Source organism: Pteropus medius, unplaced genomic scaffold, assembly GCF_902729225.1.
Source record: "Pteropus medius unplaced genomic scaffold, Ma_sr-lr_union100, whole genome shotgun sequence".
NCBI lineage: Eukaryota > Metazoa > Chordata > Mammalia > Chiroptera > Pteropodidae > Pteropus > Pteropus medius.
In genome coordinates, this window is record NW_024351730.1 from 15,965,622 (window position 1) to 16,109,800 (window position 144,179).

Genomic DNA, 144,179 nt, shown 5'->3' on the forward strand with positions numbered 1-144,179 from the left:
TCTAGTGGCAAACGCAGTTTGCAGAGGAAGTAAGAGACTTCTTAGGACACAGTTGAAAATCAGAGCTATTTGTTAATTTACAAAAGGTATAGATGATTTAAAACTCCATGCTCAGTGTCAAGTACTTTGGAATCACAGAGGAATCTTACTTCTAAGTTACTACACCCTCTTATTTGACAAAGCAGTTAAAGGGGTCCATCATTTACATAAGGGATTATATAAAAATTTATCTTAGATATCTAAAACTGAAATATAAAATTAAATTCCTTGTACATGAGAGAACTATTTTTGCATTTTATGTTAAACTTTTATTGTAGTATTTTAAAAATACAAATATGTACTATACAGAAATGTAAATATATATTATATACAAATATGTATTATATAAAATGATCCCACATGGTTCCCAGTTTTGTACTGGAAGGAAATGTAGTCTACTTAGTAGTACTTAATAGCTTATCACTTGGTAGTTCAGGCATTTAATTCTGCTTATCTCTGCATACTGGATTAGCATGTTTGTTATTCTTAGGACTTCATGCAGCAGTTAGGCAATGTGCTGATCTTCATTAAGAAATATGACATGCAGTCAGAAGTACACGATGAAGCTTTTTCTGTTAATCATGTGTAGTTTTCTTTTATGGATTTGGGATGAATATCAAGAATTTGTATAAGTAACGACAGGGATTCAGTACAGTGACATAGCATTGAATTGAATAAACTGCTCTATGTCAGTGACCTAATGATTAAAAGATTTTTAAATTGAGCTAATAATATATATACCTATGTGCTCTCTTTCACCTTTTTGTAAGTGGGTCCTCTCTCCTTCTGGGATTTCCCCTATACTTTCTCTCCTTCTGAAACATACCCATATGTTTTCCTACTTAGGTCTTATGACTTTTACTCAGAAGTCATTTCACATGAAACTTCTCTTTCAGTAGCCAGAAGACAGGTTAAATGGTTGTATTACTGCGCTTCCTGATATTCTGTGCATATACTCATCACAATACTTATTTGATATCAGATTTATCTGAAACTATTGCATCCTTCTTTTTAACATTGTATCCCTAAAGCCTAGGAAAAGCCCCCAAACAAAGTAGTTTGTTTGGAAATATATTTGGAAAAATATTCATAAATAAATGATAGAGGAATAGTTTCATTCCAAATTAATTCTATAATTTAGAGTTACATTACTGGGGCCTATAAAATTATGTCTTATAATTATAGTCTTATTATTTTATTTCTGATTTATCAGAATTAAACATATAGAAAAGCTGTGCAAAGAAAGAATAGTAAATTTCTTTAGCTATTTAGGCAGTAAGTTTGATATCTATTTTTCTTTTATTTTCTAGGTATAAGAAAGTAAACAATTCAATGTATCTGTGATTTTATAGCATATCCACTGGCATTTCTGCTGGTGTGTTTATGAACTAAACCCTTTTATTCTCTTGAAATTAACTTACAAACTATTGAAAAATTTGATGTCAGTATCAAATAAATTACTCCTACAACTGAAGTTGATTTATCTAGTATCTGGCCTTGGATACTACTGTAAAGGGCAAGCCACTCAGACAGAAATAATTCATATGTGGCTTCTATACAAATTGTCAGCTAAATTTTGATATGTGACAAAAGCTTTGAGCAGAAAAATAGCTCCAACAATTTTTAGTTTTACAAATACATATATTTGTAGATATATTTGTAACTATTACAATAGTGTCACAAGACACTTTTAGTACACTAGATTTAATAATAATGTAGAAAAAGTGTAAACAACTTTTGTGTATGTATTTAAAGAGGCATTTTGTTTTCAGAGTTGGTTAATTCTTTTCCATTCGACTATTGGTATAGGACTTCAAATAATTTTAATGAAACTTGAAATGTATCACTTCATTAAAACCAATGATTATACTTTTCTTGTTCTGCATATTCAGTCTATAAACTTTCATCCTCAGACTAGCAGTTCTATAATTTTACCTTTCTTGTTTCCAAAGACATTGTCTCCCCTAACATCTGCCTCAAGTAAGAACTCTGAGGGGTACAGAATCCAAGAGCGGAAAAAAAAAAAAATACATGAATTACGACCTTTTAACATCACTTGCCCTGATAATTTTTTAAATTTTTACTATATGTTGATGTGATCTTACATTTGATCTAGTTCATTTACATGTAATTCTAGATCTTACAGAAATTACTGATAATCTCAAAGGAAGAAAAATCAGAAATTTTATCTAGAAAATACAATACTATTTAGAGAACAGTTTTCCGTAGTAACTATTCTCCAATTGACTATTTTGTATTAAATATTTTTTATTTGGATTTTATAGGAAATTTATCAGGCAATCAGAAACTTAAACAGTTTTTCTATTGATAAAAATTAGATTTTTAAAAAGCATTTTGCAACCTTATCCAAAAAGATATTTTCACACTGATGTTCATAGCAGTATTATTATTCACAGTGACCAGGACATGGAAGCAACCGAAGTGTCCTATGGTAGATGATTGGATAAGGAAGCTGTGGTACATATATACTCAGTCATAAGAGATGAAATACTGCCATTTGCGACAACATGGATGGACCTCAAGATAAGCGTGCTAAGAGAAATAAACCCAGACAGAAAAGGTTGAAAATCATACGATATAACTTATATGTGGGATATAAACCTAAAAGCAACAAATGAACAGGACAAACAAATAGAGACTCATGGGCATGGACTATAGACTAGTGGTTACCAGAGGGTAGGAAGTGGGGGAAGATGAGAGAGGTAAACAAGATAAAGGGGGTAAAATATAGGGGAATAGCGGGAAGGCGAAGTAGGTGAAGGGGATCAAATATGTGGTAGCTGAAGGAAACTGGACTTTGGGTGGTAAACACACAATAGAATATACAGATGTCAAATTATAATGTACACCTGAAAATTATATAATTGTATTAACCAATGTTACCCCAATAAACTTAATTAAAAGAAAAAGAAAAAGAAAAAATAAATAAAAAGCTCTTTGCAGGTAAACCTCATATTTAGGGTTTACATTCAGTCTATATTTGTTATGTTTTATACCTTCCAATATTTTCTTTTGATATTTTCTCTAAATAATTTGAGTCAATTAAAAGAATATCTGGATTAAATCACATTTTCTTGTGTCTGATGATTGGCATTTTATATTATTGACATCAAGTAAAGTTGTGTTAAGGGTGGAAAATTTTCAAGTGAGCCAACTAGCTAAGTCAGCTACAGGGAAGAAATATCTTTAGATACCAGAAGTTGTCCTACTTGCTTGTGTGTGGTTTAGGAAGTGTATTGTATAAGATATAAAGATGGCCAATGTCTGCTTCTGTAATCCATTTACTTGTTAATTAAGGGTGTTGTTCCGGGCAAAGATATGCTAACAGCCAACTTCCACTTCTGAAATCTGCTTGCTTGTTCAGGGGACCACCGGGATATGGCCTTAAGCTTTATCAGCTGCCTCCTCTGAAAGCTCGGGGCTGATCTCCTCTAGCCCTCGATTGGCTCCGTGGGTCTCAGAATCGTTCATGCCATAACAGATGGAAGTGAAAGTTTTTTATCCAAGCCAGTTTATTACATATAGTTTAAAATGTAAGATTACGATATATATATATCCTAAACATATATTATAAATTAATTAAGCATCACATCTAGAATATGTGCTTAAAATACCATTTAAATATTTTGATAAAATTGTGAGTTTTTTGTCAGTGTGACAGTGTAGCAGGAGTGGATTGTCAAAAACAGCTTCATGAGGTTGTGAATATCTTGGACTGGATTTAAAAATAAAATTAGCTTTAGAAGAGCAGTGACTCATAGATAGAGAAAAGAAAAATGAGGCTGATAAAAAGGTTTAACATTCTTTTAACTTGCATTCATGTGCACTTTACTGGACACTGTGAAGGACAACATTTTATCAAACACAAGTTCAATCCCAGGAAATATAATGGTAAATAGAACATAGAATAGAACTAAGATAACAAAATTCACTAATGGAAAGAAGTACTGACATTCAGCTGGTTCACATATACATGTACCCTGAGACTCAATAAAGAAAATACTCCCACTAGAAAAGCTTTCCTTAAACCCTCAAGGTTAATGTGATGCCCCTCATAAGATCTTCCATAAAATTCAGTGTAGACAGAGCATTAAGTCTTTAAGCTCCATTTAGATTTACTCTATCAGCTGTGTGCACTCCCATTTCCTCCCCCACAGATATCTAGGAGCATCTGAAACATTGAGAGTTCTGCTCTTTGGCCCTATACCACTTTGACTCTCTGGAAGAGGTTGGACTTGTCTAGCTCTTTTTGTCCTTATACTCTTTTCTTTTCTACCCCATACTCCTAACACAACCAGTTGTCTAGGACTGGTGTGGGAGCACAAAAGCCCAGCTCTTGCCTCCAGTTTGGACAGACTTGTGAATTTATACTTTAGAGCTCCTCCTAGGATTAGATTGTGTCTGGGATTTAAGTTAAATCCCATCTTTGCTAAACTTCTTCCTCTTTTCAATCTTGCTTCCTTCATATTCTTTCTGGGTCCTCTGTGAGTTTTCCTGAGTAAATCATGTGCACCTGGATCTTTAGCTTAAGGTGTGCTAATCAGAGAACCTCACCTAAGACAAACATCTTTCATCTTTCATTATACTTATCAAACTTTATTGTATTAGCCATGTACTGGTTAATTTGAAATCATGTCCTCTTCAGCCTTGTGTCTTCTAAGTATGGCACAAAATTGTAAATATAATTGCATTATATTTGTAAAGCTGCCATAATAGAATGTCACAAACTGAGTGGCTTTGAAAACAAAAATTTATTGTCTCATGTTCTTGAGGCCAGAAGTTCAAAATTAAGGTGTAGGCAGGACCATGATCCCACTGAAGTTACTAGAGAAAGAACTATTCCAGGACTCTCTCCTAACTACTGGTAGTGTAATTCTATTCTTTATGTTGTGCTCTCTTGTGTATGTCTATCTCTTCACATGGCGTTCTTTTTATTAGAACACCGGTCATATTGGCTTATGGACCCACTTTACCCCAGTATGACTTCATCTTAATTTAACTAATTACATTCACAATGATCTTATTTTCAAATAAGGTCAAATTCTGAGGTATTGGGTGTTAGAACTTTTTTAGGACACAATGCAACAAATAACACTAATACCATTTAATTAAATATAAAAAAATAAAAATATATGAATTTGAACAACATAATATAAAGTAATTTGAATAAAATTTTAAAACTTAATCACTTCTTTTTATTGTATGTTTATTCTCTGTCAGATACTACTGTTAGCACAGCATATGAATTAGTTTATTTAATCCCCATGACAGAGGAAAAACTGAGGGAATAGAGAGATTAAATGGGCTTTATTTAATCAGTGTTCTTAATCTCTATTGTTTACTATTTACCCATAAAGAAGATAATCTCATCACATTAGAAAGACTGTGGAAAAGCAGCAGCATTTAATAAATGCTAATATGCTTCAGATGATTTAAATACCTAAGTTAGAAAACCCAATTTCCCACCTATGTGTCTCCTTTATTGCTCAAACAGAATACTTCACTTTTGACACTTCTGGTCATCGATCGTGTGAGAGATTTTTCCCACATTAAGCAATTCTCTGAGACACCAGTTGGGTGCTTTTTAATTTAACTTAGTGCTAACATTATCTACGTGGAGATAATGTCAGATTCCACAGGTTAAGGGCTCCATTTCACCAGACTACTCCTATTCCACTTCAGATGCCAATCAATCGCAAGTAGTAAGTACCCAGATTACCTAAACCTGTCCAACTTGGCTACAAATTGGAGGTTCCCATGACCCCCTACTTGGATTTGATTAACTTGCTAGAGCTCCTCACAGAACTCAGGGAAACACTTAGGCTTACCAGTTATTAAAAGATATAATAAAGGATACAGATGAACAACCAGATGAAAAATTACATAGAGCGATGTCTGAGAGGGTCCCCATTGCAGGAGCTTCTGCCCCCAAGGAGTTGGTATATGTCATCCTCCCAGTACATGGGGCATGTTCACCAACCTCAAAGTTCCTTGAACCCCATACTATTGGGATTTTATGGAGGTTTTCTTACATAGGAGTGATCACTTATTAACTCCATTTCCAATTTCTCTATCCTTTCTGAAAAATGGGGTGTGGTGCTAAAAATTTCTAGTTCCTAATAGTGGCTTGGTCTTTCTGGTGACCAGCTTTTGCCCAGAAACCATCCAGAAGCTCTCCCAAAGTCACCTCATTAGCGAAAAAGACACTCTTATCACCCTCAGAGTTACAAGGTTTTCAGAAGCCCCGTGTCAGGAACTGGGGTCAAGGATCAGATATTAGTACAAATGAAGCTCCTAGGGCTCTTATTACTTAAGAAATTATAGAGTTTCAGGAGCTCTGTGCAAGAAACTAGGGACAGAGAGCACTACATATTTCTAATTCTGTTATCTTAAAATACTTCACATCAGTTATATTCCATAGGTGTTACCTGATTTTGGCAATTCCAATGTACAGTTGGAAAAACAGAATTATGTAGCAAACAACTTGCTAAATTTCTATCACTTATCCTTTAGTAGCAAAACTTAAATCTGTCTGTCTGATTACAAACCTATAAGCACTGCATTACACTAGATTTGAGTCCTATGCAGAACCTTTGTAAGGCAAAATGAAGTTCTTTTGAACTCCCAAAGTTGAATACTTATTTTGATACAAACTAATATATCATCCACCAAAACAGTTACAAATTCCACTTAGAAAATCATTTCAAATTAAAAATCATGAATTACGTAAACAGTAGAGATGCTCCTCAACTTATAATGGGATTACATCCTGAGAAAACCATTGTAGGTTTAAAATACCAGAAGTCAAAAATGCATTTATTACACCTAACCTATTGAACATCACAGGTTGGCCTAGCTTATCTTAAACTTGCTCAGAACACTTACAGTAGCCTACAGCTGGGAAAATCATCTAACACAATGAATACACTATACACTATTGGTTGCTTACGCTGGTGACCATATGGCTGACTGGGAGTTGGCCCTTGCTGTATCAGGAGAGAGTATCATACTATATATCACTAGCCTGGGAAAAAAATCAAAATTCAAAATATGAAATGCAGCTTCTACTGAATTCATATTATTTTCACACCACTGAAAAATCAAAAGTCATAAGTTACCCTATCATATGTCAGGTACTATCTGTATTATTAAAATTAAAAATAATATTAATTTATCATGAAATATTATATCATATTGAAAAATAAATCAGTCTTTTTTTGTATGTTCTAATCCCTTTTAAAGTTTATTTTCAAATATAGTCTTGAAAATTTAATCCACATTTATAAGAAAACTTCATAACATATTTGCCACTACCTCAGCAGTCAGAATACTAAAAGTTAGCTTCAATGTAATGCAACCACTAGAATTGCTGTGGCCTGTATAGAATAGACCAAACCAAGTATGCTCTTAAAGGCTGTTTATTAGCCGGCGGCTGTCCTGTACAAAGGAGCAGCCCTGAAATGTCAAGATACAAGGTTTTTAAGCCTCAAATCCCATTCCTCATTCTGTCTTAAACACAAAGGTCCATCTTTCTCCTATTCACTACCTGTCAACCCACTGGTCAGGTGTGCAAGCGGGGAGTACAGAAGCAGAAAGCTTGTTGTTAGAATGTTATGTTCCTATGTGTGATTGCCTATGTTCCCATGGGCAATAGCCAGTGTTCCCATGGGCAATAGCCAGTGTTCCCATGGACAGTAATTTTCAGCTTATATACAATTGATTATTTTTCATGCCACGCAAGCAAGCAGGGTTACACAGGCTAAAATTGGCAGTTAGCGGATGAGCTCATTGTTACAAGTTTCATGATTAACAGAATGTGGTTAGGGGTTCCAGAAAGTAGGCCTAAGGTATAGACTTCCTTTGTCTAGTTTCAGGTTTTAATTATCCTTTAACCCTTTCACATTTCAGCATGCTATCACAGAATGTGCTTTTGGTGGTGACCACAGGTGCCTGGATCTCTTGAGTTCGAACATGTATAATGATTCAACTCTCCCAACACATTTCTCCTTTTGAACCACTTTGAAGCTATTTCCAATATGGTGCATTTGAATCACATGAATTATTTTTATGTTCTATCACTACTTATTAGCCCACAGAGACAAATAAAATGACAATAAATGGAAAATACAAATGGGTATGTTACATAAATAATAATCAAGTTTTGAAGTTTATGAAAAGTATAATCTAAATATTATAAAACATCTATATTGATTCCTTGAAAATAGACAGTAAGGCCAGGTGGCATAGATGTGATTATAGGGGATAATTAGCATCTTATAGCATGGTGCTTTAGCTTCAGGATTAAATTCATATTCCTACCAGTAAATTCAGCATTGAATTCATATGCTTTTCAGAACAAAGCTGGAGGTCCTGATATATATTTTTTTATTATTATGAGATATCATGAGCTAAGAATGATATCTTACATTTTTAAAGGGTTAAGCGATGATTTCTCCAGAGGTCTTGATTTTAAACAAACTATATTACAAATTCATAGTAATCAAATCTGTATGGTACTGGCATAGTAATAGACACATAGACCCAAGCAACAGAATAGAGAGTGTTGGGAGCCAAGCTAACTTGGCGAGCTCTGAGATAAGTGGCACTAAACTATTTTAAGCACTCAGTATTTTCTTAGAAGGAAGCTTGATTGTGGAGCAGAGAGTACTGTGCTTCATTGTTCAGCAAGATGTATGACTTGGCTGACCTTGGGTTTTGACTGCTGTTTACTCATAATGAAGCTATAAATAATGTGTTCGAAATAAACTCGGGGCTGCAGTATTCACTGTACGCCCTCCCGACTCTATCTCTTGCCTCTGTCTTTTCTTTAATCCTCACTCCCCCTCTCAGGTACTGTTCACCTCAGCCAGCTGGCTCCAGCGAGAGAGCTCATAATTATATTCTGGCATACACAATTAACTAATATATAACAAAGAAGCTAAGAACACCAAATGGGAGAAGTATAGTCTCTTCAACAAATGGTGCTGGGAAAACTAGAAAAGTAGAAGAATGAAATTTATAAAAATTAACCACTACTTATGAAAATTAGCTCAAAATAGATCAAGATTTAAACATAAGACCTGATACCTTAAAACTCTTACAGGAAAACATAAAGAAGCTAATCAATATTGGTCGTGGAAATTATTATTTTTTTTAATTTAGGCCAAAACACAAAGAACAAAAGCAAAAATTTTTAAAAAGTGGGACTACATCAAACTCAAAAGCTTCTGCAGAGCAAAAAAATCAGTTAATAATATAAAATAGAAGCCTACAGAATGTGGGAATGGTTTTCCAAACCATATACTGAATAAGGAGTTAATATCAAAAATATATAAAGAACTAATACAACTTAATAAAAACCCAAACAATTTGATTAAAAATGGACAGAAAAACTAAATAGACATTTTTTTCCAAAGAGGACATTAAAATGCCCTCAGGCACATGAAAAGATGCTCAAGATTACTAATCATCAGAGAAAGGCAAATAAAAACCATAGTGAGATATCACCTCACACTTGTTAGAATGATTATCATTCAAAAAAATAAACAAATAACAAGGGCTGGTGAGGCTGTAGTGAAAAGGGAACTCTCATAAATTGTTGGTGGGAATGTAAATTAGTCGAACCACTATGAAAAGCAATTTGGAGATTCCTCAGAAATTAAAAATAGAACTACCATACTATCCAATAATTTCACTTCTGAGAATATAACCAAAGGAAATAAAAACAGGATTTCGAAGAAATATATGTACATCATGTCTATCACAGCATTATTCACAATAGCCAAGATACAGAGACAACATGAATGTCAAGCAACTGATTAACGGATAAAAAAAATGTGGCATATATACACAATGGAATATTACTTAGCTGCGCAATAGGAAGATATCCTGCCTTTTGCAACAACTTGGACAGACTTTGAACACCTTATGCTAAGTGAGATAAGTCAGAGACAGAAAGACAAGTACTGTATGACGTCACATATCAAGAATCTAAAAATGTCAAATTTGTAAAAAACAGAGTAAAATGATGGTTACCAGAGGATGGGAGTGGGGAGATAAAACTGATGGTGTTTAAGGTTATAAATTTGTAACAGGTAATAAATAAGCCATAGAGATCTAATGCATAGTATAAGGAATATTGCCAATTATATTGTAGTATAATTATGTAATGTGATGAATATAGCTTCAATGACAATCTTACAATTTCTAAATGTATCAAAACAACACACTGTACACCTTAAATTTACAAAATGTAACATGTCAAATTTACCAAATTAAAAAATATTAACATTAATAGAATGATAATGTTTATATTGATTGAACAGCCACTATGACAGGCACTGTTCTCAATACTTTATATATTATCTCATATAATTTTCATTTTTTTATTATGATAGGTGATATTTATAAAAATGAAAAATATCAAACAGAGCAAAATGTTTTTTAGTTTCTTTTCTGTGTGTAAATAGAAACACCAAAAAGACAACTTTGATAACCACGATGTTTCTGGTTAAGTTATACTTCTTGTTTTTGAAACGTAATTTTGGAGTATATGCTTGAAAATGCCTGTGATATGAATTCAAATTCTATTCTAATTGTAGAAGTCTATAACTACATTTTTTTTTTTTTTTAGCATAGCCTGTAGCTAGAATGCCTGTCAGGAAATAATTGGTTTTAATACTAATTAGAAAAAGACATGGATTTAATTTTTTATGTAGCAAAGAATCAGCAATTTACATTTTTAAATTTGGAAATATTAATTTTATTTTATTTATTCAGATGCATAGATACATTATTATTTTAAATCTAATGTGGTTCCTTGAATGATGTTGTGTTGATTTGTTCTTGTAGAAAACTATATTAAGAGGCAAAGCAGTAAAGACATTAAGGCTAAATGGGCCTACAATGGTAGGGTTGTACTAGACTCCTGGTTATCTCTCTTTACATATGTGGCCTTAAGCAAATCAACTCCCTTCTCTATGCCTGTATGGTATGCATCTAAACTATGAATAATAGATCTGACTTCCTAAGGTAAATGAGAGGGGTAAATGGGATACTGAATGCACTCTATGAGCAAAGCATATAGCCCTTACCTGGTAGATATAATGACTTTTTAGAAATAACCACCATAGGCTTAGGGAATAGATTTTCATGATAAGTAAATGAATATAGTGTTTGCAACAGCATCAAGAAGAATATTTTTCTGATGATTTAACAATGATTCTATTTGACCCTGCTTTGCTATCCGTAGGTGTGAATTAGTGATGTTTCTTTCAAATAGGTCTGCCTATATAATCATTATTTTAGCCTGAGTTCATTTCTAGTTAATGTAGCCTGAAATGTGAATATGGTGAGTAATGCATTTTAGTTTCATTGCTAAGACTTCTGATAAAATTCCCAAATTTGCTTGGCAAATGGAGTGTGTCTCTATAAGGTCGCACATTTAACATTTTGATATAAAGAAGGCAAAAAGAGTATATAATCATGAAATTTTAGTTTTCCTAAAAATTATAGGTGTCATATGGTGATATTTCTTTTTGTTAATTGCAAATGTAATTATTTAAATATGTTACCTATATTACCCATATAGATATAAATATGGTATAGAACATAAAAGTAAACTTAATCCCTGCATTTGCAAAGTATAATTTGATATGCTTTCCATTTTTTGAGTATATAAATGTATACTATATCATTATTAATATATTTTTACAAAAACAAATTAGTTTTGAACACTTCCTTTTTCTTATAACAATATCTCCTTGGAACTTTCTGCCTTGGTATATGTAGCTATATTTCATTCTTTTAAATAGTATATAAAACCAATACGTGTACTGGAACTTACTTAACTAACATTGTTATAACATAACTATGAGTTATAAATGACAGACTCAGTGGAACAGCTTTACTCAGCTTTTCATTAGTTGTAAAAAGTCCAAAAATACTAAGTTTAAGAACTTCGTTTTTCAAGCTTCAGGATATTTCTCAGGCAAGTGCTTTATTCACATACCACCAAATTTTATTAACACAAGGTAGTTTTGAAACAACCAACAAAAATTTTGTCGGAAAAAAAAAATTACCTAATATATTTTCATCTCATTTTGTTTTCAATGCCCTTTACTGTTGATAAATATGAAATCAGAATTAAATGTTTTATGTATTTTCAGTAATAATAAATTGCTGACACTACTTTTTCCTTCACTGAATATCATTTTTTGGCTCTTTTGTAGACAGAGCCTCAGTGGTAGATGTGAAAGCATCTCTAGTCATCAGCAACATGCACAAAAAATATAAATCTTCAAAGGTTTTTGTGGCTGAACTATGTTTTAAAGTAATAATGCTTTTTAGGTCCAACTTTAAGAAATGCTTTCAGACTAATATTTCTGCTTTGGTAATGCAGCATGAATGACATATAACTTTACATGCTGCAATATTGCATGGTACTTTAGCTGAAACATCTGAAAATAACTGTTCTCAAAAATCAGAGTGAAAATTGAGAATTAAAAAAAAATCAACATTTACTGAATAGATCATACTTATTTCTATTGCCCATAATTTGCAAAGTTTGGGACAGTTTCTACTCTATAAGCATACCTTCAGAGAAATGTCCAAATAAGGTATTCTGCATTTTTAAACAAATTATATATATTTGATGAGTCCTCCTTTTTTTCCTGCTATCTTCAGGAAATAGTATGGAAGTTTAGGGGTATGTATTTTCTGGACAGAATAAATCATTTTATTTTTTTGTTTTGTTTTGTTTTCCTCAAAGATATTCATTTCTGTTTTAAAAAAAATGGGTTAGTATTAATAAATTTAAATATATCTTATGACCCCATTAAGGATGCAGTTAGCTCATATGTAATAATTATGGTCAGAGGTAATAAAATAACATGGATCACATGGTATTAATAGCCACAAGATAGGACAAATACCATGACACTTTGATCTAGGAAAGGGAGTCTTACATTGGGCCACACGCTTTTCATGTACTAATACTGAAACACAAATATAACTATAACATATATTATATAAAATATAAACATATATTTATAATTATTTCAATACATATATGTGTATTTTTTTTCATTCTCTTAAGAAAGTTTGTTGAAAATTTGTAATTAATCAAAATGAGTGAAATTTGCTAGAGCAATCCCTTTGAAAAGAAGTGTTGCTTGCCAGGCCAGAGATGCAGTGAGACTGAGACCATGCGAGCAGGTGGAAAGGAGATAGTCATTCAGACAGTATGTCTAAATCACCCACTTACCTAGATAAATAGTGCTTCTTTTCTCTCTTCTGCTAAATAGTGGTGTTTGGGAAATGCTGAATCAAGTGTGGTATGGGGGAGGGGAGCCAGCCTGTCCTGGTTCCCTGGGGAGTATGACCTTGACAGTCTCTAATTTGGGTTCAAAATGGTCAAATCATGTCCCAGGAGTCTGGGGCCCCAGGACAACTTCCATGTAGCCCTGTCGCAACACATTCTTGCTAGCGCTCTGGCTGACCTACAGACAGTAGATTTGGCCAGGGAAAGAAAACACCTCCTCTGTTTTCCTGTCATGAAGAAAATCCCTGAGAAGGGGCCAGATGTGTCCCATTATAGGAAGCAGGCCAGACTATGAGTAAAACTATATATATAACTTTTAAGTACTTAGATGTATGTATGTGAATTCCATTTTTATTCTTGCTCTGGATCCCACAAATGTTATGGGTGAAATTCTTTATACCTAAAATGGTTATGGTGGAGCTGGTCAGATGACCCAGGTTCACAGACCCGCCAATAGCGATAATCGATTGATCGCATATGGAAGGTGAGAGGAGAGCCATTAAAGATGGTCAGTTGCCAAAATGGAGAATACTAGGAGATTAGCAGTCTTTGAGGAAAATGAGTTTTTTTTTTTTTTTATTAAACATCTTAATTTTGATATAGATTATATATAAAGAAAAAATATTAAGTAGACTAAATCTGGAGTTCAAGGGAGAGTCAGATTATAAATGATATTAAAATTTGTGGGACTACGTATAAACACCTAGTGATTGAATGGAGATAGCAAAATCTTAGAGAATGTCAGCATTTAAAAATTTAAAAGAAACAAAAGAAATTGAAAAGAAGTAGCCAATGAGAAAAGAGAAAAATAAAGTTGTTTTAAGGATGATGATGGGTTAAATAATGTTAAGTACTGCTGAATGGTGAAATAAAATGAGAAATGACCACTGGGTTGGTAATATGTAGGTTACTGATGACAATAACAAAATAATTTCAGTTCAGTTAAGAAGATAAACCTCTGATCATAATTGGTTGAAGAGAAAATGAGTGGTTAGTAAGTAGGAAAAGGGAATTTCATTATCAGAACTTTAATTTATAACATTGAAAGCTAGGACTTGAACATCTCATTCAAATAAAACTAGCAGCAAATAAACATGACTTAATAGAGATATTATTCTCATAATAATCTTAATGGTGATGTTTGTCTCCTCTCATGTTTCCCTCCTGAAACTATGAATTTATATGAAATATTTGCAGTGATGCTACCTTTGAAGATAATAGATGTATAGGCAAGAACCTAGGTTTGTCTCTCAATTCTGAACCACAATTGAAAAAAAATGCACTTCTCCATCTGTAATTTTTTGGAAATCTTTAATACGGTTTTAAATTTAAAAGTATTATATGGAGCAACTCTATTTATTTTTTTTTACTGTTCAAATCTACTTTACAGATTATAGTAATTCCGATAAGACATTAGGGATAATATATGCTGCTCAAATGACCTTTAAGAACAGGTGTGACTTGATGAGGAACTGGCATAGATTGAGTCATCAAATCAAAGATTGATTAGTGATGTGAGCAAATATAAAGGTCAGAAAACTGAGTAGAACAAAGGTGGAAACAGAAATAGTACCTAATACATGTTATTTATAAAGTTACAAACATTTCCTAAAAGTCTCTGAAGCCTAAAGATAATATTTTGAACTTAATACTCTAGGATCATTCAGGAAACTTAAAATTCCACTGCTAGAAATACTTAGAAGTGATTTGAATAAGCAGAAAACAAGGCAAGGAATGGATTAAATAAGGTTAAAAAGATTGATCAAGATATAAAGAATACAGCATTGAAATGTTTTAAAATTTGGTTAATTGTAAAAAAAACATAAAAAGTGAAATGATTAAAACTGTGGGGAAAGTTTAAAATGATTTTTTTTTCCACTACAGAGTGAAATAAATAGGACAAAAGAAAATAAATCATGAAAACCTATGTATACGGACTTTTCATACGCATTTGATATAAAGCCTTTGTACGATCAGAAAATTCAAGAATATGTATATGTAAGGGAATGACTAGAATATTTTCTTCAATTGGGAGGCAGGATAGCATAGTGGTGAAGAGGTGATATTTGTACAACTTTATCAAATTGTGCTGGGGGAACTAAAAGAAATTATATGCAATGAGCTTAAGATAATATCTAACCTATAATTAGCATTATAATGAAGTGCTAATAAAATAGTTATCTTTATTATCCATATCATCATCATTCTTATCATTTGTATGATTATTATCAATAAAAGAATTAGGGAGAGAGCTGATGGATGAGCTTTCAAGAAAGACATGTAGCCAGGATACAAGATTGTGTGGAAATAGCCAGAGAAATCAAACTTTTTTTTTTTAATAACAGGAAAATACTCTATATCAATGAATTTAATAGAGTATATTTCTCCTTTGTTGCATTTTAAAACAACTATTGATTCTCTAAATCATCATCTTAAAACTTCACATGCAAATGAACATTTTTCTATTTACGTTTTAAGAAGTTATAAACTTAATAATACTCCTGAATATGTTCTCTTTTGAAACCTGAAAAATTCGAAAAAATAAAAATAAAATTTTGAAAAATTTCTTTGAGAGACAAAACTAAAAAAAAAAGTGAACATTCTTCTAAAAGTTAAATTCAGATCAAAGATTTGTAGAACAAGCAAATTATTAAAGAGATGTTACCTGAAAAGGCTGTAAATTTGCCCTTGACCACAGTTTAGCTACTTCTAATTATGAACATTATATACATTTACTATTTCAATGAATAAGATTACTTATATTGATTAAAAACAAGACAATAGATCTGAAATGGAGCCGCTATGCTAAGCCCAGTTCACCAAACCAAGATTTAATTAGAATTTTGGCTTTCCCAGAAACAGAATCTGAAATCAGTCAATCAGGAATCATCTGATCAGCACTAGTTAGGTAATGCAATGATAGACTCACACCATCCCCTAAATGAGCATAATCTTGCAATAACCAGTCCTTTTTTTTGCTTAGTAGAACTTTCTTTTCCCTCCTCTTTATTGCCTATGAAAGACTTTACTGAGTATAGTCTTTTATCTGCTAGATTGGAAGCTGCCCTATTTGTGAATTTTGAATAAAGTCAGTAAAATCTTTAGAATTTACTCAGTTGAATTTTATTTTTTTTTCACATTGTACTTTTTAAAAAGAATGAAAGTGGCATTTTTTAAAGCTCCGACAAATTTATATTACTCTTTAATTCTCCCAACTTGTCCATATATTATTTATTGCCACTGTTTTTTTTTTAAATTAAGGAAATAGGGTTAGTATATTTGACATGTTTGATATCATAGAGATATTGTGAGAACAGATTTTGGAACCCAGGTTTGAAAGGCCTCAAAGGCTCTTTCTTTGTACTTAATAATGTCATCTGCTTCTAATTATGCTATGCAAATTTTGGATGTGTATTGAATCTTGGACATTCATGAACTAGAGATAGGCTCTGAACAGAGAAATTCTGGAACAGAGGAAGTTTTCCTTTCTCATTAGTCTTCAACTTCCTGGGTTTTTTTTTTTTTTTTTCCAACTTCCTGCTTTTTATGACAAGTAAAAATCTACAATGTTTACTGAAAATATAGTGCCTGGCATAGTATCATACTTATATGCTTAATTAATATTTCCATTCTGCTTTATTAACAGGAAATTTAATGTGCAAAGCTACTTTAGAGAATATTTTATTAATATATTTCTTTATTTCTGAAGAAATGTATTCTGAATAGTAGGTTGTAAGTCTTTATTCCTTGACAATGTGTTTGAGTTCTGAAAAAAAAGAAAATTTAAGCCTACAGCTGCTTAATAGAGTAGACATTAAAACTTGCATACTGAACTTTAGTATTAAAAATATGATCACACACAAAAAGAGTGAGATATTTACTTGCATGTTTTATAATCTTTATCTGGAGACAATCCTAAGATAGAAGCTCCAAATATTTCAAGAAATCATAGCATCATTTGAATATATTTATATGTAAATTGTAACATACACACATAAAATGAAAATACAACATCAATTCTAAGGTATATTATCTGTTACTGTTTTTGATAGCCTAATCAAGTTTAAAGTCACTATATGTGTTTTTGTATTTAATTATTCCTTCAGTGCATCCTTATAGCCATGAGAATTAGACTACACAATCACAATTTATCACTTTACTAGGATTAGAATAAGCATTTTGACATCATTAGTTCTTAATGAGGACGGCACCCTTTAATAAAATCAGCAATTAGGTGATTGCTAGAAATTATGCTGAACTTTTCCTTGACTCCTATGAACTTAATAATCTTTTGTTTCTTTCTGTGCAGATGTAATGTCAGACAGGTGGTGGTCATGTCTAGAATGATGTGAAAATCAAGTGCTAGCTGATGTGTTTTACTTCCCAGGCAATCTCCTTAATCAATCACACTGACAGCTGACTACATCTCTACAGTAGACATCCATTTTTCCTTATCCAAAAACTCTTGAGCAAGACACATTTGGGACTTTTTCAGGTTTTTAAAAAGCTTAAATGTAGATATGTGAGATATTACACAACAGACTCATTGTAGCCTAGGGCAGTATCTCATGATTAAACAATATTTCTAAACAATATTTACACTACATGAATAAAGATATAAACGGCTTTATGTCACACTAGGTCACATTCACTTCCAAATAAATTACAAAATGTTTTATATTTTCAGGCTTTTAGATTTTGGAATTATAAAAATTTTATTATAAATTTGTAACATTATTGAGTCTATTTGCAGACACATTTAGAAAACTTTTCTAACTACAACACAGACATTTTATTTACTCATGAGAAGACATGTTTGATGACAATATGTATAACATAACATACATATTATAACCCAAAACTCTAGCTATTATATGACTATATAATCAATACCAGATACTTTTTCTAATTTTCTTATTATGAAATCTATTATTTGTGAAATAATTGAGCCTGATTAGAATTATATAGCTACTATTTCTTTCTTCTTTCTCAATGGCATGCTACCAATTATGTAAAGATGAGAATGACAGAAGTCTCCTGAAATCCCTAATTTTAAATATCCTTATACTCCAGGAACCAGTCTCAAGTTTCTGGTGATATAATTTTATTTTTACAACTTCAGTTTAATACAAAAACATTTTATTATATTATAGAATATGTTTATATATTATAGAATATGTTTACAATCTATTTTCCATTAATTTTTTCCCCATTGCATTCGTCAAAGTTCAAACTTTGTTCTTCACATATAATAGTATTTTACCAATATTCTATTCTAGTTCACTTTAGCATATGTTTTCAATAGCTTACAATATATTTTATCTCTTTAAATTAATTTTAAAAAATCATGACCATGTGTCTACTAACAGAGCACTTGCTCCAAAAGCCATTAAACTAATGGAACAAAAATAATGAATGCGTAAATGGTGCAGGACTCTGGGGTGAGAGGAGATTTACAGGGTAAGGAAAGCCCAAATGCCAAGGTCTTGAGATAGGATAGGGTTTGGGGCATTCAAAGAAGATCAGAGTATCCAGTTTGTCTAGAAAAAAAGTAGATAAATGACAGTAAATGGGCCAGCTCATATAGGTCCTATTGGGGCAAAGAAAGTAGTTTGAATTTTACTCTGACCAAGATGAGTAAACACTGGAGAGTACTAAACAGAGGAGCGTTTTACATTTTAAATGTATAAGGCTATCTTCTCTGTTGAGAAAAGACCAAGGTGTGGAGGTGCAAAGTGGGGAGCGGGAAGATCAGTAAGAATAATACTCTAGTAATTTGGGTGACAGAATTTAATGGCTTGGGTCAAGTGTAGGTAGTGAGTGATGGTCAGTTTCAAGATGTAATTTAAAGATAGACCCAACAGAGATTACTGATGAATGGCATGTGAGTAGTGAAAGGAATGCAAGAATTGAGGGTGATTCCAATGAGTTTTTCCCATGAGAAAGTGAAGAGACGGAGTCAATGTTTGCATAATTGAGGAGGAAAGTGGGAGAAGCAGATTGGATAGTAAAATCAATGAGTTTGTTATAAATATATTAAGCTTGAGATACTTATTATACATTTAAGTAGACGTGATAGTGAAATACTTAAGTCTAGATTTCAGAGAAGAGATCTGAATCGAGTTATGGCAGCTGTTAACATGTTGTTGTTATTTAAAGCCATAAAACTGAATGATGAGAGTATAAAAAAATGGAAGAGAAAAGTAAAAAAAAAAGAATAAAAAATGGTCCTAGCACTGGTACTTGGAACATTTCAATTTGTACATATCAGCAAAAGAGACGGAGAAAGAGTAACTCGAAGTAGGAGAAAAAACAACAGGGTAATCATAAGCCAAGTGCAAATGTACCAAAAAGAAAGGGATCAAATTAGGCAAATGCCGCTAACAGACCCAATAAGATAATTGAAATTAACTGTCAGATTAAATGACACTGATAATATTTGTGAGACTCATTTCATGCTTTTTCTTTCTACCAATTAAAAAATAGGGTATTATTTAGGGTATTTAGGGTATTATTAAATGAAGAGAAAGATATTTTAAAATATTTCTAGGCAATTTCTAATGTATAAATATTTATATTCTGTATTTTCAATATTCTCTGGGAGAATTTTCAGGTAAAGAATATCCAAAGGAAATGTAGTTTTGCAGTATAAATGCATGTTGAAATTGTGTATTAAATGTAACATTTATCTTAGAAATTAAAGTTGGTAGTGCATCATTGAATTTAATTGTTTTTTAAATTGAGGTATAATTCACATACAACATCAGTTTCAGGTATACAAAATAACGATTCTCTATATATACTCTCTCTATGTATATATACATATATTGCAAAATTATCACCACAATAAGTCAACATCTGTCACCATACATATAGAATGTTTATTTCTTATGATGAGAAGTTTTAACATTTACTCTCTTAGCAACTTTAAAATATGCAATGAAGTATTATCAACTATCGTCACCATGCTACACATTACATACCCATGATTTATTTATTTTATCACTGGAAGTTTGCACAGTTTGACTCTTCACTCATTTTGTTCACTACCCAACTTATTTTTGTGATTGCATTCTCATTTTCCCTAGCTGTTTAGAACCACCACTCTAGTATCTCATTTTGTTCACTCATCCTCATCCCCACCCTGTAGTTATTCAAGGACAAGGTGCCCTCTCACCAAGACAGTTTTAATGCCTTGGAAAAATGTCCTCTGACCCTTCTGAGGATTATGGTTAAGGTGTGGCTGAGAAGGCTGCACATAATAGAACTATTTTAACAGCCTCATTTTTTTTACACTTATCCCTTTATACACTTGCAAAGTTCTGACATTCCACCCTTTGTACCATAAGGCATGGTGGAGCACAGGCTTCATTTAGCCAAATGAAGCAGGTTATAAACATCATTTTCAGGTGATCAGTGAAAACCATTGATTTCTTAAAATCTTGTTAGTAAATTCTGAAAGATAAAATTTCAGACTGAGATTTTTCTAATTGGTCTCTGCAACGGTTTTTTCTCATTTCCTGTGAATGACCTTAAGGTTTAACTCTTCTTCCCCAGCCCCATTGATAAATCGAAAGTGACAAATCGAAACTTTCTGACTTGTAACAATGATCTCTCCCCTTTCCAATACACAGTTTTGATCAACTATTTCTGAAACCAGTTGAAACTGAAGCCTTTTACTAAGCTTTTATAAAATCAATCTCTCACTCTCTTTCAATTTCTCTCAAATTAGAACAGCTTTTTCAGAGTCTTCTCATGTCTGGCATTTCTTTTTAATAAAAGCTCCCACAGTTTTTAATGATATAATTTAGATCAAGACTGTATCTTCTGCTGCTCGCCATGAGACTCCTTCCATGAGGATATGACATGCCAGAAATCCTTTGACATCTGTCCTCAGACTTCCAGAGACTCTACATCTAAGTCCTGCTTCTGACAGGTGCTGTTTCCTATGTTTTGAAGTGTCCCTAAGACTTTCCTTTTTTAAAATTTCTTTCTTTTTAAATTTCCCATTGATATTAGCTTCTTGATTTGCTTTGTATTGCTTAGGGATCTTATAGATAAGGTGGGCTAGAAGAGAGAGTGCAAGTGCCACATAATGCACACTGCTGACGCCAATAGGAAGAAATGTTTCCTGCTTCTCTGACAGGAAGTGTTACTACGTTATTACTTCAGTGAGAGGATGAAAAGATTCCTCCTTGTCTAATAACAGTTCAGCCAATAGGAGACTACCATAACTCAGCCAGTGAAAAGTCATTCTACTTCAAACTTTGAGTTTCCTCCAAGGGATTGTTCATTTACAACAGTCTCCTCGAGTCCATAAAAGAGTATGCCTGTTTTTGTTTTTTGTTGGGCTTGCATATTGCTCACCAGATGACTGCACATCCCGAATTGTAATTTTTTGTTGTTCCCAAGTAAACCTATTTTGCTGTAAAAAAAAATCTGCCTATTTGTTTAAGTGCCACATCCAGAAAGTGGTAAATCCTGCCACATCCAGCGTGGCTCTGGAGAAAGTATCTGAGTGGGAATGGTGGGAGATTAAGAAAAGAAAGAAGGCAGAAAGATGGGATCAGGAGGTCCACTGTTCACTGATGGTGGAGCAGTGGTGTAGTTTTATTTTTGCAAGCTGCTTTTATACAAGAAAATACAATTGCTGGCTAAGAAAAGATTATCCTCACCCACCCCACACCCTGCTATGATCTTTTGCAGTTCCTTCTGCTGGGGGTGAGGGGACAAGAGTACTCCCTGCCTTGGAGCAACACCTCATTGTTCTGCGATCAGTTCGTACTTCCCCATTCTTAGGAGGGTTCCTTGAGGTGAGGGAATCCTTGATTGACCTCACAGATTGCAAAGACCTTGTCAGTTTACAATCCACTCTCCACATTTAGGGTCAACAGATTCTACCAAGGAAAATTTAGAACTTCAGTATTTACTTTGCAGAGTTTAAGATAAATAAACACGTTGTGTTTATCCCACCTATGTGTATTAGAATATAAGATTTCAAAGGTTTTAAATATTCAGTAATCAGCAGTTTTAGAATGGCATGAAGAGACCATGAAGGACAAAAAAAATTCTAAAATTATTTCTCTTAGAGACTCATGAATTAAAAAAAACAAACAACAACAACAACAAACAAACAAACAAACAAAAAAACTAATGAAAATGTGGGATACCTAACATCTAAAGTTAAACTCTCCTCACTCTATTCCGATCCAAATCCTGATTAGCATCCTACTCCTGTGCTGGCTGAAAAATTACTGCTTGGCTATCACCCATGGGAACATAACGCTCTGACAATAAGCTTTCTGCTTCTGTACCCCCCGCTTGCACAACCGACCTGTGGGTTGACAGTAAAAAGAAAAATGGACTTGTGTGTTCAAATAGGATGAAGAATGGAGTTTGGGGCTTAAAAACCCTGTACCTCTACATTTCAAGGCTGCTTAATTTGAGGTCTGCGTACCCCTGGCAGACCAAGCTGGCTGAATAAAGAGTAAGTTTCCTATAACTCACTGATTTCTGGTGGTCGTTGTGTCTATCGGGGGCTGGTGGCTTCAACACTCCCCTATACCTCAACTTCTTTTTTCTTTTTCTTTGCTTTTTCTCTTAACTAGCTTTCAGTTTCTTTCCTTATAATATGATGGGGTGGGGCTAGCCGGGTATGAGGTCCTTTACAGATCTGAGATACTATGAATTGGAGGAATTTTACATTAAAAAATTAACTTTATGTAAGTTACATGAGGCTCAGATGTAGTAGAGTCTCCAGGACTCAATATTTTTAGTGATTGACAGCTGACAGAAACACAAATTATTGCACTTTCATCATATCCATTTCTCTTTTATGCACTGACCTTTCCTAAACACACTCCTATTTTTTAATATTATCATAGTATCTTATACTATAGTTGGGAATAATGACCAAACTGTGGTTCTTTAATTTGAAATCTTGCTTGAGATCATATTTGCATAATCATTGAGATAAGAAAAGATAAAATTCTTCACTGAAGAATTTAGGATTTTTTGATTTCTATTAATTAGTTTATCTGTTTGTGGATACTGAACGAGTGAAAACTTGGTTGGAAAAAACATGAAGAATTAAATATCAAAATGCTATCAAATATATGAATCAAAATTTGACAATGGATAGATATAAAATAAGTTTAAGAGCAGGACAAGTCGTATTAGTGGTTAAATTTGAGACCTTTTTTTCAAAACTGACTGATCAAAAATTCAGTCTGGGAAACAGAGGGAAAAGAGCATCTATTTCAAAATCCTCTTACATACCACCTTCTGAGAACACACTGCTCAAGATAAGAGTGTACAAATCACAAAAACTGTATCTATATCTTTGTTGATTATCTTAAGAAACTGTTAGAAACAGAAAATTAAAGCCTGACAGCCCTCCTTCTGAATCACAAGAACTTACTGAGCTCTTAGAAGATTCTGATTTAGGAAAAAAAAAAAAAAAATTGCATACCAAATTAATAGTCCTTCAGATCAAGCATTTCACAAAACCAAGAAAAAAGACACCTCTGTGTGTCTAAGCTAGAAAAAATGTACTGTCGAATTGTAAGAAAAAAGAACACTAGAAGAAAAATCATCTAATAGAATGACATCTCTCCAAGAAAGTAGCCCCACTTGTCTGCCCCAAATTTCCCTTAACACAAATGAATGTAATTATTAAAATTATTTCTAGGTAATATCAAGGCTACATTGTCCACCAAAAATATTCCTTTCTTTCATTATTTCTTCCTCAGGAAAACAAAATACTTTCAGTGGTAAGAATCTCAAAAATCCTCAGAGTGGGCCTTACCTCAGCTACTTTTTGTGTCTGTAGTCTCTCATTAATTAAAAGACTTTTTGTTTGTTTGTTTGTTTAGTGATTCCAGTCTGATGAATATGTAAGGGAGTGACCCACTTTATAAATGTACTATTTTAAATTGCGGAGCTGTCTCTTTCTGGAAATGCTAGAAAGAGACAAAAAATCACTGACCTATAATTTGAGAATGGACCACATTGGTAACCCTATTAATTTCCTATTGTTACTGTAGCAAATTTACACAATTTAAATGGCTTAAAATTACACAAATTTATTATCTTACAGTTCTGAAAGTAAGACTTCAAAAGTGAGTCTTAAGAGACCAAAATCAAGGTGAATACATTCATTTTGAAGTCTTCAGGACAAAATCTATTTCCTTACCTTTTCTAGCTTCTAGAAGTTGCCCAAATTTCTTGACTGACTCCTTCCTTCATCTTCAAAGTATATCACTCCAATCTCTGGTTTAATGGCTACATCTTTTTCTGACTTTGATCTTCTTGACTTCGTTTTATAAGGACGCTTATGGTTACACTGTGTTTATCTAGATAATTCGGGATAATCTTCTCATCTGAAGATCCTTAATGTAATTATGCCTCAAAATTCCTTTTTGCCATTAAGGCAACATATAAATTGGAATTTAAGATGTGGATATTGTGGTGGGTCATTACTCAGCCTACCGCAGTTACCCTCCTATAGTCATCTTAAACCTCGAATCTATCCGATTGTCCTTGTCCCAAAGACAGTTTAGACATGGAGAACATAATTAAACATTTTTTGACTAATCTGTCTATGACCTTACCAAAAATATTTTGTGGTAGGAGAAAAAGTCTTTGAAAGACTGAGGTCCATTACAATTGCAGAAAGGATGCATTAGTCTTTTCACTGGCCACCATAATATTTTTGTTTTGCTTATCAAAAAGATGACTGGTTGAGGCTACTATTTTGAATAAGATATGAGAACTGGAAATATTTCATAAGTTTAGATATTGAAAGGACTCGCAAAAATTTGCAGAGCATATTCTTATAAAACTTTTATTTAAAGACAAATATATGGTACAGCCAAAGATCGTCAATATAAGTAATACCGAAGAGTAAGCTCTTCACAGGTCTTATGTGAACATGGACATGGTTTATCTTCAACATCAATTCCTTCCTGTGTGATGAATCTTAACTTTGAAACAGCTCAAGGCAGATGTTCCCAGTCAGGTTTTTGGTTATGTAGTCTAGTCAGGCTGTCAAATTTGTTATGCTTTTTGAAAACCATCATTGAATATATTGATCCTGGGAGTAGCCAACTGTATTTTGCACTTTAAATAGCATGTTATAAATTCCACTGTCTATCTTGGCCAAGAATCAAAAACTATACATCCTGGCACCTAGAGATTAGGATAGAGTTTACCAGTTAAGTTGTAAATGAACTCTATCTTACAAAGTCAAACACCTGACACTTAAACAAGTCTTTCTAATTATAAATCATTATAATCATGGTTTTCGATGCATCTTTTGTAATATTTATAAAACACAAAAACAAAAAGACAACTGTCAAATACTAATTTTTTTCATAATCGAATGAGGTATACATAAATCAAATTATTCTTACCAATTACTTTAGTATTACACTAAGTAATAATTACATTATTAAACTAAAATAATTATAAAATGTGCCATTTAGAATTATAATTGTATATTTTTAGGGTTTCCTAACAAAACATTTCTTGCCTGGATTATGGTATAAATTAAGGGTCAAATTTTTGTAAATCTGAATTCAAAGTCTATTATGGGGCATAACCACATGAACTATTTTATACTACAAGATTGTACTTACCAAGGTTTCGTAATAAGCCTTATATTTAAGCAATTGCTTCCTCCTACTCCCAACACACACACACACACACACACACACACACACACACACACACACACGTAAATTCTTGGTTAAGTCAAATAGGTCCCCAATTCCTATTATGTACATCTGATGTTTGTTTATATGTGGGGCCTTGGCAGCTAGGGAGCACCTATGCAAATTATATTCTTCATTTAGGAATTCCCACAGAACAGAGGAACATTAAATATCTCAAAAATTCATTGCTTTTATTTTTGTTGCCAAGATCCAGTTTGTTGTCCTTGAGCTACCTCTGTTTTCATCTCAAAGAGCATACACAACATCCCCTCTTGGTTCAGTGTTCATGCTCTTTCCCAACTTTATCCCTATCATGCTGTTTATCTTTTGAGGTTGTTTTATCCAGTTTTCAAAGAAGTGTGATCTATCAAGGCTGCTTGCATCCTTTTCTTTTCTCCTGAAATAAATTCCCTTTTAAACGGCCAATAAAGGACAACAAGACTTTTCCCTCAGTATATCTCTCTTTAGTGAAGAAAAATTCAGCTAGCCCAAGGACTCTTAGAGTTGTGTTAACTTTTCCTAGGGCTCTTTTGGGTTATTTTGGTAATATTAGTTTATGTACCGAACATTTTCTTGCCTTAAAATGCTTGTTTCACAATCATATATCGAGTATATGTTTTGGACTCCAAAATTTTCAATTTCCCAAGAAAATATCATATGAATTGCAGTCATTCAAAAAATATTTCCATTTGAATATACCAAAGAGCTTCTCATAGATGTTTTTGGCAGCCTTTGGAGCTATTAGAAGCAAGAATGTGTATCGCCAAGTCATTGCTAAACTAATATCAATTTCGGTTTTCCAAGTAGTTTTTTACCTTAGCAATTTACCTCTATCCATAAAAAAATAAATAGATAAAAATAAAAATAAATTGCATTATATGCAATAAGACACAAGATATCTGATAAGTCAAGGATGGAGCAGACGTTTTGACACAACCGGTTATCTTGAGTCTCAAGATAACTTTTTTGTCCCTCTGTAACAGAATCAGTTGCAAATAAATTCCAACAACAAACTAGCAGTTGCCTTTTAAATAGTGTATACCTTGAAACTGAAACAGTAAATTTGTCCAAAATCCCGATGGTATCTGTTAGGTGGCAATAACAGGCCTTTCTCTGATGTTCAGTCATTTCGGCAGCAAGTTTCAAACAGTTCCAAAATCATTTGAGCATGGGGTCTGTACATGTTGGGTATCATGCATATTTTGAAGCTCTAAGAATGCTCACTTTTAGGAAAAAAATTAATTGAACTTAACTATTTTCCTGGTAACTTTGTAGATAGGTACTAATATTCTCAAATGTGGCATGGGATATATTTAGAAACTAAACAGCCCAAAAAATCTGTATGTTCTTTGATTAAATTTACAGCCGGCAGAAGAAAAAACTTGTTTTTGGTTGTCTGAGCAATGTCTCTATTGCCCCCATTCAAGTTATGCTATTTAATCTTATCATTTGCTCTGAATTCTGTATTTCATTTGAATTAATTAGCTCTTTCTAATTCATTTGAATCAGATATCATGTGTCTCTGATAGTCATATGATTAATAAGTATTTGTAATTATGCTTTGACTTAGTCTTTGGATTGAGATATCAATACTCTATGATTAATGTAATGAATAACAGCACTGTCCAACTAAATCTAATCTATATCTCTTCTCATCAGGTTGTGAAATCATCAGGAGAATCAAAATATTCTGGTGGTTACGTAGTAAGTGTATACTGTAACCTTTCCCAGGTGAATGCAAATAAGCTTTAACTCTTTTAAATAGAGATGAAAAAGAAGGCAAAAATCAAACCAAGCTATGTCTCTCAGTTTGTGGCATATCTTAAATTACCGATACTGTATTGGTATAGCTGACTTTTGAAGGAAGAACTTTATGTTATCCTCTATGATATTCAGTTAAATTTCAAAATTCGTGAGTTTTCTACAGGCCATGCTAGACTATTAAGCAAGGAGTTTTGTGATACTATTATATTTGCATCTAATAGCTCCTTTATTAAATCGCAATATTTACATCTTCCAAGTATTCTACATTATTTAAAATTAAGCACTTAAATACATTGAGAGTATTCTAAAGGTTCTCGTGTAGACTGTCCAATTACAATAGCCTGGACAGCAAATTTGCATATCATCCCATTTTCCTATATTTTGGATAAAGGAGGACTCCCTCATTTAAAAATCATGTATATTTCAATCACATATTCTGGCAATGGTGAGCCAAAACCTATAAATAACTTTGGTTCATAAATTCTTAGTTGAGCTATGTACTGTGACCCCCAAACATTCTATATTTATATCACCATATCCCACTGATTTTATTATCTTCGAACTTTTCATTAGCAGGTTTATAAAAGACAGTACACTGAGTACTGGTGCCCAGTAATTCTAATAAATTTTCTTCACTAGCACCATTGTACCCATCTCAATGCAAATGACCTTGAGTTCCCAATAGGAGATGATGCCAAGAGAACCTGGTCCTCTTGTCATTCCAAATCTTAATTTTCTCCAGGTTTAATTGGCATTCATTCTGAAAGGATTATAGACTCCTATTTTCTATAATCATCAGATTTTTAAAAAACTTATCAAGGTGAAGATAAAGTAAATTTGTCATAGTCACTGACAACTTGAGTAGTTGGTAGAACTGGATGACCTAGTCTCATAGAAATTCATTAAAATTTTAGTAGCTATTCCACCTATTTCTTACATTTTTTATGTCATTTTAAATTGACCTTCTGAAGAATCCTATATAGTTTAATTATCTTGAGAATTTTCATAGTTTTTTCTGTTGTTCCCTTTTTTTTGTATAATCCTCAATATTTCATTTAACTCCATTCAGGGGTTTAAATTTTGTGTTACCTTCCCACACATCATCTTTTCTTCTTAAGAATTAAGTCACATGCGGACACGAACAATTAGAATTCATTTTATCAGAGCACCAATCATTACGTGGTGAGGGGTATAGATGTAGTGGAAATCTTAGTGTTATATAGGAAGTATAGGTTATAATTTTGGATCTTTACCATTCTCCAACTTCTCTGTTACCTTCAATTTCACTAGAACTTATTTTAAAAAAACGCATTGTTGGCTGATTTACTTTTTTGAAAATTTAGTCTGTACTATATTTAGCTATCTATCTAGTTCTGGATCCATGAACCTCAAGTCTCATTAATGATTTTCCTCTTGTCACTGGATGTAGTGTTTATGCAGCCTAAATCTAGTAGTGGCTAGGAAGTCAACCTGGAAACTACAGTGATTCCTCCCCCTCAGCTTTATTTCTCCCAAACCACGCCTTAGACATTATTATTTAATTTGAATTGTCAGAGGTGGTTTCAAATATCCCATTCTCATTGCCGACTGCAAAGATTCCATAAATTTGGATCTTTAAAAGGTCTCAGAAGTTGTACAGAGCATCCTCACATAAGACTTATTTTAAAGTGACAAAAAGAGAATACAGGAAAGCAACGAGATCCAGGAGACATCCAGGGGCAAAATCTCAGGATACTTATTCACACATAGATATTTTTTGTCTCCAAAATGAACCACCAATAATTATACAGTGAATATTCAAAAAAATTCAATGTAAAATCAATTTTCCTACAAGGTTTTTGTGTTCCTCTGTTTACTTATTTAAGCCAGGATGCATAACCATGGTCTTTATACCAGCTAAAGACCATAAGTAAAAAATTAGTCCTGCAGTTGCTGGAGTCCAAGAGTAATGCCTAAGATGGAACACAACTGTAACCCATCAGCATCTGGAGGATGACCAGCCTGAGGAGAGGACTTGGGAAGACACTACAGTACTCATTACAAGCAATCAGTTTTTCTAGAGTAAGTCCTGGGATCAATATATATTTCTCCCTATCATAAAATGAAAAAAAAAAGAAAAAAGGTATTTGTTTAGTGTTTCTTTTGTGTCAAATGATATTATGCTAAGGGCCTTTTACTCATCATCTCTGGTCCCAGCAATGAAACTATCAGTTTGATTTTTACAGGTGAGGACACTAAGGCTTATAAACTCAGACTGGTAACTACTTGTTCCAGTCCACCTAGCTGGTTAAGTGGTAGAGCCAGTTTTGATATCACGGCTGGCTCATTTAATCCCCAGTTCACCACAGAGCACATAGAGCACATCCTCAGAATGCTTAGAAGAGAATTAATGTTCACGAACATCAATTTGATACTGCAAGATTACTAGTCTTCAAAATAAAGAAATTATATTTAGTAAACTGTGCCTTTTAAATAAGAAAAAAAGACCTAAGATCATTTGATAAAATATTAAACAAGTATTAAAATGAAAAAGAACCTCTTGTGGCCCAGAAATGGCTCTAAGCAAATCAAGGTTTATGCTATGCATTAGAAATAAAAGTTGATTCTATTTTACTGTATATATTATAAACAAAACAAAACAAAACAAAACAAATTAGTTCTGAGAAGTTGAGAAGTCATCGGGGAGGTTTGGACTTTAAACAGCAAATCATAAATGACCTCGCTCTTATCATAGCCAAGAGTTACAAGTTGGATATTTAGTCATCCCCAGAGATAAGAGACAGTTTTCCTAGTCTAGAAGCAAATTCATTCACTCTTAAACAGAAAGATTAAAAATTATATATATTAAAACCAAAAAGGACGTGGTTCCATAGTGTAGCAGTTAACATGTCTACTTTACATGCAGAAAGTCCTGGGTTCACACCTCAGTGGAGCCACAGTCCATGGGCTACAGCCATGCCACCCTGAACTAGCCCAATGTCTGATCTCGGAAGCTAAGCAGGGTCGGGTCTGGTTAGTACTTGGATGGGAGACCATCCAGGAAGACCAGGTGCTGTAGATATAAAAAATAATAATAAATAATTTAAAAAGAAAAAAAATTTCTGTTCATTCAAATACAGCATAAAGAAAGTAAATAGACAACCTAAAATAGAAATAATATTGGGCATAAAACTAAAAATGTGAGTTTTCATAATATAATTAGGATGTGTACAAATAAGAAAAAACTAAACATTCATAAAGCAAGTGTTGGAGAGAATGTGGAAAAAAGGGAACTCTCATGCACTGTTGGTGGGATTGCAAATTTGTACAGCCACTATATATATATATACAATAGGGTATTATTCAGCCTTTAAAAATGATATCTTACCATTTGCAATGACATGGAAGGATCTAGAGTGTATTATGCTAAGTAAAATAAGTCAGAGAAAGACAAATACCAAATGATTTCACTTACACATGGAATCTAAAGAACAAAATAAACAAACAAAATAAAAACGGACTTATAGATACAGAGAACAAATATAATTGCCAAATGGGAGGGCATTTGGGAGGCTGGGTGAAAAAGGTGGAAGGATTAAGAAGTACAAATTGATAGTTAAAAAGTAGTGATGAGGATGTGAAGTACACCAAAGGGAATATAGTCAGTAACACTGTAATAACTACGTATACTGCCAGGTGGGTACTAGAATAATAGGGGGATCATTTTGTAAATTACATAAATGTCTAATCATTATGTTGTACACCTAAAACTAATATGAAATAATATTGAATATAAATTCTAACTGAAAAATGAAAATTAAAAAAAGCTAAACAACTCAATTTATGGAATTTTTTTTAAAAAAATAGGTTATTTATTCAAGAGGGAACTTGAATAGCCAATAAGAATATGAAATGTTTATCATCATTAGAAGTAAATAAAATAAAAATCAAAATAACTGATAAGATTTTTTCTGTCTCTATTTAGTAACATTTTTAAAAGTCTGAGAGCATCAATCATTGCCAAGCATTTGAAGCAACCAGAACTTTACCTTCCTGATATAAATGTAAATTTAAAATATCAATATTTTATGGTGCAAAGAATTTATGCCAATATTTTAGAAGATGATTTTGTATTTTCTAGGAAATTTTAAAGTACTTATATCATATGATTCGGCAAATCCACTTCTAGGCATATGAGCTAGAGTAGATTTTTTTCCAAAATTTAACACCGACTTACAATAAGAAATGTATATGATAATGCAATATTAGAAATATATGTATGCTTATAAGCATTTGTGTCCATGCATATATATATATATATATACACAAAAGAATAATAAAACATTTTTCATAATATTTATGTGTATAAACAAAAGTTCAGTGGAACAATATTTGCCCTGACAATTTAACTTGAACAATGAAACTAATGTATTTTATTTAATTTTTTTTTCTGCTTCATTCTAATCCATCCCATTACAATCACAAATGTAGGATAATCCTCTTAATTACCTGTATGGCCTTCTGAAATATGGCAATTCACAGACTGAAAAACATTACTCTACAAACGTGTATTGGGTATAATACTTTTGTACATGTATACTAGGAAACATATACAAGAATTTTTGAATGAGTAGTGTTTGTTATAGTAAAACTGGAAAAAGTTCTTCTAAATAAAGATAAATGAATATATACACTGTGGTATACTAAATCACATATTATACTAGTAATTAAAATAAAATACCTGCAACCAAACTACATAAAATAATATGTATGAATTTCACACACGTAATGTAAAACAAAAAAACAAGTCGCAGAACTATGTAGAAAAAGTAATTCTATTTGTGATTAAAAAAATATAAAGCCAGTCATTAGTATTTATATATGTGTGAGAGAGATCTATACAAAACAAAGGACTGCTATACATTCTGACAATTTGGTTCCTATTTGGTAAGAGCACATAGGTGGTTTCATAATTGTGGTAGTCTGTTTTTAAATACTGATGTGTTGATCTGTATAGTTAGTATATTGAGATTAGTTTTAACTTTACTTTTAACATACGATTTAAATTTATGATCTTTAGTATTCAACATATAATGAAATAATTTATAACAATTATTTTGTGAAAATATAACTTTAAATATATATAAATTTAAAAATAAGTTGAAATGTGCTATAAGAAATAACAAATCTAAAAAGGATGTATCTGCTACATAGAATATCATTTGCCAAAGAAAAAAGTGTTCTCTTCACTTTGAGAATTAAAAACATCCTGACTCCAACACTAGCCTATTTTAGCTTTTTCTACTTTTTTTTCATCAGAAGACACTCTACTACTTTATATATTTATGAAGGAAAGAAAATTGGTTTTAAATATATATTCTAGTACTATGGTAATATAACTGAAGACAAGGCTGAAAGAAAATATTTTTTCTCTGTCATGTATACATGCAACAACAACTATAACAAGCGTCATTATTTGTTGATCATTTGCCATGTGCTTTATGCACATAGAGCTTAACCCCATTATACAGAAAAAGAAATTGAGGCACAGAACAGTTAAGTATCCTACTCAAGTCCACACAGTAAATAAGCTGTGGAACTATGGCTTGAATGACTCCAAATTTTAGTTTATGGAAAGAAGAAATTTAGGACACAATTCTCACTAGTACTTTAACTACGTGTTGCTAATGAAAAGTTATGAATAGTTGTAAACTATTTGGTATTTGTGACTAAGTTATATATTTGCAGTAGTTAAATATTCTGTACCTATTATTAAATGTTCCAATATAATATCCTTTAAACTATCCCTAATGAAAATACTTCTTATTTATAATTAGCACTTATTTTATATATAAGTTATCATAATCTATAAACTTGGAGTCAGATGATGGAAATATAAAGTTAAAATTAAAAATTTTAGTAGAGAAAGGAGAAAAAAATATCCTGTGAAAACACAAGTGAAGAAAGAAAAATCCATGTTGCTTCCTAAATATTTGCATGTGAAAATGAACACAGATTTCTCCCCAAGAATTTCCTGTCATCTCAAACTTAAATTAAAGTGAAATATACTTCGTGCATGTGTAGTGTATTTGTGATTCAATTTAGTTTCAATATTATTTTTTGTCAGTTGTGTTTTATGTTTGCCTGAATGGCTATTGATGGCATCTGTTGAGGGAAAAATGAGAATAGAGACCTGGTGAGTTAAGCTTTTTGACTTTTCTTGTTTTGGATATATGTGCTTGTGATCTGTCATTCCACAGAATAAGTTTCATTTAAGTAGAACAAACCCTGTTGTTTTGAGAGTTTTGCTGTCTTAACATATTATTTTTAAAGCCATTTTATGAGATGATCCCTTTAGAGAAAAAGTAATACCATGTTGAGTGAAAGAATGTAACTCGGGTTTTGGATAATTATAAACAAACCATATTTCTACCACCTAAAATATTTTAAATATAAAATGAGAGACTATGGGCCCCAGGCCTGGCTGGTCCCAGGTCTGCCTGTGATCCAGGTTCTCGGGTAGGAATAGCATCCCGGATTTAGAATGTTACATTAGTGTAATAGGGCACCTGCACCCAGCTCATGTAAGCATGATTCAGTTTATTGTGTCGCACATGTGTGGCAGAATTCCATTATTGTTCTGTGACATATACGTGGAGCCCATGAGGTGCCCTAGTGCAGACGCACGCTTTCCACAATGACAGAAGCGTGCTCCTGGCAATAGAAGTGTGCTTCTCGCAATAAAGTTGGTGCCTGACGTTTCAATCTCATGTCAGCCCCTCGTGCATTCTTCAAACTGGGCATCTCACCATCAAAACCTTCCCTTCTCGATCAGCTCAGCGCTGACAGAGACTTCTCTCTCTCTCTTTTTCACACACACACACCCCACTATAAATATCTAGTAACAATTAAATGAAATTTGGCGCATTATCACCTTGTTAAGCTGTCTTTCTTCTTAAGTGTCAAAGCAACAGAAAAAGAAAAAAATCTAAAAGAAAATTCTAAAAATCTAAAAGAAAATTGTAGCAAAACAATTCTATAAATTAATACTTTCTTTTTAATAAAGGACTAAGAAATTCATAAACTGAATATTCTATTCCTTTTTTTTTGGCCTATATTTGGCAGATTCTGGGAGTCTTTCATTATTCTCAGTGTCTTTAAATCCAGAAATACTCAAGTTTCCGAAATTACTGGAGTCACCAGTGTGCGAGGTACAGCCCATTAGGTAAACTTTCATTTTTCATTTATTCTGTGTGGATTTACTTATGTCAGTTCCATACCTCACTCTGCCTCCTGAGATGCCTAAACACTCATCTCCTGATCCTGTCTGGACTTCCACGGGATGAATTGTCTTGGTTCACAGGTATCTATTTTAGTCAACATTTAGGTTTCGTCTTCGTCTTCTCTTCTGGATGAGTTATTTTCTTCTAATGCTCCCTTCAAAAACTGTGTTGATATTTCTCATCACCTATTGTCTCCTTTATTCTCTTTGTCCTTTAAATTGAAATTAAGATGGAAAAGGAGATAGAAGCGTGTACTAATTATCCATGTTTAATTAGAAATTTATGCATGTTATGCCATGTTACGAGTGCCCACTAGCCCGAAATTAAAAAAAAAAAAAAAAAAAGACAAGAATTGAAAACTTTTAATACTACATGGAAAAATACAACATAAATTTTAACCTCTCTGTGTTGGCCTACGAGTTTTAAGAAGATAAAGATGAAGATTCTAACAGTATTTATTTCTTTAAAACTTTAGTTGATCTAATGAATAGCAATGTGTTTTCCTCATTAGCTGAAATTCTGAAATACTGATGTCATTGGACCTAAAGACTCTGTAATAGACTTGTCAACTGTAAAGGAGGAAATGCCATAGTGCCACCAGTCAGCACTAGCTTCCCACTTTATTTTAACGTGCCCCAACGTTCACCGATATTTCACTGCTTAGTAAAAAATGCTGTACATTGTACTTAAGTTGAATCATGTAGATATATTCAAACTGCATACTTTTACAACCAATAACATCTACATACTTTGTTTTCTAAGTATAAAAACTTTCCTGCCTGCTCTATACTCAAGCAGAAAATTAGTTATTTCAATATCTTGAAAAAAATACACTTATGAATATTTATATTCAATATGGTTATGATTATATTCATTATTCTTGAATATCCCATTACTGACTATGATTATTTAAATTATGAATTCAAACTGATTTATTTAAAATTACACTATCTATAAACTCCTGAAAGTTATGTGAGGAAGAAATATTTTATTTTACTTCTTTCTGAGGATATACTGATACATAAGATTACTTTCCATGTGAGATCTGCCATAAACCCTTAGCCATTAATTACTGTGACATTCTGGTTTTATACATTCTTCATTTTACATGAATTTACAGTAATTGCCATATTCTGGTACTAAATACCACAAAATAAATAAGATTACTTGTTTGTCATTTGATCATTGATTTATCATGCAAATTCTGTAAAACCATAATATCCTAGAAAATTCACTAAAGTAATATATTCTGTATACTTCCACACTCTTCTTTTTCTAAATGAAGTATATTCTAGTGGTGAATGTTTAGTTTTCATTGTACATTTAAAAAGGCAGTGAGATAATATTAAGAGTAAATAACAGTGAGTATAAAATACTGAACTTAAATTCAGAAAGGCTTGATGCTTATTGAGAGGTTGACTCTCTCTAGTAGGGAGATAATAGGAAGATAAAATAATAATGCAGGTAAAATTACTTATAAATTGTGCAATATAGTACTCTGATAAATTATGGTGATTTTTAAAGAATTTTGGAATTCTCTCTGACAGCTCTGAATAAGAAAATCTCACAAATATGTAGAATGTAGATGTTTGAAATGGTCATTTAGATATGTCTCATGGATTGCATACATGTTTCAAGGCATTTAATAGTATAGACAAAGTTTTAAACAAAGTCAGTATATTAAGAATACATATAAAAAGATTGACATGTAATTAAATTTTATCATGTGAGTAATAAGAACACAATAAAAAGCCTAAAGTAGAAAATTTGTGTGTGTGTATTGGGGTGTGTGTGTGTGTGTGTGTGTGTGTGTGTGTGTGTGTTAGAAAGACATTTCTGAGAACAGGGTGAAGTCTTACTAATTTAAGGTTGGGTCACAATACCAGCAACATGAGTATTTCCTGGGAATTTGATAGAATGGAGTCTCTTGGTCCTACCCAAAATTTAGAATTCACATTTTAGGAAGATCGCAGTTGATTTTTATACCCTTCAAAAGTTTGAGAAGCACTGATATAGAGGGTGGGCTAGAGGGAAGAAAAAATTGGAATTGAGAACAAATGGATAAGGAGTTACCTCAAAAACAGAGATTAGAGGGTAAAAACCAGAAATAAAACAGGAATATTTAGATTCCTAAGGTGATCTAATTTCAAGAATACTTAAAATACAATCGTTCTTAATTGAAGTCCATACCCAAGGATCCCAGAATAGAGTATTGTTCAGAAAAATTTTCACTCTTTCTTCTCATACCCATCTTTGTGGAAAGGGGTGCTGATACCATAACAAAAATTACCTTACCAATCTCAATACTCCTGTTGGTTATCATCTTCAAGACTGTCCCTTGACTTTTGTCTTGATCATGCTGTGTTTTGAGCCAATGGAATACTTGCAGAAAAGAAGCAAGCAGAGAATTTTAATATATTTGCTTTCTTGAAGTTCCTTCTTTTCTTTTTTCCATATCCACAAGAAGAACATGTACTGGGTGGCCAACTAGGATGAAAAAAAAACCTGAGTTATACATAGAATAACTCTGAGTAATTCTTTTCAAATACAAGGTGACTACTCTTAGACATTTCTTATTTAAAATACACTTTTAGACAATTTTCTTCAATAACACAACAGCAACAACATAAGTCTGTTGGATTTCTGAATGAATAGCATTAATTGCATTAGCCTAGAAATATTGAAATTTTAAAATTGTTTTTCCATCCAAGAACACTTAATTTTATGTCTTTAAAAGATTTTGTATTTTTGAATGTATGCCATGTAACATTTTATAAAGCTTATTATAAATATTTTATAACTTATTGAAATCACAAACAATATTTTGTTTACCTAGTTGTTCTTAGTACAAAGAAAGAAAAGCACTTGGTAATTAAATTTTTCTGTATTCACCTTGCTGAGTTGGTTATGTTTTCTAGAAAACTATGATTAATACAGAGGACAAGAGATTTTCTTCCTAAATTTTCTATTTCTCTAAATGAAAAGAATTGTGTCTTATCATCTGTCATGATTTTTGTGGCTCAGGAATTTGAAACGAGCTTAGCTAAGCCATTCCAGCTCAGGTTGTTTCAAGTGGCTGGAGCTGAAATAGCAGGTGCCTGTGGCAGATATTGGCTGGCCCTGGCTGATTGTCTCTATCTTTTCTTGTAGTCACAATGCTTTTCCATGTGGTCATTCACTTACTGTGCTTACAGAGCAGTCAGACCATTCATCTGAAAACTCAGGTTCCAGTACAGGTAATTCGGAGAGACAAATAAGAGTTGCTAGGTTTAAAACCTAGCTCCAGAAGGCAGTAGTGTCACTTCTACTATACACTATTGCCAATAGCCACTAAAATTGACACAGAATCAAAGCAGTGGATACATAGACCCTACTTCTTGATGGAAGAAATGCCAAACAAATGGGTAGACATGTTTTAAAATTACTAAAGACCATTAGGCAAACCATGGTAATGCTGATGATTCTACATGATCTTATAATTGTTCTATTAAAGCTTTTATAATTAAGTTTTTGATATAAACCTTAAACTTTAAAATGGTCTAAATTAAGAATCATGAATAAGAAAAGATAATATACATGTATATTTTATCCTGGTATTATTTTAAAGAATGTTGGTGGACATTAACTTATAATTTGCTTTTTAAATTATAGAATATCAAAAATAGATTGCAAGTGGACTTGAAAAGGTATCAATATAGTTTATAGACATTCAGAGTAATCATTGAGACTTTGAGTCTACTGTTGTAGAAAGAATGATCATGTATTCATTTACACACAAAGGTTAGTTAAAACCTGCTAGACAACTACATTGTTTTTGTTGTTGCGGTTTAAAGGTTAGATACAGGTAGAAAGGAGTTTATTAATACCAATAAAAGGCTATACTGTTTCACATTTTCAACTCTTGAATTCTCCATTTAAACTCTGTCCTGTGGAGCAAGAAAAAAAACGAGAAAATCACAGTCTCTAAGCTGTTTTGTGAGCAGAGTTGCATTTGTGATTCTGTCAATGAGAGATGTTTGCGGAGAATTTAGAAGACAAAATAGAAGTTAAAAGTTTTCTTAGATGAAAGCTGAAGACAATTACATGGAAACTTGGCCAAGTTTGATTTGAAGTGGCTCTGGGCAAACATCCACAAATCAGTCTGTGTTACAGCCTGGGAAGAGTGAACTTCTGGATTTCCTGAGCTAACCAGGTATCAGGACCTTTACTCGCAGGCTACCACTCATTGCAAAAGCTTCTGATGCCCTTTTTTAAGTCCATTATTACTGAGATAATTGAAAATAAATTGCAATTTTTCTGGTAGAAGCTTTCTTAACTAACTATGAAAAGAACATATTTTTTTAAAAGGTAGCATTTACTATTTTTGAGGATCTTAGTGATATTTTCCATTATGACTTTTTCTTAGGTTGGCCTGAAAGGCTTAGGGCCTTTCACATAAAATAAAAATGCAATACAAAAAAATAAAAATAAAAATAAAAAATAAACTCATCTGAACCTCTAAACATTTTTGTCTATCATCTTCTATCTATATCTATCTATCTATCTAGCATCTATCTAGCATCTATTATCTATCTATTGACACTTCTCTTATCTATATTCCTTTTACTTCTTCTAAATACCTCTTTTTTATTTAAATAAAGATAGATTATATTAATTCACACTTATGTAAATTTTAATCTAGTTTTATATAATTAAAACATATTCATTTCTAGATATATTGGTCTTGAATTCCTTATTTAGATAGGTTCCACAATAAGGAAAATATAAGTACAAAATTTGTTCTTTGAGGACAAACTATGAATCTTTTATAGATTTAAAACACATTATGGAGTATTAAAGTTTCCTAGAATCTTACATCAAATATTCTATTATAACTTTGTTCCAGCAGATGTCTCTGAACTGTTTTTGATTAAAAAAATTCTTGCTAAACTCTTCATCTTAGAAAAGGCTGACACAGAATATTTGATGAGAGCTGTCAAGTATTCTAAATAATTAGCAGAACAGATTAATTTATTTTCAGTTTTTTGACTACTTACACTGATGTCAACACTATCCAAAGTCATCACATAATCACTGTGCTGTGAAAATAAAGTCAAATGCATCATTAAATGTGTTGATAAGCAACTGTTAGTGTGAAAAGAGGGAAGTTTTCAAGGGAGAAAGAGCAGCTGCTTTCCCAGAAAAGGAGAGAGTAGAGAGAAAGCAAGAATGAGAGTAAGAGAATGGGAGAGCAAGAGAGAGAGAAGGGCAGATCTATTTATTGAACATGTGGTGTTCTTAGGAGGAAACTAAAAACATATCCTAATATGCAAATATCCTAATATGTGTAAGTATCCTAATAAGATTAGCATTTACATAGTGCATGTAAAATGTTAATTTGATATCAAAGTTGATTCCTGAGAACCCAATGAAGTCATTAAAGTATACAGTTTTATAATCATATTCAGAGTCTCACATTCTTATAGACTCTCTTTTTAAAATTAACTGCCCAAGATTCATTAGCTTGCATCCTGCAACTCATTTTCATCATCATTTGAAGTCTCAATTGAGAGATGATATTTTACTCCTGCTACTGTGTCAATCTGGAATCTTTTCAGAAATAAATTAAATCAAAATTACAAAGCCTTGTTGAACAAAATAATGTATGGTATATTAATTAGTTTCAAATTAACATTAGGCTGTCTTTGTCTTTTGCAGATATTAATTATAACTGAGGCTTCTTTGCTCAGGATTTTAAAAATCAAAATTATTGCTGTACTTCAAAAGAAAGAGGAAGGAAGAATGTTAACTAAGTGTTACGGTATGGACTAAAATCTTATTTCTGGGAGAAAAATTATGTCAGTGTCCTTTGCTAATCTGGTGCATTTAATATTAAAATTATTGCCTTTAAATTCAGTGTTTTATCTCACAAAATTAGATTATTTATTGGTGGTCAAAATTTTTTTCAAATACTAACCTTATTTGGATACTTAGTCTGACAGAGGCAATGTTGTATATTCAACAAATTATTTTTTTTCCCCCTGACATACAGAAAAACTACATTGTCTACTCTTCAGGACTGTCAGACAGGTCCATGTGACAGTTCGGGACATTTGAATATATATACTTATTCTATGCCCTAAAGTCTCCATAGAATTCTTCATGCTCTTGTTTAGCCTACCCACTTATTCTACATAGATACCACGGTCACCTCGGAGCCATGTGCTGATGATGGCAGATTGAAGTATAAGAGACACTTGTTCCTTCAGTAACAGCATGGAGCAGAGTCTTCATTTCCTCTTCCTCATCAGCCACAATGCACTGTGAGGTAAGTGAGTAATATATGTTTAAAAAAATACATATAATACATTGTGTAAAAAAACCTTTTAAATGTCTGGTTTCATCTACTGGTAGAGTAGCTCACATCAAATACTTTACTACAAGATTTCTAATTAAAACATATACAGACAGTAATTTGCTATTATTCCAAGTGATAATAGTATAATTGATCGGCTATACTTTAAAAATAAAACATTAATAATAATAGTAACAAATTTATGTATAACATTTACCCTTGCTAGAATTTATCAGACTTTCCTAAACAGAAAAACAAACATTAAAGCATTTTGATTTAATCAATAACAAAAATGAATTTCAGAGAAGAACTACTCCAAGGCCATATTTTGCAATAAGGAATACCTTGTTTTATTGCACTTTGCTTTATTGTGCTTCACAGATATAGTATATTTTTTGCAAATTGAAGCTTTATGGCAACCCTGCACCAAGTGAGTTTATCATCACCAGTTTTGCTCACTTCATGTCTCTGTGTCCCACATTGGTAATTCTCTCAATATTTCAATTTTTTTCATTATTATTATATTTTTTATAGTGATCTGTGATTACTGATCTTTGATATTATTATTATAATTGATTTGGGGTGCCACAAACTATGCCCACATACAATGGTGAACTTAATACATGAATGTTGTGTGTGTTTTGAAAGCTCCACTAACTCGCTGTTTCCCCATCTCTCTCCCTGTCCTCTAGCCTCCTTATTTTCAGAGATACGATAATGTTGAAATTAGGCCAATTATTAACCCAACAATGGCCTATAAGTGTTCAAGTGAAGGGAAGAGTTACACATCTCTCACTTTAAATTAAAATCTAGAAATGATTAAGCTTCATGAGGAAGGAGTGTTGAAAGCGAAATAGGCCCCAAACTAAGTCTTTTGCACCAGTTAGTCAAGTTGTGGATACTAAGGAAAAATTCTTGAAAGAAATTAAACATGCTATTCCACTGAACACACTAATAATAAGAAAGCAAAACAGCCTTATTGCTGATGTGGAGAAAATATTAGTAATCTAGATAGAAGATCAAACCAACCAAAGCTTAATCAAGAGCAAGGGCCTAACTCTCTTCAATTCTATGAAGGCTGAGAAAGATGAGGATGCTGTAGAGGAAAAGTTTGGTTCATAATGTTTAAGGAAAGAAGCCATCTCCGTAACATAAAAGTGAAGGCGAAGCAGCAAGTATTGAAGAGCCAACTAAGATAATTAATAAATGTGCTACACTAAACAACAGATTTTCAATATAGACAAACTGATCTTATATTGGAAGACTATGCCATCTAGGACTGGCATAGCTACAGAGGAGAGTTCAACACCTGGCTTCAAAGCTTCAAAGAACAGTCTGACTGTTTTGTTAAGGGCCAATACAGCTGGAGAGTTTGAATTAAGTCAATGCTCATTTACCATTCCAAAAATGCTAAATCAACTCTGCCTGTGCTTTTAAATGGAAGAGCAAAGCCTGGAAGACAACACATTTGTTTACAACATGGTTTATTGAATATTTTAAGCTCACAGTTGATATCTACTGCTCCAAAAAAAAGTTCACTTTCAAAATATTACTGTTCATTGACAATGTAGCTGGTCACCTAAGTATTCTGATGGAGTTGTACAATGAGATCCATGTTGTTTTCATGCCTGCTAGCACAATATCCATTCTGCAGTCTGTGGATAAAAAATAATTATAACTTTCAAGCCTCATTACTTAAAAAAGGCATTTTGTAAGGTTATAGTTGACATAGATAGTGATTCCTCTGATAGATCTGGGCAAAGTGAATTGGAAACCTGGAAAGAGTTCACCATTCTAGATGCCATTAAAAGCATTTGTGATTCAATAGAAAAAAAAGTCAAAATATCCACAGTAACGAGAGTTGGGAAGAAGTTGATTCCAACCCTTGTGAATAACTTTGAGGGATTCAAGACTTCAGTAGAGGAAGTAACTGCAGATGTGGTAAAAGTAGCCAGAGAACTTGAATTAGAAAGGAAGCCTGTAGATGTGACCGAATTGCTGCAACCTCATGATAAAATTGTTTTTTTTTTGGTGAGGCAACTCTTGGTTGACTTCCCAGATTACAAGGACCTTGTCAGTTTACAATCCCTTATTTCTTATTTTTTACATCTACAGCACCTGGTCTTCCAAGGTGGTCTCCCATCCAAGTACTAACCAGTCCCAACCCTGCTTAGCTTCTGAGATCAGTTGAGATTGGGCTTGTTCAGGGTGGCATGGCTGCAGACTCATGATAAAACTCAAATGATGAGTTTCTTATGGACGAGCAAAGAAAGTAGTTTCATAATATGTGGCATGATATTTAGGAATGCAACTCTTATAGGGCAAAAAAGAAGTTCCCAGGTCTACTTTGCTGTGAATGCTAAGAAAATAGCAAGAAAATCTAAAATGAGATAAGGGATCGTTAAGTATTCAGCCTTACTTAAGCATGTTTAAACCCTGAGTTATAAAAATTATAAAATGACCAAGACATGGATATTTGGTTGGCAAAAGTGATTCACATAGAACAAATAACTGTTTAAGTCACATTGTGTGAACTATTCAATTCTCAGAAAAATAAAAAGTCAAATATCCTCCTGTGACTCATCTAACATAACCAACATTTTCTAGTCTGACTCTAAAACCTCTTTTGTTTTACTAGGTGACACATTGTATGTTGCATAGATGACACAATATTTATTTTGTCCAAATATAGCTATTCTATAATTGTCAACCAAGCAAGAGAATTTTCTGGGTAGGTAAGGCAGGAGTCAAGGATGTTAAGATGTAATATTACCAATAGTTCTAAACTCAAGAGATGACTTTTTGGACACTACACTAAATTTCATTTTTATCCAAATTATCTTTCTCTAGTATTTTCTTTTTGATAAACACTCTTTTTTTTCTTCTTAAAGTTCAATATACCAAGAAAGAAAAAAATACTGGTAATTATATAAACTTCATATATCAAGAAAGTAAAAGATACATTCCTCTCATTTTTTTTAACAAGAACTGCTTCTTTTGAACAAAGTGTTTAGGCAACGATAAGACTGATTTTAAGAATGCAGAAGTAACTTTGTTATTACTACCTCTTTCCCATATCCTTTCTAATATTTTAAATTCCAAAGAAAGATATTTTCAGTACTTTCATAGGATATTTCTCAGTATTCCACAGAGAAAGTTAAATAATGTGGTTAAAATAATGTGAGAAATATTTAGTTATACCAAATAGCAAGGCTCTTTGCCATTGGCATTCTGATAGGCTTTACAATGCTAGTCTCATTGTGAGTCTTTGATGGAAAATGTAGCATCAATGTTTTTCCGTGGCACTTTAACCTGAAATTTGTTCTTTCCACCTAGCACATCACAATTTGGGGGAAACAATAACATGGTTTTATTAAAATTATACATCAAATAATATTTGACTTCAGTATGTATGACATCTCTGTCCTACCTCAGAACATAGAGATCTACTGGGTGTGATGAACAAATACCCAGAGAAATTTAAAAAAACAAAGAAACTGGGTTTGGCACTGGCTGACCAATGTCATCTAAATGTCATCTAAATTACTTTTTAAAGCTCTTTCAAAAAACCCTTAAGTGTGGGATTTTGCACTAACATTATAGGGTCAAGGTAAAGGTTGTGCCCTGCTCAGAACCAGTGGGACTCAAGGTTTAAAGGTGATGCAGGGCAGCTTGTCCGTTGTATTAAGCCAGGAACCAAGGCCAAGGCCCCCAAGACCAGGTCTGAAGCAAAAGTGTCTGTTGTGCAAAACCTGACAAGGGAATCTCTTCCCAACAAATTTTAATAGGATGTGAGCTGGAGTCCTCCACCACTGTACTCACTAGGGCAGACACACAAGCATATGTAAGAGGTGATCTTAAGAGGTGTGACTGCGTGAGCTTGTGCATATGTGGTTATGGATGGTACACGTGAGACACTGTATAGCATTTCCAGTCCAGGCATAGTTGCCCCTCCAACCATTGCCAGTCTCAGTAAGACTGACCAGAAACAGTTGAGCTCAGCATGTTTTTAAATGAAGGAGGAGAGTTGGGATGAGTTGGCCAAGGGGTCCCATGAGTATGTTGTGACCATGTGCTAAAGAACCAAATATGTATTACTTGCCTTTGGATAACACATAACCACACATCTATTTAATTGCTGTATGGCTTTTAATTATTAAAATTAACATTATTTTGAGCATATAATGAAAAAATGTTCCTCAAAAAAGTAAGGTGGATGTTGATCATCAATAGCACAAAAGATAGAGATGTTGGAAATAATTTCACGGTTCACTCAATAAGAATATGAGGACAAAGTTGATCTACATTCATGTATCCACAGATAGGTGAAGGGTCTCAGGAATGTTTCCAGCTCCTTCCTTGATCTGTAAGCAATTTGTCTTCCCATGTTTGCCCATGGAATTACTCGAGTGGCACCATCATTTTCCATGTGGTACATTAACTGTTGCAAGCCAAACTCTGGATTTCCTTTTAAACATTCTTTTAGGTCTACTATTCCCTCACCATAGCTCTCAGTATGGAACGAGCAGGACAAGAGTCCTACTTGAATGTGGTTATCTTCTGAAAAAATGTAAATGTCCCCAAGATTTCAGACAACACAAAAGCTCTTGTAGGCAGTCCTGGCTGCCCAGATTATGCTATTTCCATTTATATGGGTCAAGGAGACTTTGATAGTCTCCTTTTATCCTGTACTAATGAGAGCTGAATAGTGGTAAACAAATTCCACCTCAGAGCTAGTGTTTTCTATCACCTGGCTCTTCCTTTCATTGTTGTTTCTTTTAGAAAAAGGGGCTGAAATGAATGGGTATTGTTACCCATATAAGAAAGACCCTAGTAGCAATGTCATTTTCTAATGAGGGTGTTTAGATCTTGTAATACAAAGAGTTGTTTGATGACTTTCATCCTATGACACACCTGATTGTATGTCATAGGCATCAATTAAAATGGTGACTCACTGAAGTCTACCCAGTGTGTGTGTGGGGGGGGTGAGGAGTGGAGATGCCTTGGTTAGATTTAATATGAGCAGAACCTTTTATATATTAATAAGCTGAATCAGCGAAATTCGCTCAAATTCCAAAAATGTGCTGTGGAATGTTATCTCTATTTAGTCCAGAGTTGGGTCAAGAAAGGTAATACTCTGATGAACAACATTGGCTAATGCATTAGATGCCATCTTGTTATCTTTAAGGACTTTGCTAGAAAGCTCTACTGTTTGGGGGTTTTGTTGTTGTTGTTATAGTTCATTTTCTGTTGGACACAGTCTCAAGATAATCTTCCTCCCTAACTCATTAATAAACTCATTGACTTCTTTAAACATATTTTTCTCCAAGCCTAAAAACTTTTTCTACATATTCTCTTTCATAACTTTCTGTGCTAGTATATCACCCAGGATCTTGAAATTAACAGCAAAGTTCTTGTTTTTTTTCTTTCTGCTTCTTTTCTTCTATGAGCACCTGGAAGATGGCTTCTTTCTGTCTGCATACCCGGGAGATGTTGGTAGCTTTCTCAGACACAAAGAACAGCTAGAACAGATAGAACAGCAAAGAACAGATACAGAATATCTAACATTTCTGAACCTTGCTTTCAGTTGCAGCCGCTGATGGAATTGGCACCTACCCTCCAGACCTTAAGAGTTCTGGAGACTAGAATTCCAAGATTATGGTGTCAGCAGGTTTGGTTTCCACTGAAACCACACTCCTTGGCTTGCAGATAGTAACCATCTTGCTGTGTCTTTATATGGCCTTTCCTCTGTGCATGCCTTTTTAACTGTTTTTTGTTTTGTTTCGTTCTTTGCTTTTTTATTTTATTAATTATAAAAGTAACTTTCCAGCCCAAATTCAGATATCGGTGGAAGAAAAATAACAAAAGAAAAATCTTCAAATCATATAATAAAAACCTGAGAGTACAGGCTAAGTGTGTGTGTTTCAGGGGAGGAAGACAGATAGATGACCGGCCATCAAGGATAAAATAAAAGTGTTGAAATTGTCCTTACTAATAAAAGAATATCATAATTCTCATAGTTTTCATGATTTCTATAAACATTCTATAAATTAAATACTTTAAAAAGGTTTATAAGTTTTCGTAGTGCTTCCAAAATTTTGAGAGTTTGGAACTGTATAAATTCACAAAAAGATAATTAAAAATGAGCAAATTATTTCCTTCTAAATCATCACAAAAATCTTATGTTTGCTAATATACAGTAATTTCTTATTTATAGAGAAGTTGAGTGTGATCTTTATTTTAAAAATTTGTTATTAATAATCTGTATATTATTTTAATTTAGTTTTTGGTATTTTTCAATAGATTGCAAAGTTCTTATGGAAAGCCAGGAAACGTAAATAAAATAGATAAGCTATGGTTTTTTTTATTCTAGTTCTCCATGATCTAGATTTTCTTATATTGTCTTATTTTTATTTATTTCTTTGATTCAAAACATATTAACAAAAAATAATGCTTCAACAGAGTTTTAACTACCAGGTAAAGGAAATCTGGAGTACTTGAAGTTTTCTTATTTCATCATTTAAACAGATGGATCAAATTGATTATTTTTTTGTTAAATTTGTACAGAATTGAGATATTTTCCAAAATTATGCCAAAATAATTATTAACTTGAAACAAGTTATAAATTTTAAAAGAACGTTCTGAGGACTTACCAGAATTAATATATTTTTTTCTTAATAGTAAAACTATTTTTTAGTAAATATGGCAGGAAGAGAGAATAAATCAATATACTACCAACCATATCAAAAACTGTTTAACCAATAGTTTAAAAGAAAAAGAAAAATTGTCAAGTAATAACCATTTTTTAAAAAACGTAACATTATAAAAAACTAAGGAAATATTTATACATTATCAAATTTCTTCATTTGGGATTTCCTCAGGTTGTTGTGAATTTAACAATTTCTATGTTTTTTTCTCTATTAGTTTTGAGATGATGTTCTTTTCTTGAACACTGTGGAGATACTGGTTTTAGTAGATAATATTATGAAATTAATTTCAGAGAGTTCCAGTGTCACTGGTGTGTGGTAGATGGAATTATTTTACAACATTAAAAATATATGAGATAGTCAAGATAAATAATTTAAAATATGCTTATATTAGTCTAATTTTAGCATTTTTTATAACAGGTGCAAATAAATGAAAGAAAATATTATTTGTACATTATATATATTTTGGTCTCAAATTTATAAATAAAATATACAGGAGATTAATTACTATAACAATTAATTTTGTAAAAATTTTCTTATTCCAATAGAGATTGAAAGAGTAAATAGGGCTATTGTAAAAAAAGTATTTTTTACTTAAAAAATAAGTAATGATATAAAATAATAAACAAACTATTGCTTACTGTGATGAATGTTAAATATTATTACCTAGAAAAATTAATTCTGGATATAAATTATATATTCTAAGTTATGATCAAGAATCTGCTAATGACTTGAATAGAATATCAAGTACCATGTCTGGGGAAATAGAAAAATATACTATTTTTAAAAATCCTAAAAAACAAGTCACATGTTTTAAAATGGATTAAGGAGGAACTAGGCAAAGAATAAAACATGCTTTGTGTATAAAATTAAATATTCTAATTTGGTGTGCTTTCCTAAGGAAAGTTATAATATGCTAAATATATCATTAAGACACGTAAAATCACACATATTAATACTGTCCAAATTATAAGACTGTAACTCTCACAAAAAATAGCTGTATATGTCATTTCAAAATTTCAAACATTTTAATAAACATCTCTTCAATATTCCTAATTACAGATGATTGCTAAGAAAACAAAGGCCAATTAAATTAATCAATTAAAAAACAATAAATTTGACTTGAAATTTAAGACATCTAAATTGTCACTGAATAAAATTAGCATAATTATAATCAGCTTTACTTCTCTCTGGCTAGGTATCCTAATCAGAATAAAAAAAAGATTGCTTTGTACCAACTTTCAAGGTTCTTAGAAAGGTTGTAAACATTTGGCATACACGATCACAGAAATTTGATGAAGGAATATAAACCATTAAATTATTTACTTATTCTCTAAATTAACAAAATTAATATATTATATAAATAAAAGGACAAATATAGAAGTTATTTAAATATAGAAGTAATATAAAATAATGTTAAGGACTTGCACTGAATCATAAAAGCATTAGCAGTAATAAGAAACTAAAATATTATTTTAGTTTCTTATTCTTTGTTTCATTGTAAATTCAAAAGCCAGCAAAAAAAACCACAATATAGAGAAGAGGAAGTAAAAAAGTATTACACAAAAAAGTATATAAAAATATTTGATTAATCCATATTATTATAAAATTTGTTAACACATACATATACATTTAGTCCCAACAGAAATAATCTTAGTATAAATTAAGTGCTATCACTTAATAGCTATTAGGTGATACGGGGAAATACTATTGCTAGAATAAAAGGATTATAAAACAAACTGTATATTATGAAATTTAACAGGCTAATTAGATAAAAACATAATGCTTGGAAATAGTAACTTTATTTTATTAGCATTTTATGTGAAAAATATGATTGCAGAGTTATTGATATGTTTGAGAGTATAACAATCTTCTTAGGGCAAAGGAACATGATATGACTCAAAAGACACAAAAAAGTTATATTTTGAGTTAAATTTAGTCAGATAATAAAAGCCTTTGACTGTCATGCAAAGAAGTTTTTACTTCCTTCTGAAGGCAATGAGAAACACAGAACTATTTCGATGACTTAAAATATCCATTTAAAAATCTGAAAAATAACTTCTGCATGTGGGTGTTTAATACATTGCAGCAGTAAAGGAAATGGGTAGATACGTCTTCTAAAAGAATAGGGCATTAACGTAAATCTGACTTGGGTAAAGTTAACAAATTTAGAATAACTGAAAACTAATCGTAAAAGTGCATATATTTCTGCTCAAAGCTCCATTTATTAATTCATCAAATACTTGAGTAGCTACTTTGTTTTTGAAAACATGCAATGTGTTGAAGATACAAGAAGGAGACAGCACTTCCCTTGTCTCAGATTTGCTTACAGAAAAAAGGGAAAAATAATTTCCTAATTGTAATTGTGTTGACACTGGGAAAATTCTGGTTAAGCACTATACCTAAGTAGCTTTCTTGTGTAATTAAATGATGTTAATTAATTTGACTAAAAATACAGAATATTTGATGACTCATAGGGGCCCTTTGCAGTGTACTCTTTTCCTAGAAAAGTTACCATGTTTCCTATGATAAGGAAATATTTCTACATCCTAAGAATAAAATACTAGCTCTCCAATGGTGCAAGAATAGGAAGAAGATACTTCAAATGACAATAGCAATAATAATAACTCAATCATTAATAATGCTATAAAACAATATATCTCAAATCATTTGCTCTTGAGAACTCTTTGCAACTTCAGTGTTGAGTGTCCAAACAAATTTTATTCATATAGTAGCTCTGTTAAAATGTATAGTATTAAAAATTAAATCTGAAAAAAGTTATTAATTCATTTGAAATATTAATAGACTCATTTCATACTTTATTAAAATATTATACTTTCCAGAAGTAACAAAAAGTAGTGACAAGAATGACATTGTTTTATATTTCAGCAAATTTTCTTAGTAATTGGCTTAATAAAGGCTGCTGAATTCATGTCTTCTTGTATTCAGTCTTTGATAATATCACTCAACTTGAAGCCTTTTGAAAAATCTACTATGCAGTCATGAGAGAATGTGAGTAAAAAATAACTATCATGACAATGGTTTTGACCTCTGAAGTCCTTGGAAGTTTCTCTGGAGTTGAACTTTAGATCCATTACTATAAAAAATAACATAATAATACTATAAAAGGGAACATTGACTTTCAGGAGATTAATTAATTGTTTTGTAGCCTTGATAGAGACAGAAAAGATGAATCTATTCAGAACTAGTCAATGCCAGCTGATATCTTGGACTACCTCATGTTACTTGTCACTACATTTTCAAATTCCATACTTAATATTGACTGAAGTGAGGGCATAATTCATTAGTCTCATCCAAGAATCCTCTTTAAGAAATTTCCCTACATCAATGGACATAGTTAAATATAAGTTTGATTACCACACGATAGCCTATTTTCTTCTTATAAAGGTAATTAAGATTATAGGGGCAGAATTTGAGGCTTAGCACAGTGACTAGCTGGCTATAATCTGCCACAAGTTTCTTATTTTTCTGGGTGTATAGTGAGTACAGATTTGTGAAAATCATTCTCTAAAGTACACTTCCCCAAAAAGTTTTACAATAGAATCCAAAAAATACCATTTTTTTTTATTAATTAATGATGATGTTAATTATTTTTGAAACTCTTGTCTCTCATTTTCATGGAATTATTAGTAAAAATTATGCAACCACACTGGTATGTATTATAGTTATCTATCATTCAGCTATTTCTCATGCATGCTAATTAATGATGAATTTTCTTAATAACTTTTGAGTGGCTGTAGTTTCGGCATTATGTGTTTTTACATTTGTGTATGCCTACTAGTTCTACTAATATGTTAACTTTATTAAGTATATCATTCAACTAAGAAAGGATCGATCTATTAACCAAGACTAAAAATAACCAAGATTATAGCAGGATTAGATACAGTACCAATTGTAATAAATTAAAATATTTAAAGGACAAAGTATAATTGCTATTCACATTTTGATAAATGCAATTTTTGCATTCATATCAATCAGAAGAATGCTGATATCTCTGGACTAGCAAAAGCTGAATATTTGAGACAAATTATTCCTAGAAACAATAATATGAGTTAAAACTTCTTAATGATATATGGGGATAATTAAGCCTATTTTAAATAATTTCATTAGTAATATAAAATGACTCCTGTTCATTTCTTTCCTACTACATAATTAAATATTATTGAGTTAGGTCCTGACATTTTATTCAGAATTATGTTTCTGGCATTTAAGTATTCAGCTCTAAATGTTAAGGATGCCAATTATATAAGCATCCATCCTTTTCACTATGGTCTCCCATCAAACATTAATGGTAGAAGTGTTAATTCATTTCAAGCAGTCTCAAATATCTGCCTTGAAGACGGTTGATACTCTACAAGTACTCTGACAACCTCTGATAAGTAATCACTCTTAAAAATATTTCAGTAAATTCAACTCATACCTAGAGGCATTTTAAATTATACATCATTAAAAAGTAATGTTTTCTCAAATGATGAGGTCATGCCAGAAAGCAAAACTACACTCTATTTTTATCTGAGACATACTCACTCCAATAAAAATGTTATAACTTACACTTCAAACCAGGAAAGATAAGTTGTGCTACACTGAGAGACATGTAGCAATCAAGGTAAATTGTTATTTATACCAACAGTAAATCAATACTATGGTCCATTTGTGTGAAGAGTATAATTTGGGACAAAAATATAGTCACAAATTGGATGTTAAACTGTTTCTACCTAACATTCTGTCCTGATAGTTAAGCAATTTTCTTCTCCTTTTAGATAGATATTTTTTAAATATGAAGGTGGTATATACTCTGAAATTAAAGATAATCTTTATAAAACAATTGTTCTGGATTATTGGATGTCCATAAGAAAAAACTGGTAGCATTAACAAAATCAATTTTAGATATACTGATTTAAATGAAAGGCAAAACAGTAAAAATACTGTAAGAAAATATAGGAGACTATTTTTAGACAAATTTTTTTTAAAGGTCATAGAAATAGAAAATAATACATTTGGTTACACTAAAATTAAGAAACTGTGTTTATTAAGACACTATTAATAGAATAAAAAGACCAAATACAGAGTGGGTAAAAGTATTTTCAATATGTACATCCCCCCAAAATTTATACCTAGAATATAAAAACCAAAAGGAAGACAACTCAATAGGATAAAAAGATAGGTACCTCATCAATACCAAAAAACAAAACATTACACACAAAATTAGTCATTAGGAAAATATAAATTATAATCAAAATACAATACTATTACACACTGTGAGAATGGCTAAAGTTTTTTAAAAGACAGAAAATTCAATTGTTGGTCAGAATGTGGAGCAAAGATATTCTTATGCACATTTGGTGAAAGTTTAACTTTTATAACCAATTTGGAAAGCTTTTTGGAAGCATCTATTGAGTTTAACATATGAATATTATTTAACAAGCAATTGCATTCTTTGTTATAATTGAAGAGATCTTATGGATGTTTGTCATTACATATGAATGAAAAACATGAATAACAAGACTCATTGTAGGAAGCAAAAACAGGAAACAATGCAAATTTTATCAACAATAGAATAGATAATAACATGCAGTAAATTCATACAATGAACGTTTATGTAACAATAAGAATGAACAAATTACTGACACATGTAACAACAGGGACAAAACTCAAAATATGTGAAAAAATAGAGATTAGATACATAAAATAAAAGCCATATGCTTTCTTTGATATAAAATTCAAAACACAAGCAAAATCAATATTTGTGTTAAAAGTCACCATAGCGAATACCCTTTTTGAATAAGAGGTGATAACAGGAAAGGGTAGTCTGAGTACTTCTGGATTGCTGTTAAGTTGTAGTTCTTGATTTGGGTGTGTGCAATGATGATTGAATGGACAATCAAAATGCAGAATATGATTTCAATGCAACATTATTCAGCTTTAAAAAGGAAGGAAATTTTGACACAGACTATAGCATGGATGAACCTTAAAGTTATTATGCTAAGTAAAATAAATCAGTCACAAAAGAACAATTATTTTATAATTTTGCTTGTATGAATTTCCTAGAGTAGTGAAATCATAGAGATAGAAATTTAAATGGTGGTTGCGAGGAGCTAGGATGATTCTTAACTTATTTTTTAACTCTAAAAGTTTAAGTTTAAGAACTGAAAGAAGGAAAATATGGGTGCCAAAAAATAATAAAATGGAAGAGTGGTAGGTATGGCTGTAAAGGTAAGCAAAGACCTGACTATTTGAAATCCTGTAAGATTGTTTAAGGATTTTGAAATATCTTCTAAGAGCAATATGGAATCCCTGTAAGATTTTAAGTAAAGAAGTTGAAAGACAAGTTTTGTATTTTATGAGATTACTTCAATACAATGATAAGTAATATCAACACTCTCAATGCAAATATAAGTAAGCATTTATATGGGTAAACTGGTAGAATACTTATTTGGCATAGGCAAAGTAAGATGTAATCTTAATATGGTGTTAGCAGTTAGCAAAGAAAAAAAAGTGAGTGATTCAAGAGAAATTTAAAACGAATTTAATTGTAAATTTATATAATTAAGTTTATATGAAAAAAGTCCTCTAGAATGAATCTTTAGATTTTTAGTCTGAGAAAAGAAGTGTGATAATGACATTGATTTTCACTGGGAATACTAGAACAATGATAGTAGGAGGTTAGATCACAAATTCTCCCTCTTTTAGGCACATTTGTTTAAGGTATTTGTAAGAGATTCAATGGAGAAATAAGTTATTTAGTAGTTATATAAATTTGAAGTTCAGAAGTGTTGTCTGGCTTGGAAATAAATATAGGTGGGGATTTCAGTAGTAGATGGCAATTAAAAAGATAAAAAAGTGGAGGAATTGGAGTAAATTTTTAGTTTTACGTATATATGGTAACACAACTGACAATTTTATATTTCAGTTTTTACAGGTGACTTCACATATTGACAAATTCAATATATTAAAATCCTTATTAGCAAAACAATGATATTTTGTAGTCTCATTAGTGCCTCTACTTTTCTTGAGGCTGTCATATGAAAGATATAAAGTTAGATTTTTAACAATGTTCAATTTTTGGAAAGCATTAAAAGATGTTACATGAGAACGAATAATAAAAGTTTAAGATGTAGTTTCCATATTAAATAATAGTTCCATTGTGCATAATTGGAGATTTATAGAGCAATGACTTTGCACATTGCTAATGCTAAGATTGCATCAACTTTTGAATATGAAGATAAATAACCACGACTGTGAGGACAAGAGCATGCATCAAACATCCCAACAATACATCTCACTGAAACACAATTAATCTTCCACATACCGATGGTGTTTAAAGCTGAATCATTGTTGAAATTATCTTGTCCTGTGGGATAGTTCACTAAATGGTAATGTGTTCATAAAGTCAGTTTCTAGATAATATACTGAAGATTTAGCATTTGTAATTCCACCTATTTTGCTAGATTAGACAAATTTTTATACTAAAGATTATTTGATTTTTATAAAAAATATATAGAATAAACATTCATTTAAAAATGAAGGCAAATATAATGTATTGGGAAATGGGATACTACTTTAAACTAACAATTTAGTGTTTTCTTTCCTGGTGGAGGTATTTTGTAATGGAGAGGCCACCTTGTGGACATGGAGCTCCAAAACCCTCAGTACTAAAATGTCTCCCGTAACATTAAACTGTGTGATGAGAAATCCTTCATATCTATCTACTTATTTTTTGTTATAATTTATCATATTGTAAAATTATTTGATTTGCATAGTGAAAAAGGAAACTCATTTCAGGTATGAAAGCTGCAATTAAATGTCCTTTTTCCATAGGTACCAGTTTCCCAGGGGATTAACTATGAAAAGTTTCTTTTACATTTTATTGAAGCATATGTGCATTCATTCTTCTTTTTAAAGAAAATCATGTTTATAATATATATTACTTTAATACATGAATTATTGATGTGATATACTTTGAATATTTTTATGCACCTCCTAATATGTTTATATGTATATTTTAGTAACTCTATAACAGCCTCACAAATAACAGTAGGTTAATTTGACAGTAATGAAATGAGTGTGGCAAACGTTGGCTTAAATAAAATTGGGAGTTATGCAACAGCCAGATTAAGATGATTTTTGAGGCTTGATAAGACATTTCCATTAAATATATACAATATGAATATGCAATTCTGGAATTCAATATAAGAATATTGAAGAAAATAATTATATTAGATGATTTATAATGAGTACTTTGGAAGTATAGAAATATAATTTGACAAGAACATAGAAAAATGTAGAGGGGACAGAGGGATTGTGGGAGATTGATTTTTTTTGTTCGTTTGTTTAACAATAGGAGAAGGCCTTGTGAGAATATGAGATCTGTGTAAAAGTAAAAGAGTAAAGAAGGCACACAAGTAGAAATTGGGTAGAATAGCACAACAAGAACATACTTAAAAACTACAGTAATGTCAGTAGTATGATATCAGTACAAGGTTATATATATATGTAGTGTAATGGAATAAGAAATAAAAAAGGAAAATAGAATAGTGCATTTAAGATCCCTTTACTTAAGATGAAGTCACTATAGCCATGCAGTAGGGAAAGGGTAGTCTTTTCAATTTTAATTAATCAACTATTTTTGATAAGCTTTGTGTTTACAAAAAAAAAAAAAAATGAGTAGAAAGTACAGAGAATTCCTACAAAATCCTTTCATCATCCCTTTACTGAGCTCCCCTGTTATTAGCATCTTGCATTAAAGTGGTATATTTGTTGTAATCAATGAGCCAATATTCATACATTACTATTACAGTGCATAGTTTACATTAAAGTTCATTCTGTGTGTTATAATTCTATGATTGTTAACATGTATCCACCATTCCAGTATTATACAGACTAACTTCTCTGTACCAAAATTGTCCTGCTCTCCACTTATTCATTCTTCCCTCTGCCTGAACTCCTGGCACCACAGATGTTTTAAGTGGCTTTATAGTTTTGCCTTTTCTATAATGTCTTATAGTTGGAATCATACAGTATGTAGCATTTTCAGATTGGCTTGTTTTGTCTAGCAATATACATTTAAGTTTCTGTCATGTCTTCATGGCTTGACGGTTCATTTCATTGTAGTGGTGAATAATATTCCACTGGATGGATAAACCACAGTTTGTGAATCCATTAACCAACTGAAGAATGTCTTGGTCACTTGCACTTTAGCAATTATGACTAAAGCTGCTATAAACATTCATGTGTGAAATGTTGTGTGGACATAACTTTTCAACTCATTTGGGTAAATACCTAGGAGCACAACTGATGGATCATAGTTAAAGTATGTTTACTTTTGTAAGAAATTGCCAAACTATCTTCCAAAGTGACTAGCATTTTGCATTTCCATCAGCAACAAATGAAAATTCTTTTCCATGTCCTCATAAGCATTTGGTGATGTCAATGTTGAATTTTCGCTATTCCAGTAGGAACGTAGTGGCATCTCCTTGTTTTAATTTGCATTACCCTGGTAACATATGATGTAGAGCAACATTTCAGATGATTTTTGTTATTTTTACATCTTCTTTGGTGAGATGCCTGTTGAGATATTTTACTCATTTTTAAATTAGGTTGTTTGTTTTCTTATTGTTGAGTTTTTAATAGCGCTTTATATATTGATACCAGTCCTTTGTCAGATACACCTTTTAAAAATGTTTTCTCCAAGTTTGTGGCTTATTTTTTTTTTTTTAACCTTTTCACAGCATCTTTCTCAGAGCAGAAGTTTTAACTTTAACAAAGTCCAAATTAACAATTTTTACTCTATGTATAGTGCTTTTCGTATGTAACTAAGAAGTCAGAGCCAAATCCAAGGACATCTAGATTTTCTTTTTTGTTGTCTCCTAGGAGTTTTATAGTTTTTTACTTTATATTTAGGTCAAAATTTCACTTTGAGTTGTTTTTTGGGAAGAGTGTAAAGTCTGTGTCTATTCATTTTTTTTGTATGTATATGTACAGTTTTTCCAGCACTATTTGTTGGGAAAAAAAATCCTTTCTCTTTTGTGTTGCCTTCATCACATATCTGTTGACTCTATTGTGGTCTATTTCAGAGATCTTTATTCTGTTTCACTGATCTATTAGCATATGTTTTCATGAATACCATAGTGTCTTGATTACTGAAGTTTTATAGTAAGTCTTGAAGTCACGTAGTGTAAGTTCTCCAATTTGTTCTATTCCTTCAATATTGTGTATGCTCTTCTGGATCATGATCAAGTTGGGAAGAACTTACATTGTCATAATAGTGAGTCTTTTTATCCATGTAATATCTCTCCCTCTTTTCTAAATTTTATTAGCAGTTTTATACTTTCTTCATATAGATCCTATGCATATTTTACTTGATATCTATCTTAAAATTTCTTATTTGAGGTGCTTATGTAAATGTTATTGTATTTTTAATTCTCAATTCCAACTGTTTGTTGCCGAAATACGAAAAAGCAATTGACTTTTGCATAATAACATTTTATCCTAAAACTCTGCTATAATTGCAGTTTTACAAGTAGGTTTTGTTATTGTTCAGGTATGGTGGGACCAAGATATCAGGAAATCACTGTCATTGAAAAGATATTTCATTACTCAAAGTTCCCAAGCATAGGTAGCATGATATACCATACAACACAAAGCCATATGAGGAAGTACCATAGACTGTCAAAAGGCAGAAGGAGTGAGTGGAAAGCATGGGAAAGAGGTTATACTTTGGTTTCTATGAAAGGCAAGGGAAAGCAGAATAGGCAGATTTAGGACTAGCTAGTTTGAATTTCAAGGGCCTTTGGGGTATAGGGGCTTTCTCTGGTTGTCTGATAACTGGCCCTGAGATGATTAAGGCAAAGAAATGTTGCCTCTTGCAGTTTAAGAGTTAAATAGAGGAGATGATTGGGAGTGTGGACTCAGGATTGGTAAATTTGCATGTGAAAGGTTGTCTCCAGAAGAAGACATTTGCTTTCTCCTAAGAATTGGCTAGCCCCCAGATGGATAATATCTCCCCAGTCAGCAAGGCCCCAGAACATCAAGAATACAATCAATCAATCAGTCAAGCAATCAATCAATAAGAAAATATAGTTAATACAATAATTAACTCCAAAAGTTTTGTTATTGATTCTTCAGAATTTTCTAGACAATTAAGTAAACTGTAAACAAAGACAGTTTTATTTCCTCCTTCTATATTTGTATACTTTTTATTTCCTTTTTTTTTGTCTTAATTCACTAGTTAAAACTATTTGTACACTGTTGAAAGGACTAGTGAGAGGGAAACATCCTTGTATTATTCCTGATCTTAGCAGAAAAGTATCTAATTTCTCACCATAAAGTATGATGTTAGCTGTAGGTTTTTGTAGTTGTTCATCAAGTTAAAGATATCCCTTTCTATTTCTACTTAGCATACTCTTTTTAATAAATGGTGCTGTATTAATTGGATATTCATCATAAAAATAATTTAGAGTCAGAAATTACAATAAACACAAATGACTTCATGAAATGACTTCAACATTTTCAGCCTTTTTTAGTGGTCAGAGATTACATAACATTCTTTATTCACACTTGCAGACATCATTTTTATTTTACACCAATCAGTATGTTGTATTTGTGTGAATCTTGTTACTATTTTATTTGCTTCTGTTAGTAGATGGTCATTTATATAATTATATTTTTGTTGATTTAGAGAAAAAGGTACAAATAGTCAGAAGGAAGTAAATTTTGTATTGAAATGAATATACCACTTCATTAGAAACAAAGTTTCTCTTATTATAATTGAACTTTCTGTTCCTGCCAGCTGAGATAAAGACATAAATGTATTTGAGAAGATATATGCTAGGGTTTCTGAGAAAAATAAAATGAGTGTCAGAATGCATTGTTCATTCAAACCACTACATACAGAAAAGCACTACTGCTTCTACAAATATTATTTTTGAAATCCATATAAAATAAAGCATAATAGTTACCAATGTACATCAGATAAAATATGTGAGCTCACTAATTAAGTAGGTATTACTTGAAAAAACTCTTACCAGATTAGTTGCCTTAATACTTGAAATGTTCTAGTTAGAATAAATAAAGACCTTGTAAGATATCTATATTGAATATTTTCTGACAAGACGTTTTAACGTTTTCTTACTTTATCAAGTCAAGTGATAATAAATTCCTGGCATTTGCCAAACTAAGCTTTCTGAATTCCTATATAGAATGACAACCTGTCTTCTCAAGCATAAGTTAGGTGAGACAATTAAATTCCCATCTATTTCTTATAATAGATATATTTTTCCTGAAAAGTGACAAAATATGGTTCAGTATGTCCTCTGTGTAAAGGATCACTGTATAAAGTTCAGGCTTGGTCTAACCTTTGGGAGTCAATGATGAAATAGATCTTCAGAATTCTCTGCATGATGAGTTAAATAGTCTTGTTCAAAATTTAAAGACACATTTTATAATCTCATTCTCTCTAATATGTAGAAAATAGTGGAGAAAAAAGTTATCTTTTACTGGAGAAAAAAAATTGTGCACTAAATAAGAACAAAATAATAAAAAAAGAGAAAGTTGTCAAATATTTTGGATAGAAAGAGAGGGAGAAAGAACGGGATGGAACTATATTCATTGATAGAGGGGAGGATGAAAATCAGTAGTCAACAAAAAGAACAAGAATCAATCATTGGTTATTTTTCTTTCCGATAGTATGCTAAGAAAGTACAAAGTGTAGTTTCAATATTCAGAGTGAAAATGATTTGAAGATAAAACTCTCACAACTGAATTATAATAAAAACTCATAATGGTTTCCCTTTACTTAAATTACTCTAACTATAAAACCACTTTAATTCAGTCTCGCTTCAAAGTAATTCTTCCAAAAATTCAAGTGTGGTTATGTCTCTCCCAATTTAAAACTGGAAGAAACTCTCAATTCAATGCCTTTTAATTTCTTTTAGAATAAAAAAAAAAATTAGTCCCTAAAAATTATTTACTATGCCATTAATGGCATAACTTCTACTTACTTCTCTTTTCAAGTCTTGTGCCAGAAAGTGTTAAACTTCTTTAATTTTATCATAGAAGCCTTTTCTCTGGTCTTTGATCTTCTAACCTATTAGAACTTAAAACTCAACAATAAGAAAACACAATCTGATTAAAATATGAACCAAAAACATTAATAGACACCTTACCAAAGAAGATACACAAATTACAAATAATCATATGAAAAGATGTTTCATACATATGTCATCAGGGAAATACAAATTGAAAAAACTTTGAGAAATTATCACACACCTATTACAATTGCCAAGAACCAGAATACTGAAAACTTCGAATGCTCGTGAGGATGTGGAGCAAAAGGAACATTCATCCATTGCTGGTAGGAATGTAAAATGGTACAGACACTTTGGAAGATAGTTTAGTTTGGTGTTTTCTTACAAAACTAAACATACTCTTTACCACACGATCTAGCAATCACATTCCTTGACATTTACCCAAATTAGCTGAAAACTTGTGCACATAAAAACTAGCATGTTGATATATGAAGCAGCTTTATTCATAATTGTTAAAACTTTGAAGCAACTAAGATGTTCTTCAGTAAGTGAAAAGATAAACTATGGTACATCTAAATAATAAAATATCACGTAGTGCTAAAAAGAAATATGTAGGGCAGGCTAGCAGGCTGCAAACTAAGACAGGATTTCAATGTTACAGTCTTGAGGCAAAATTCCTTTTACTCTGGGAAATCTGTTTTTCCTCTTCTTTAACTAGATTAGGACCACCTGTATTATGGAGAATAGTCTCCTTTACTTAAAATCAATTTATTCTAAATATGTCACGTTTACAAAATATCTTCTCGGTAACATTTAGACTATAGTTTGAGCAAACAATTGGGCATGGAAACCTAGCCAAGTTGACAAATCAAATCGGGTAATAGGGCAAACACAGACTTTGTGAGTAGAAAGGACCTGTGGGTGAAATGCATAGCATTCATGGTGGTACATTCTTCAGCCTTCAGGTCTCAAGGCTTATCCAGAGATTACATAAACCACTGTAGACAGAAAATAGCACTGAAAGCTTTTTCTATTTCCTAGTGCAATTTACTATCACTCTGCTTTCCAAATGTATTGGAAATATGCTAAAAATAAATCTGACTTTTCTTTATTTGAGAATCATTAAGAATCATTTTGCACAGTAATGAAATTGACAATGTCTATAGCATATAAAATGGTTTTCATGTTTATATTAATCTTACAAATCATTTCTTAAATTCAAAGAAATGTATATATGTATATATAGTTACTCATATAGAGATGTCTATTTGAAATAGACTTGTTTAATAGCATTAATCTATTTGTTCTTAGAATGCTGTTTTGCCCTATCAGTTTAATGAGTTTTATTTAATTTTCAAAGTATTCTTTGCTAATATTTCCATACAATAATGAACTATAGAATTAAGAAGCAAAGAATAAATTACACAAAACAGACATTTTGGTTAGTTAGGCAAGTTTCTGTTGGTCCAGAGATAGAAACAAACAAGCAAACAAATTTAAAAAACTATAGCTATAGGGTTGAAATATTCAATAGTAGTAGTAGTAGTAGTAATAGTCTCATCTGAATGTGGTTCTCATGGTAAATAACGTAACTTTTCACAGTGTTACCCATACAAAGTCTGTGTGCCCAATGAAAGGCCAAAACTCAAACTGTCAAAGTTTGAATAAGGGAAGTTTTATTGAACAAGAAGGCAGCAATTGAGAAGATGGGAGCCCTAATCTTCAAATCCATCTCAAGATAGTATAGAGTTCAGAATTCTTTATTGTCAAGGGAAGAGAAATTGAGAGGGGTTATTTTATAAAAACTCAAGCCCCAAGCAGATTTCTTCTAATAATTAGCATGCCTAAAGCAGGAACAATTAGCTTGATGACCGTGAGTACAAGGCAAACTTGAACAGATAGAGTCAGACAGATCAAGCATTTCACTCTGTTACAACAGGGCAAGGTCTAGTTCTATTTTTTTCTTCTGTGGCTATTAATCCCAATACTTGTAGATTTGCAATAATTGCATAGAGATTTTTGTGAGTTTCTTAGTTTCATTTTATTGACTTTTTGTGGTGGGTTGTGGTGAGCAAAGCCTTGGTACTCGTCCTTGCTGTCCTTTGACTTCAAACAATAACAATTATTCTAATTATACTAGTATGTATAGAAGAAAGATTACATTCCTAATAAGTCACAAAATGTTACAGTAAATATGGTAGTTAACATTGAAAAGAATAAAATGTAGATGGGATTAATATAAATGGTAAGAGGAAGTGTTGGGGTTGCTTAGTTAAAGAGATGTGAGAAAAGTGTGCAAACCTGGTGGGACTATGAAATAAATATATCAAGAAGAGTATGGTACCAAACTGAGCAAAAAGAAAAGCATGAGGTGATTGGGCATCATGTACAGCACTGTATTTTGTTACTATTTGCTGTTTCTTGTTGTGTATTTCACTTTGAGTATAGCTGTTTTTATTTGGTGGAGCAAAAAATAAATTTAAAAATGTTGAGAAAAATTTAATATGAACTAACACAATTTTTTTGTTATGTAAACATCATCACTTACAATTAATTGCATATAAGCTGTTTTACATTCCAGAAACCCACTAAAGTGTTACATTTCATGAGTTAATTTTCCCAAATAGCTTATGCACTTAAGAACTAGTTTTGGTCATCTTACAGAGAAAATATCTGGGGAAAAAAACAACAAAGTTTCATGACACGTCTACGAGAACACGTCTAGTGAAAATGGAGCTAGGATGCCAGTGTAGACCATTGGAGCACATAATCTTCGCTCGTCTATGAAGATGTATTTGTATTTTTGTATGGTTGCTTTTTTATTAAAGTTTTAAATATTAATGGTGATGTTTCAAAATTCATGATTCATAGACCTAGAAACAGCAAAAAAAAAAATCTACTTTATTTCCTCCTTCTATATACAGAAGATAAGAACATTTGAAATGCAACATGTCAATTCCAGCTTTGTTTCTAAGATATTCTTTTCTAAATTACACCATTTCAATCTCAAAATGCTAAAAATTGGTTTGTAATTTAATAATGGTAATATGGCACACCAACATCATTTATTAAATTCCCATTTTCTGAGCTAGGTTTTCAGATCTATAGATATAAGTCCTTGACAGGCATGTATAAATTTTATGAATTTTTCTTCTCTACCTCAAGCCAACTAAGTTATAGCTGGACACATTATTCAAGTGAAGCAATCATATTTTCTCTCTCTGAAATTCAGAATTTTTATCCATGGTTTTTATTCACACTTTGATATGACTAACATTATATTATACAAATTTAGGGGAAGTGGGGCAATCATATTCTATCATATAAATGAAAAAAAAAAGGCAGAAAAATCAATCTGCAATATTTTAAAGAAAAAGGCATATTTACAAAAGATGAGGGGAAAAGAGACAATGCAACTCTATTTTCTCCCACTGACAATTTTATAGTTTCTGGTTTCGGCCAAGATTTAGCTCATATTTAGCTCTTAGTTTATAAGACCCACCATATGTTATTAAGAAAAGTTTATTTTCGATATTCAAAAAGAAGAAATAATTTCATTGTTTTCCTTTAAATGTATATGCTATTTATTTGTTAGAAGTAATTTTTAAATGTAAAATAAATATAATTTTATAACACTTAAGTTAATTAACATTTAATATAAATGCCATAAAAATATTTTGTGTAAAGGTAAATTACATTATGTGAATTAAGTCACTCACTCTTCTTTGACCTATTAATTAAAAAAAAAAAATCCTCATGCTATATTTTCAGTTATTTTTATTGAACTTTTACAGAAATTCCTCATAATAGTTGGCAATAAAAACAGACTCTTCTCCCTTTGAATAATGAACTTTCTAAATATTTTTATTTTAAAAAGGGTTTTAGAACCCATCAATACTGAATATTTCAAATGGATCAAAAATAGGAACATATCTTGAGAGAAATCTGGCTCTATTAGTTTTTGGTTGTAGGAAAAATATTTTCTTTTAGAATTTGCTTTGCTTACATCATCATTGTTAGTATGAATTTACATTAAAAATTCAAATCTTAAATGTTCCTTGAAACTATTTATCCTCTCAAAAATTATATACTGTGTTAGGTTTTACAGTATTTATACTACTATTTTTATTTATCTTAATGCAACCAATATATAGTACAATCAAGATTTGAATGCATTTTTCTTCCCATGTGAATTTCAAATCTGCGATTTTTCTGTGTCATTATACAATAAAACAGCCAGAGATAGGGAAATAAATAAAAAGGCATGTTCTATTCCAGTGCAAAAAATGGAACATGAACTCTTCAAAGCTGATGAGGACATTTTTCAACAGCAGTTGGTAGCAGGTATCTGTCAGAGGCAATATTCAAGCAGTCCTAAAACCTGCTTTAAGACATCATTTACAAAGTAAAATGAATCAATGAATTTAACCAAACTAATATTTTCTCTGTTTTAAACTGTCTTTCTATTGGCAGTGTGAGTCTTCTCAAGTAGCTTATAGAAGCTAATAAGAGCTTCAAGTAATTCAGAGCCAAACTTATATTAGGATACATTGAATTCCTACTTTTGGTTTTAAATAATAAAACTGTTATCATAACCCCCAAAGTCTACTACTCGTATCTTTGCTCTACAGAAGGCTTTTCTGTCACATACAAGTGCAAGTACTCCATCTTCCCATAAAACTTGAAAAATATCCAAACTTGTGATTAGATATAGCATAATTTTCTTTCTTAAAATTTGTGTCCTTATAATTAGCAGTCTTTCATTCTACTTAATGATGAAGTCCTAAATGAAATATCAACATTTCAATGGCTGATCATGACATTCATTCAAAAGCTTCTTTTATGTAAATTATGCACAAACTAATTTGAATGCAAATGTACTGTTAATTTTATAACTAAAAAATAATATAATTTACACAGTTTTGCCAAGAGGACAAGCAGGAATATTTTTAATAATTTTAAAACCCCAGACATTAACATCGTGAGGTAATTTTGAGTGAGATTCTGTAAATTACACTGGAGATTCTGTAAAAGCACTGGCCTATGCTGTTGGAATGCTTTGTAGACAGCAATATACTGTCTAATAATGTACTGTTATTAATATAATTAGAAACAAACAAAAATCAACATAAATTTTATAAGTACTAATAAAGTTCTAGTGTAGGAATGTGGCATCCATATTAATAGCTCTTAATTTTGCCCATAGAAAACAGATTTTAATTGAAATGAGTAAAGAATTTTTAGAAATGTATTTATTAATTTATTTATTGATGGATATTTATTTAACACAATTTTGTTCCAGACCCTCTTTTAGTCCTTTAGGATAATAGAAGAAACAGATAACATTCTGTCGTGGAGCTTTTATTCTAATGGGAGAGATAATAACACAGAGAAAGTAAAATATGTATAGTGTTTGTAGTGATAAGTTCTCTGGAAAAAACTGATGTGGGAAGTTCAATTAGGAATACCAGGGTGGGACGTATTTAATATTAAATATGGATAAAGAAGTTTTTACTGAAAAAAATATAAATTTTGAGTAAAGATTAAATGGAGATTAGGCAACAAATTTTTAGGCAAAGTATTCTAAAGGAAAAAAAAAAAAACCTTAGGGAGTAGAGTATCTTGTATGTCTAAGGAACAGTGACAAGGCCAAGATGGCTGAAGAAGAGTGGTGGTGGCGATGATCTAGTAACAAGAAACAAAGTCAAATAAGAAACAGGATGGTTGGGTAAGATTGCATTGGAACTTATATGAAGTTGATTTTTTTCTAAGTGAAATGTGAAGCTTTGCTAGGTTCAGTACGAATGAGTATCATGCACTTTGACAGGGTCACTAAAATTGTGATGCATCTAGAATGAAGGTAGGCAATGCTGAAGTGAGAATACCAGTTAGGAAGCTGTTAACACAATACAGGTAAGAGATGATGCTGTTGAACCAAATCCATGAAGTGTCAATAAAGTTGGTCAATTATGAATATATTTTAAAGTTAGAGCCCACCAAATTTGCCAACAAATTGAGTAGGAAATGTCTAAGAAAAATAAAAGTCAAAAATACTCCAAGATTTTTGGCTAAACTACAGGTATACATTATTGCTAATAACAACAATAGCTAAAACTCTGGAAGTAACATATTTCACTTGAGTAGAGGAGAGGAGAGATAAAAAGTTCAGTTTTAAACACATTAAGTTTGAATGCTTTCTTATTTAATATTTGGATAATAATCTTAGATGGAAAATGTTTTAAGTCTGAGATAACCTGACATATTTTATTTGACAGCATTAATCACACCACTTTGTTAAGATTAGACAAAAGTGGAAAAGAGCAGTCCAGGTTAGAAATTGGAAATAAGAAATTGACTGTTATCAACATAAATATCATATATAATGGATATATCATCCATGTTCCAACTAAACTGCAAAAGGCAGAAATATATTGGTTACTAATAAAATCTGTAAAAATAACCAATAAATAAAAGCTTAAACTAAAGATTTTTAAGTTGAGGACTTTCTCTAAAATTTCTTCAGGAAACAAATAGTATTCAAAAAGACCAAGTCTAATTATTACTTATATTTCCATAATCCTCACTATCTTTCCTTAGATGTTTCATTAGCACACAGATGATACTTTCAAAGTTTGCTCAGAATATTTGCTAGAAAGTATAAAGATTCCAGGTTATTTCAGTTTAGAAGTTGGGTTTGCCTAAGGCGGATGTGTATTTTATCCATTAAAATCTTTAGTAAATTTTTAAGGAAATTGCTTGAAAATAAATATCAGCTTTTACTAGTGGAAATGCTTTAAATAATTCTGCTTTTGGAAGCTCATTATTGATTTATGATTATTGATTATTCTGGATAACATTACATTTTTCAAATTACCCATGCTTTGATAATACCGAACAATACACTAGATATTAGAATTTCTTAAATCATCTCTAATCTCCATGAGTTTTCACTTTACTGTATTTTTACACAACTGTTATAGCTGGGTTAGTGACTTATGTTGCTCTAATAGTAAGCTGGGTAAAGTTAGCCGAGACTTCTATATAAATAGATTTACCCTTGCCTACATAAAAATATTTGGTTTCAAAGTAGACTCCATAAAAGCCAAATATACAGAACTGAAAGACAGTCTATTTAGCACATTAGAAATCATTATGGCTAGATCGGTCTCACAGGCTGCTTAATTACCATTGATCTACTCCCAGACTTGTAGGTGAACCTAGGTGTCAGGAAACTAAAAGATTCTTCACTGGAGTGTGCAAGAATTTACACTCTTACTTTTCCCATGATGCTTGCTGGAAGTATAGTTTAAATTTGATCACTTAAAAAATGTAATGTGTTTCAAGTAAATAAAGTTTATTAACTTGTATCAATGCTATTGTGGCAAATGGAAGAATTGAGAGGTCTGCATTGGTAAGGATCATGATGCTGATAGGAGGGAAAATATATCAGATAATGCACTCACTGACCTATTGGTCAAGAGCCATCTTCCACACTTCCTGGGCACGCTAAGTTATATAATCCATCTTGTTCTCATTTTATAGCCATTCTTCAGTAGTGCTAGCTGTTATTATTTGCACTGTTTTGCCTTTACTTTGAAGTACTGGAATCTCCTTACATGGACTGTTACCTGACATAAGAATTCTAGGGAAAAAAATTGTCAAAACCTAAAGCCCCACACACTGCCCTATCTTTTCTCATTATTCACAAATATCCATGTATAAAAAAGTCTGAGCCTTTACACAAAAGAAAAAATAATTATTAAACATTGCTCTTAAATTAAAAATACATGTATTCATTAAGCAGTTTCTAAGTACTCAATCATTCCCAGTTCCTCACAGCTTTTCAGTAAAGGAGATTATTGAAGGAAGTGCACATTTGGAATGAGGGGTTTCCAAGAGCATCCAGTCAGATGTTCAAGGGACCCTAGTGTGATTAGTAGGGCAAAATTTTTCCTTAAATTAAATGGTAACTCACATTATTTTCTGTTGAAAATTGATATAACTTACAATAACTGATTTTCTAGTTTATCAATGTGTTATATGAACACTTTTAATGATAATAAATTTAACTATACATGAGAACTTTAATGCTTGATCACGTTTTTATTACATTGGGCATGCATGGTATGTCAGTTTCAGTTTGGTTAGAAAAAATGGGCACTACATGTGTTAGAGAAATAAAGGGAATAAATATAGGATTAGAGCTTACATGTTGTGGACAGAGCCAAATTGGTGGTGGCTGTGGGGGTCTATTCACATAGTTCTTGCAGATACGTACTTGTCATCAAATTTCCAATCTTGCTCCTTCCAAATCCTTGACCGTTTGTTAAACTATTATATGTCATAAATTAATGTAGATTTATACTCCAGATGAAGTCAGTAATCAAGCATGTCGTTTAAAGTTTATCTAACTTAGAGTATTTTCTTGCAATTGTCCACTTTCAAGTAGTATCAGCATGATTATTAGCACTATCTGTAAACTAGATCTGATTTTATATTTTTCCTCAGTAGGGCAATCATAGGCAATGCTCCACAAAGCATTATGGATTGATGTTCCATGAGACACTTCCTTATGCAACTTTGTTATGCCTCCAATGCCTGTGGTCTAGTATACTCTCTTATTTCCAATTTTAACTTGACATGGCATCCTGCAAATGCACTCAAATCTGTGGCTCAATAGCTCAGACATTTAGAATCCAAGATGGACAGTTCGGTTACATGGTAATTCAGAGGTCTGTGCTAACACACTCAGTCTCTTCCAGGCCAATGTAAATGCAGAGCTGTTTTTCCAAAAATAAACAGATTTTTGCATCAGATGGCTTATATTTGTTCCAAAATCCTTAGGTTATGCATTGTATTTTATCTATAGAGGACTTCTTAAAGCACTCCTGTTTGTCACAGGCACTTCATCTACCATCAAATCTGCTGTATCATATGCCAGTATGAAAGCACCTTGTCAGTCTGAATCTGTTGCAAAGCTTTCTCTCCTGCTGGACTTAAAACACATAAACGCATAGGTTACATCATAAATGGGCCTGTAGAAACATACTGAAAAACAGTAAAAGCTGCTGCTAAAACCTACAGGATATTGGAGACGGGAAGTTAAGTGAGTTTGAGGTATTTCTTCCCCTTGTTCCCTCCCTGCAGGACTGCCGTTTGCTGTGTCATGTGTATTTTGTTCAAAAGGCATAACTTCTTTCAAGTGGCCCTTTTACTTACAAAACTCTCTCTCTTGTGCGTGTATATATCCATATATATCCAATAAAATAATCCCTCTCTCATCCTTTGTACTACCTCTTCAAAATTGTGGGAGATAACAATCTTCTGTTATTGTCGTTTCTAGGATTCTTTACTCGTCCCTGTATTTTTTTCTAATATTCTCCTCATCTCGTAAACATTTTTGAAAACAACCAAATTTATTGTGCTCTCTCTCTTTCGTAACAGGACCCTGAAGAATACAATTAAATGTTATCATTGCATTTCAATAGTCTATAATATTACTAATAAAATACTTTTTACTTTTGTTTTAATTTTCATTTACTTGACTGATAGCCTTGTTTTTTACTTTATTGATGCTATAATGTTTCTGAACTATTTTATAACCTTTCAGAACTATAAACATTCTGGATTATTCTCTTGCTTTGTTTTTTTTTTTGTTTGTTTGTTTCAAGGGGGATTTAATTGATTGCTTTAAATATGGATAAGAGTAATTTAGATTATGAATATTACTACATTTTTGTCATTCGAAATGTTTCAAATAATTTTCCCTCCTATGTTTGCTTTTTCATCATAGGTATTTTATTTTTCTCCAGTAGAAATTTTGATTATGACTTTCCCACTGTTTGTTCAAGATTATTATATGTTAATGCCTCTTACTTGAGAATTAGATTTCTATTTAGTTTATACACATCAATTATCATCGCTCATAATTTTGACTACTTTGTCATTTTCTGTTTAATGTCAAGAACATCTTGTATTTAACTTTTAAAATACAGTTTGTATTTTTTCTAATCTCAAGTTTGCTTTCTGTTGATTTTTAATATAGAATTTAATCCAGCTATTAAAAATTTAGACTCTGCTGGCTTTTCTTATTATTGTTTGTTCTCATTTCTTTTCAGGGTTTTCTTTTGTCTTTTCAATCTGTTTAACATTATAATTAATTCTTATTTATAGGGACACCACAGGCTATTATTTTGCAGAGTGAAAGCCGAGAAATTGTATTGCTTTATTTCATTTCTGAAAGTAAGAAAATTACAAGAAGAATTTTCTTCAAAATTTCTAGAACTGGTACCCCCTTTCTGTTTTTAAAAGGTCTTATTGACAAAGAAAAAAAAGTCTCAGGCTTACTTTTTTCTCTTTCTGTTTACTTATCTATGACGGAAGATAAATTTATCCCTCATCATGGATGGCCTTTAATCCCCATCTGACCATGCCCTTTCTCTGAGAGAATTCTCTTATCTGAAACTGGATCCCATATTTCTGTGTACAACCTGTAATAGCAATTTAGCAGGGGTTAATTTATTGTGGTTATAAATTTGGACAGTGTGGGAGTATCTTCTATTCCATTACTTGTTTCTCAGATTTTGAGAAGCACCTGTAATTACTTTTCAAAGACCAGATATATGGCAGCAGAACTACTATCTGGGGTATACACTGTCCAGGGATTTTTTAGTTCCCATTTATTATTGTAATTTGCAATTATACATTTTCTTTTAGTCTCTGACATTGTAGAGATCAGCATTGTATTTCCTAAATAGATGTCCCAAAAGAAGAGCTTCGGTTAGAAATTATGCTGGTGAGTCAGAAATCTATTCTTATAAAATAAGTGTTCTGGATTTAAGTAAATGGAAACTGCATTTCCAAATCTAGAATGGGAGAAATGGGATGCAGTCTTCTTGTCTTAATTCGTTTATGTTTTTTTTCTTCTTTCTGATACTGGATGTGAAATATGTGCCTATCCTCTTTATTGCTCTGCCTATATTAGTAACATTGTATGATTGGCAATTCTTCCCATATTGTAGCATAACTCACTCTTTTCTTCATTGCTGTGAAACTTTTTATTTGTTTTTGTTTGAGCAAAATTTCAAGAATGTTTTAATGGAAAGAAGTCAAACAAGAGTTACAAGTTTGCAAAATGTTTAGTACTGAAATATGCATAAGTTTTTGACAAGCTACCATTTGTGCTTGTGACAGGTGTCCAGAATTTCAACATAAGTCCATCTGTCTATTGCCACAAAAGTTGTGCAGGTTACCAGTAAAAAAGCAGACAAATAAAAGTATATTTATTCCACAATGCTACAAACACTAGGAACCATATACTTTCTAGAATAAATAGCATTGCTATTCTAGGAGCATTTCGATTTTTATAGAGTTAACCTAATGTCATAAAACAAATGCTAATTATTACTTCCTGAAGTGGAAGTTAGGTATTTGTGGGTTCTGGCTGCCTACAGGGCCCAATTTCTCTGCCTAAATATAAGACTGTCACTGAATTTTATCTTCTTGTAGGAAAGCAAATCTTTCAACCATAATAGATAAAATCAGTTTATTTTACCTTTGGATAGTACAGCAAGATGAACTGTGCAGAGAACAGAGAAATTCAGACCAATGCAAGTCTTGACCTTGGCCATTTTTTTTTTTTTATCATTGCATTTACTATTTGAAAAATGAGAATGTCCACTTGTGAATTTGTTTTCTAAAGTCAATTATAGACAATATTGACAAACATTTTATGTATCAAAATATAATTAACTGTATAGCAATGTTGGTGATAGAATAAAATGTTTTGCCGATATTAAGTATACTAGTCTTAAAATTAAAATTAGTGATTATGTTTGACCTATTTTCTCAAAATAGAAACTTATAGATCTGCATTTTAACTGTAAACAGCATTAGCCAAGTTCTCTAGTATTAAATGTAGTTCCTAACATTATCACAAGCTTTTAAAGAAAATTATATGATTTGGAGATTTTCTGAGTATTATATTTTTATACTTATTTTTAAATCATAGAGTGTTTTAAGGAAGTTATGAAAAGTAGAGTCCTTTGGACAAATAATTTGGAAAAATAAAAATAGATGTTAAACAAGAATATTATTTTCTATGAATTTAGATTGTTGTTTATGCCTTTATCAAATACTTGAAAATTATAATAATTTTCTAAATTATAATTCATGTTCTAAGTACTAGTTATCCAAAAAGTGAAAATTTTTAAAGAAAAGAGGTAACAGATATCTTTAGATAGGAAAATGTCTCTCTTGGAAAGAAAATACAGAAACATAAAATGTTTTTTGTTAAGTAAAGACATTGGAAGGTGTTTTAGTGTATATAAACTCTTTACATGGTACATATAAAAAATTACTTAGTTTCTAAAAGAAAATGAAATACTAAAAGGCAGATAACTCATTATGTCGCTGTGATAAATATAAACTATAATTACTGTTAATGGGCTACCTGCTATTAAATAAAGTGGATTGAATCATACATACTCATGATTATTTTAATCTCTAGAAAACTATCTTATGTGTAAATTTTTCTTTCATGCTAGTAAAATTGTTTTATAAGAGTTTGACTTTTATTCTAGTAAAATTATTTTACAATTTGAATAACAAAGACATCCATTGATATTTTTATGCCTAAAATATATATTAATACCTATTTATTTACTACAGGAATAAGCAAACTATAGCTCACAGGTTAAATCTAGCTCTCCACTGATTTTATAAATAAAATTTTTATTGGAACATAGTCTCATCTACTCATTTAAGCATTGTTTATGGCAACTTCCTGTTAGAGTGGCAGAGTTGACTATGTGTTAGAGACTGCATGGCCCATAAAGTCTAAATATTTACTGTTTGGCTATTTAGAGAAAGTTTGACAAAGCTTGATTTAGGATATTGTCTAGAACATAGTAGAAATTCAAATCTATTTACTGTTGCCAAAAATATTTAATGAAGTGAAATATTAGTATCTAAAGTTTGAGAATCAGACTTAATAAAAATCCTTCCTAAAATACTGTAGAATGGAAAAACTTATTTTGGAGACAATATTATATATCAACAGCTGTAGAAATGTGCAAAATTTTTTTCTAATACTTATTGTTTTGAAAATCTATTGTGGAAAAACATTGAAATATGTAAAAGGCAATAAGATTTATTCATAGCAGCATTTTTATATTTATAAAAATATTTTTAAAATAAAATTTGTGTTATATTTTATTTCCTACATAGAATAACATATAACTATTATAATTATACCTATTAATAATATGTAATAATAACTAAATGCATTATTAATCTAAACACCCAATATGTGTAATTTTATGTATTGAATGATTTTTATATATTTAATAATTTTATATAATTTAATTACTACAACTATAAAAAACAAATACAATTGAATGATTATGGTGCTTATAATAAGGCTAGTGACTTTATGATTTTTTTCTATTTTTCAAAAGTTGATATATACTTAAGATTACTCTTAAAATGAATGAGACATATTATGCATTCAGTTTTTATATTTAATATATATTTCAAACTATTGACATTTTAATTATATTACATTCAATATCACAGGATCTTAGTGGTAGAAATATATTTCCCTATTAACCGGTATAATCTTTCAACCTAATTTACAACTTTTTCTGGAAAGTAACTTTTAGTTTTTCATCCTTTCCTTCATCCTTACAGTGACAAGAGCTTATAATTAAATACCAGTATCTTAAACCAGAAAAGAAATCTTTCTTTGATATAAATATCTACTTAAATCTTACATTACTTATTTTTCAGAGGATGACCTTTTACATTATAAGTTGAAAATAGTTTATATACAGCCAAGTTTTTCTTGTTTCCTATCTGTGACATTAATGTATTTCAAGACATGCTCCATGCTTTTCCACAATGTTTCTAAGTGGGTAATAGTAGAGGTTTTGATGAGACTCCACAGCATTCAGTCACGTCTCTGAAAAAGGCAGGTAATAGACAACATAAAATTCATTACTATCGATCACTTCTTCAAACTTACTAAGGTCTGTAAACCTTATTTATTGTTTTGGGGTACTTGGAATATGGTTTAGTCATCAGAAAGACTGGATTCATATCCTTTTGTAGATATTTGTATTTGCTATATGGTTCTGTAATTCAGAATATAATTTCTCTGTCTTCTTTGTTTTTATTCTTTTGACACATGAGTTCATTCTAAAGTACTTGATGAGAAAGAGCGACTTTGAAATTCTTATAAATTATAGAAATAGAACTGTAGTTGCAAGTATCAGATATATCTACTTGTTTTAGATATCCTTAAAATTCTCAAGGGTGATTCTTTAAATCTGAGATTTTGTGAGGGGAAAATGATTGAGAGGCTTAAGCCAATAGTATAAAATAAATTCATTTAAAAATTGTCAACAGTTAATGTAAGCTAATAGACACAAAGCAAGTAATTAATATAATTTAAAAATTATTGTGGATCTGTTATTTATTCCCATTGCTTCATTGCTATGACATTGAAAAAACAAAACTTTGTAGTTTTTGCTTTTTTCTTGTTCATGTCCTTTTTTAGAAAAATCATCAGAATATGTTTTTGTTTCTGCTCATGCAATAATATAGCCAAACATGTGTTTTTTACATCAGACCTGTTAAGGAATTGTGAAATGTTCTTATTCTTTTGTTTGAAATTACTTAGTTAGAGCCTTTAAGAGAGTTTATTTTAACTTAATTAAAAAGTATCTCTGTAATGCTTATAATGCTATTGTCATTGGTGCTACTGTTAATTTAGACATCCAATACAATTACATATACAAAAACATAAAATTATTTTGCATATGCACCAATTCTTCATTTTGCTTTTAATTATGAAATGTTTCGTTGACTTATGGAGATGATGGAAAATTTGTCTCCATCAAAATAGTCCTACACAGTTTAAGTTAAATGGGTTTTTATAACAATTTTAATTTATTAGTTGTGTAAATTTATATCTTAACAAAGTCAAGTAGAATTACTATATTGACTATATATAGATTTGTTATATCTGAATGCATTTTATTTTGCTAACACTGACAATGAAGACATGTTAGATTTCCCGATAACACAAAGCACAGTATATACTATCAATAACCTTTTTCTACTTACATAAATATTGAAATTAAATCTGGATTTAAAGTATGGTTTTGTCAGTTTTCTCAGTTTTAAATTGCGATTGCATTATGGAGATAAAACATCATTCTTTATTTAAAAAAATAAATATCAATGTTCCAAATGAAAAGCAAAATTTGTGACTTTTCTCATCTAACACTCAGTTTTATAAAATCTGAACTCTATATATTTTATTAAACATGGAGAATATATGTCAAATAATTTTGTAAAATATAATAAATATATATTGAATGTTTTTTTTTTTGCACATATGTGTAGAAAAAAAATCCTTGTTTAATAAATCTTAACCTATTTAGCTAAGGTTAAAGTCTTTTCAGAGTTGGGGGAGTATAAGTCAATAAATTTGCGAATTGAATTAGAACACATTTATTCCAATATTAAGGATATGCTAAACAAACAAACAAACTAAACAAGCAAACAAGCAAAATAACAAACACTGTGATGTTACTAACTAGATTAGTTTAGAAGGAGGCTTGAATATATATTCTAACTCATTGATACTGGATATAAATGGATAAACCCCACATCCTTCTACTGCAAAATTAGCATTGTAGTTAAACAAACATATAAACATTACAGAAAACATTACAGAAAAGAATACAATTCTACAGTAGATTTTCTCTTCTATATATGTCATACTTATGCATTTAAAGTACTGAACTTTTTCTTTATGTGAGTATATGAGGTGAAGGCAATAAAAGTTTTTTGTTTTTGTTTTTGTTTTTTAAATCAGACTAGTACCTAGTGACTTTCAACTCCTAAAAATTATTTTTTCTGGCTGAAATTTCCATAAATTTTATTGAAAATAGACACATATTCTTTTCAAAGTCTTTTTAAAATTGTCTTTATTGTGTGTTCTTATACATATCAATTAATAATAACATTAATCTCTTAGATGGAAACGATATATAGATAAATATGCCCAACTATATTCCTTCATTATAAAAAATTATAAACACTATATTTTCATTGTTTTTTTTATTTATATTTTCATAAGATATGAAGATTTATATATTTAAAAGGCCACATATTTAATTGCTGGAATATAATTACAACATAATGACAGATAACATTTGTTGAGTGTTAACTGTATGTTCAGGCTCTTTGTTATATAAATATTATCTAACTTCATTTAATCCTCACAAATATTTAATGTAGAAGCAAATATCTGCATTTGGGTTTCCCAGATGATGAAACTAAGAATAAAAATGAAAAAGTTACTTAATTAGAGTTGCATAGTTTGTAATTCAGGGTGCTGAATTTCAAACTCAACCAGATAAACTCAGTGAATATACTCTTAAATGCCATAAAATTTACTCTTTTGAGTAAGTATTGATGACAATTGAAGACTAGTAAATACATGAAAATAGTGTTTCACTGCTTCAGCACCTTGATGTTTCTTTTTCCTTAAATTCTTGGAATGAAAGTCACTATTTTAAGAATACTGTTTTAATTTAAACTGTTTGTGAGACTGAACCATGTTTTAATTGAAGTCACGCTTAAATTCTTGTAATGAAAACATGTTTTACAACATAGATGGCAAAAAGATTCATCAGATGATTAACTCATATATTTTTGTGCTATAGCAAACCACCCAATGATTGAAAAACAAATCTTTATTATTATTAATTATTTTCTTTAATTTTTATTTGTGCTTCATAGTGTCAAGTGTACAATTCTAAGTTGTTCTTATCTACTTACGAGAGTACAGTATATTCATAGATTAACTTATTTTTCTCCTCACCTAGTAGTGTCATACCTAGTCATGGTGACACATTTATTATCTTCTTTCTTAATAAGTACATTTTTAGTAAAAATTCAAAACCTTTCTGGAATATATCATTGAAAAATAGAGAGCACTTATGTATATTTACCTAGAACCCTCTTGGACAAATTATATATCCTGAATTAATGGCACGTTTCTCTATAAAAATATACAAATTTGAAATAACATTTTTTGAAAGTCACTATTTTAAGAAAACATACTATTTTAATTTAAACTTGTCTATGAGACTGAACCATGTTTTAATTGAAGCCACACTTAAAATGACTTCAATTTTGTTAATGATCACATATAAAAATAACCCTATTATTTATAAATTATAATAACTTGAAGGGCATTATGTAACATTTTGAATAGTTAATTTAAATAACTTAGTCTCAATAAAATTATGATTCAGTAGACAATATGATTAAAATTATGTAACATTAAATATAAAAATGGAAATATTCAGATTTTTTTTTAAAATATCAAAATGGGATTCATTATAACAATATGTAGTATACATGAAAGTTCTTCTTAGGACAAAATTCCCTTGTCTGGGTTGAAAGTAAATGGTGAACCTCTGAAATTCATGGTGTATTTGTTATAGCAGTAATGGAAAGAAACAGATGACGTGTCTTAAAAATAAAAATAAATTAAAGCTCCCAAAGAAATAAGATCAAATGAGCAAATTCTCAGGTGTGGAACTGCAATAAATTCAGGTGCATCATCCAAAAAGATTTTTTTTAAAAAAAGACTCTCTAAAGTAAAAAGTGATATTTTTGTTTGGTTGCCATAACTTTCCTGGTAACTTGTCAGTCTTAATATAAAAATCTCTCTGTATGACATAGAAATGTCACTCCTGTACCTGAAGCAAAATTATATTGAGCAGAAAACAGTTTAAAAAGAATTCAAGGAAAGATCAGAAACTTCGGTTGTATTGAAACTCTAGACTTAGTGAAAAATTTGTCTTTAACAGAGTGTTCTAACTCAAAAAACAAGCAAAAAAATTTAGGATTTCAGAATATTGTGTTTTTCACAATATTTATTATTTTGGCCAACTGAAAGTTTCCATAAAGTATGAATTGGGCAATTGCTACTAGGTATATCTCAGTGCAAGTAAATAAAATTCTACTCCAATAATTCTAAAATATTATGAATTGTATTAAATTCTAGGAACAAGAAAATAATATTTTCTATTATAGCAATGATGGAACTATAAATGAATAAATATTTAGAAGGAAAAGTCCTGCTTATATATGTTTTACACTATGTTTTACGGATAATTGATATGGGGATATTAAGTATTTTGACAAGCCAGGGATACTTTATTACTCTAACATATGGAGAAAAAAATGTCTGACTCATAAATATTCTGAAGTCAGATTTTTATTAATTAATTGTATCTAGTTTCTCAAAATTTCTAAGTGAGTAAAGTTTTCCTGAATTATTATTCTAAACTCTCTTCTGGTCAAAATATTGACTCTAACATTATCTATTAACAAATCTCCAAAACAATATCATTAAAAATAAACACAATTTGTCTTTTAAACTAATATATATAGATATACTTTTAAAAATATTTCAGAAAATTCTTATATTATAAACCTTGACTGAGTAGGAAGCAGACTTAAACATAAAATTATAAATCAGTTGAGTCTAAAATGATAATTTATAGCTACATGAAATCCATTCTCAGCCATGTCACTGGTGAAAATAAAAAACAAAGAAACAAAAAACAAATCCGTGCTAATGGTAATGCAGTAAGAAGGATCCCATTAAATAATGCCAAAAGAAATATGAATTGTATATGTAGTCTTCAAATTCAATCTTTCAGTATATCTGTTAGCAATAAAAATTATGATAGAACATGAAAGCTTGTGACATATCAATACTGTTACTGACAACAATAAGAAAACTGGATAAAATATAAAAATCCTTTTCTTAAAGATTTGAGATCTATGGGAGCAGGGAGAACCAGAAGGGCAAAGAGTTTGAGTAGCAGAGAATTATGGAAAGTAGGTTAAACTTCTGTAGCCATTTTTTTCCTCCGTGGAAATTTGCAATATCTGGGACCATGTTAAAATATATATGTATATTTTTGCTCGGTACAGGACTGTTACTGAAAAACAGTAAAACTGACAGAACTTTAGGCAATTTTGTAGAGTCTGAGTAAAGAAATTGATGACTGAATAGATACTAAACCCACAGCCATTTCTCCTAAGCAACCTACCAAATTCTGATAATATGAGGATTAGAAGCAAAGAGCTAAGGCAAATGCCTCTGAAAATAGACTAAATGTTTTATCAAGCAGCTTGTGGGAGTGAGAAGACAGAAAATTGAGATTGGAACCTGATAGATAAAGAAACTTCAGAAAATCAGGTTTCATTGAAATGTGTAATCTTAGACACAAGATAAAGGTATGTAAATCAAAATATTACCCAAACTATAATCCAAATGATGTATCTCTATTCCTGTCTAGTTTATGATAATTCTCATTATCTCTGCTTAACAAATAAATGAGTGAACCTTCTCTGAGTAAAAATACTGTCATTTAGAGTCTTTATAAATTTATATATACATCTGTCACTCAATAAAAATGATTAGGCATGTAAAAAGAGAGAAAAACAGAATAAAAGAAAGAGGAAATAAAAACATTAAAAATGACTACAGGTTTTATTGAAAAGACACTATGTAAGCTCCTATCATAGTATAGTCAGATATAAAAACATTAAATATACTTTCTTGATGTAGAAAAATAATTTCTGATTAAATATTAAAATATAAAAAACTTAGTTTCTACAGGTAAACTCAGAAAGTAGTCATAACCTGGGGGTAGCTATATAGTCTTTTAGAAAGGTTCAAGTAGTGCTAATCAAAGAGATAAATAATAACCAGGACAAAATTAACATTATGAATGTCTACTTATCAAAAGACATCATTAAATAAATAAAAAATAAATCCAAAGAGTGAATTATATTTATAATGCCAATATTTGAAAAAATATTCAAATACTAAAAAGCTTTTATGGTTTATAAGAAAATAACAGTAAATACATGAGCAAAACACATGAACACATACTTCAAAAAGAGAATATTAAATCATTTATTTTATGCAAGTTAAATGAAACTGAGACATCAATATGCAGTCATAAGAATAGCTAAAAGGAAAACAAATAATCAATGATAAGCATTATTAAGGATTTTCAGAAATTGGAACTTTCCCACAGAACTTTTGAGAGAGTAAATTTGATTGATGAGTTTGGAAAACTGTCTGGCAGTATCTACAGAAATTGACCATATGCACACATGTGGCCCAGGAATTTCCCTTCTTGGTAAATGCTGAAATGAAATGTGTTCATATTTAATTAAAATACATGAAAAAAAAAGTTCATGGTAGCACCGTTGTAAACATCAAAACAGTAAAGCACCCAAATATTCATCTATATAACGATATACTGAAATAATATACATATATAATTGAAAATGAACATGATATATCTACACAAAAAAAAATGGGTGAATATTTCCAACAGAAATCTGACACAAATCTCGCAATCAGTAACCAGACATAGATGTACATTTACTGCATGAGTCCACTTATGTAACATTCATAAAACATGCATAACTAAACTATGATGTTAAATGTCTGTAAATTGGTTAACCTATGGCGTATAATGATTGAAAGAGCTATTGGGAGTCCTCAGAGTTGCTTTTGATGTTCTTTTGCTTGATCTGTGTGATGATTACCTAGGAATGTTTATTTTGTGAAAATGTAATAAGTTATGTATTTATGCTTTGTTTCCTTTTATCAGTGTATGTTATATGTCGATGAAATTTTACTGAAATAATGCATGTAACATTCAAATCATCAATCCAATTTCTAACTGTTTCCATAAAAATCACTTGTACTTTATGTCTAACAGACCACTTTGCATGAAATGTTAAAAGCAATTCTTCAGTCAGAAGAAAAGTAATACAGGTGGAAATATATCTCTGTAAAAGAAAAACAAAAATAGAAAATAGTAAGTACACAGACATCTATATATCTTTACCTTCTAAAAATTTTAATATCTTTAAAAGGTCATTGATTATTTAAACAAAACTCATGATACAGTGTGGGTTCATTGCATATGTGTAAATAAAATGTATGATAACAATAGCACAAAAGGTTGGGAGGGAAGGAATGAAAGCATACTATTGTAAGATTCTTATCTATTTAAAGTAGTATAATATAACAGTGGTAGACTAAGAAAAGTTAAAGATGTATATTTCCAATAGTAATCTAACAGCTACTACAACAAAAAATTATAATGAATAAGCTTATGAATTGGTTAAAAGGTATAAAAATTACACAATTGTTCTATGAAGGAAGAAAAAATACAAAAAAAGAACAGGTGGTAAAAAAAATTGATTTAAACAGAACCATAGCAATAATCATATTAAATATAATTAATTAAACACCCTCAATTAGAAGTCAGACATTGTCAGATTAGATGAAAAATAATACTGAAACTGCGCCAATCAGAACACACTTTAATTATAAAAACACAAGTAGATTAAAAGTAAAATTTTGGTAAAAGATTTACCTTGCTAACACTAATAAAACAAAGCTGAAATGGCAAGATTAATTTCAGACATAGTAGATTTTAGAAAGAAAAATATAATTTTAAGGATAAAGAATCTTATTGAATAATGATAAAAGGATTGATTTATTAAGAGGATACAAAATTCTAAATATTTTTGCTAATAGCAACAAAGCTTCTAAATATGTGAAGCAAAATCTAGTAAAACTACAGGAAAAATCAGTAAATTCATAATTATATTTGAAGATTTCAATATCTCTCTCTCAAAAACACATAAAATAAATAAAACATCAAACAAGATTTAGAAGACTTCAACAACACTATCAAACAACTTGGCCTAATTGACTTTATAGAAGATACTAACCAACGATAGCAGAAAATAAATTATTTCCAAGTAGATGTAGAATATTTATCATATTCCGAACCATAAAATTAGTCTCAATAAATTTAAAGGATTCAAATTGTAAAACACATGTTCAAATTGTAAACCACAATTAGATAAAATTAGAAATAGCATTAGAAATTAGAAATAAATTACAGAACTATTACTGAAAAAAAAAAAACCCAAGGGTTTTTAATAAAACAATAAATAAAACACTTCTTAATAAACTAACACACTTTCAACTATGAGTCAAAGAGGAAACAAAAGGAAAATTAGAATAATTTTTGAATCAAATGAAAATGAAAATATATTACATCCAAAGTAGTAGCATGTGCAAGTTGGTAAATTTGACTTCATCAAAAAGAAGATTTTTGATAGGCCCAAAGCACTATTAAGTGAGTAAAAAGTCAAGGCACCAGCTGAAAGAAAATACTTACAAATTATATATATGATAAAAGTCTTAGATCCATCATACATAAAACAAACAACACATAAAGCTCAACATTAAAAGCATAATTTTTAAAATAGGAAAATATTTGGACATTTTTCTAAAGACATACAAATAGCAAATAAGCACATGGGAATATGCTCTATATCCGTAGTTATTAGGGAAATCAAAGTAAAACCAAACTCCCATTAGAAAGGCTAATATTAAAAACACTGACCACATCAAGTGCTTGTGAGGACAGAGCAGCTTCAACTCTCACAATACTGCTAGCGGAAATGTAAAGTGGTGCGACTACTTTGAAAAACAATTGGTAGTATCTTAAAACTTTAAATGTATACTAATTATTCATCCAGCAATCCCACCGATACCAAAACAATAAAACATAAGTTGACACAAAGACGGGGAATTCAGTGGTTGGAGCAATTTTTATAATAGCTTCAGACTAGAAAACACCAAATGTTCATCAGCAGGTGAGTGAATAAATAAAGTGTGGGATAGTCATGCACTAAAAAGTAATAAAGTATTGATACCTTCAACAATATGTATACATCCCAAAATAACTACCAAGTGAAAGACACTAGTTTTTTAAAAAGTCTATTTTGTTTATATAAAATTCTAGAAAAAAACCCTGATCTTTAGTGACTGAAAGCAGGTTATTGGTTGCCTTTGGACAGTGGGAGGGGCAGGCAGAAAAGTTTACAAAGTGGCATGAGAGAACTTTTGAAGAAGGTGGATATCTTAATTGTGGTGATAGTTTGATAGGTAAATACACATGCTAATATTTTCAAACTGTACACTTTAAATAAGTACAGTTTATTATATGCCAATTATGTTTCCTCAAAGCTGTAAAAAAAAGTCAGTCATTTGCACTTTATGTTTAAATACAAGAACATTCATTGTTTCATTGTTATTAGTGGCAAAAACAAATAAATTTTAAAAATAACTTAAAGGATCATTAATAGGGAAATATTTGTGTAAACTCTGGTTAATCCAAATCATTATACATTATGTAGCCCCTAAGTGAATGACCTATTCTTTTTTAATGAGAATAAAAGAGAAAATGATAAAAGTCAAGTTGCAGATATTAGTATAGTGACTTATTTTCTTAAATGGTGGAAATCGATGTATGTGCTAATATATTTTGATTATGATACCAGGAATACACAGAAAGCTATGGAAGTATTTACACTAGGCTGTTGATAATTGTCTTGTGGCTGACGAAGAAGTCCTAGTTCAACAACAACAAAAAAATCAAAGAGAGCAAGTTTCTGTCAAGTCAGTAAGATTAGATCTGAGGATAGTTGAAAGCCTTGTGTGAATACAGGTTCTCAGAAGTGGAAAGGGGAGAGTCCCAAGAATAAACTGGAAAGAAAGTTGAAGTGACAGTTATGTCTCATATTGCTTCAAATACCAACAGGTGTTTGAAAGTTAATTTATTCATATTAATTTATTTGTTGTTACCACCCCAATGCTCTGGGGTTCTCAAAAAAAAAAAAAAAGCTATATCTGTCTCATATATAGGTTTTACTTAGAGCATATAGACGGGCATGTCTTATAAATTTTCTATCTATACTCTCTTGCCAGACCTTACCTTGACAGCCTTATCCCATTTACAATCTATCATGATGTGATTTGAAAAGGAAAGCTGCTTATACAATTAGCTCCTTGGCTGCTTGGACCATCACTGTTTCCTCCATCACCACCTTTGGTCTCTTTTCTTTCACTCACTCACATGTTCACACGTACACACCACACACACACAGACTTCAGAAAACATTTCATCCCTTCAACCTAGTTATTTTATTATTCTGTAAATGAACACTTTTGATGTTTTTAAGATTTGCTTTAAGGTAATTTTTTCTTTCAAAATCAAATGGTTTAGGATGCAATGAGAGACAGAAATTTTTAGAATTTAAACACAAACTTACCTACTTGGTGCTAATTGTTAAATAACACATAAAATGTCCAACAAACAGAAATTAGAATCCTTGATATTTTAGTTTTTAAATTTTTTTTTTTTTTGGCCTGGTACTTTTAATAGGGAATCATGCTGTTTATAACAAAAATTAAGGAAATCATTTTACTTTTGGTAACAAAATATACAGTTTAAATTAAAAAATTTCTGGCCCAACTTGTCCTTTTCAATGCTGGATCTGACTAATTAATACAATAACAGAATTCAAATCTATAACACTATTAAAATTACATAAGTATGTGTGTATGTATATTATATATTTATATTTAATGGTGTTTTCCCTTTCTTTCACTTTCCTACATTTACCTCTCCTATCAAATCCTTCTTTTCCTTGTCTAATAATCCTCCTATAATTTCTGTACTCTGAAGGAGCTTTCAGTATAATTCCCAACATCTTCAGACATGGAAAAAATTTTTTTCTATAATTATTCAAACAAAATTGTCACAAATTTGATATGTCAAATAGAAATTATTAATTAATTATGAATGATGTAAATCTAGTCATTAGTAAAGATCCCTGTAGAGTCCTTTTAAATCCCTTAATGTATGCCACTAGTGACATCACTTATGTAAGATTAGATATGAGCCAGGCAAAGCTGTGAAAAGTATTGAGAGATTTTTAAACAAAAGTGTTTTTAAAATATAATTCCTGTGATACAGATAGTGTTTATATCACATCACTTTTATTCAGTTAAAGGGTTCTATGGTAGCACAAAATGACTAGCAACCAATATCGTTACTAACACAAATTCATTTCGAATCAGAAATTTTAACTAACTTGTACTCAAAATTTCCTCATGTGGAAAAAAAATAAGAAACAGAAATTTAAAATCTCACCTTTGCATTTATGAAAATCAGGCATCTTGAAGTGTTGTTATGTAATTTTTTAAAAAGATTTTTGTGTTGTAATAATAAGTGCAATTTATTGCTCATATTAATTTTAAAAAATTGTAAACAAAAATTATCAACAGTAATTAATTATGATTGCCCTGATCACATTAATTTTCTCCTTATTTTAAAGAACATTACAGAAAAATTTACATGCTGTTTTAGATTTAGGCAAATTGCATATATTTCTACCAGAAGAATAAAACTATATCACAGGATTTTTCTAGTATGCATACCTCATTGATAAATGCCAGTATCATTTGCAGATGAGAGAAGAGGTTTATAAATAAGGCTTATAACTTTCTCAATATCAAGAATTATTCGTCTTCTGGAAAATGTTCTTCAGTACACCCTACATGACAAAATGATGATGCATACAATGGCAGGATGATCAGTAGCCTGAAAAAGCATAGGACGGTAGTAGGTCATCATTTTCATTTTTATTATAATTCTTTTTTTCCCTAAAGTATCATTCCTTTCAACATTAGCCAAATTGCTTTTCAGCTGTAAGTCCTTGAGCAAATATAATTTCCATGTCACCCAGTGCTCCTTTTGTAAACGTTCACAAAATTTAATCTAGTAATACTTTTAAAGTGCTACTACAAAATTTTTTCTTAAATTGATCATATACAAAGACAAGAGTATAAATATAATTTTTCTCTGAAATGCAAAATGCATTATGGTTCATATTCATATTGATTGAAATAATTGTCTACATTCAAAAACATATAACATCATCTCATGATTCCTAGTCTATCCCATTTATTTATTTTCATTATTTATTTATTGTTTGTCCATTTATTTATTCCTATCCATTAAGTCATTCATTCACTAGATGTAAATAAATAATGAAGTAATTATTTTGGAAACAAGAATGCATAACTGACATGTAATGAATGTCGATAAGGCAAATGGGAATTATTTTTTCCTCTATTTATTATAGAGGAAAACTCCTGGAAATTATTCTCATGCTAGACCCAGGCTTGCAAGAACTGCCCATCTCAAATGAGCAAATACCTAATTTCCAGGTAATAGTTTTCAGCTTCTCTGTGTTTCATTAGGATATCAGTTCACTGATATGCTCCTACGATTCTTCCATTGGCCCAAAAATTTATAAGGATTTATGAACATTTTATTAGACCAGGGACCATTTTTCTAGCATTGACCTATTGCGTACATGTAGTCCTGGAGTGAATGCAGTTCAGTTTTGCTTCATTTCCTCAGTGTGACTGGAAACAAGCATGAAGTTCAGTCATTAGAACTAGATTTACATATTAACTTAATACTTACACAGATATGTAACATTTAGCAAATTTTTTTACTTTGTATATTTTTATCTGTATAACATGCATTATAATACCTAATTGCATGAATGTAGAAAGGATTAAACATGATTATGTATGTAAAGAGACTGCCATGCTTTAAATTTCCAGGGAATTCATTAAATTATTTTGTATAGCCACCCAAATTGCCTCATCTATAAAACTGTGCTAACTTGTCTCTTAGGGTGAGAATTAAACATGATTGTGTATGGATAATATTAGATTTAAAAATGTTATATGAATATTGGCAATTGTTATTCCAAGGAATAACAGTGTGGCCTGAATGATAAAATTGTCAACTTCATTTTCTTTTATTTATAGAGATTGTTTGCACTTTACGTAGGACAATTGCCCTATCCATACCTTTTGTGTTAATTAAAATCCAAAAAACAATACTATTGTTAATACATGCCATGAATTCGTTGACTACTATTGCCACTTCATCTAATTTCTAGGCTTACAAGGATTAGATACCAGTACCATTAGATGCTAATAATTCTTAAGTCATATTTGATTGTTTTAGGGTTATTGCTTATAGTGTATAAATGAATTGCCCTATGATTGTTTAAACATCAAATTTAACACTCTTTTGCTACAGTAAGTTTTTTTATAATGACATATTTAGTAGAGAGATTTTGATAGTAGATTTATTAACATATATTCTCTCTTAATACCTTTATCTATCCAAGGCATTAATGTTCTCCAATAAGTCTGCAGTAAAGGATAGATGATACTGTCTCTTGATAAAAGAATGGTCTCAGAATGCCTGGTAAGGCACAACTTTATCAGTGAGGTCAAAAAATAACAAGGTTATTTTGGTAATTATTCACTTATATTTTTCTCAGAGGATTTGGGAAGCACTGCCCTAGATTGCTTTCTACATTATATTGACTAATAAACAGTTAAGTTCTAATGCAGCTTTCTATTTTATATACTTTATTAGACTTAGTTTTTAAAACATGCCCTTACTTGTTCTCATATTACAATATTTTAAATAGAGGCTTGAGCTAATGAATTTTCTTGATTTTCCTTTTTGGTTTTCAATATGCTGTTGATGAGATAAATAGAATTCTAGCAGATGAAAAATGAATTTATTTTTTTCTATATAAGTAAATGATACAAATTATTATTTTAAGAGATACCATGGAGAGTGCAAATATAAAATTTTCTAAAATATATAAGAAAAATGTTTTACAAACTAGAACATTAATAATTACCCAGAAGCCAAAGTATATCACTGCCTGTCTAAAGTTGAATTATGCATAATTACACTTGAACTATATTACTCTCTTGATAAAATATACTTTCTGATTCAGACACAGTGACCCTATGTAACCTATATCATTTATTAAACTCAATGAACCACATATTTAAATAGCTATATCTCCAATGAAGAAGACATGTAATGTATTCAGTCAACATTGCTTTATACTATCTCTAATATATCATAAAGAAAAACATTCTCTTTGAAGACATACAAGGGTAAGATATACATTCTAGAGCCTATGATTACCCAACACTTAAAAAATATTTCATGATTTCAAATCAAAATACATCACATCTAATTTACTGCTATGCTTCTAATTAAAGATATAAAGTAATTTTCATAATTAGGTATGTTGAGATATAGAAAAAATATTAAATCATGGAGTTTGTATTTTCCACATTATATTTATCTAAATATATATATAAATGTATAACAATATGCATAATATACAAATCTAAAATTTATATATAATCTTGTATCAGTAAAGGTTCTCCAGAAACAGAACCAGCAAAATATTTATACGTAATGAGATTTCTTTTAAAGAAATCAGCTTTCACATATTTGAGAGCTAGTAAGTCTGAAATCTGGAGGACAAACAAAGGCTGAAAATTAGTTGAAGCTGTTTCAGTAGTCTTTTTCTATTTTTTTTTATTGTGGTAAAATATATCGCATGCATTTTTATACATAACAGAATTTACTATTTAACCATTTTTAGATGTATAATGCATTGGCATGAAGTGCACTCAAGCTGTTGTGTAGAATTTAATTCTTACATCAGTATTTCCTAAAAACTAATTTTCATAAGTTTTTGCAAACTTTAAAAATATTTTTCCTTTATAAAGGGTTTGTATATTACTGCAGTTAAGAAGCAGTATTCTTGATAAATTCTTCTTACAGTACAGAATTTTTCTGTTGTGGTATATGAGCATTCTTTCTTTTTTTAGATAATGAAAATGATATATCATTATAGTTTTTTTTTTTTTTTGTCTTTGACCTGGAAACACAGAATAAAATTCAGTGTTTAATTGTGTTAACTATTTCTCTTTTCCCAATATAATTATTTGACCATATATTTATCTTCCTTTATTTATAAAGTGTCCTATTTTACATGCTTTATATTGTACCTTGCTTCAAATTCTCTTTGGAAAGTAGGTACTATGTGAGTATTAAATGCACAGTAAAAAAGTTGGCTCAAGGCAGTGATTTGTAGATTAAAAAATTATCACCAAATCTAAATTATAGAAACTTCTTCAATAATAGCAACTAACACCTTTAAAATACTTAAAATATACCAGGGCACTGTGCTAATCAATTTGCTGTGAATTTTCTAGTGAAACCTTATGATGTAGGTATTATCACCTACAATTTACAGAAGTTCAAGTAAATTTTGAAGAACCATCCACAGTATCATAAAGTGGTCCTGTTAGGCCTCCAGTCTGGCTGAGTCCAAGCTCAGGCTCCTAATCATAATGTATATTGCAACCCAAGCTGCACATTCTACTTTGCATTATTGATGTTTCTTTTTGAGATTCTTTGTGGGAAAATGTACACTACTGTACCCAATAAGAGAAAATCTGTCTTCTAACAAATTTTTTGCTCTTCCACTAGGTTTCCTATCACATTCACCTTCCTAGCAGAGTCTTAACCCACCCTTTGACTCTGATCCCCCACAGAGCCTCCTCTCTTGTATGTTTTCTTTGTTCTCTTCTTTTACTGCTTCTTCTAATTCCCCCCACTTGTGTCCTAGTTTCAGTTCTTGGACTTCACCAAAACACAATGCCATCTTTCCACAGAGTTGTCATAGTGCTCTATACTTTACCTTTCACCTTCTGATGCTGCAGTCTTCAGGGAGAATTTCTTCTTTCTCAGGGAAGGCTCAGTTTTGCTCTTAAGACTCTTTAACTGATTGGATGAGGCTGGCCCTCATTATCTAAGTAATCAACTTTGCTTAAAGTCAACTGATCGTAGATGTTAACCACATGTTAACACATCGACCATGTGTATTATACTTTTACAGCAACACCTATATTAGTGTTTGAGTGGTGACTGTGTGGGCATATATAATGTATTTATCTTTTTATTTAAATCCCTTTAAGATAATTGACTTTTTATTAAAAAGTAATAAGAATGTATTTGGTGGCTTATAAAAAATAAAGGCAAATTGTCTGACAGCAATAAAGGCCAATAAGAATGAAAAGAAAATATACTGTTGTGTTTATTTTTTATAATAAACATGAAGCATTGTAATATCATTGAATTTAAATTGAGAAAAGTTAAAGAATAAAAAAAAATTAAACAATGATAATATAAGCAAATTTTTCCCTGTTGCAAGTTGGATATATTCTATTCATATAATTTAAAATATTTATATTAGCACAGCTAAAACATTTGAGAAAGAAAAAAAATAATTTAAGCTAGATATGAGAAAAAATAGATGCTGTGATTTCACTATATACAAAAGTTCACCATTTTCCAGACTCTTATAGTTGCTTGAGTGATATAAATAGATACCCAAGACAATCATTTTGAAGATCTTTCTGTTGAGTAATTTTAGAAATAAATATAATTTTGCAGAAAATTATTTTAAATGAAAGTACACATAAAACAATATGAAATTTAAGTGAAAGCTTTAAGATTTTGTTTGTATGCTGTTTGTTTTCTAATCTAGCTCCATCTTGCATTGATATTGTTACTTTTGTGACTTTGGGTATTCCAGACACAATAAACTACCTTGCTGTGCGCTGAATTTTTTATATTCCTATAATCATGCTTGAGTTTTGGTCTGGGACACCATTCATTTACCTGAAAACAGTTTGATTGTGTTGAAGTGTTATGCATAAGCCTTATTAGGCAGAACCAGAACAGCATTTACTTTAGGAATAATTTTGCAGAACCACAAAAGCAAAAACATTCTAAACTCTCTATTCAATACCCCATGAATTATGAGGTTTTTCACTTTCACTGGTAGAAAAGAAACTGTTCCCTTTCCTGTGTAATTCTGGCGCATTGTTCTCTGCAGTCTTTTTGGATGGCTCTTTCTCTCTTCTCATGTAGTTTCTCATGTAATTTCTTCAGTATTATATTCAGCTAAAGAATCAGTGGGGTTCCTTTTCGGGCTGCCAGAGCAATGCATGTGTACTTTCTTTCTTTCATGTGTTCTCTCTCTGCCTTGTCTCTCCCTCACTTTCTCTCACCTCTCTCCTTTGTGATATTCTCACCATATGAATTACAGATTTCTCTTTGTCTTTAGATTCCATTGTATTTGTTCATTTCAAGAATGATTCTAGACTCCACCTGTGTTCTTCTTTCTAAATTGTAGCCTGGCAGTATTCTCCAGGAGGTTCACTCTTTTATGTCCCATCTCTCAGGTATCACTGTCCTCGTTGCCTGATATCCAACATCTTGAAAATGACTGACATATATTCTGTGTTTATGTTTAGGTCTTTTAGGTAGGAAGGTAAATCCATTTTCAATTCTATTTTAATCATTTGAATTTAGTTCTGCTTTGTAAAGTTTATCATTAATATAGTCTGTGTAATCAATTTAGAAGCTTCAGTATTATATTTACAGTATTATATTACAGCATCTAAAATAATTCTTCTGGAATGTATAGATTTATATATGTTAAGAATCCACAAGTTATCTTTATAGAGATAAATACTTTTTAAACATGGACTAAACAAAATTTGATTTCTTACAGAAATGAGCATTTTCTACATGAATGTTCTACTTTTAGCATGAGACTATTCTGAAATGGTTTGGTTAAGCTTTTAAGTTTCACACTGTTAGCATAAATAAAACTTCAAAATGTTGCATTATGTTTCAAAATGTTGCAAAATGTTTCATATTCACTCCAAAATTTGTGTTTGCTACTCTACTTATATATATTTACTTTGTGCCTATATTAACAATTCTCAGATTCTGTTGAGTAAGAACCAATTAGATAGTAGTAGTCTAGGTAATTTATATAACATCCTGTTAAGTAATAAAGTCACAATTTTGGGAAAATCCTCATGAATAGTGCTTTACTACAAGTAGGTTATTTTGTGTTTGCTGGCCGTTACATTTTTCTGGTATTTATAAAGCTCGATCTGCTAGATATTAATTCATAACCCCAAAAGACAGGATATAAATTACTCTTCTTGTTGCATATAGCATGAAAACATCTGTTGGTTATTAAATAATATTTGAATCTGACAGAATTTAGTCTGGTTTGTAAAGTTTATTATAAAAATTATTTGTGTGACTGATTCAGAAGCTTCAATACTATATTTCATTATGTTTCTAAAATGATTCTTCTGGAATTTATATATATTATTTTTTTGCTTTAGAATTTTAAAAGTATTTTCAGTAAATTTAACATTGAAAACAAATAAAGTTATTAAAACTAAAAGCCACTCATCTTGCAAGCCTATTTTATTTTTATTTGTCTTTATTATAAAAACACAATAACACTTGTAGAACAGGTGTTAGAACACTTATTTCTCTGTAGGACTCTTAGTTACTTTGTGTGGTTTGAAAAAACTGATTATACAATGGATGGGTTGAGTTACCATTCTGGTGGATAACTATAAACTCTTGATTACAATATAAATATATTTATCTATTATATATTACGTTTTATAAATTTTTAAATATGCATTTATATTTATAATTTTGTAAATGCAATTTGTTCAAAGGGCATCAACATGATATTTTTAGTTGAACTCTGTTCTAGGCATATGACAAAATACAACCAATTCTAACATTTAATGATACTATCAAAAGGGGTAAGAAATAGGTAGGGTGTGATTAAAAAGAGGGCACATATTATTAAAAGGAATAGGGAAAAGTTTGTATTTCTATTCAGATATAAAGTCACAATTTTGGGAAAATCCTCAGATATAATCTGATTTTCTTAACTTTTTACTTGAGGTATTTGCCCCTAATGTTCTAGAAAATATATGAATATTATGAAAATCTCAGAAATATTTGAATGTTTATAATATTTGGGCCCAAAATTATACTCATATCCATATGTGACATTCTATAAAGTTCACCTGTTATTAATCTAAAAAAATAAATAAATTCAATTATTATGTCATTCTTGAGAATGAAGACAAGTAAATAATCACTTTACTATCTAACAATAAGATAATTACATTTGAGTCTGAAATGCATTGAAATTAAAAAAAAGAAAATGACATTTCTCAATACTCATATAAAGAAATATCATTTAATTTTTCTAAACTAATCAATTTTTCAATATAGCCTAGAGAAACAAAGTAAAAAAAAAAAAAGCCCTGGTTTTATTTTAAAACAATATATTGTTTAAAACTGTTTGCTCAGAGGAGGAATAGTCTGTCAAAAAAGACTCCTGTGGCTCCATAATGACCAATCAGTACACACACTATTCCAATCAATAAAGACAGTGCATTTTGGATACTTCAGTTACATAAAAATGGACCAATCAGGGACTGGGTCAGGCACTTTTTCTATAGGGGATGGCTTCCCGTTTGTCTCAGGGGAGGGTACTTTTGTTTCCACCAGAAGTTGAGTTTCCCCAGTTTGCAAACTATTCACCTGAATAAAGTGTTTCCTTTTACTGCACCCCAGATGGGGAACTCCTGTTGGCATTGGATTGGTGGCAGTGATCTTTTGTCAACAAACCAGACATCCAGCGAAGGTTATCTCAATTCTATCTCAGACTTTCTTATTTTAAATTTCCTTCATATTGTTCATTGTGCTCCTTCTTTCTTTCATTTGTTTCTTTCTGAAAATGTAGGTTACCATCTTCATCACATATTAAAACACTATTGTTGACCTCTTTTCTGGGAAGATGAAGTAGATGTACTTTTCTCTATTCTTCTCACTAAGTACAACTAAAAATCCTGGACATTGTACATGTAACAAGCATAAGAAGATTGTGAAAAGTAGAAAGAAGAAAGCAGACCAGCTAGGGCAATTGAGATCTGTGAAATCACATGGTGGTAAGTTCCATGGGCTTTCTTTTTGCTTCATTTTTCTAAGTCTTGTTGTTGACGTATTTAACAAAGCAGAAAGGCCAATCGATGCAGACAAAAAAAATTCCAACAAATATTTTCTCTCTCTAAACAAAGGCACAGAAAAAAAGAAAAAATTTGGGTAATAATTGTTCTACTCTTGTCCAATGCCAAAACAAACAAACAAACAAACAGAAAACAAAATAACACAAAATGAAAAACACTGGGCTCTAACCCTAACCACAAGCAAGGACTAAATGGGGATTCTAGTTCTTCACCCTTTCTATGCAGTGAAGAGGTAGACTAATACTCTTCTGAGATAGTGTCAGAAAAAAATAAGAAGTGAGCCAAGATTTTTTATCTCTACTAGCCAGTAATGAAGTGTTTCCCTGTTTGAATTGGTAGGTATCACACTGGGATCCTAGAATCCCACCTCCATTGTGTTGTGGTGCTTCTCTTCCTCTCAGGACTAGTGTAAGAAGCCTAGTACGTACAGTAAGGGTTTTCACCATTGCCCAGCAGTAATGAGTCCATGAGCACTGCAGAGTCAGTGGAGACCATCTAGGGAGTAGAAACTCCAACTCCTCCCCTGCAGTAATAACAACCTTCTCACTGGGGTAATTATGGAGGACAAGTAGGGAACTGGATTTCTACCTTCTTCATTTGGTAGTAACAAGTTAAAATTTCCTTTTTTTCCTGCAGGAGAGGTATCAGAAAAGGCCAATTAAAAAATAAGTTTTAAATAAAATCAAAACTCGTAACATAATATGAAAATGTCAAGGTTTCAATAGAAAATTATTTGTTGTATCAAGAACCAGAAAGATTTCAAAGTGAATTAAAAAAAAAAAGTTAATAGATGCCAACACTGATATGACAGAGATGTTGGAAAACCAAGATTTCAAAACAGCCTGATAAAAAAGCTTCAGTGAGCAATTAATAACATTCTTGAAACTAGTGCCAAAAAAAAAAAAAAAAAAAAAGCCTCAAAAAAGAAATACAAAGCCATAGCAAAGAAATAGAAGTTATAAGAAAGAACCAAAATGAAAATTTTGGAACTAAATAACACAATAAAAGAAATAAAGAGGTTGTATGGGATCAATAGCAGAATAAAGAAGATGGAGGAAAGAATTAGTGAAGTAAAAAATAAAATAATACAAATTACTGAAACTAAAAAATGGATTAAAAATAGGCTGAAAAAAAATAAAGCCTCAAGGATGTGTGAGACAACAAAAGATCTATCATTCTACATCTTTCTCCGTAAAAGACCCTGATAAGGGGATGAAAAGACAAGCCACAAACTAGGAGAAAATACTGTAAGTCACCTATCTGACAAAGGATGAATGTCTGAAATATATAAAGAATTCTAAAAGCCAACAGTTTAAAAAAAATCCAATTATGAAATTAGCAAAAGACATGGAGACATTTCACCAGAGATATGAAGATGGCAAATAAGCCCAGGAAAATAAATGTGTAACATCCTTAGCCTTTAGGAAAATCCTGATTAAAAACCTACTTGCTAAAATAAAAAAAATAAAAATAAAAATAAATATTGACAACATCAAATGCTAGTGAGGATGAAGAGAAACTAGATCAATCATATGGTGATGGGAATGTAAAATGGTGCAGCCACTCTAGAAAAAAGTTTGACATTTTATTTAAAAAAAAAAAAAAAAAGAAAGGTTAAACACATAATTGCCGTACAGCCCAGCAATTGCCCTCCTAGACATTTATCCCAGAGATATAAAGACTTAAATTCACACAAAAACCTATACATCAGCTTTTATAGCAGTTGTAGTTGAAATAACCAAAAGTTTGAAATGATCCAGTTGTTCTTCAACAGATGAATGGTTAATCAAACTGTGGTCCATCAATATCATAGAATACCTCTCAGCAATACAAATAATCAAATTATTGATACACACATGATCAGGATAAATCTCCAGGAAATGCTGAGTGAAAATTCCACACCAAAGGGTATATATTAGATGATTCCAATAATATAATGCTCTTGAAATGACAAAATTACAGACATTGAAAACTGATTAGTGATTACCAGGGGTTAAGAGAGTTGTATTGATGGGAGAGATGTGGGTTTGGCTTACATGAGGACATGATGAGGGATTCTTGTAGTGATGCAAATGTTTGTATTTGACCATATCAATGTCAATATCATGGTTGTGATACTGTACTATAGATTTACAAGATGTTACCACTGGGAACACTGAGTAAAGATACACAAGATATCTCTGTATTATTTCTCATAACTGCATACAAATCGACAGTGATCTCAGAATAAAAATTTAATTAAAAAACACACAGATCTTTGTATAAATTTGAACTTGTAAATCTGTTTTTCACTTCCTTCAGAATATATGGAAGAAAAAATGTTTTTTCTTTTTTTTGTTTTTTTCTCTTTTTCTTTAATAAAAATATTTATCATCCATTTTGCATTTTGCAGTGTACTTGAAGGAAAACATCTCTTCAAAAGAGATGTTTATTTGTTTAACAGCCACCAAATACAGAATATTGTGTTTAATTCATGTTTTCAAATTTAATAATGAAGGGCCAGTATTTACCACTATTTGAACTCAGGAATCTTAATTTAAATCTCAAACTCGTAACTATAATATACATGCCTTTGCTCAATCATTCATATCTAGATTAACTTCCAAAATATATATCTACGCTAAAACTGTTTATTGAGTTTCAGATGCATAGAAACAGCTGTGTAATGAATATAAAGTAGCTACCAATATCTTAATATTTTCAAACCAAATTTATTAGAATATCAGATTATAAAATTTGAAATCAGTCTAGGTTTGTATCCTTATTCCACCACTGACTAGTTGTATTACTTCATGTATATTGATTAACCTCTTTGTATCTTAATTTTCTTATCTGTAAAAGAAGGAAATTTTTATTTATCATGGTGGATTTTTGTGGGAACTGAATTAATATATGTTAAGTACTAAGATTAGTGCATCCATATAATGCTCAATCAACATGAATTATCTATTATAATTATTATTAGAAGAAGTTGCTATATCACTATCTATCCTCACCTTTCCTCTATACCTGACTTCCAATGCTGAGTCCCAAAACATCCACAGACGTACTTCACTCAAGGCACCTTCAATCAGGCATTGGTTGAAGTAGTAGAAGTATGCAGTAGTTCAAGCCCATGTATCTGCCTTCAGGCATCAGGCTTCCTTTGTCTGTGTGGACAGTGGCCAACCCAGCCAGGCAGGCCATCTTCCTGGGAAGAGTGGTTTTCTTGCACTGCACTCCTGACGCAGAGCCTGGAAAGGTCCTTACAGCCCAAACCCTTATGGCCCTGCTGTCTGGTTTGGTCATAGGACCTCTCTAGTAGTCATACCACCCACGTGTCTCTAAAAAAAAAAAAAAATGAAGCTATTATTTCTGACCTCAGTGAATGAAATGATTGTCCCTCTAGTGGCTACATAAAACTTCAATATTAATTTTTTATTATACTTTATTGTGATATGTAATCAATCTTTAAAATATTTTTGACATTTCCATCTTAAAATACCCAGAATGTATTCTCTTTTCTAAATTGTATAATATAAGTGACATTTGGTTACAGACCACAGTAACTAATTCTTGTTTATTTATCTGGGAGGTGTTAAAGATGTTAAAATGGCATTATTTGTTTTAAAGCCCATGATACAAAATCTAGATTTAATACCTGATCTAACTGTTGTTTCAATCTCTCCTAGAAACATAATTCTAATCAACTAGTCAGTGATTTTCTAGTCTAATGAGGCAAATCTGTTAGGTGGGCCTTCTCCATCCCCAATCACCATAGGAAAAAGAGAAGTAATCTGCATGATAAAAAAACCCTTGCAGTTCTCTTCCCCCAAAAGAAGATGTGTGGTCTAAAAATAATCTTTTTTTTTTTTTTTCCGTTAATAGCTCCCTTGCCTCAACCTTCTTCTTATAAAATTGAATTGCCCTTCTAGTTGCTAGATGAGATGCTGCCCAATTCATGAATTAATAAAGCCAATTATATCTTCAAATATACACGGTTGAATTTTATGTTTTAACAGAAGGAAACTCACTTAAAAAACATTGCATATATCATAAATTGGCTGGGGAGTCTGAAATCAAGCGTAGAAATTGGAAGGAATTAAGACTCTTCCATTTTCAATAGCCTCCTGGGGCACTGCCTCTAGAACGAATAAACTCCATTATGCATTGGTTCTAACATATATGTTTCTAAGTAGCTGGCTGATTTCTCTGAGATATGCTATTTGGAGCTTGAATGTAATTCTATTTACTGGCAAGTTAACTACTTACTAGCCTTGATAAGGGGAAGTCCATTTTGCTGATACCATCATAATCTTTATCTCTCTTTCTGTGGACACTTTATGATCCTATCTGAAAACTGTAGCGTGGCTAAGGAGAGTGTTCACCTAGCATCTAGTGAGGGGGCTGTTCTGATTTCCAGACTATGAAGATCTTCTCTCTAACATTTACTCTGGCAGAACTTTCTCTTATTCTGGACCTGCCTTAGAATTTGAAGGCAGCTATAACAGAATACCATAGATTGGGCAGTTTATACACAACAGAAGTTTATTGTTCACAGTTCTAGAGGCTAGAACATACAAAATCAAGGCACTGATAGATTCGATATCTGGTAAAGGCCCACTTTATGATTCAGAGAAGGCCACCTTCTCTCCAGATCCTCATATGGTAGAAGAAACAAGAGAGCTCTCTAAGACCACTGATGTAAAGCAATTATCCCATTAACAAGGGCAGAGCTCTACCCTCATTATCTAATCACCTCTCCAAACCCTACTTCCAGATACCATCACATAGGAGTTTATGTCTTAACATATAAATTTGAGAGGAATGCAAACAACATTCAGTTTCCCGCAGGGCCCTTTCTTTGAAGTCATTTAACTTTATTACTTATTAAAAATATTACCACTGGGACTATCTAAAATACATTGTTGGGGAAAACATAGTGGAGTGAGAGACGTCCCTAGATCTCTCCCCTTGAAACAACAAGCTGAACATAAAACTGAACAAAAAACACCCAAATTGCACACCAGCACATCTGAGCGTGGGATCTGCACATAAGAACTACCGCAGTTCAGAACCCCAGGTGTTGGGCGGTGGACTGGGAGAAATAAAGAAGCTGCCTCTTGCAGCCACCAGAGCACCTTGCAGGAGGAGGAGAACAGGTGAAGTTGCTGCAATTTCTTTAATCAGCCTGCATGAAAGTGCCAGGACTTTTCTATACAGCCGGCAGTTTGGCTCAGTCATTAGGGCAGAAAGCAGAGAAGCAGGACTGGACAGCAGAGAAACAACAGTTGATTTTTACTGGCCCTAGTTGCAAAACCAAGGCTGAGTTGTAGCCCCCAACTCCCAACCCAGAGGGCCCCTCCACCCATACTTTCCAAGACCAATCACTGTGGAGCCCTAAGAGAATCAGAGCAAAAGCTGCAGAGACTGAAGATACCTCTCTCAGTTTCTGGAGCTCCCTGCAAGAGGAGGGGGAGGGGAGAAGGTGCAGCGACTTCCCAGAATGACCCTGCCTGGAAATTCCGGGACTTTTCTACACAGCTGACAGCAGAGCTCAGTCATTAGAGCAAAGCAGAGAAATGGGACTGGACAGCAGAGAAACAACAGTTGATTTTTACTGGCCCCAGTTGCAAAACCAAGGCTGAGCCGCAGCCTCCAATTCTCAACCCAGAGGGCCCCTCCCTCCATACCCTGCGAGACCAATCAGCGCAGAGCTCCAGAGGAATTTGAGCAAACACTATCAAAACTGTTGCTACCACTGACAGAGACTGAAACTGAGAATAGCGAGTATGATTAAAATCTACAAGAAAATAAAAGATATTAGGTTCTATATAAAGCAGGGATCCAAGAGGCTTAGATGTCACCTATTTGAAATCAAAAGAAAAGTGCCTTCTTTGGAGCAGGCTAAAGAGAGACCGTTATATAATAAATCTTCTTTCTGGAAAAACAACAGAATACACTTCCATTAATGCTCAAGTGGAGAAATAGCCCATTAAACATGGAACAACCAAGGTGACAAGGCATCTCAGAAAGAAAGAAAAATCTCCAGAAAATGAGCTTACAGACATAGAAACATGTGGTTTAAGTGACAGAGAATTTAGGATGGTACTTCTGAAAAAACTCAATGAGTTCTGAAATGAGTCATATCAACAATTTCAGAAATTGCAAAATCAGCTAGATGAACAGAGTAAAAATATTGAAATCCTCAAAAAGAACCAAATAGAACTTTTGGAGATTAAACAAACAAACAAACAAAAAACACACGCACTGCAAGAGTTGAAAAATGAAATAGCAAGCTTGGGAAATCGAGTCAACTAAATGGAGGATCAGTGATATCAAAGATGGAAATCTAGAAATAAATCAGAAGAAAGAAGAGAGAAACCAAAGAATGAAAAATAAAGAAAGAGAAATACAAGAACTAGTTGATACCATCAGGAGTGGAAACATAAAAATAATGGAGATTACTGAAGGCGAGGAAAAAGAGCAGAGACTAAAGAGCATTTTCAGACAAATAGTGGACGAGAATTTTCCAAATCTAAGAAATGAGCTAGAACATGGAATTCAAGAAGTCTACAGAACACCCAATTATTTCAACCCAAAAAGGCCTTCACCAAGACACATTGTATTAAAGTTATCAAAAATTATGACAAAGATAGAATTCTCAAAGCAGCCAGAAAGAAGAAAATGGTAACATATAAAGGAAAACCCATTAGATTATTATAGGACTTCTCAGCGCAGACCTTGCAAACCAGAAAGGAGTGGAATCAAACTTAAACTATTAAGTGAAAAGAATTACCAGCTTAGAATAATGTATTCAGCTAAGCGCTCCTTTAGATATCAAGGAGAAATTAAGACCTTTTAAGACATACAAAAAATGAGGGACTTCTCCACTACGAGGCCTGCACTACAGGAAATACTGAAAGGGTTCAGTTCACCTAAAACAAAATGACAAAAAGAAAAACAAAACAAAACCCATAATTGGGAGTAAAATAAATATCAGGCAAAGAGAAGCAGAGGAGTACTACTCTTACTAAGAACAGGGTATTATAAGCTTAAATAATAATAAGAGAATTGTTCTAGCAAGATAGCAATGAACTTTCAGCATACATAGAAACACATAGAGATAACAATGACTGAAAAGGGGAGGATTCAAAGATCCAAATTTGCAAAGGGGAAAGGAGATAAGGCACACGAAGGAGAAAATGGATGACTGTATATATATATATATATATGACTATCTTTTTCATATTTGTAATGGTAACCACACACCATAGAGTCAGAACTAAAGTAGATAACATAAAACAAGAAGAATCAGAGGCAAAACCCACAAAAGCCAACTAAAATAAAAAATAAATAAATTAAAAAAAACAGAAACACAAAGACAAGGAAGCAATGGAAACACTGAGCTACCAGAAAGCAAAAGATACAATGGCTATAAGACCTCATATTTCATAATCACCCTAAATGGAAATGTATTGAACTCACCAATAAAAAAGTACAGAGATGAAGAATGGATCAAAAAACAAAACCCAACCATATGCTGCCTCCAGGAGACACATCTCAGCTCCAAAGACAAAAATAGACTCAAAGTGAAAGGGTGGGAAATGATATTTCAAGCAAATGGTATTCAGAGAAAAGTGGAAGTAGCAGTATTAATATTGGACAAAATAGACTTCAAAATAAAAAAGGTAAAAAAAGATACTGAGAGATACTTAATAATGATAAAGGGAATCATGCACCAAAAAGACATAACACTTATTAATATCTATGCCCCCAATCAGGAAGCCCCGAAATATATAAAGCAATTACTAACAGAACTGAAGAGAGAAACAGACCAAAACACTATTATAATAGGAAACCTAAATATCCCACTGTCAGATTTGGACAGATCATACGAATAGAAAATCAATAAGGAAATAATATCCTTTATGACACATTAGACCAACTGGACATAATTGACATTTACAGAGCCTTCCATCCCCAAACAGCTACTTATACATTCTTCTCTAGTGCACATGGAATATTCTCAAGAATCGACCACATACTGGGACGCAGAAATAGCCTCAACAAATATAAGAGGGTTGAAATCATACCAATCATATTCTCTGATCATAATGCTTTGAAACTAGAGATCAACAGCAAAAAAGAAATCAAGAAGAAACACAAATACATGAAGATTAAACAACATGCTACTGAAGAATAACTGGGTCAGAGAAGAAATAAGAAGAGAGATCAAGAGATACACAGAAACAAATGATAAAAATCATAAAACGTATCAAAACTTTTGGGACACGGCAAAAGTGGTCATAAGAGGAAAGTTCATATCATGACAGGCCTATCTCCAAAAACAAGAATGAGCCCAAATAAACAACCTAACGTTTCATCTTAAAATACTAGAAAAGGAAGAACAAATGAGGCCTAAAGTCAGCAGAAGAAAAGAAATTGTCAAAATAAGAGCAGAAATAAATGAAATTGAAAACAAAACAAAACAAAATAATAAAAATAAATACAACAAAGAGCTGGTTCTTTGAGAAGGTTAATAAAATTGACAAACGCCTGGCTAGACACACTAAAGAAAAAAGAGAAAGGACACAAATAAACAAAATCAGGGTTGAAAGGGGAAATTACTACTGACATCACAGAAATACAAAGGATCATGCAAGAATACTACGAAAAAGTATACATCACCAAATTTAATAACGTAGAAGAAATGGGACCTATACTTAGAAAAGTACAATCTTCCTAGACTGAATCTGGAAGATCTGGAAAATCTAAATAGACCAACCAGCAGTATGGAAACTGAAACAATCATCACAAACCTACTAAAAAGTAAAAGTCCAGGACCAGATGGCTTTACCAGTGAAATCTACCAAACATTCAAGGAAGATTTAATACCTATTCTCCTCAAACTGTTTCAAAAAATCAAAGAGGAGGCAATCAGGCAAGAGAAAGTATAAAAGGCATCCAAATAGGAAACAAAGAAGTCAAACTGTCACTATTTGTGAATGACATATTTCTCTATATAGAAAACCCTAAAGACTCCACATGAACACTAGTAGAAACAATAAGCAAATATAGTAAAGTCTCTGGATACAAAACCAACATTCAAAAATCCTTAGCATTCTGTAATAATGAGGTGTCAGAAAAAGAAGTGGGAAAAATAATTCCTTTTGCAATTGCAACAAAAAGAATAAAATACCTAGGAATAAATTTAAGGAAACATGTCAAGGACCTATGTAATGAAAACTATAAGATCCTGTTAAGAAATCAAAGAAGATACAAAGAAATGGAAAGATATTCTATGTTCTTGGATTGGAAGAATCGGTATCATTAAAATGACTTTATTATGTAAAGTATTATACAGATTTAATGCAATCCCCATCAAAATCTCATCAGCATTTTTTAAAGAAATAGAATAAAAAATCATCAGATTTGTATGGAAGCACAAAAGACCTCGAATTCCCAAAGCCATCCTGAGAAAAAAGAATGAGGCTGGTGGCATCACTCTGCTCAACTTCAAATTATACTACAAAGCGACAGCAATCAAAACGGCATGGTATTGGCAGCAAAACAGACACACTGACCAGTGAAACAGAATTGAGAGTCCAGAAATAAACCCATATTTACATGGGCAAATAATTTTCGACAAAAAAGCCAAAAACATAGAGTGGAGAAAGGAAAGCCTCTTCAATAAATCATGCTGGGAAATAGGAAGGCCACCTGGAAAAGAATGAAATTAGACTGTTGTCTATTACCACTCACCAAAATGAACTTAAAACGGATTTAGGACCTGAATATAAGTCTTGAAACAATAAAATGCATAGAAGACAACATAGGCGTGAAACTCAAGAATTTAAAGAGGATTTTATGAATTTGACCTCAAAGACAAGAGAAGTAAAAGCAAAAATAAATGAATGGGACTAGATCAAACTAAAAAGCTTTTGCTCAGCAATAGAAATAGTTAACAAGGTAGACACCCATCTCAATGGGAAAATATATTTGCAAGTAACGCCTCCGATAAGGGCCTAATATCCAAATATACAAAGAATTCATACGACTCAATAAAAACAAATAAACAAACAATCCAATCAAAAGATGAGCAGAGGACCTGAACAGACACTTCTCCCTAGAGGACATACAAATGTCCAACAAGTATATGAAAAGATGCTCATCATTGCTAGCTATTAGAGAAATGCAAATCAAAACCACAATGAGATACCATCTCACACCTGTTAGAATAGCTGTTATCAACAGGACAAGTAATAGCAAATGTTGGAGAGGATGCCGAAAAAAAGGAACCTCGAGATAATCATGCTAAGCGAAATAAGCGAAATAGGAAACGTTGAAAATCACATGATATCACTTATATGTGGGATATAAACCTAAAAGCAACAAATAAAGGACAAACAGATACTCAGAGATATGGACAATGGACTAGTGGTTACCACTGGGTAGAGGGTGGGGGAGGAGGGGAGAAATAAATAGGGTAAGAAATAAAAAGGGGGTCAAATATAGAGAGGTAAGGGGAGGGTGAAGTGGGTAAAGGGATCAAATATATGGTAGCTGAAGGAAACTGGACTTTGGGTGGTAATCTCACAATAGAATATATAGATGTCAAATTATAATGTACACATGAAAATTATATAATTGTATTAACCAATGTTACTCCAATAAACTTAATAAATTTTTGTTTTAAATAAATAAATAAATCTATTGGTGCCCAGTAGCATTGAGGTGTCCTCGATTTTTTCTGCTAATGCAGTAAAAAATTACAGATCAATGAAGTTTAAGAAAAGTAATGTCACCGTTAGGATAGATCGGAGTTTGGTGTCGCCTTAACTGCAGCAGGGAGGGAGAAGAATAACGACAGCACAGGTGTGTAGTTAGCATTTTTTCTCAGTTCTTTCTCCAATGATTCATTGCAGAATCAAAGATCATTGAGATTTAATAGATTTATTAGATGTATATTTTAGAAAGACAAAGAATGCCCCAAGGAGGCACATGGTCCCAGTGCTGTAACCAACACAAAGGGGCCAAAATGACCACAAAAGGCCACCAAAAAGGGAGGAGAGACCAGAAGGCAAAAAGGAGAGCCCCGAAGGTCAAAAAGGACCCAGAGTGAGAATGTCCGGCTTATATTTGGGCCTTGATGAGTGGTTCCAAAGGCATTCGTGGATAACGGACAAGTGAAGTCATCTTGATTGATATCTGATTGACACTAGGCACTAACTTTGTCTAGAAGACATGTGCGTACCCAGAATTCTGCTACCATTGGGGTGTTCTTTGGGCGGTCTCTAGGCTGGGCCCGTATTTCTTTGTTCCCCTGTTTCTCATGTCTGACTAGCTACCTAACAGTAAAATTTATTGAAAGTACATTTTAGAAAGAAGTGGGCTACATCAAAGAAGGCTGCAGCATCTAGCAACTCAGGATGTGAGTCTTATATTGGCTTCTAGATGTGTGTTTACAGAGGTGATGCTAGACGATTGTCATGTGAAGTCATTTTGATTGACATATAGCTGTTATATAACTCTTTGCTTACTGCTCATGTGCTTACCCAGAATTCAGTCTGTTATAATTAGATTCATGAACTTCCAGGCATATGCATGATACTGTAATGATGGTATAATGAGGCTTTTATAGAAAGGTTAGGGTAGTACTAACTGCACAGGTGCTTGTAGTTAGACCAAACCAGTGGCTATTTTATGATTTTTCACTTCTGTGTGCCTCAGGATGTAAGGGTAATTTATAATCATAAAATGGGTGTTTTAGGGAGGTCCCAACTCAGATCTTTGGGTGGGGCCTTCATTCCCCAGTTACTCATGTCTACCTAACTACCTAACAAAAACTTCTGTCTCCCATAGAGTAAATATGATTTTTTTCCATTCCTTGTCCAGCGGTTATAAGTCTGAATTGATACTTAATTTAGACAAACTGTACCCACTGAGAGTCTCAATTTTCCACTTTCATGTAAGACTATAAAGCCAAGAGAGTAGAACCTAATTTTGATCCAATTAAAAACTGAAAGGGGGAATTCTAATACATAAAAATAGGTGGGAGAGACAAAGGCTGTCCACGAAAGAAATTCACACACTATACATGATTACACACCACTCATGCAACTTAATTATTCTTTTAGAACCAACTTTGACTTTATCTCAAATACATTATTTTGTTTTACTTATGAGACACTATATTAAAATGGGTATAGCTAGTTGGAAATCTAGTTCTCGATGAAAGGCTTATATCAGAGAATGTCCTCATGCCCTATAACAAGTCTTTTAGTTCCGTTGGAGCCTAGCTACAAGTCAGAAATTGTCAAAATGAAAAAAGAGAAAAAAGAGAAGAAGGAGGAGGAGGAGTAGGGGAGGCAGAAGAAGGGGAAGGAGTTATTTTCTGAACTAAAGATAATTTGTTTCAATAATTTCTGGACCTTTGTTCTGATACTCAACAAATGGATTGCCATGGTACAAATATATTATCCCCATTTGTTACAGATCATTTCTGCACTATTGCATCTCCTTTTTATAAAAGAGAAGAGCTGTTATCAATGATATCAGACAAGCTAGAGTAACCATCTTGTTTTGGTTCCAAATAAATTGCCATTCAGACACTTAGGTCATCTGGAAAATGGTTTAAATAACCAAATAACTGTTATCTGCAAAATCAAAAATAACTAACCAAAATTGCCTTAACATTTCCCCCAGCTTAACTTAAACCTTAGTTTCTTCCCTGACTCTAGGCCTTTACTAACTTTAGAGAATTTATTTTAGAAAATTTGTAATCATAAATTATTTCTCTGCCTCTTTTGAGATTTAAATATTTTTAAAAGGTCCTGAAAGTTTTATAACCCAAGAATGTCTTCCTCAAGGATGTGGGAGCCATCCCTTTGAAATATAATCATGTAAAAGTTTCTGTGGCAGAATAGGAACCTAACTTCAGTGGGAGCCAATTCAGAAACATAGACAGCCTAATCACAGAGAAAAACATCTGCAAACTCAGGAAGAATTCAATGTCTCCAACACATCCCACTGATCAGTCTGTCCTTTAATGTCCTCAGTACTTTTCCACTAGCTCTTGTCTAGCTCTCAAAAACTCTCCTGCCTTTTATTTCAGCAGAGTTGAGATCTGGCTGAGTTCTGGCCTTTCTTTCTTATTTCAAATAGCCTTGAGTACAGTCTTCCTTGCCAGTTCACCTTTGTCCAGTGCAAATTTTACTTTGGCATAAGCCACCACGATGGAACTTCTTTCTACATTTTTATTGCTGCGTACTGCATGTTTTATCAAAAGGATCTAATCAATATGGTCAATTAGCATTATGTTTGGTGAGATTGTGGATTTCTCAAAATTGATGTAATTAAATAGGAGCACTGAGAAAGAATTAATGTTGATATTTTTATGAGTACAATATTATGCTTTCTAGGTAAAAGCACCATTTTAGAATATTTTCTCTTCAAGAAATAGAGCAAAAGCCTTTCTTGAGGTAGCATCCATACTGATTTATTTGAGGATCACATATGTAATGACAGCTGTAGTGAAATATTATTTGACTAAACTCTTATAAAATTAACTAACATTCTTCAAATTTTATCTCTTCCTTGTTGTAGATAATTTTTTTAAAAAATGTGTAGTTATTTATTTTAATTAGTTTTAAGTATACACTACACTGGTTAGACATTTATAAAGTTTATAAAACGATTCTCCTAATTGCTCCTTCTCTCCTCTGGTTTTCCACCTAGCCAATATATTAATGCTAACTGCATTCCCTATGTCATGCTCCCCATCCCTGTGAGGATCTATCAACTACTAATTTGTACTTCTTTAACCCAGCCCCCAACCGCCCTCCCCTTTGTCCATCACCAAATTGTCCACTGTATTTGTGAGTCTGTTTTTGATTAGTTTTTGATTGTTCTTTTTATTCCTTAGGTTCAGCATATAAGTTAATTCATATAGTATTTATCTTTCTCTGTTTGACTTACTTCACTCAGCATAACCTCTAGGTCTGTCTATCCATGTCATTGAAAATGGTAGGATTTCATTTTTTTTAATGGTTGAGTAATATTCCATGGTATAAATGAACCATAACTTCTTTATCCAATCATCTGTCGATGGGCATTTAGGTTGCTTCCCTATCTTGCTATTGTAAATTGTGCTGCAATGAATATGGGATGCATAGATCTTTACGAATTATTGTTCTGTTTTTCTTTGGATAAATACCCAGAAATGCAATTGCTGGGTCAAAAGGTATACACATTTTTAATTTTTTGAAAACTTTCATACTGTTTTCCATAGCAGCTGAACCAATTTGCAATCCCACCAACAATGTATGAGGGTTCCCTTTTCTCTGTATCCTTGCCAACACTTGTTCTTTGATTTATTGATGATAGCCATTCTGACAGGTGTGAGGTGATATTTCATTGTGGGTTTAATTTGCATTTCTCTGATGATTAGTGATCTTGAGCATCTTTCATGTCTATTAGTCATCTGTATTTCCTCTTTAGAGAAGTATCTGTTCAGGTCTTCTGCCCATTTTTTAATTGGATTTTTGTTTTATTGTTGTTGAGTTGTATGAGTTCTTTATATATTTTGAATATTAACCTCTTATCAGGTGTATCATTAGCGAATATCTTCTCCCATTCAGTCAGCTGTCTTTTTGTTTTGTTGAGGGTTTGCTGTACAAAAAGTTTTTAGTTTGATATAGTCCCATTTGTTTATTTTTTTCTTTTGTTTCTCTTTCCTGAGGAGATATATCTGAAAGAAAATTCCTGTTAGTATTATCAGAGTTTACTGCGTATGTTTTCTTCTAGAAGTTTTATAGTTTTGAGTCTTGCATTTAACTCTTTAATCTATTTTGAGTCTATTCTTGTATATGATGTAAGAAGGTGGACCAGCTTCTTTTTTATTTTTTGCATGTATCTGTCCAATTTTCCCAACACTATTTATTGGAGAGACTGTCTTTACCCCATTTGTATATTCTTACCTCCTTTGTCATGTATTAAGTGAGCATATAGATGGATTTATTTCTGGGCTTTCTATTCTATTCCATTGATTAATGTATCTATTTTTATGCTAGCACCATGATGTTTTGATTGCTATGGACTTGTAGTTTGTTCTTCATTCTCAAGATTGCTGAGGCCATTTGGGGTCTTTTATGTTCCATATAAATTTTAGGATTATTTGTTCAAGTTCTCTGAAAAATGCCATTAGTATTTTGATAGAGATTGCATTGAACCTATAGATTGCTTTGGGCGGTATGAGCATTTTAATGATGTTGATTCTTCCTACCCATGAGCACGGTATATGCTTCCATTTATTTGTATCTTTTTCAATTTCTTTTTTCAATGACTTGTAATTTTCTGAGAACAGGTCATTTACCTCTTTGGTTAATTTAATTCCCAGGTATTTTATAGTTTTTGATGCAATTGTAAATAGGATTGTTTTCTTAATTTCTCTTTCTGAAAGATCATCATTGGTGTATAAAAATGCCACTGACTTCTGAATATTAATTTTGTATCCTGCTACTTTACTGAATTCAGTTTTTGGGTGGAATCTTATTATCTGCAAATAATGAGAAATTTATTTCTCCTTTCTCAATTCAAATACATTTTATTTTATTTTCTTGTCTGATTGATATGGCTAGGACTTCCAATACTATGTTGAACAGGAGTGGTGATAGTGGACATCTTTGTCTTGTTCCTGATCTTAAGGAAATGCTTTTAGCCTTGGCTGATTGAGTATGATGTTAACTGTAGGTTTGTCATATATGGACTTTATTGTGTTGCAGTATGTTCCCTCTATTCCAACTTTGCTGAGAGTTTTTATCATAAATGGATGCTGGATTTTGTCAAACACTTTTTCTGCATTTATTGATATGATCATATGGTTTTTATTTTTTGATCTTTGGTGTATCATATTAATTGATTTGCTTGTATTGTACCAAATTTGCATCACAGAAATAAATCCCACTTGATCATGGTGTATGATATTTTTAATGTATTGCCGAATTCAGTTTGCTAATATTTTGTTGAGGATTTTTGCATCAATGTTCATAACAGATATTGGCCTATAGTTTTCTTTTCTTTTCTTTTCTTTCTTTTGTGTCTTTGTCTGGTTTTGGAATCAAGGTAATGGTGGCCTCATAAAAGGAGGTAGAGAGCCTTACTTCTTGAAATTTTTGGAATAAATTGAAAAAAATAAGTGTTAATTCTTCTTTGAATGTTTGGTAAAATTTGCCTATGAAACCATCTGGTCCAGGACTTTTATTTTGAGGGAGGTTCTATTTCATTGGTAGTAATCGGTAGGTTCAGATTTTCTATTTCATTGGTAGTAATTGGTAGGTTCAGATTGTCTGTTTCTTCTTGACTCAGTCTTGGGAGATTGTATATTTCTAGGAATGTGTCCATTTATTCCAGATTGTCCAATTTGTTGGCATATAATTGCTCGTAGTATTTTCTTATGATTCTTTGTATTTCGATGGAGTCCGTAGTTATTTTTCCTCTTTTGTTTCTGATTTTATTTATTTGAGTCGTCTCTCCTTTTTTCTTGATGAATCTGGTTAAGGGTCTGTCAATTTTGTTTATCCTTTCAAAGAATCAGATCTCGGTTTCATTAATCTTTTGTATTTATTTATTTTTTTTTAGACTCTACTTTGTTTATTTCCACTCTGATCTTTATTATTTCCTTCCTTCTATTCACTTTGGGGTTTGTTTGCTGTTCTTTTCTGGTTCTCTTAGTTGTAAGCTTTATTTATTTGAGCTTTTTCTTGTTTCTTGAAGTATATCTGTACTATGAATTTCCCACTGCTTTCGCTGTGTTCCATAAATTCTGAGTCGTTGTGGTTTCATTTTCATTTGTCTCTAAGTATCTTTTGAATTCTTTTTTGATCTCATTAATAACCCATTCACTGTTTAGTAGCATGTTATTTAGCCTCCATGTGTTTGTGTATTTTCCAATTTTTTTCTTGTAGTTGATTTCTAGTTTTATATCATTGTGGTCAGAGAAGACGGTTGATATGATTTCAATCTTCTTAAATTTATTGAGACTTGATTTGTGTCCTAACATGTGGTCTATCCTAGAAAATGTTCCATGTGCACTTGAGAAGAATGTGTATTTTGTTGCTTTGGGGTAAAATGTTCCAAAAATATCTATTAAATCTATCTGGTCTAGTGTGTCTTTTAGGCTCACTGTTTTCTTGTTGATTCTTTGCCTGGAAAATCTGTCTATTGGTGTCAATGGGGTGTTAACGTCCTACTATGAGTGTGTTACTGTTGATCTCTCCTTTTATTTCAATCAATAATTGCTTTATGTATGTAGGTGCTTCTATGTTGGGTGCATATGTGTTTACTAGGGTTTTCTCCTTTTGATTTATCTATCCCTTTATTATTATGTAATGCCCTTTTTTGTCTCTTATTATAGCCTTTCTTTAAAAGTCTATTTTATTCGATATAAATATCACTATCTTGGCTTTTTTTTTTTTTCCATTTCTATTTGTGTGAAATATCTTTTTCCATCCCTTTACTTTCAGTCTGTGAGTGTCATTGGATTTGGAATGGGTCTCTTGTAGACAGCATATGCGTGGGTCTTGTTTTTTTATCCATTCGGCTACCCTATGTCTTTTGATTGGAGCATTTAATCCATTTACATTAAAAGTGATTACTGATAGGTACGTAGTTACTGCCATTTCGTTATTCATATTTATTATTTCTACTTTCTTTTTACCCCTTCTCTTTTTACAGAAGTCCCTTTAACATTTCTTGTAATACTTGCTTTTTGGGGATGAATTCCTTAGGCTTTTTCCTGACTGAGAAGTTCTTTATCTTACCTTCCATTTTAATCGAAAGCCTTGCTGGGCAGAGTATTCATGGTTGTAGATTCTTGTTTTTCATAACTTTTCTTGCCAGTCTCTTCTCTCCTGCAAAGTTTCCATTGAAAAGTCAGCAGATATTCTTATGGGGTTATCCTTGTAAGTAACCAACTTCCTTTCTCTTGCCGCTTTTAAGATTCTCTCTTTGTCTTTGACATTTGGTATTTTAATTATGATGTGTCTTGGTGTAGATCTGTTTGAATTCCTCTTGTTTGGGACTCTTTGTGCTTCTTGAACTTGTATGTCTAATTCCTTTGCCAGATTAGGAAAGTTTTCTGTCATTATTTCTTCAAATAGTGTCTCAATCCCTTGCTCTCTCTCTTCCCCTTCAAGTACTCTGAAGTATAACAGATATTATTATACTTCATGTTGCCCCAGAAATCTCTTAAATTATTCTCATTTTCAATTTTTTTTTTCCTTTTTGTTGTTCTGATTAGGTGTATTTTGCTACCTTGTCTTCCAGTTCGCTGATTTGATGTTTCATCCAATCATTGAATCCTTCTAGTGTGTTCTACATTTCAGTTATTGTATTCTTCATTTCTGTCTGGTTCTTTTTTATGGTTTCTAAGACCTTTTATATGCTTACTGTCTCTCTGTTGATGTTATCATTATGCTCATCCATTCTCCCCATAAATTAATTGAGCATCTTTATAAGCATTATTTCAAACTCTGTCTCTGGTAGATTGCTCGTTTCCATTTCATTTAGCTTATTTTCTGGAGTTTTCTCCTGTTGTTTCATTTGTAGCATGTTTCTTTGTTTTCTCATTTTATTAGCCTCTCTGTGTTCATTTCTATGTGTTAGGAATATTTATTTTATCTCTCAGCCTTGGCTAATTGGCCTAATGTGGAAAGTGTCCTGTGCAGCCCAGTGGCACACTCTCCTTGATCCCCTATGCTGGGGGCTCTGGACGTGATCTTTGCGTGGGTTGTGTGTGATCTGTTGTTGCCAAGCCTTTATTGTTGTTACTACGTCAATGGATGGGATTAACGCTCAGGCTGACTAATTTTGGGAACTAGCGGCACCAATAGGGTAAGAGTTGCTATGTGGGGGCTGACCCCACAGAGTGGAATTTGCCCTAGCAGGCTTGTGTACTTGTTGCAACCACCTTTTGTGTGTACCACTAATGGGACTGATCAGAAGTTGCTCTGTTGTGGTCTGCTGCAGTCTCTAGGTGCGTTTGTTTTGTAGCCCCTTGGGAGGGGGTTCCCCCATAGGCCAAGGTCAGCTGCTGCTTTTGATTGCTCAGGGCTACCTGGTGGGAACTACAAAGTGATCCGCAGATGGTTGTTGCCTATGCTAGATCTATAGGTAAGTGGAAGAGACAACGCTGTAGACAGTAGTCGTTTATCCCCCGTCCCTGACCTAGGGCAGTTTAGCAGAGAGACCAGTGCTCCTCAAAGCCTGACACTGCCTATCAGTTGCCTGTAAGTCTCTGAAACTGGATGAGCCTCTGGATGATATGTGTGTTGAGTGGCACAGAGACCCTGGGAGTCTCCTGGGTCTATTGAGTAAATTTCCCCCTGCCGCTGCAGTGTCAGTTTACATGCCAAAACTGTCTCTGCGGCTCCCTGTTCAAGTTTCCAATTGTAGCAAGGTCAGCTGCTACCCAATTTGGGCCTGAATGCACCACCCCAGGGCAGGGGCAGCTGCCTATCAACCTGCAGTGGGCACTTTGTATATTGGATGGGACAGGAGCTCAGGGAGTCAAGGGCTGTCAGGCCAGTACAGACCCCTGCAATCCCCCTCAAGAGATATTGCAGCTTGTACAGGAAGCAGTGGTCTGCCCACAGCACTTTTCCCCGAAATACACTCACCATGCTAGACAAGATCTGCTGCCTGCGCAGACTGCACAACCCCAGAGCCAAATAGGGCACAAGAGGCTACTTGTCAATGGGCTTCAGACACTTTGTGGCTTGGCTGAAGTGGGATCTCAGGGAGACAAGGGCCATCAGTGCAACAGCCTCACTTTTGCTGCAACTTCTGTGCCTAGGCGTTCCAATTGTAGTCACAGATTACAGTTAGACCAACTGCCATCTGGGGTGGTCCTCCAGATCCCTGGGCTCCCCAGACACGATATTGCAACTCTTACTGGCAGCAGAGGTCTGCTTGCCACTGATTTCTGTGCAGTGCCTGCCCCATGCTAGCCGAAGTTTGTTGCCTATGTGGATTAGAAGATCTGGAGGTAAAGGGTAGGGCTGTGGCAGTTCACTATGGATGGGCCACTTGAGGCAATTTGTAGGTAGGATGGGCTAGAGTCTCAGAGAGACAATGGTAGTCAGATCAATACAGCCTCAGTCTTGCTGCAACTTTGGCAACCATTTGTGCGTTCCCGCAAAAGTCCCAGATCACAGCCTGACAAGCTGCTGTCTGGAACTGGCCCACAGATTCCCAGAGATCGACCCAAGTTCTTCTTGGCAGCAGTGATCTGCCTGACCCTATCTTGGAACTGCTGCTCACAGTGCTGGCCTCCAGCTGGGAATGCTTGGCCCTGAATTGGTACAGGGTGTGGCCGCCATTCAGCAAGAAAAGCCCAAGGCAATCTGTAGGTTAACCAGGTGGCCTGGTCTCCTCAGGCCAGCTCTTCCTAATGGCCCTGTGGGAGGGGTCTGCAGAGTCAAGCTAGCTTGGTTTGTAGATTGCCTAATAGTGGGGCAGGACTAAGGCACAATAGTGGCTGCCCTTCTAGCCCTAGTTCTGGCACCAGGCAATGCAGACCTCAGTGTGAATCCCACGTGAGTCTCTGACCCACCGCCAGTGTCCCGGGTGAGTGTCCGCAGCTCAGAAAGACTGTAGGTCCTTCAAAGAGATGTGTAGGATTTAAGTCTCCTTCCATCTCACCCGGACGGCCAGAATCCCCTCTGGTTTTTACAGTCAGAGTTTTTGAAATTTCCTCTTCTTTGGACTGGGACCCTGGGCTGGAGAGCCCCCAAGTAAGACCAGACCACCCTCTTCTTCAGGGGAGCCTCTGCAGCCTCGCTCCCCCTCCCAGTGATCCCTCACCACCCGCAGCTGCGGGTCCAGCCGGATTCGCGACTCTGCCCCTCCTACCAGCTTCGATGTGGCTCCTTTATATTACCAGCTTGACTTCAGGTGATTCTCCACATTGATTATTTTATACTTTGGTTGTAATTTCAATGCAGACCTGGGGAGGCAAACTCTGCTTTACCTAGTCCACCATCTTCCTTCCCATTCTAAAACTATAGATAAATTTTAAAAATAAATGAAGATATAATAAGAATTACAAATGTATATTTAAAGTATTTAAGGGTATAATACACTTGCACACTGAACCCCAAGGATACATGATATTGAAATATTTGATACTCTTATTAGCATGCTCTAAGAGGAAATAAGGTAGCATGGCAACCAGGAAATACTGTTGCAAAGTCCTAACTCCGGGATTGTAAATCAGAGTATATTATACGTTTAGAGCTGAACATTTATAGGAAGAGAATAGGCACAGAGGATGTGATAGAAAACTGGTGGACCTTAGTCAGAGAAGGGATGGCTATATAGTACCAGATATGATTTGGCAGGAAATGCAGGTAGGTGACAGAAATTACAGTACCTTATAGTCTATTAATGTGGTTTGTTTTCATCCTAAGGCAGTAACTAACAAAGAAAGGGTTAAACATGAAAAAGTTTTAAAGCTAAAGTAACCAGTTTGACCTAACATAATTATGCATGTTATTCATATCTTAGTTTAGATGCCACCTCCTCCTGAGAGCCTTCTAAAGCCCATGTTACAAATATACTCAAAATATGGTTATATTCCTTTGCTATATACATTCAAAGCACACCATAATTAGTTTTTCATAGTATTTATTAATATGTATTAAATATACATATAATATATATACATTTGCTTTTTTAGTCTCTTCTAGACCAGTTTCCTTAAAAATATGAACTACATCTTTCACACACATAGTCCACAGTAGAAACTCAATACATTCTTATCAAATAAATATTTAAATCTTAAATATGGTATTCATTATTGTTATATATCCTGTGCCATTACTCCAATTTCATATCAGTTATTGTCTCTTGATAGTTACTCCCTGTATCACAGGATATGTTCTAAGATCTCTCTAGTTATTTAACTGTAGAAATTTTCTGCAGCTTTATCAAATTCCAAGCATTTCATTTGTAAATGAAAATTAAACAAAAAAAAATTAGCTCAAATATCAATTTTAAATCTCTATGTAATGATGCAATCAAGGAATTAATCAAAATGAAATATCCTCCCATGATATTTTCTAAAACACAACTTATCCTAATTATAATCTAATAAACATATACTGTTTCCTAGTTTGCAAGTGTATTGTGTAAAATTCTTATTCTCACCAAACTTAAAAAATATAAAGCCATTAGAAAGTGAGGTCAAGGATTTCATTACAGATGAAAAAATTATTAGAGTTAAGAAGATAAGTATCATGCTGTGTTTTAGCTTTGTTCAGTAATTGTTTCCTGAAATGGGTCATAATTTCCCTTCAGCTATTTGTAAAATAATCACTATTATACTTTTGCTTTGTTCTAAAGCTATCACCAAATTAGACAAATTAAAAGGCAATTTTCATTATTGCTTATTTTGAGTGATTTATAAGTTTATCTTGCATTTTAACTAGTACATTCCATTTATAAACAATCAATATTACATAATTTAAAATAACAAATTTATTAATTTTGCTTTTTTCTTGTTTACTATTATGCAATATCATCCAAAAACCAAATCTAGATGTGATTTACCTACAGTTAAAAAATTTTTCCCCCTTATTGGACAATAAAGACTTGAGATTATATAATTTAAAAAATAATGAAGAGTATAAAGAAATCTAGACCAACAGTAAAATCATTAAACAAACAATTGATTCTATCTTAACTCCTGACCAAGTCAGTTTATGCTATTGTAATTTCAAATATATAAACTAGTTTGCCTTAGCTCTTGCCTACTTCATGTATGTCTTTCCTTCCTGATTGCCAGCTAGGCTGATATATAGAAACCTTGGTCCAATATTAGTTGTACATGGAACAGCCTTACATATATTTCTCCATCAGCTCCTGTAGTTGCTTAAGTTTTAAAACTTAAAATAAATCACATATTATATGCCAATGTCAATATCTATATCAATAAATGACATATTTTATTATTCATTCTCTTTCCATTTCTTTGATCAAAAACTGGTATATGGCTAAGCTGTATGACATAATTTTTCAATCAATATATTTTCATTTTTTCTTATATAAAATAGAAATACATGGGAGCAACACTATAAAAATGTCTCTGAAGATTTCAAAAAATACCTAACCTGAATCTTGTCAATGGAACAATGTTAAATGCAGGTACATAAAATGCTTTATAACCATATTTTATATAATTCTTTGCCAATTAAAGTTTGGATTAAAAATGTTCCTCCAAGTTAAGCACATAAGAAAAAAAAAGACTCAATTTAATTAGGTTAATTAAATTTATAGTAGTAAAAATGGCTATAATAGAGTAATGAATCAAATAATAAAATATGTGCCCTGACCTTGAAGAACAGTGTAATTTCAAAATAATTCATGGATTAAAAATGGTGAACTCTTTGAAGATTCATATGGTTTATTCTTATTAATCCAGCCCCACATATACACATATATGCAAATGAAAAACAGTTTTAGATTATTTAAAATATATAAAAATACTAATATTATTGCAACAGAAACATATAAAAATACTAATATTATTGCAACAGAAACATATAGAAGTATATGTTTATTACCCCTGGGCAAATGTATGAGTAAAATGTACCAGTAAAAACAATAATACCAATAAGATGAAAAATTAATGATTGGTGAATTTGAAAATATTATATTTTAAAAATGTATATTAAAAACCAATAAAAGCAAAGTTCAAATATTACTGCCAACAAAACAGGTCAAAATTTAGGAGAGACAATTATTAAAAGATTAATATAAAACATTTTAGAGGAGCATAAGAAATTTTAAAGAAGGAACAGATCATATTTTTAAAAACAATACTAATAGTAAAAGACAAAGAAATGATGGTACATCATTTAATTAATTCATTTTCTATGACCATTGTTACCAAAACTTGTCAAGATCAGTAAAACTAAATACCAGATATTTTAACTTCTTTTGGAGCTTGCAGGTGTTTGGATCATTGTGATAATTCTTGGATATCAAGCTCTCAGCTTACATATTACTTTTGCTAAGGCAATAATTTTTGTTTATGTCCCCCATCTGTTTTCTGATTGAAGATGTACATTTTGGCTTTCATCAAGCTCGACCCCATGTAATACCTGTTGTTTTCAGGTCAAGTGTTTTCTGGCACTATTTGGATCATAAAGAAATTTTTGATTTTGTCCTTAGCTCATGGGAATCAAGAGCTATGTAGAAAAGCCCAAATGACTCAATTTTCCATTTAAATAGTAACTGTCCAGTTTACTATGGCAGCATCCTGTAAGGTTACTTTCCTACAGGGTTCTTAAAGAGTATGAAGGTAAATCCATGGGACATAATATTTCCATGAATTCTTCTAATATATTTTCTTTTCTCCAGAATATTGGGATAGTAGAAATCTTACTTTGTTACCCCCACTAATCTTGTCTGTTTCTTTCTTTCTTTCTTTCTTTCTTTCTTTCTTTCTTTCTTTCTTTCTTTCTTTTCTTTTTCTTTTCTTTTCTTTCTTTCTTTCTTTCTTTTCTTTCTTTTCTTTTCTTTTCTTTTCTTCTTTCTTTCTTTCTTTCTTTCTTTCTTTCTTTCTTCCTTTCTTTTAACCTCGTCATCCTCATTATTGGCTATCCACAAATCTTTGCTAACAAAGCAAAATAAAAAACAAGTATAACATAGTACTGAACTAATCAGTCCGTAATTGAGCTGCCTATTTAAATACTAATTTACAGTTTTCAAAGGAAGGTAATAGAATACAAATTATCAATAATATATTATTTATAATGTTTGATATCATTTAAAAATTTACTAGTCATAAAAAAATGTAACAGAAAAATGGACCCATATTCAGAAAGAGAAACATGTACTAGGAACTTATTCTAGGTGGCTTAGAGATTGGTAAGAGCAAAGAAAAGCTTTAAAACAAATAGTATCAATTTGTCTTTTGAATTACTGAAAAATATCTTCAAAGAATTAAAGAAAGCATTATCTTAATGAATAACCAAAGAACTCTCGCAGAGAAATCAAAATTGTAATGCAACAACCAAATGGACATTCAGGAATTGTAATAAAAGTACAATAAAGTGAAACACATACTGAATGAGCATTATAGAAGATTGAAGATAGAGATAAAAAGGGTCAATTAGCTCAAAGACAAATTAATAGGATATATTAAATTAAAGAATATGGTGGAAAGAGATTTAAAGAAAATAAAACAGGACTTCAACAGCAGGTTGGCGATATCAGGACAACTTTTCACACAGGTAAAGACAGAAGTTCCAAAACTCACACAATGTCATTTATGCCACGTTTTATTAGACAAAAGTAAATTTTAAAATACAGCCTATATCAAGGTAGCTAAAGAAATTGATTCCTCTATTGGAAGGAAAGATTTAAAAATTCACAATGAAAAGGAGACAATGATACTGAGATAGAAATAACAGGTGGCCAATAGACAAAAATTCTGTGAACCTATTTTTTTAGTTATTACAGAGATGGTATTATCTCACTACCACTAAGATGGCTGCCAACCCACATTAACAGTTAATAGTATATAACACACTTATATGTTATTATGCTTCTTTTTAAATAACATTTATTAGGACCTATTGTCCTTTAATTTAGTGTGAACAGATAGAAACAAGTCTCAGGAAATGTAATTTTCTCTCTAGATATGATCATTGAAAAAATAAATACAAATAAAGACAATAAAGGCGTTCTGGCAAATAAATTGTATGGCACTTAACATATAACAGTTTTAAATCTATAGCCATAAGTACTGAATTCAAAAACCAAAGTGATTTTTTCCCTGAAAGAAAATGTACATAACATAAGTTACTATATCACAAGTTCTAAATCTAAAAACAAACAAAACAGTAGAGAAAAAAGTAGGTCATAAATTAGGTCTTATTTATTTTTTACCGCAATAGTCAATACCAGATAGCAATAAAAAAAAAAAAAAAGTGTCTACAAAGTTCTGAGGGAAAAAAGCTAACATAATATTTACAAGACAGTTTTTCTTCATGCACTATAATGTCTCCTCAAGAATTCTAAAAATTAGATAATATAGCACCTTTTATAATTATAAAATGAGTTTATCTACATAATTATGTAGGTGAAGAACATCAGCCAACAAAAAAGCACACAATCAAAATTCAAAATACAGAAGAGCCAGAGGAGAGAAAGAGCAATCAGGTGGATAGTTTCATAAACCATATACATGTCTAACCAATGTACTGTATACTTGAAACTAATAAAAAATGGTAAAAAAAAATTTAAAAAAATACAGGAGAAAAATCATGATAAATATGCAATTCTGGAAATACGACAGGCAATATAATTTATAATTTCTATTTGAGGTGCTTAAAAATGTAAGATAAAATATCAAATGTATTCTTCAAATTAGCAATTGAGTTTATAATCAAGTAATGAAAATCCCTAGAGTGTAAAAATATTAAATTTTTAAATATTAATTTTTTAATATTAAAACTGCCAAGTTATATAATTCCAGTTATATGGTTGATTGTGCTGCTATAACTTGAAGTAGAAAAATGAAAAACAGTGGGAATGAAATAAAATTTGGGATAAATGTTGCTACAGAGGCCATCTTATTGACTGTTACTCTTAGTGCCTTCTGTTTAATGTAATTTCCTATTTTCTCTATGTGTCAGTTATCGTCACGATGCTACAAATCCTCTATTACCTGCTCTGCAATGATGGACATTTAAACAATTCTCCATTGCTACAAGGATTATTTTATATTATATTATATTAATTATATTATAGATTATACTACAGTTTGTTGAGGATAGACAGAGGGATCACATCATGGTTTCTGTGTGCTGCTTTTTATTTGTCCCCAATCCTGTAGTACAGCTTTCAGTAGCGTGTGTGAAAAATATTTGATGACAGTCTGGAGCAGCCATTATTGCACAATCGTTTGTCATGTTCTCTGCTCTTGTCCTGGCCCAGCGATCACCTGGAAATTGTCCTCCTAATGCAGTCACTGCATGTCCTGGATTTCTCACTTCTCTTTTGCAAAGTAGGCTGCTAATGCTCCAAAACCCTCTGAGTACCTGCCCTCCAGACAGCCCAGCTGCAACCTGGAGGGTTGTTTCCCCTGGTACTACATACATGTACACCATGTACATCATGTTCACAGGTATTATACTGCCCTGCTGGTGAGCAGGAGCCCAATGCCCTAGGTCCTTGTGCATTCCTGCATAACCGCTTTGGCCCGCACGTATCCCAGAGGGTTTTTTCCTGCTTGGCTGAGAACTGTGGTCCTGTTTTGGTCGTATAACCTCAAAAAAATGTAAGCTGTATGAGAGACTTAAACCCTACTTTCTACAATGAATTGGAGCCTTAGAAAAGGGGTTCCTTTCAAGTTTGTCCTTCCTTAAGCACTCTCTCTTGGACTTAAGGAATTTTTTTGAGTTATCTTTCCATAGTTATCACTCTTTTGTTATAACTAATAATATTCCTTCATAACAAATATCTCTTGTCCAAATTACTGTGTGCTCTCAGTCTGCAGAGAAAACCCAAGATGATATAGACTTTTAGTCTGCAAACCCTGTTAGCATAGAGACAGGAGGCAGGTTCTCTCTCTGTATGTAGCAACTAAACATTGTGCCCAACACAAAGCATTTGCTTCATAAATGCTTGATTGAACTAAATCCAAAAATAAGTTTTCATTGCTTTATCTCATGATTCCTCAGACTGCTTAAATGTCAGCAAATATTCTTCACACTAATACAATAGCCACAAGATGTTTCTATCTGTTTCTATAAAAATAGTATAAAAACATGAATTTTTCATTAATTATTAGGTTAGCAAAGATTGTTTCAAGAAATAGTGTATAGCTGACTCTGACAAATGCTACCAAGACTTTGAAGGAGAGAAAAGTGTCATTTTTTCTAACATGGAAGTGGTTATTGATACAGAAAGAACCATTTCAGTAGAGGCACAGAGGCGGAAACCAGATCAGACTAGTTGGAGTATAAAGAGGAGGTGAAGAAATGAAAACAAACATGTGGATGTTTTTACAAATAAATATATTTCTGTGAAATTGAAGTAACATTGCTCTTTATCTTCCTTTTTTACTCTCTTACTCTTTTTTTCGATCCCTTAGTAAAGAGTGTCATATTCTATTATATATATATATATATATATATATATATATATATATATATATATATATTATTCTGAAAGGAAAGACCTAGTAGAAAGGCAAGATTAACAATATATAAAATGGAAATTTTATAACACAAGAGCAAATATTTTTGATCAGGTTAGAGGTCATGGAATTGAAAGTAAATATGAAATGGCCTGTTAGAGAAAGTCAGACACTTTATACTTTAAGAAAAGTGAAGAAACAGATGTATGCAGAGGCTATAGATTTAATGGTAAGAATACTGAAGATTTCACATCTAATGGCTTTTAATTTCTTAACAGATGGAGATATGAAGAAAGAGCAGGAGAAAAATATTTATTTCTGAGAGGGAAAAAATAGCTAAGTAGGAGAATTTGATGGCAGTGATAGTGCCTATTTAAGTTTTAAAATCTCAAAATGTAAATTAAGCCAGTCCTTTGTGTTATTTGATTTTTGTCGATAATGTTCAATTGCTCAAGTGCATGCAAAATAAAGGTACATAGTTGAATTTATGCAGGTGAATGGGAGAAAATGATGAAATTAGAACATAATTGAAAGTATTTTCAAGGGAGTGATGGAAATGTTGGATGCTATATTTTAAGAAGGTTAAACGGTGAACTCTAAAGAATTATTATTGATGCTAATAATTAGGTAAATTATCAAAACATTATACACATTATATATATATACATGTATATATATATTCTCTATGCTGAAACTGTTATCAATTACTGACATAAAAACAGAAAAAACACTTTCGGGAAATTATATAATAAAACACAGACCTTTATATTATATCTTATGTTGCAATCTAAATCCTATATGACCAATTATCTTTACACTTCTTATATACTCTCCATAAAACTTCATCACTTTTTAGAAAGTATATGAACTTCTGTTAAATCAAATATAGTGAACCCCAGTGTGTCTTCTGCCTCAATAATTCTTCACTTTTCATAGTGACTGCCTAGAAGTCCTACAACAATAAAAAATGAAAAGGACTACACACTGACTAATATCTGTTAGGTGAGAAACTCAGATCCCATGCCTCTAAGATGGAGGCACTCACTCCCCCTGCTGCTGGGAGTATTGGTGACTGACAGCTCTCAGCTGAATCCCTTGTTGGAAATTCCCTTTGATTGAAGAGGCCACCACCCACTAAGTTTATGTCTCCTTTAAGTCCAGTGATATATTTGATGTGGATGTAAATGGCCTAGCTCCTCATCCAAATTAAACAAGGCTGAAGGGCTATTCCATCTCCAGAGCTACCCATCACATAAATTGAGATATTTTTGCAACTGTAGTTTTACTCTGCCTGACTGTTACATCACTACCTCAAAGTTACTGACCATGAATCCCTCTAGTAAATTTATTAAATAGAAATCTACATCTTAAAATCTGCTTCAAGAGAAACCAGATTTGTGACTATTAATTCAAGGATGGGTCAGAAGAAAGCAGTTGGAAAACAGACTCTAAAATGTGATTTTGCAGCTGGTTTATCCATGACGCCCACATCACTAGAGATAGGTGGAACATGCAGTAGTAGTGTGTTCGTTAAACTTTCACTAGTGGTGACCTGGAATTGTATAACTGTAAAAGGGGATGCCCTTTTACAGTAAAACACATCAAGTATTTGAGAAACATGTGAAATATAATTATGTAGCATTGGATGCTTGAGAAATCAATGCTTTGGGGGAAAGAGAAAAATTAAGGATAATTAAGCACCCATTAAAAGTTAAGTTTGAAAGCCAGAAGATATCCTTGGTAAAATATAGAAAGATTCCAATCTCGTGCATAAGAATGCAAAAAAAAAAAAAAAAAAAAAAAAAAAAAGAGGAGAAAGCAAAGAATTAAATTATAAAAGAAATAATCTAAAGGATGAAAGGATGGCTAGACTCTATTATATACTCCACTTAATTCACCAGTCTGGCCCCACCACCAAAAAACATAACAGATCCTGAAGGAAATCAGTAGATTACAGCAAAAACAATCAAATTGTTTCACATTGTAGCTACTGTGCCAGATGTTCTGTCTTTGCTAAATCACATTACTACAGCCTCAGATATGTAGGATGCATTCATTCATCCATAAAATGCATTATTATCCATCCTTATGAGGAAAGGAAATCATGTACAGTTTGCAGTGGACACACTGGACAACCAAGTATATTTACTTGCCACTGTTTTCTGCTATACTATTGTTCAAAGGAAATTGGCATTTGGACACTCTGGAACATCACCTTGTTGCATTATACCAATGTCTTCATGTTGATCAGACTAGATAATCAAAAAGTGACAATACGGTGGAGGCCTTGAAAATGCAAATGACTTTGAGAGAGTGGAAAATTATTATAAATTTTTAGGGTCCCATCACATCAGTGTTTTTATGGGTCTAGTTTTCTGAGGTTATAGAAACATTATCAAAAATATGAAAATGAATTATTGCATCTGATTCTTTCCACCACTAAGAAGTAATCACAATATCTATCAGGCTTCTTTGGATTCGATAGGCAACATGTTCTACAGTTAGGGATATAAATATGAAACATATACCAGATGACACAAAATGCTGGTAGAGCAAATGTAAGCTGCAAGATGGCTTAGAACCTCATCTCATTTCACCTGCAGTTGTACTGGCACCTGTCTGTCATCCATCGCAGGCCTATGATGACATAGGTGAACCTTTTGATCAGCATATAGAGAAAGAAAAATGTAATCTTTTTTAATATATAGGTTCACTAAGAATGTGTGAAAAAAAAGGGATCACAGCTGTGCTACAACCTCCTACCCTAACCTTAGAGATGGCCTCAAAAGACAGCCACCCTAGCAGAGTGAACTTTGGATGTCACACTCTATCACCCACTTGTGGAGTGAGAAAATATCCAAAGTACAAGCAATTAATTTAAAATGTAAAATGACTGTTGCAGAGAAAAAGGAACCCTTATACACTGCTGGTGGGACTGCAAATTAGTACAGCCACTATGGAAAATAGTATGGAGGTTTTTCAAAAAACTAAGAATTGATCTACTTCTACTCGGTATTTACTCCAAAGACTTGAAAACCAGAAAAAATATTTGTACAACAATGTTCATAGCAGCATTATTCACAGTGGCCAGGACATGGAAGCAACTGGAGTGTCCTATGATAGATGATTGGCTAAAGAAGCTGTAGTACATTATACAATGGAATATTACTCAGCCATAAGAAGAGATGAAATACTGCCATTTACAACATGGATGGATTTCAAGATAATCATGCTAAGCTAAATAAGGCAGACAGAAAAAGTTGAAAACCACATGATATCACTTATATGTGGGATATAAACCCAAAAGCAACAAACAAACAGGACAAACAAACAGAGACTCATGGATATGGACAATAAACGAATGGTTACCAGAAGGTGGTGGGAAAGGGGAATGGGAAGGTAGATGGAGTAAAAGGGGTCAAATATGTGGTGACAGAAATCTAACTATGGGCAGTGAACACATAATGCAATATATATATATATATATATGCCTTACTGTTGAATTGTACCTCTGAAACTTACTAGATTTTATTAACCAAAATCAACATAATAAAAATAAATATATTTTTAAAAAAGAAAGAAAATACAGTGAAATGGAATGAAACAAAATCAAATACCTAGACCTTCAGAATTCATAATTTCACATATCAAATCATTGTCATTTCAGCTTGAGTCTTTTATGCCCATCTATTTAAGAGATACACATAGATGCCCTACCTCAATTTTAGTGTATATAAAATAAAATATTTTCCTTCTCCAAATTTATATCAAAAATCAGATTGTTAATATCTTCTGAAAAGTATTAATATTTTCCAGATGGCAAAGATTAAAACCTTTCACAGAATAGTTTCTTTGTATTATCTCTTAACTTACAGTATTTATTATATATGCTCTATTTTTTAGATCAACAGTTCGTAAACCTCACTGATCATCGAGAAATTATTTATTAAACATGTAAGTTTTATATGAAACAATAGAGATTTAGGTAATTTTATTTTATTTTATTTTTCTGAAAATGGGCATACCTTTCTCCTGCCAGGTTCTTCATGCCAGGATTTGTACTAATCAAGTTAGTAGTTGGACTGAGTTTGTGATTTGTTGCCGGACCTAGCCTTACTCTGTTTTGTGTCTGTTTTCTCTTGCTAATCTGTCTTGTGTCTATTTTATTAGACCAGCCAGAAGAACTTTAGAGGAAAATTTCTTCCTACCCACAACAGCCATATGGGTGACTAAAGTGAAACGAGTACATAAGCATTTAGTTAAGATATAGGCTAACACTTGTAACAAAATGACTTAAAACTATTGAAGTTTATTTATCTTTGACTTACTAGCCTGAGTATAACAAGTCCAAGTCTTATAAAACACCTTTACAATGTTAGAAGCTTAATGTCTTTTTATGTTACTTTTCTGTCATACTCAGCACACTGCTTCTTCATTCATCTGAGTACAAGATGGCTAATGGCTACTTCAATTACCACCATTATATCTGCACCAAAACTAGATTTAAAGATGAAAAAAAATAAGGGTGTCCCACCTTCTTTAAAGTTGAGAAATAAAAGTAACATACATTACTTCCACTAAGATTCCATTGGCAAACATTTTGTCATATAGTCACAAGTTATCTCCAAGATGCCAAGAAATGTAGTCTCTAGTTAAGCATCCATGTGCTCACTTAAAAATCAAGAGTTTCTAAAACTCAAGGGGAAAAATTATGGTGGAAGACAGCTAGCTGTGTATGCTAAAGTATTAGATTAAGAATAATGATTAGAAAAGATATTACCCATCTTTTATATGTCATCACTATAGTGCTGAGTTTAGTACACTATTAAATCTATAGTCTCAGGAATTAATTACATGAATTATAATATTTAATATACTAATAGTCTTTTAAAGGAGGTCGAAGTCATTGCTTTGTACTTTTTAAAACATATTCTTATTCTTAACTCATGTTCTTTCATCAATAAAAATCAAGAACTTAGTATGTTCTGAAAATAGTTCAAGGTGTTTAGAATGTAGCAGTGAGCAAAATAGCTAGTGATTTTGTCACTATGAACATATAAACTCTTAGGTAAGATATTTTCAGATATAGTTAGTTATAGCGATAAAAATAAAATAGAAAAATATGTCTAGGAACCACTTTAGTTAAGATGATCAGGTTAGGCTTCTCTGATTCAAGTTGAATACAGACACACAAAACTAGTTTTACGTAGTTCAGATATGACGTAGGATTCATTAGAGAAAAATTAGCAGTTGAAGAAATAATAGAATACATATATTTCTCTTAATTTCTCATTATTCCATGGTATAGCACAGATGTTCTGGATTTACACTGGCCACATTTCCCATTGAAATGACCGTTTCTACATTGTCAGAATGGACGAAGGGCAGAGAGTATTTCAAAAGAAAGAATGCACCCAACCCCAATCTGCAATAAACACCCATAGGTTAGCATAATAAGGACTAGGAAGCACCTAGTTTCTTAGCAACCTGAGGTATATCCAGACACAGGAAAAAAATTAAGAAACATGCATAACAAGAGCCAAAACCTATATTCCTAGAGTTCTGGGAACATGTATGCTAAGATTGCTGATCTCAGGCAAAGGACTTTTTTCAAAAAAAGACTGGCTCAATCGGGCTGGGCCTGCTCTGATTGACTAAAGGAAAAAGGAAATGAACCTTACAGAGATTACCTTAGAACTGCAATTTCAGTGATGAGCTGTATGTAATCTTATGCAAATCTCCAATGGAAACTGCTCTCAAAGAAAACTAGCACTTGTAATTTAAAGATTTTGGAATTATCTTGCTAATGAAAGAACTTCATCAGGCCTGTGAATAAAACTGTACAAACTAAAGAATAACAGAATCGCATTTGGATGTAAGGAAAACTTTTTCTCATGATGTGTTTTAATAATACCATTTATTTAATTATAAGTCAAGAAAAAATAAAGCTCTGAGAATATATTATTTACTAAATATTAATGTTTGCTAACTTATCCTGGAATAATCATGATGAGATAATACTATTCTTATTCACAGATAAAGATAGAGAAGTTTAGTGTGATCATTTAACTTCCTCACGGTGACATAATTATGAAAAGTTAAGCTATCGCTTGGAATACTGTCTGGTTCCAAACTCTTGCACAGCACTGTTGCTCTTCTCTCAGTGCCGGAATAAGATAGAGGGGAACACTCTGACATCATATATCTTGACACTATTCTACAATTTACATTTTGGATTTGAAAATGGATTTGATGCATCTCTATGAGAATGATTGAAGGACTAAAGTACATTTAACACTAATTTTTAATAAATATGTGTTCTGCTTCTGCAATCATAAGGCACTAGCAACTTAATTCATAAACTTTCAAAGCACAAAATTTTGTCCGTAAAACTTATTTACAGAATTAATACCGTCTTTGGCAAGTTATAAACCTCAAGTTTCTAATAAAAGAGAGAATAAGAGAATAATTTAGAAATTATTTTATGTTTATTTATAAATTGAGACCCTTCATAATATAAGTTGTAAAATACACCATCTCCACTTAGTAGATGAATTTCAAGGATAAAAAATATTTTCTTCATTGAAAATTTTAATATATTGCTCTTTAAAGTGGTGTTTGTCCTTTTATTTTCTTTATATTTCCTATCTTTCTAAAAGTTATGTTAGAATTTTCCACATATCCTAATTGTTACCAGAACAAAGGGGTAAACTTGCTTGCGTGTGTCTAAATCAATCAGATATATACAGGTTTTACAGAAAAGAAAATAAGAATTTATTTTAGAGAATTGCAAGTCCCAGAGACACAGGCAGGCTCTCAAAGGCCTGGCTCTCCAGGTATCTTGAGAGTCCAGATTATATAGGGAAAAATCAGTAGTAAAGGAAACTAGGAGAGTTGGTGTCCTGCGTGTTACTGGCGTGTTACTCCGTGGCCTGGTGGGGTTGTTCTGCCTCAATGGGCCTGGAGCTGAAACACATCAAAAGCCAAGATATCCTTAGTCTAAGGTCTAAGGGAAACCCATTGATCTCAGGATTATAGATCAGAAACACATCAAAAAATCAAGATATCCTTAGTCAAAGGTCTAAAGGAAACCCATTGATCTCAGGATTATAGATCAGAGGCTCAGTTAATCTTATGTCCTAAGGCTTAATGATTAAGGGAGCAGGTAGAAGGATAAGGGTTAAAAAAAAAAAAGCAAGTGAGTCACAATGCTATTATCTGAGCAAAACCATCTTGAATCAGAGAACAGAAAAATTATATTAAAGAAATGAAGTTTGTGTGCAATTGCATAATGAACCTCTAGTATTTACCGGCTGTCAGGTTTTCAGTTTCTTGTGAATAAAATCTCATCATTTGAGACAAAAATGAATGACTCCTGAAATACAAAAATAGGTCTTCAGTGCTTGAAATAAGAATCACTATCCTATAAAGGTTAATCATAATTTGATCAATGTTTTCTTAACTCAAGTGTTACTTCATTTATCCTTTTTTTTATAATTTATTGATAAATTTATTTATCAAACATTTATTCTACCAAGCCTCAAACACAAATGGTAAATATGACTCATGCTGTGCCTTCATCTGTTTTATACTAAATCGGAGCAGCAAAATGGAAAGAACATGGTTTTGGAGTCGGTATGTCTTGAAACTGGATCCAGGCTCTTCCACTTGCTCTGAGAACTTGGTCAAGCTACATCATCTCCTGGAGATTCAGGATATTAAAACAAGAATAATATATTTTATCTATTTAAAAGAATTTTTTTTTTCACAAGTCCCACATATACTATATGATAGGTATTATCTATTTTAGAATTCATTGATCCATATTTATGTATTTAATCCATGTTTATTTTGAAGTAAAAATCTATTTAATTTCCTGTAAAACTATCCACAATCTCATTAAATTATGTCTGTATATTAATTTTAATGTTTCCTCTACATTTCATACTTCAGTCAATGAAAGTGAATCATCAAGTTGGTCATAAAAAGACTTTAGACTTTTAAGATTAGCCTGTTACATTGTTACATGATAGTTAACATATGTTTTGGAGTTTTATATATTACAGTGCCAACAGAATTTATGCTGTGCGATGTGTGTGCATGCATGTGTGTGCACACGTGCATTATCTATGTAAATATATTTTTTCTTTTTATTAAAATTTACTAACTTAGGCAAAGTGAAAGTACATTTCATATCAAGATTCTTATTTGCTAATAGAGAAATGTGTGTTGTATTTGGAAGGCAAAGTGAAGCCTTGGCCAAAATGCTCTAAAGGCTGGTTTAGAGTAGCACCAGCCTCTGCCTTGTTTTGTTGGCATAGAGCAGCACCTGGGCCCAAGCCTCATCAGTTCCCATTAGAACTCTTCTTTCAGTTTCTCCTTGTTCCGTGTCATGTGTGTGTGCAGCTTCATTAAAAAAGGAGCCAGTGTTTTCAGGAAGTTGTTCATGTTGTTGAGGGTGGAGTCCATGAGATTCATAATTGGGTTCCACTTTGACTTCACTGGTTCAATTTTTTCTTGTTAGATCCAGTGGATCCTCACTCCCTCCTACTTCATATCTATCTTTCCTTTCTGATTACTGTTACTCTTGGTGTTCAGAAACTTCAAGCTCACTATTTGACAAAGAGGCAAGAACTTTCCATAGACATCTTCACATTCTCCCACAAAATGTTTAAGATTTAATTCCTATAATGCATCTTTTATTTTATGTCAGTCACATGAGTCTACTTCCTTGATTGAACTTTGATATATAAATCCCAAGTATACCCTTTATATAGGAGAAACATATAAAACAAAGTATTTATAAAACTGAATGGGCAATAGTAATATAAAATGGCAAATGTATATTAGAGAAATACAAACAATAAAAAAATGCAATCTTGACATCAGTAAAATATACTCAGGCCTGAAAGCCCTTGCACCCTAATAATACAGATTACACCCTCATGTGAACTGCACATAGCCCAGTCATGAAAACTGAAAATATATAGGCTCGCAATCAAAAGTTTGACAAATTGCATAAAACAAGTAAAACTCACATCACAAATGAAATAAATAGTAAAGTTACTATAAAAAGGCCTTCCACTTGTGTTTTTGTTTGTTTATTACATTATAATATAGCACTTGCGCAAAAGAAGAAATAGAAACAAAAGTAGTAGGTCCAAAAAAGAATGATAATGGAAATTCTAAGTAAAAAAATTCTTAAATGTTTTTTAAAGAAGTAAAAAAAATAAATAAATAAAATAATTTTTAAAAGCATATGTTAATTAATTATAAAATAGAAAACTGGAACTGATAAAATTTTTTTTTTAAATGGGAAAGAAAGCACGAATATACAAAATGAGAAAAGTCAAGAGGGGATAGCTATAGAAGCAAAGAAACATTTTGAAAGAAGAGACGTATTTGCTTAAAATTAGGCAAACAAATTTGTTAACTTAAGATCACAAGAAAACTTTTTCTGTAAAAGACTAGATAATAAATATTTTCAGCTACATGAGTCGATACTGTCTCAAATATTCGATTCTGCCATTTTTATGTAAAAGAATCCATAGACAAGGCACTAATGAATGAACATGGCTAGATTTTGCCCTGGGCCATAGTTTACTGACATAATCCTAGATGATATGAAACTCTTCCAAAGAAAATATAATTTGTCAACAATAGCCTTGTAGAGAAAGGAAGTTTAATTAAACAAATTTTATTAAAGAAATAGAGAATATTATTATATCTACCCTTATAATAAGAAACCAAGTCTAAATGGTCACAGATAAACTCTACCAAAACGTGAAAGGCCAGATCATCATGATGGTGCTTGACATGTACTTTAATTGTCTGGAGCACATAGAAAGAAGAATGATTAAAATATTATTTCAATGAAGCAAGATGGACATTGATTTATTGATTCAAATATTAAAATACTAACAAACAAAAACTATCCAAAAACACATTAAAACTACATATTATAATTACATGGAGTTTTATCTAAAAATGTAAGAATTATTCAATATAAGGAAACTCAAAAACATGGTTCATCATTAAATATAACTAAAGAGAAAAATCATGCGGTTATTTTTAATATGCTTAACAGAGATTCAACAAAATTAACAATCATTCTTGATTTTGTCACATCTATTATGTACTTATCTATCATCTACTTATATTTCTATTCATCTGCCATCTGGCTCATTATGTAACTACATAAGTAAGCCATTGGCTCACTCAATAGGGCAACAGTAATGTCATTCCTGCTAAAGTAAGAAAATAAGGCAAAATGCTCCCTCTACTCAATACCATTATATGTGTGTGTATATATGTATGTCAGCCAATGTAATTAGAAAAGCAAAATAAAAGAATCATAAGAAAGAGAAAAGAAGAAATAAAGATATTTCTATTTACAAATGGTACACCTGGAATACCAAGAAAATTGGTGTTGAAACTAAAATGAAAAAAAAAAGACCATTTAATAATATAGAAGGATATAAAATAGATATACAAAAATAGCCTTTTATATATACTTACAATAATATTTTAAAAGGCATAATAAGTAAAAAATGTTTACATTAACAACAAAAAGATAAAGCATTTAGAAATAAAGCTGGCAAAAAGTATGAAAATCTGTATGAGAAAAACATTTCAGCATTATGGAAGTTACTAATATAGATTTATATAAAATTAAAGACATTTCCTTCTCTAGCATATGACTACTTAATATGGTGGGGGTAGTTGAGCCATTAAGGATAGATTTTCTCACTGCAGAAAAAAGAGTTTGGATTTTATTGGGAGTGAGAACAGAATTAGATAATGCTATCAAGAGGCTGTGACTATGTAGACTGTGACTGAGATATTGTGAAATTGGTCATAAGACATGAATTGTTTAAATAAGCATGATAGGAACACTTGAGAAAAGTCATCCATATGGACACTGAAGTCACTCTGAGTGATATCAAGAATATAAATGAAGAGAAATACAATGAACCAGGTGTGCAAATCATCAGTGCATGAAGGGGAATATTTCAGAACAACGAGATCTCTAGATGAATATAACTTTTAGAGAATGATATTATGCATAACATTTGTAGTCAGATTAGCTGCTCTTTCCTCAGTTTTTTCATAGTACTTTATTTAGTGCTTTAGTAAAATATATTTTTTAATTACTATTGTTTATTTTTATATTCTCCTTGTCTAAGGGACTGTGTTGAAATGTGTAGGCACTGATCTTTTTTATGACTTAATATTCTCTAAAGAGTGAAATTCTATATTGAATGTAAGAGAAAAATTTTCATAAGGTTAAGAAGGAAGTCTTATATGTAACTCAAAAATGCAAATAAGAAAGTGAAAATTAGAATGTTATATCCTTACTGGCTTTGTGTAAATAACAAAAGAAGGCAGTTTGACTTTTTTTTTTTTTTTTCCTAGAGAGCTATTGTGATTTTAGGCTGCAGGACTACAGGGATAATCACAGCAAATTACCATTGAATTATGAATCTTAAATTTTAATAGGAACACTGACATTGTAAAGTTCCTCATAAGAAGAAAAATGAAAATCTTATAATAAAAAATTAGTCAAAAATATTTAGGTAAGAAAAGCAAGAGGAGTCTTCAGATATTTAACATATTGCTCTTTAAAAGAAGTTATGATGACAATTCATTCAAAATAAATAGATGGATATTATAAAATGCTTAAACCTCAAGATAATTTTCCAAGGAATAAGTCTCACATTTGGGGATAATCTTCCCTAAGAAAGAATGATCTTCTCTTAATTTGATTGATGTATAGAATGTTCCCTCTTCAAGAAGACAACTGTATTTGATGTTTTTTTAAGACCCTTTATAACCCTAATAGTTACTGATGCTATATATTATTTAATATAGTAAGTGGCATGTTAGTAAACCACTTGAATTAATAACTTATTTCCATGTAACAACTTCTACTCAGAGTAGAATTTAATTATAATTTTATTAGTATATTTTACCTCAATAAAAAAAGTAATTTCCTTGATTTTAAGATAACATCAATTAAAAAAAATAGCACATTTTGAGTTTACTATCACATAAATAATTCCAGCTAATCCTGGATAATGCCTTCCCCCACCCCCTCAAAAAAAGAAAAAAAGCAGTATGTCTTTATGTCAAGGGCTAGATGCAAATTATTTGGTGTTCAGAAAATGAATTTCTTTGTCCTCTTAACTTCTATGGGAAAAATAAGTTGGTCTTACTTTACAGTTAAATGTATAAACAGCGAATTTGAAATTATAAGAAATTAACTCTTAAGATAGAGGGAGAGGAACATATTACTAATAGTATATATTTCAACATATATAAATACTATAAACTATATAATACTATATACTATGAATAGGAAAATAATTATGTAGTAACCAGCTACCAAATTCAAGGTCACAATTTCCTGGGAAGGATAGATATTTATTAATATTCATACTCCTTTTACAAGTTTTAAAATGCATTATGTATTATAAGTTTACTATTAAAAATCATTTTAGCAAAAATATAGAACATCAAATCTGTCCTGAATGAATTAGATCATCTACATTTAGACAGACATAGATAATACATTTTTAAAAAATAAACTGCTAGTAAAATTACTTCTAAGCATTATTCTACATACTTTGGAAGAATTTCTAAGTGAAGTATCAATTTACATTTTCTAAAAAGAAAGAATATGCAATAAATTACTTTACAAATGAATTTTAAAACAATGAACAAAACTATTAACATTGATATTTTTCAAACATTTTGTATATCTATATTTCTTTCCAGAGCAATTCTCATTTATTTCTGCATTACATTAGAACAAGGAAAACTAAGGTCGTACTTGGGAAAATAGCTGAAATTTGAGATGCAATATCCTTGCTCTTTGAAAATAAAAAACAAAGTTATATTATAAATAAAAAAACTAGCTAGTTATAGTGAGAGCAGCCTTATTATAAAACTATGATGTGTACAAGTGCAGTTTGATCATTATAAAACATAGAATGAGTGAAAATTTATAAATTGTAAATTTGTAGCATCTTTTTTATACAATAACAAATTATATGTTAAGACTAGAAAAACTTAGTTATTATTCTTGTTTCTTTTACTTTAAATCACCTCTGAAATAGGCTGTTGTATTTTATACAAAGATACTTCTCTATGTGTCTTGTGTTTTTGATAGTGGTTTTTGTTAATCTTATGTAAAGAATATTGCAGTGGTTGTGGTAATATTCACATATTTTAGAAATGATTCTTTTAATTAGCAATGAAGCACAACAGAAATGATGTGGGAACGAATTTCACAACTGAGTGAAAATTGCTTTTATTTTATTTTACGTACAGAAAATATGTTTTATACAAATTATATTTTTTTCAATGTTATTCAAGACTTAGGGTATAGGTGTTATTACACCCTATAAATCAAATTCTCTTTGCTTTGAAAGAGTATCCACAAAAAAATGTATAGAAGCTTTCTTTTGATGAAAAGGGAAGGGAAAATCAACTAATATTAATTATATCCTTAACTTATAATTTGTCAAATGTAAATGTTAAATTTTGGTACACCAAAATCTTTAGCTAAGATTAATTTTATTCATGTTCTGAATATAACCAGTTTTAATTTTATTCATGTTCTGAATATAACTAGTTTTCATAACATACATAACATTTATGTTATGTATGTAATATATATTATGTATTGTACGTATATATATATCAAGTTATAGGTATTTGTAAATATTTTCAGTAACATAGAATCTTTTATATTTATAACATATATAAACATCTTATAGTATTTTATATATATATATATATGTATATGTACTTCTATAAGAGACTGACAATAGATTAGAATTTTATATAATAGCAGATGGAAGGTGAATAGAAACCATAAAAGACCTAAAAAGCCAAAGTAATCCTAAAAAAGTACAAGGCTGGAGGCATCACAATTCCTGATTTTAAGCATTATTAAAAAGCATTATCAAAACACTATTGTACTGGCATGAAAATAGACACATAGACCAATGGAACAGGTTCCAGAGCCCCAAAATAAATAGACTTATAAGGGTCAACTAATATTCTACAAGGGAGTCTAGAAAATGCAACGGAAAGGATGGTCTCATCAATAAACGATGTTGAGAGAACTGGAAAACCACATTCAGAAGAATAATATTGGAGCCCTAAATTACAGCACTCACAAAAAATTAACTCAAAATGAATTAAAGATTTAAATGTATGACCTGATAAAGTAAAACTACTAGAAGAAAGCATAGGAAATAACTCCTTGACACTGGTCTTGGAAAAGAATTTTTAAATATGACACCAAAAGCACAAACACCAAAAGCAAAAATCAACAAGTGGGATTACATCAAACTAAAAGGTTTTTGCACAGAGAGAATCAGCAAAATTAAAATTAAATGGCAACCTATGGAATAGGAGAAAATATTAACAAATGATTTAACTGATAAGAAGTTAATATCTAAAAATAGATAAGAAACTCATATAACTCAATAGCAAAAAAAAAAATCTGATTGTAAAAATAGGCAAACAATTTCAATAGCCATTTTTCTAAAAAAAACTAATAAAGCCAACAGGTACATGAAATGATGCTCTATATCACTAACCATCATGGACATGCAAAGGAAAACCACAATGAGCTATCTCCTCATACCTGTTAGAATGGCTTTTATTATAATAAAAGAGAAGAAATAACAATGTTGGCAAACTGTGAAGGAAAAGGAAACTATGCACTATTGATGGAAATGTAAATAGGTACAACCATTATGGAAAATATTAAAAATAGAATTACCACTTGATCCAGCAATCTCACTTCTAGATATATATCCAAAGAAAAAGAAAACGCTATCTCTAAGAGATATTTGCACCCCATGTTTATTGCAGCATTACTCACAATACCCAAGACATGGAACTACCTCAGTGTCAATCAACAAATAAATGGATAAGCACATGAATGGACAAAAAAGATACAATATATAGATATAGATGTAGATATATACTTATAGATATATGCAAGGGTCCACTTTTAAGTGGATTGTTTTCATTGGACTTCTCAGTTCAATTGACTACAGTTCAATTGACCCATGAAGTTCAATTGACCCACACAGTTCAAATCTGAGATGCTCAAGGATCAAATCTCTCTCTCTCTTTCTCTCTTTCTCTCTTTCGTTCTTATATATATAGATACTTACATAGATATTAATACAGGTATTGATATATCTATTGATATATCTATATCTATCTATAACTATATTTATATCTATATCATCTGTGTGTGTGTGTGTGTGTGTGTGTGTGTGTGTGTATAATTCTGCCACCAAAAAAAAGAAGAAAATTCTGCCTCCTGCAACAACATCGATAGACTTTGAGGTCACTAAGCTAAGAGAAATACATCAGACAGAGAAAGACAAATTCTGTATATTCTCACTTATATGTAGAATCTAAAAAGAAGCCAAACTTATAGAAACAGAGTAACATGGTGGTTGTAAGGGAGTGGTGAATGGAGAAATTGGACAGATATTGGTCCAAGAGTACAAATCACAGCTATAAGATTAAGATCTGGGGTTCTAATGCATAGCATGATGATTATAATAATTAACAGTATTGTATTATATACTTGAAAGTTGTTTAGAGAGTAAATCTTAAATTCTTAAATGTTATCTCTACAGACAGAAATCACAATTATGTGAGTGGATAGTGGTGTTAACTGACGACATTGTAGTAATCATTTTGCTATATACACATGTATCTAATCATCACACTGTGCACCTTAAAGTTGCATGTATTGTATGTTAATAATATCTCAATAAAGCTGGAAAAAATACTAAGTTAAACTTAAAAGAAAACCTAGTTTAATATATTTTAATATTCGTTGATGACATTTTTAATGTATGTACTCATATGTATCATATAATATTAACTAAATAACTACTTTTTTTTACTTTAGTATAAAGTCATAAAATAAAGATTATGAAAAGCTATCATTTATTATGTGACTATAGTTGGTAATATTTTAAGATTTTATATATATTAATTAATTTAGATTTTACAATTATTAGTTAGGCACTATTATTTGTTACATTTTACAAATGAGGACACAGAGGCACAGAAAGGATAAATAACTTACTGTTACAAAAGCAGTTAGTGGCAAGGCCAATAGTTAAAGCTAGGCATCCTGGCTTGAAATACATCTTGACTCATGGGATAGATATCTTGTTTCTTTGTTCATAAAAATCTATGCTACTATTTACTGTAATATAATGATATGATTATTGTTTAAGTTAAAAAGTCTTTTCTTTACTTGTCTTCCAAAAACAAAGTAGCATCTGAAATAAATTGAATGCTGAAATTTCAGTGCATTACTTTTAAGAACAAAATTCACTGGAGATATATATATATTATTATTGGCATCATTATGAACAAAGAAATTTGAATTCACAGTGGCACAGCATTTTGCAAAGTTTCTTTTCACTTTAAGAAAAATAAAAGTCAAACCTAGTTCAAAGTGAATTCAAAGTCATATTAACATATTAAACTTTACACTATCTGTTGAATATATTAAAGATTAATAATAAAATACATTCAGAATACTTGTTTGTCTAATATATATTAACAGAATTCTCCACATGAATTATTGCATTGAATGATTTAAAGGAGATAAGAACTATTAAGAATTGAGAATTAAAGACATAGATGGTTAAATATAAATAGATGGTGAGTTAAATAATAATAGCAGGAGATTAAATGTTCTGAGAAAGATGGAGGAGGAAGAAAGTGGCAAATGCAGAATGTGATATATAAGATTAAAATCAATTTAAAAAAGAATCTGGGTATTGGGTATCTAATAATCAAAAAAATTATAGATCTTAGAGTTTAATAGGTTGTTAGAGAAAACATAGCTCATCTGTATTTTGAATTTTATAAGTCCGAAAGATTCATAGCCTCTAAAACATCCATAACATCTTTCTCTTGATAATTAAAAACAAAAAACAAAAAACAAAAAAAAAACAGCAACATTTCACCAGCTGCATTTATGGGAAACTCAGTATATTTAAATACAGCCTAATTCACCTTTGTTGTTATAGATCGATGTTCTGCCTCAAAATATCACCTAAATTGCTTTCTATAGTGATCCTATTTTTGCCTTGGGGATGAAAATTATTTAAGGCTAATGTTTCTTTTAAATGACACTCAAACTGTTTCAAGATACATAGTCAAGAAGAGTATTTGGTACATTACAAAAAGGTCTCCAAATATCCTTGCCAGTTAACATGAAAGAACAAGGGAAAAATAATTTCAGTATGAAGCTGTATACCTAGCATAACTTAAAGACAGACAATGCCAAATTGCAAAATAGCAGTGAGTAAACAGTGAAATATTATGAAATTATAGTATGTAGCATCTTTGACTCCCACCCCACCTCAGCTCAGCTGCAAGGCTTTGGGAAGAGCAAATTCAGACAGAAAATCTGCAGGGACAACAGGAGAGAGACTAGTGAAGAGCCACAAGCAGGATTTGGAATAACTACCAAGAAGATTAAACCCATTCTAAACCAAAAGCATTGGAAAAGTGTCTAGAATGATTACCGCATTCTACAGAGAAAGAATTCAAAGTACCAGCTACTTGACAAGGCACAATTTAAAGCTACAGGTGGTGTTAAAGAGGCCATCACATTTTAAAGGATTGCACAATTTAAAGGCCTGTTGTTGTAACATATAGATTCTGTCAGAGAAAAATAAAAAGGCAAAAAGGAAAGAAAAACCATCCTGTAGGAAATGGGAGGAAGAAAAAGGGAAATTTTAAGGCACTGAAAGACAAAAGTAAGCCATCAATTTGGAGTTCTCACAAAACCTCCCACATTAACATTTTTTTTTTTAATATGCTAAAGCACTGGATTTTGCTATCCTGACAGAAGAGGGCACCATTAAACTAATAATCTTTTGACACACTCCATTATCATAAAAATCAGTAAGAGAAAATAAAAAACCTTACATAGCTAGTGCAGAAAATCTAGAAACTAAATTCCAAACATATCAAATAAGGAATAATATCTGGTGAAAAACAGCCAAGAACCAGAAGAAAATAAAAGTCAACACTCCAAACAGTTAAATATACTCAAATAATCATTGAGTATATACAAAAGTAAGTTAAATAAAAAATTTAAAAACTAAACACACATACACACAAAACAAAAAAAAAAGTGACTGATGACAATCTGATTGATGAGAAATCAGAAAGAAATTGAAGAAAAACACAAAATCTTAGAAATTAATAATAAATTTTAAAAGTCCTCAAGGGATTAGATTCATATGAAAATTTAATAAAGTACATTGAAGAAAGTAAGGAAAAAAATAACCAAGAGAAAGAATCTAACAGAAAGAAAAAAAATATAGGTTATTGAAAATTGAAAGAATTGGCAAAAAATCAAATATATTTAAATTATCAAAGTTCCTGAAGATAGAAATTAAACAAGAGAAAAATAAAACAAATTAAAAAATGCACCTTAGGAAGCATTCCAGAAAAGAAAGAAAACACAAAAATAGAAACATGAATCTATGCATTTGAAAATGGTTAATAAATATCTGGAAAGATCAACTCTAAGTCTTAACCTAGTAAAACCATTAGATTTCAAAAACAAAAAAATAAAATTATTATGGCCTCGAGGGAAAAAAAAAAGATTAAATAATGTACAAAGTAGCAGACACATCAAACTTTTCAAAACTGGCATGCAAAACTGGCATGTAACACTGGAGCACATACATACATACATACATACATATACATACATACACATATAAAAAGAGGAACCACAGATGTTATATCTAACTGGAAGAAATATAAACTTTTCTAAGTAAAACAAGCAAACAGATAAAGAGTAAACATCTTATAGAAAAATAAATTTAGCAAATAAAAAATACACAAAATTATAAAATATTAGAAAATTAGAAAAATCTTATTAGGCATAACAATAAGAGAAATGGGCTTAACTCATCTGTTTAAAAAAAAAAAAAATTAAGTTGGCTCCCAAAGAAGACCTAACTATACATTGTATACAAGACACCCAGCTAAAACAAAGTAAACAGAGGCTAAATATAAGTGATAGAACAAGGTATTGCAGGGAAGTGGATACAAACAAAAGGCACAGTGACCCTACTATAAGACAAATTGGAATCCAATTGCTAGAATATTAAGCATGAGAAGAATACTTTTGAATGCTAAAGACCAAATTTCCCAATAAAGATATAAAATGTATGAACGTTTGAGAATGCAATAACACATCAATTTCCCCCTAATGATGCACATGCTATAAGAGATGTGATAAGACATAGAAACACAATAATAGCAAATTTTAATACATCACATTCAGTACAAGACAGATCAAGCAGATTAAAAAAACAGGGAAGGAGAAAAAAGGCTAAACAGCATAATTAATAAGATACACTTTATGGGTATAGATTGAACACAACACTGCACATTCTTCTCAGATGCTTACAATACACAAAAATAGACGATATACTAGATTTGAAAGTATATGTCACTTTAACAAAGCAGAATATTGCAAATAAAACTACAAATAGTGCTCTCTGAACACAATGCAATAAGATTAAGAAATACTTTCAAACAAAACATGAAGTCTATGTCTGTTTTCAGCTTTGACATGTAAAAAACTTCAAAGTCATTACTCTCATTCTTACACTCAGAAAAAACTAAACTAAATGAAAATCAATAATTTTTATTAGACTTATTGGAGAATTTCCTTGAAATTTGGAAAAATAAGCAGAGTCGCAACCAAGATCTAATTACCCGGGGCAGAATGCTCTGGAGCTATATGTATAAAAACATATAAATGGCAATTTTGACAGATTACTGGAGGCTTTGTAAGAATTAGTGTGACAGTGAGAAAATCCAAGAGCTGTACTCTCTTCTTCAACTTTCATGGATCTTTGCCTCCAGAAGCCCCACCATGTTTTCGTGGTAAGAACCAAGAAAGATCCCCTTTTAACTGTGGTAGTAGGGAGGGATAAAATAACCATTTTGGAATATATTCAGAATATTCTCCAAAATAAAGGTCTACTTATTCCACCTTGGGGAAGGGCATTCTCTGACACCTGCTCGCTGCAATCCTCCTGTCCCACTTAAGGGGTAAAGGAGAGCAAAGCTAAGAAACACATATGAAGATCACAGCCCAGGTACCAAATAGAGAATTAAAAATAAGATCATAGTAAACTTACTCTCCCCTTACCACCACATCCACAGAGCTTCAACATAATAAGAGAAGCTTACAGCTGAAAGACAGTAAGACAGAATATTTCAGCAGGAGCACTCCCCCATTTCGCACAGAAAATAGGGGACATAATAACAAGGACACTAGAGAAATCCGAAGCCTCTGGCACCTAAAACTACAGCAAACATTTAACACAACTCAATTCCTAGCCAGATTAACACAAAATATTAGATGAAAGGCTCACCTCAGTTCCTATTATCCAATAATCATGTCCAGCTTCCAACAAAATATTGCAAAGTTTGCTAAATAAAGGGCAAACACAAGTCAGACTGGGAATTTCAAATAACTATGATTAATATTCTAACAGCTATAAAGGAAAGAATAAACAACATACAAATAGATGAGTAATGTAAGCAGAGATTAAAACACTAAGAAAAAATCAAAACAAAATGCTAGAAGTTAGAAGAATTTAACAGATGTAAAGAATGTCTTTGGTGAGGTCTTCAGTAAATAGACATAAAGAAATAAACAGTGAGTTTTAATATTCACAAGTAGATATTTTCCAAATTAAAACACAAAAACAAAAAAGGGAGGAATCGAAAAAAAATTGAAGAGAAAATCCAAGAACTTGGAAAAATTTCAAAAGTAATAACATATGCTTAGTTGAAATGTCAGGGATAAAGAAAGCGAGAAGTGATCTAAAAAATATGTGAAGTAATAATGACCA

At 31.8% G+C, this 144,179-nt stretch overlaps 3 pseudogenes; 1 reads left to right on the plus strand and 2 right to left on the minus strand.

Annotated features, from left to right (window-relative positions):
• Positions 1–30,803: 30,803 nt before the first annotated feature.
• On the plus strand, positions 30,804–30,919 carry LOC120588660 (uncharacterized; annotated as a pseudogene).
• A 10,387-nt stretch (positions 30,920–41,306) lies between these two features.
• LOC120588136 (inositol polyphosphate 1-phosphatase-like) lies at positions 41,307–115,710 on the minus strand (annotated as a pseudogene).
• LOC120588516 (uncharacterized) lies at positions 43,561–43,679 on the minus strand (annotated as a pseudogene).
• Positions 115,711–144,179: the final 28,469 nt, after the last annotated feature.